Consider the following 144,179-nt stretch of genomic DNA (forward strand, 5'->3'; position numbering starts at 1 on the left):
CGGGAACAATGCGCTTAACTTGGAAGCCTATGGATTTAAATAAAAGTCGGGTGTCCTGATTTTTAAGTGCAGCCATCATTTCACTCTGCCATTCACCCCAGACTGTCAGCCTGAGCAGTTTGAAAAACATTTGGCACAGGATGCAAAAAGCACATCCTCTCTGAGCGAGCCAATGGAGATAGTTCAATTTTTTGACTAATCAAGAGGCAGCATTTAATTTCTTTATGTATGTCTATATATTTTTTTTTCTTTTTGACATGAGTTTTGTGTATATACCTTATGTATAAATAAGGCGATAACATAATCGTGTTTTGAAATTCTTTCTTTTTCAAACTTTTTTAGAATAGAATATCACATCAGCTCAGAAAAGGTTATTTAAATACAGTAACTCGTATTTACATGCAAACTAGAGCTTCTGTGCTAATCGTGTGCTCCATGAAATTTGGAAAACACTTCAAAAATATGTTGACAAGTTTGCTAAAGGATGACATCATGACAAACTATTAGGGGACAAGTGCGTACGCCGACAAACCGACGTGACATGCCTATGATCTGCAGTCAGCTGGGATAAAAGTAGGAGGAAGTAGAAAAACATCTCCAGCTCTGATTATTTTTTTTAGACCTCTGAAATAATTTGGTCTCAGTAATCTTTGAAAAAGCTCTTTCTACTGTCTCTTGAGTGACTCACATCCTTTCCCCTCTTTTCACGCTCACATTTTCTCATATTAAAACGATTCTGATGCCTAGCCAAGCCAGATGCTCTCCCCACTTGATTATTTTTTGTTTAAACGGAACACTGCACAGAGACTTTCTTCGTTTCCCCCCATTAAATAACTCAGACAGCTGGTCCCTCCTTTGTTTTGAGCACTCATTATGAGTTTTTCCCACTCCTTTCCTTTGAAGAAGTGTTCCTTCAGTCTAAAAATATTTTCTCTCTTTCTGAGTTACAAGCCAGAGAGCCAGTCCTGGCAAGGTGAGGGAAAACTGCTTTGCAATCAAGACACCGGCAAAAATAAAAAAATGGGAGAACTCTACATGGGTGAGATGAACCTAATTGAGCATTGCTTGGTTTTGGTATTGTAATCAGCAAGCTGCTGGTTCTGTTTTCCAAACTACTCCCAAAATGTTTTGAGATGCTGAAACCATCCATAAAGTGGTATATTTGATTGTTATGCTAATTAAAGGACCAAATCTGACATATGTGCACAAAATATACAAATTTATAAATCCCTAATTGCAGTGGCATCAAAAGCAAAATTTAATTACTGCTATACAGCTAAGATAAACCACGACCAATGGTCTAACTTTAGTATTTTTGTACAACATAAAGAAGACAGCTAATAAATCTAATTATGAAAACAGTCAACCTTGTGCTAATGAATAGATAGATAGATAGATAGATAGATAGATAGATAGATAGATAGATAGATAGATAGATAGATAGATAGATAGATAGATAGATAGATATTCTGTTTCTATTGAAGACAGAATGAATACATACATACATAAGTACAGAAAGCTAAGGTGACTCATTCCTGTGTTAATGATCAGATAAATCATACGGTAATGCGATGCTCCTCCCAAAACAAACTAAACTTCACATTTCTAACAGCGCGTATAAAAAAAAAAAACAGATCCGCTCGTGTTCATATTATGTTTCAGGTGCAAACGGGAGGTAGTTTTGTGTTTTGGTAACTCACCACAGTAGGGCAGTATCCGAACAACAGCAGGAACAGCAGTGGGTTCAGAACCACGGACAGCGACCACATCCTGCTCCACCTTCACCTCAGCAACCCTAGATAACAAAAATCTGAAGTTTTTCCCCCCCCCCTCTTTTTTTATATATATATTTATATATCCGTGCGCCTTGGCCGCCGCGTCCACTACTCTGTGGTTAAAACAGAGACTTCCAGGGAATCGGGAGGAGGGCGGCACGTCCAACCACTCGTGTCCGTCACGCGTGCCATCCGGCCGAGCGGGGAGAAACCTTGCATCCAGGAGGAGGGAAAAAGTTTGTGGGCACGCATGCGGCGAAAATCCGAGCTAATCGTTCAGAGGACCCTACTCCACGGATGTGACATCATCAAGCCGCCTGTCTTGGCTTTAAATGAGCCCAGCTTGCTTCTATGAGGAGGATCCAGCAGCAGCTGCGCAGCGACAAAAGTTGCAGCTGGTTGTATTGAGCGGAAAATAAGAAGGTGGTGCTGATAGTGCTGCGTCTTTGTCACCGTGCGTCGGAGTTGGAAGATTGGCTGCTACATGAAAGGCGAATAAAAAAAAACCCCTCAGTTTTAGTTTCAATTATTTGCGAAGTGGAGAACAACGCTTGGAAACTGTTACTCCTCAATATTTTTAATTCAGACTGTAGCGAATTCAGCATATACACACAACACGGCGTTTTCGAGTTAACAGCAGGGGTGAAAGAAAGGGGGTACGGTAGGGTACTGCGTACCTCCAAAAGATTTAGCGGGGGTACGCAGTACCTGCAAGAGAGGGGAGCGGCTGTAAAACATCAATGGGTTCACTGTGCAGTGCACCCAGTAATCAGTCGTGACTGATTAGTTTTTCAAGAACAATCTAAAACACGACTTAATCAGTTAATAAATAATTCCCCCCCCCCCCATTTCATATTGTTTCTGAACTGTTCGTGCTTAGAGCATTAGGTGACACACTGAACGCCGCCAGGAGGCTGAGACCAGCACGTCTTCCTCTGACTCCTTATCAAAACGTTCGTAACTTTATTAAAGAACAAAAAAACGTATTCAAATTAATGACACAACAAAAATAATATCAGTGATAATTGTTTCAACAAGGTGTTGCGCAATTCTGTGCGTTTCGGTTCCATTGTCAAAATAAATGTCATGAGTTGTGGTTTGTGGTGGTGAGAACGCTGAGACCCATATGATGATGATGATGATGATTTAATAAAGAGAAGCTCAAAACACAGTCCAGTACAGGCGGCACGGCAGGAACACTATAGCACACAGCTAATACCGGTAGCAGCTGAAAAACGGAAGACTGAATACTTGAGCTAAATCAACGCAGGACTCGACAGTTGGATTGTGAAGGCAAGCAGACAAATGATAAACGACGAGGATCCGACAAGAGCCAAAGACAACAGGTGGGTTTAAATACACAGGGAGGGTAATCAGGAAAACTAGACACAGCTGGGATCAATCAACAGGGAGGACAGGACATCACAGAGACTCACGGGGAAACAAGGACACAGAAAAAAAAACACAGATGTCACAATAACTAGCAGAGCAGGAGTTTAAAATGAACTAATCAACCACCGCTGTGTTTATGAGAGGCTTAATAATGACCGCAAAATAAATATCAAGCGTGCAAACCTGATATCGTGTCGGACTGAATGTTATGTTTTTAACGTAATCTCTGGTCGGCTCGAGGAGCGCAGGAGGTTGCCATGGCAACGGGTGTGCTTAACTGACAAAGAGAGACGGAGAGTAAAAAGGTGCGAGTGGTTTAGAGTTGATCACCTGTTCGGGTTGTTTTACCTTTGTTTACCTTTGTCTTGGCGCTTTATAGCTGCTGTATGACAAACTTGTTAGTCTGTGATGTTTGTTGTTTGTCATTTACAACAAACATCAAACACGGTAAATATGTTTAACAAACAAATAATGATAATAATGACATGATAATTATGTGAAGTTAAATTAATTATCTAATATAAAAATAGTTTGGTGCTGTCACGCTCAGAGTCTGAGAGGCTTTTCCTTTATCAAACAATTTTTTTCACCTCTTATTTAGTGGAAATATTGATGTTGATGAGACTTTCTCCAAAATGATAACCTTTTTCAATCTTTATAGCTCCACTGTTGAAAATGAGGCTCTAGCATTCACAAATGACAGTGAAATAAAATCCAGTCCAACATCTGGTTTGAGGTGATTCCTCTGGAACCTGTTGGAGGAAAATATCCCAACTTCAGAAGATGAGCTTTAACCTAACAGAGCTCTGTGGTTCCTCCTGTCAGTATGAGAGTCAGGGTGAGGAGGCGCCATGTTAGGAAGAGAAGTGGAAGCTGCAGGATCTTCAGAACAAACAGGTCATGATGCTGTGCTGCTGATTATCCCTCTGTCTGGACACAGGATCAATAAAACCAGTTTAAAAGCTAAAATGAATGGTTACATGCCACACATGGAAAACTGGGATGCACTCCATGCCATGATGTTCAGAATTTAGGTTTCATGGCATATCAAGGTGTCGACATTGCAGCCAGTGGGCTGAGGGAGGAAATACAGTTTTATTTTGTAGCAATTCAAGAGGTAACCAGCTTTTATCGCTTATCAAAAAAACTTAATCAGCACAGAAACTCCAAAGCACACAAAGAAGCAATATTTTATTTATTTATTTATTTATTTATTTATTGGTCATAGTACCCCAAAAAATTTAAAACTACTTTCATCCCTGGTTAACAGTGTATGTTTAGAAAACTAAATGACTAAAAGAAAAAGAAAAAAAAATAGAAAAATAGTTATTTACTTATTTAACAAAATAATAGGCTATGTTTCACAACGTCTGTGGAACTTGATAAAATACACTATGCAAATCAAAACAATGGAAACCTTAACATGTTGTAGGGAAATCAACTGAAGACAGAGTGAGAACTAAACAATAGCCACAAAATATTGTTTCGACAGTTATGTTACTTTATAGCAATAAAACACAGACTGATTATGTGTAGGAAAGTGAGACTACTTTCAGCGTTTGGCAGCTTTTTACTGGTGAAGTAGTTGTTGCTGAGGAAAAAATGGAGGAGAGATGCCACAGCAGAGTAACTGTTCATATAGAACCAGAGCAGAAATCGTAACATTTTAATAGATCATGTCAGATATTTAGTTTCTTGTATTATAGAGGTTTCGATTGTATTCAATTATAAACAGACTGATATTACCAAAAGAGCTTTTAAATTTCTGGATGGAGTGCTAGTTTGTACGGTTCCAGCTAAGCAACTGTTCTTAGATTAAATTTCTCTTAACATCTTCCTCAGTGGACAAATCCTGGTTTAGACCTTTTCTTTATGAACTCATGTTTGACTGCAGGCTTTGCAAATGCTCATTTTGTCTTAGGTGACCATTGCATTCATCATGTACTCATGTCCGAAGCAAAACATTACGACTCTTCAGTAATTTCAGCTTTACTGTTTTTCAGCTGTGTGGTTGTTCACTGTCTGTAGATTTACTACAATGCTTCAAACAGTAGGAAAGCCAAGCAGAGTTTACCTTGTTCTAAAGGGTGTTAACAAGAAGATGGGTCACTAAACACATTTAAAGGAACAATAATTCTCCTTAATAATGTAAAGGCCTAAATCAGTTTCCTATTTCACTGCGGAAATTAAATTTCTATCTTTCTTACTGCCTTGTTAAAGAGCAAACAGAAAAGAAATTTGCGTTACTTGACTGATCTGCATGAAACATTTCTGATTAAGCAGATCTCATTACTGCACGGAGGGATTTAGAACCTGTCATATTACTGAAACTAATGACACAAAGCTTTTTGTGGTGCAGTGCAGTTGTAATGTGCCTGTCTGGCTGGAGCCATTAGTCACATACTCTAATATGACACATTGTTTTCAAATAACGAGACGCTGCGTTAAATAATGTGTGAGGCACTCATTGTGCATGCAAATAGAATTTACTGTTTGGGCAAAGCTCAAGCTGTTCCACCCTAGTGGGTTTTTTTAAAGATACCTCAGGCAATTTTTTTCTGCTGTCAGAGAAATAAATATTACATTTATTAGCTTCAGGATTTTATTCTGTATGAATCCATTGGAATATGGTTTATGTATGGCTTCCTCTCTGTGTTGTATAACGTTAAACTTAATTTTGTTTTATTGTCACATAACTCTTACAAAAGTTGAAAGATTTTCCAGAAAACTTTAACCTTGAATGTGCCAGCTTCTATCAAAACCTCCAATGTATTTTTTTTTTTAATTTTGGAACAAAAATTAGTGCACAAGTATAAAGAAATATTGGAGTATATGTTCAAAGTTCGTTAAACTGCCCATTGTGTTCAACCCCGTTTAGAACACAATAAAATCAAATGCAACCTACAGATTCAACCTAATTGGGATATAGAGTTCAGTTATGTGTAATAAGTTCAGTGAAAAGACTTCAGCCCTCTGACTTAAAAGGTGAATAAAAATTATCAAGAACAAGTCATGGACACAGTTGAGGAAAAGTCACCTACACCTATGAATATCAGCACTGTTCAATCCACCTTAAAACAAAGTCATTCATAGAAATTACAATGATATTAGATTTGAGTGGCAACATGGCTGAATTTTCAGATTGTGAGAACTTGCATGCTCATGGGCTGAATCAGACATTTGGTCTTTAAACTATACACACACACAACCAGAGCTCAATTTTTATTGTGGATCCCATGTCAATGATCTCCTCCCCTGCAGTTAAAATATGATACAACTTACCAGTTAAACCTGAATGACTTAAACCTCTTATGTACTGTATTCAAGACTCACGGCTCCCAGGCCTTTAATAAACAGATTATTACAGCCAAAACTACTAGCTATCAGTGCTAAAGAACCAAAAAGCAATTGCAGGAATGCGAGAATCAGGTATTAAGAGTTTATTTAAAAGCTCGACACGCTGTGGCAGGCGTTGTGCATTTTCAAATCACCAAACTTAAAGCCACCTGATATTTTTGTTAGTAAACTTAAAAATGTTTTTTCACAGATGATCTACATTTTATGTGACTAAATTTAGGATATTTCTCATAGAAATTATACTCAAAATGCATAATGCTGGTGGAGACATAGGCAAAAAGATTTCCTGCCTTAATTTAGGCAAAAGTTGGTTCTACAGAGTATTAAAGTCAGTCAGTTTCATCTGCAAATCTGTTAAAAATCATATCATTTTCCTTTCACTTCACAGTTAGTTTTAGTCTATAACCTAAAATTCTAATAAAATCCGCTAATGTTTGTCGTTTCAATGACCACAGATGTGCGAAAGTTCAAGATGTCTCAAAGCACTTTATTTTCCACCTTCCCACTGGAAAGCCCCTGCAGTTTACAAACTTATGAAAATACTCTGGCATCATGCTTCATGTCAAATCTACCTTGAACTGGGCTCGGATCTAAGCCATAGCCTCTGTCCTTCGATTTTCTTACTCCCTTTGAGGCTTTTCAAAGGCTGCAGCAAGAGCACGGCCTTGATAGCAGGAGTCACCTTCAGCCTTCTCAGTAGCTTGTTTCCCTTTTCCATAGACACACTCTCTAGGGAGGCGAAATAATCTGGTTCTTGCTGGGAGAAACTTTAGGGTTACAGAAATAAGTGGATGTTTTAGTTTTTTCTTCTTAACATAATATTTTTTTAGTTAATTAATATTTCATTGGCCCAAGTGGTCTCTATTCATTGGTAGCTTGACAGGAAGAAAGGCAGAGGGAGTAGAGGAGGACATGCAACAAACCCGGACATCTGCATTACGGACCGTGCTCTCTGAATGCACTTGCTCTACCACTGAGCCACCTGCTGTCCAGGCTTCTTCAGGGTATTCCAATTCAACAGTTTCAACAAGGAATACTCAGAAAGTGATTTTAAAGATTTTCTGCAGTACATCACTGAACTCATGATTAGATTTAGCTGAGCGCTAATTTACTAGCAAGGACCACATCACATGCAAGTGAGCTTAAAGATTTAACTATGCAAGAGATTTGGAATCATCACATGCAGGATGTGATGATGTGGAGACTTGCCATTGGATCCTTCCAAGGAGGAAACTCAATGTGGTTGTCTGTAGGGAACAGACCTTTCCTCATCCAACTTAGGATCACCTTAATCGAACCTTAAAACAAGGTGGAGAGAGAATAGATGTGAAGAATGAGGTCATGAATTGAGGAAGATGGATGACAGTAGTGACATAAAGGAAGGAGAAGGGATGCTTGGTAATATGAGCTGTAGCTGAAGCATGGAGTTTGTCCTGAACCTACATGAACATATTAACTTGTGGCTGTTGCCTGATGTTCCAGTACATCGTGGCTCTTGATGAGGGCAGCCTCTATTTTGCGGCTCAAACCAAAAAGGAATGTATTTGCAGACGTGAAGAACGAATCTGCGGATGGAAAACAAGCAATTATCTTGCAGGAAAATACATGTCAGTCAATAGAAGCAGCTTTGTAGGTAACAGAAAATAATCTTTTGGCTACACTAAACAGGCTCCCTTACCTTTGTATTGTAAAGAGTGCATTCGTTTTATTTTGTCTCCGTCGTAGGTTTAAACACGCAACCTTTCCAACACAACAGCTGTTTTCAACACAATAGGCAGCTCAGTGGAGGAAGTTTTGTAGTAAATGTTTTAGCTAAGAGCAGCAGCTACAGCTTGATAACAGATCTTCCGCATGCAACACCCATCTGTTCAGGGTTTCAAGCCATCTCGATATGTTAAGTTAAATGTACAGCATCAAAGGATTTTTGTTGTACCGTGAAAGGGATCATTGACAGACACCGAGGATAACTCCGACCTGAAATAATCATATCATTGCTGCTTTTCTCTCATATTTGTTGTCAGTGATGTTGAATTTACTATGACACTTTTCTAGGAGACACACTTTATCTTTGAAATCCAGGCTATATTTAATGAAAGAAAGGTTATTTGGAAGTATTACTGGGTCCTTGATAACGTCTCACTCTTGGTTTTCCTGGATGATTCAAGTCATGAATGAGGTTTCTATTTTTCTTCTATAAAATAAGGATCCCAATGTGGGCAAAAGCAAGTTTCCAGAAAAAGTATTAAAGAAACACAATAGTATATGTGATTAAATGCCTTTATTTTACATAGCAATTTACGTTAAATGCAATACAAACCAACGGTTTGCAAGCAATTGCAATGTTTATCAGGGTCACTGTCTGCTTGGGTGGACAACAATTTACAAACTGGAAGTGACTGTTTCGGTGGGAGAAGATAGCAGGGATGCTTGGATTGGGTCATTTAAGCGACTTTACACCGACTGAATTGTTCAGCTGAGAGCAACCAAATTTTAGAGTTTGGTCATGGAATAGTCTGAATGTGGAGCATGTAAACGCAAAGTAATTAATAATAAAGTATAAAGTACAATAAGATTGCACCCCTCTCCCCCAATCCTTTTTTGATATGACATTTTTAATTTGTAATGTAGGTCACTGGTTGTTTATTGGTGATGTTTTAACTGTTTAGCTAAATAGTTCAACAGTTGGACTCTGTTTTGGTCGGTTTTTGTAGATTAACCAAACACTCTTAAAGGGGGAAAGGTATGGGACTATATGTTTACTTCTATTCACTCCTTTTCAGACAAGGAACAGAAGGAGGGGATGTCTTGTGGATTTATGTTCTCATGTTTGTTTTGCTGATTCTACTTCTACTATGGCTTCCTCCAACAGTCCTAAAATTGACTTCTAGGGTAAAATAATTCCTTTAATTTGCCCTTAGTTATCACTGTGTGTGCAGCGTCGTATTTGTTGTCCATGTAAATCTGCGTTGTCCTGTGATGGACTGACGACCTGTCCTTACAAACGAATCAACAGAGACAATCATCACACATTTAAATAGTTTTTAAATATTTCGTGACCACTGCTGTGCTCTCTTGACAATCTCACTGACGCCCCTAGAGGCATTAGTGTCATGAAAACTTCACAAACATGTCATGCTCGGCTTTGTAAACTGTAATGGAAGGTTATTAGCGTGTCAAAAACAGCGGTATTCTGTTGCTTGCCTTTGTGTTTTTGTCCTCTCTGCGAGTGTCAAGCTGTCATGACAAATCCCTACAGCAGACTCCCAGTATTCCTTATGAGAACACAAAGGATTATGATGTTTTATGTAATCCTTCACCGCTATTTCACACAGAGCTTCAAACTTTAGGTGGCTGTTTCGAATGGAAATTTATGATTTGAAAAGTTTTGCGTCTGCGATCCAGGCTGCAGAATCCAAATCTCGATTTGAGCTCCTTCAGAGGCAGCACGTGATATTTGCGAGCCTTTGGACCACAGCTCTACACGCTTTGACATTTTCTAATTGGTTTTGTTCGAAAACGCTCGTGTGGCATTGCCTCCTTCCAAACTGTTTTCACTCTGCTTCGTGAATCATTGCATCTGTTAGCAGAGATCTGTACTTCTGAACCCTGAAATCTGTCACCTCGTATCGGTCAGCAAAAGCACATATGGAGCTGAGTAATAATCGTGTTTGCTTTAAACAAACATTTGCTAGAGCCGTTGGATGGTAACCATTTATTTATTTATTTATTTATTTATTTTTCGTAACTGCAGGATCACTTGTCCTCTGCTTTTAAAAGACAGAATATGTCCTGTGAGCTTGAAACAATAAAAGGAAAAATGTTTTTTTTTTTACAGCTGCTGGAAAGTACAGTTGATTTTGTCCGACGAATGCACCTCAAACCCCTGCAAGGCCCCTCCGGCTCACAGCTGATAGGTTTGATGGTTCACACTGAAACACCGGGACAGCTAAATTGGATTTCTCCTCAGTAAAAAGGGAGTGTTACACTCCTTCTGCACAATTCTTTCTCGTTCTCTTTCTGCTTGAGCTTTTCCAGCGTCATGAACAGCCGGGCGCCATCACAGAATGAATTAGGCCAGGAGACAAGAAAGTTTCCACTCTGTTTGAAAGCTGACACGGTAAGACGCACAATCCTAACCAAAGAAATTGACAATTTCAGTTTCTAATTTTCTTCACTTCTGCTTTTCCAAATGAGAGGAATAATACCTTATGCATTTACGGAAAAAGACTATTGGCAGATTTGTCTAGCTACAAGAAAGACGCGCAGTCCCAAAGTAAATGACACTTCTTGGGTAACTTTACACACTTTATGTGATATTACACATTAACTTAAATGTGATCTGTGAGTAAAAAGTAAAGTTCTGGAACAAAATGTGTCTAGGATTATTATTTTTTTGATTCACACAAGATTTTTTTCCTGGAAAAAAAACAAAAACCTGTCCAGTTGTACTTTTTTGCTACTTTTCAATATCAATTTTTATGTCTGATAGAAGCTAAAAACCTTTTTATTTTCTTTTTTTTATTAAACTCTCAAAGGAAAGCGATCATTTCTTTTAAATGGCTTGTTTTGTCTATTCTGATTCCTGCAACAGTTAAATGGACTTTCACATGAGTAGATTTTGAGCATGTTCAAAACACAAAAGTTATTTTAAAATAAATTAAAAATAAAAATTAAGTACAATTATGTGAATGCATGTGTCGAGGGAAGTCATGTCAGGTTACTGTCTTATGTTTAATGTCAGGTTTTCTAGACCCTGACACCCGATAAGAGAAAAACATTCTTTTAGTGTAAACATTTTTGCATCATTGTATATTTTAAAATAAAGTTTGTTAAACTCTGGTTTAGATTCTCAGTCACCCATGGTTTCTGCTCTTTCTCCCTCTCCCTCCCTCTCTTTCTAGAGGAGGGTCGCCATTTCTTGGCTTGCTGCTTGCTTGAGCAGAAAAAAGGCAGCAGGACCAATAAATGCCAGTCATCCATTGTTTTCTTCTGCAAACAGTTCTTCTGGAACGACTGCATGTCAACACCAGCCAAACCACAACAGGGAAACGTTCCAGAATGCAACACACAAACTGCTCAGTGAAACAGAAAGACACAGCTGATCTTGGGTTGTATGCACGGGATTCATGTGCAATGAATGCACATTTATGTGTTATTACCTTCTTTGTAACACGGAAATGTTTTAAGAGGGGCAAAGGAAAACATATTTAAAGTAACAACAAAGTTAAATTGACTGTGTGGCGTCAAAAAAAGTTGTAAATGAACTTAATTTAAATAAGTGCCTTTCCTGTCATAATGAACATTCAAAGCACTTTACACTACAGACACATTCACCCATTCACACTCACATACACACACATTTATACACAGATACAGGAAGTTAAATGCCTTGCGTGACAGGAAGAAATTGGAATTGAACCTACAACCTTCCACAAAAACAGAAAATATTTGGAAGAATGTTCTTCGGACAGACGTGACCAAAGCTTCCCTTTTTGCCCTTGTTCAGGCTAGGCTGAAAATTAAAGAGCTAACACTGCACAGGAACATAAAGTCAGTCCTCCAGTGAAAAATGGCAGTGGCAGCATCATGCTTTGGGGTGTTCTGTCATGATGAGGGATATGAAAACTGGTCAGAGTTGACAGGAATATGAACAGGGCTAAATATTTGGTAATTCTGTAAGAAGATGTGTTAGAAGTTGGAGGTTGACCTTCCAGCAGGATGAGACTAAACATGCAACCAGAACTACAATGGAGTGGCTTAGAAATCATATCCAAATGCTGGAATGGCTCAGTCAAAGCCTGCACCTAAATAGAGTGTCTATGGCAACACTTTGTGAACAACTTCCATCCATTCTGGTGGCACTTGAGATGTTTTCCAGAAGAAGAATGAGACAAGTGGAGGAGACTGTAGAGAAGGAAGCAGTCCACCATTTAGAGGTTGAGAACCAAGGCCTTGAACTTAGGAAAGCTGAAAACTTACAATTAAAAAACAGTAAAACTCTGGCATTTTATGCTTGCTTTGAGTGTTTCTTGTGACAGAACTCCTAATTGGTTCTCTGCTACATTTATTTTGCAAAACATTACTGATAAGTGACATCCTTGACTTCAACACACTTTCATACCGCAGTGAAACCCCCAGGCTCCCTGGGAAGAAAAGATAATTACTGCAGATTTGCATTTTTTTGTGGACACTTGAGTGGCACAGATAAAAGCTGTGAGCTATTATCACATCAACATTATACGGATTATGCTGTTAATTACGCTTCATGCGATCTTTGTGTGCACATGACACGGAGATTAAAATGGAAATCAAGATATTTGAGCACAAAAGCCGTTTCTTCAGCCTCTGTCGATGTGGATGCGTATGACACCATCATGCTGTTTGAGTTACCGTGGAAAATTCAGACTTTTGGAAATAATTTGAACACTTGACAACACGGCACTCACAGTTAGCATGGGATTTTTTTTTTTTCATTGCAGTTTTTCAAAAGCTGCTGCAAATGGCGGTTCTCAGTACAAGTCCGAGAGACTGCAGAAAAGTTGTGGCCCGACCACAATGGCCTCAGTAAAAACTGAACCCAGACTGGGTCTCTAAAATGTAGCAAGTTAGGTTTTGACCAACTTCATCCAAAGACACCAAAAAAAGAAAAAAGAACATGTGCTTTGATGTTGATACATCACCACAGGTAAAAAAACAACAACAACAAAAAAAACTGGTTTGCAGAGAGGTAGAAAAATTCCTCCTTTTATTCAGGGCCAACACCTGATGATGAGGAAATAAGAGGATACCTCAGGGCTCAATCACTGGACAATCCAGTTCCAAACCCATGGGAGGAAAATTCACACAAACACTTTCCTGCAAGTCCAGTGAACCACCAGAGAGAGCATTTAGTGTGTGTACACACATTTCAGGAAAAAAAAAAAAAACCTTTCAGTAGCCTGACACGAGTCTCACAGTAATATTCTCTTTCTGCACAGAAATCTCAGTCGGTTAACCGTCATGTTTTAATTCATTTGCATGTTCTGAGCCACTGGTTTGAATAATGTTAAATAACTTCAAATTCAGCATAATTGTTTTCAAATGTTTTTCAGGGGTTTCATATCTAATACTGTCTCATAGATATATATATATTTTTTTTCCATTGAGCAGATATGTTGATTTTAGTCTCAGAATTTGTGATTTAATGTGGAGATTTTTGTTGAATGCACTTTATTTATTCTGCTCTCATTCAACTGCAATAAAACATTCAGTGAATATGCATTTATCGAACAGCACAGTGCATCAATTAAAGTGATGGGTGAGGGCGGTAATGGTCAGAAATCCCACACAGGGCTGTAATGTGGCTTTTTGTAGCCCCGCCAGTCGTGCGTCTTGGTTAAGCTGTCAGTTTAGGTGTGCATTTCATGTCTTCGTAGGCTTGGACTTGTAACCTGCTTTTTCAGCTTCTGGATGAAAGACTGATTAATACTTTGTTACACTTTCTAAGCCAGGGATAATGTCTTACAACCAAAAACCTGCTGCAAACTTTATCAGAGCTTTATCCATAACTTGTCTTCTATTGTTGAACACATTTTATTTATTCCACTCTTGTTGAACTCCTTGGTTTTGTTGATGTTTGTTCATTTGCTCAGAGCGGCCGTGTGCATCCTTTAGATTATATTGCAAACTGGTTGGGGTGTCTTTACAAATATTCGGATCTTTGTGGGTTTTGGTGGGACATCGTCTAGTTGCATCAGAGTGAAACACAACACAACACAAATGCATGGTTCTGACAGTTGAAACCTGAACTGTCCATACACTGAAAAGATATTGCAAACCTAAAGTTTTAGCATGGCCATTACAAAGCCCTTATTTTAGTCTTGAAGAGAATTTGTTGGTAGATCTGAAAAGGCATGTGAGAGAGTGAGGTGGCCTGCATGCCTGACTCAGTTACACCAGTTCTGTTGGGAAGAATGGGCCACAATTCCAGCAAACTATTGTGAAAAGATTGTGAACGTATACCCATAATGTTTTACCCAAGTCGTACAGTTCAAAGGCAACACAATCAAATAGCAAAATAGGAAATATATGTTTACGTCTAATTTTAAAGACATTCTTTACATAAATCTCTGACATATTCTCACATTGTTGTTGTGGCTCTTAGCAAACAGACATGACTTTTGACATTTGCTCTGACTAACTTCAGATAGTGAGGAAAAAAAAAACTGGCTGAAGTTTTTGTATGCTTCTTTTTATTCAAATGTATATATATGGAGAAAAGTAACCCAAAACAAAACCATATGTAGTTTTTCTACCACTTAGCAATCAGGTTTCTGTTGGTGTATCACAAATAACCCAGTAACACAACATTTGTGTCAAAAAATTCAAAGGGTATGAACACTTTAGGTTGTTCTAAGTGTAGCATAATGAGCCGAATTGAGGACACGCCGTGCTTTTAGGAAACCAAAACCACAGCAGACGAGTTTTCATTCAGCACAGTTTGAACTGAGAAAGTGGCTCCAGTTTACTCTCATTTTATATTGCAAGTGAATGCAAAAAGATTGCAATGCGCACAAAGCACCAAACATTTATTGCAGTTGTACATAGGTTGAAGACATACTGTAATTACACAGGTTTTTAGAAAGTGGCTCTGAAGTATTTGTTGCCAGAGCTTTTAAGCCAAGAAAGTGGCGATGCAAACAGATCTTGATCGAGGTCAAATCTGAGTCAGAGAGAGAGGTAAAGAAAAAAAAAGAAAAAGAGTGGGTAAAATGAGCCCAAACACAAAGAATCACTTATCTTTCTTTGTCTATCGGGATAAAGGATGGATATATTAGTCTTGTGGCACAGAATCACAAAAAGCGAACATTACTTGTTTCTGTAGTCAAACAGCCAACAACACAAATGTTCAGTCCAATGTTTTTCAGAGCCCAATTTTAATGTATTTCTTAAATGAACAATTTAAGGCACATGAAAACATTTTGTTCATTGTTACAAAGGAAATATCCACAAGACGTCTTTGGGATTGAATGAAAACAACTAGACATACCTTTCCCACACACACACACACACACAAAATTAGTTTTATTAGTTATAAACCACAGAAAATGTAAACTTGACTGTGTCTAACGTTCAGATTTTTTAAGGAAACTGAGGTATAACAGCTGGAAGAATAAGCCCTTTTTTAGAATATTTATATTATAACCTCATTTTATTATGGCTTAATTTCCTACTGGGAAATTTATTTTTTTTTTTTGGTTAGATGTTATGTTCCAGTTAATTTCTAAGCTCACGAAAGAGGACAAGAATCATGTTATTTACAAGAGGACTGATTCATACTTACAAATTGAAGCTTTAGTCAAATGTATGTCGTAGATGTTTTCAGACAGATTCTAAGAAACTTTAAATATCCTAACAAAATTTATTCTAACAGAGTTGACCAAATATTTCTTTAAAACCAAAGAAGCACATGCAAGTTGTTAAGAGTGGATTCAGAGAGGAACAGTAATGTACAAAATTCAAATATTATTAATTACAGTTTTATCAAATGCACTGTTTTGTAGCACCTTTAGTGTTTTGTGATTCTGCACAAAAGCACCTCTGTGGTATAATTCAGAGCATCACTTGGAGCATGCAGAGAGGACCGGGAGATGGGAGGGCGAGGTTTGGGGCGAGTGGATCCTCTCTTTAATGCTGAAAGTATGCCACTGTCCACCACGGCATCAAAAGTCCTTTTCCTGATGTCACTCTCATTACAAGTTAAAGTCACGTGATTCTGGCCCTACGAGGGCAAGGAGGAGTTTCCCCTGATCAGCGCTTTTAAGGCAGGGTCAAAGCGTGCTTTTCTTCTTCTCCCAGCTAGTCGGACCTTCTTTACAATAACGGAAAATGGGATTTTACTTCGTAGGAGACGGTAGGTGGTGGCTGAGAGGGAGGCTCTCTTCATGTGGGTGTTACTGTTGACTCTCTGACCCTGTCCTTCAGCGGGGCGGGGGGGAAGACGGGCGTGTCTAGCCGAGGAAACACACGGAGCCGACCTCGAAGCCGAACCTCTGGTTGGATTCCCCAAAGTCATTCAGCATTACATCAATGATGGGTAACTGGTCGATGCGAGGTGTGTTAATTTCCAGCACTGTCCTTGAATAACCCTGCTTCATCTGCACACAGAGTGAGAAGAAAGAGATTCGTCACATGATCCAGAGCAGTTTCAAGTATCTTTCAAAGTATTCATTCAGTTCCAGCTGGAGTTTTTGACCAAAGCGGTAACTTCTTAAGAATTAATCCACTATAACTTCTTGTTTCTTCTTTTTGAGTTATTTATGTAGAGATGATGTAGCTCAGGTACTATTGCTAAAGCCTCAGTTTGTGCTTTTCAAAGCTTGTTAAAAGTGATGACAGATATCAATCACTATAGAATACTGTTTCTTAATCACAAAAAACACGCAGTGTAGTGAGCATGTATGCATTTTTGACAATCTAAAACAGCACTTTTTGGAATTTTTATTCATTTGTTTCCTTTTCAATTGGATAACGCGAGCAGTGCAGTGGTGTGAGAAACCAATTTTGGCTTTTTATTATTCCTTCTAAGCTTGGATATCCCTCATATTGGGGAACTGTTTCTCCCACATCAAATATGAACACTTCCTGACACTTTTTTTTCCCGCAACTCTCTACATGTTTGTGAGGATTAGGGGGATTTTTGTGGAATTTAGAAGAAATAAAGTTTAACTGCAAAGTGAAACTTTGAAAGCGAGCAAAAACGTCTGTTTACCGAGCAGCCATCCATCAGCGACTTGATGAAGGGATTATTGTCATAAGACATTTCCTCGTCGTTGGAGCCCAGGAAGCGCAGCGCTCTGTTGTAGTTGTCGGCCTTGGAGTCGTACCAGGCCACCGACTGATGGCAAATGTAGGTGAAGTTCTGCCGCGCCGAGGAGCTCAGCAGCTTCAGGAAGGTCATCTGAACAGCGTTGATGCTGTTGTCACCACCGTCCACGTAGCTCAGCTGAGAATAGTTGGAGGAGGACAGAATTAGGGAAATACCAGAAGGAATGAAGGAAATGAAGAAATTCATGAAGAAAACGTCAAAAAACATATTCAGACGTATATCAGTGTCTTCTGGACTCACAATTTTGCCACGCTTGAATTCACTAAACCATGAACCTGGTGATTCCTTAGGCCAGTTGGATATTCTAACCTATAAGAAATGCCCACAAAAAAAAAGTAAAGTTAATAAACACAATATATATTTCAATTTCTAAAAGCAGCTTTTACACAGTTTCAAATGTTACTAAACGGCCCTGGAGCATGCATCCCTTAAACGGCTGCTGTTCTAACACCGTATACTCACTCCTGTTGATTTCTTGTCTGGGTAAATGCATGTTTCTCCACCTGCTGTGAAGTTACAGAACACTTTGATAGCGTCTCCGATGCAGCCCTGGTTCGGATCAATCCAGTATTCACCTGAGAGAGAAACAGATCCATAAAACAAGCCAAGTGTCTACACGAGCTTTTATCCTCTTTAATGTTTTTCTCATCTTGTTCCTCCCTTCGTTTCTTTTTTTTTTTTTTTTAACTGAACTAAGCTATTTAAAAGTTTACTAATTGCTGCTATTGATACGTTGTGCTAAACAGCAACATTAAGGATCGTCTTCATTGTACCGTCGGGGAAATCGGGCTGGCTGAGGTGCAGGTCATTGCAGGTCCTGGCGGGATTGTCCTGGGTGCCCATGGGGAACTTCATGCGCTCGATGTCCTGTTTGAGGTTGTTGAGGGATCCGAAGACGTCGTCCATTCCCTCCATGCCCGGCCCCTCCATGCCGTAATCCGTCAAAGCCTCATCTCCTTGAGTTTCAGCCTGCCGCCTGCTCTTTTTGCCAGGCTGCTGAATGGGCAGCGGCTGGATCATGTCACCAGGTGGACCCTGCAGCACAGGAGGTAAAGATTAGCTTGTAATGATAACATAGTAATAATATTATCACTAAATCTACTTTCAAACCTTGAGTCTAAACGACTCCATTAAACCTTTTTTGCCGTTTCTATGTCGTCAGACAAATCAGAACTGTTTTGCTGCTTTAACAAAGATTTTATTTCAGTTTCACGTATAATTAAGTCTCTTATTGTAAACCTGCATGTTCCCAACAGCCATTCCTGTTCCCAGTGATCAAATCTTTTCAGCTTTTCTGTCAGTTAAGCTAAAGACCAAGTCGTTGTGTGATATTAAATATGGCTTTCTTGTCACCAGTCATCTGAAACTAAACTGATTTTCTGTTGCATAAATGCCAAACAAGGTGCCCCTCAAGGCTCTGTGTTTGTCCCAACACTGTTTACGCTTCACATCAGTAATGTAGGTCAGGATGTTCCTGATCTCACTACGGTGATGTTAAAATTGCTGATTGTTATGAAAGCACAGCTCACCTGGAGTTTGACTGTCTGCAGGTTGCATTCGATGTTATTCAGTCTTGTATATTCCACATAAAACCGTGCCAGTAAAAAACTCTTTTAAGTCCTATATTGAAAGTAATTTTCCCTGTATTTTCCCTGCTTTTCTGCAGGAGTGCCCTGCATTAAGCTCCATCGATTCCACCTAAAAATATAGAATTACCTCCTTCATCAAAGAAATTAATTCTTGGCTAACCAACTCTTTAAAACTCAAAACAGTCTAGATTACAAGGGACAAGCTGAATCTATAACTTACAGGTGGTCCAGGTGGCCCTATGAGTCCAGGATCTCCCTTCTGACCAGTTGTACCCTGATAAAGAAAAACACATCATGGGGATGTTAGAAACGCTTAAATGCTTTATTCCAACCTCTATCCTTATCTGAAAAATCCAAAACATTCATTGGTGAAGGAAAAGTGACTTACGACTGATCCCTTAGATCCTTTCTGTCCTTGCGCACCCTGGGGACAAACAAGTCAATGGCAATGTAAGAACGAAGGTCAGAAATGAGGCAAGACAAACTTTTAACGAGAACTGCAGCTTACAGGAAGTCCTGGAGGACCAGGAGGCCCGAGTGGGCCGTGTGCTCCACCGATACCCTGGCGACACACAGGATGAAATGAAATCAGTTGGCAACATAATTTTACCAATAAACCAAAATGTTCAGATAAATAACTATTTCTGTAAAATGACAGGAAACGTACAGGTTCTCCCTTGCCACCTCCAGCACCCTGGGGTCCGGGTAGACCTCTGTCTCCCTTCTCTCCCGGTTCACCCGGGGGTCCAATCAGACCAATCAGACCAGGATGACCCTGGAGCAAAAAAAAAAAAAAAAAAATTATTTCATTAAAAGACAGAAATAACATTATTAAAGGAACAAAGTTTACTATTAAAGCACTTATTGCTTTGGGGGGCAGAAAGAAACAAATATGCAAATTGACTGGGAAATTTATATGAAGTGTCTGGCCAGGCAAACTTTTGGCCAGAGTCTTGATTCTGTCTATAAATAATTAGCATGTTTATTGAGGTGTGTCTTTCCACCTGCCACTTTGGATGAGTTATGATCATCTGCTTTTGAATGCTGCATGCGGGCGCTAAGCCAATGAGCATTACAAAGACAATATTTTTGGTCTTATACATATTCATCCAGCGCATTAAATCAGCGAGTGAGAAACCTCCTCAGAGCAGAGCGGCTTTTCATCTCACTGGGAGGAGGGGGAACACAGCCAAGGTGCACGCAGGCCTAGATGTGTGCACGCTTTGGAAGCTTCAGATAAGGTGCGAAACCGGATACGAGACATTGACTATAAAGCAATATGAGATTAGCATTATAATATTGTCTTGCCTTTTCTCCTTTGGATCCAGAGTCACCTTTCATGCCAGGAAGTCCAGGCGGTCCCTGAGGAGAGGAAACCAGTGCAAATGACACAAATCATGTTAAATGTGCCTTTTTTTACATGTTGCACAGAGCAACTGAAGTTATAAATTGTGTAAATATCAAAAGTACATTTTAAAACAGCATATTTTAAAGAGGAATTGGTCTCCGGTGTAACAATATTAGAAATTTAACAGCTGCTTGTGCAGTGTGCATTAGCAGTGTATCGGATTTTAAAACATTTCCAAAGCTTAGTGATAGAAAGGAATGCCTTACGATAGGACCGGGAGGGCCATCTTGACCAGATGCACCAGGCAGTCCTTGCTCACCCTGGAAGGAAAAGACGACATAATGTTTTCAGCTGGGGTCAGGTTTGGAATGCCACCCAGATCCAGAATGAATTGTAAATAAATTTACACCCATTCCCTCCCAGGTTTATACTTCAGGAACTTGGGTAAGAAAAATAATTACAGACATCAACAGTGATTTCTTTTGCTTGCAGCCCTTTGACCTCACCTAGAAAACTTCCGACCTAAAATATGTCACTACTACGCGGTTGTTCCTTTGGGTGATAAAATCAAATATTTTGCGTCTTCCACACTCACAACGGGGCCAGGGATTCCACGCAGACCCTCAGCACCAGGTTTTCCAGGGGGGCCCTGAGATCCCACAGGTCCTGTTTTCCCAACAGGTCCCTCTGCTCCGGCTTCTCCCTGAAATACATGGAAAACCATCATGTGCTTCCATCTCAGGCATATAAATCAGAAATAATAAAAGAAAAAGAAAAAAAACATAAAATGTGGATTCTATTCAGTGACTACATCACCTTTACCCAAACTTCACAAAAGGTTAAATATCACTTTAACAAAACATATTCTATGGTACTCTGCAACGTTCCCTGCTCCAAAGGAGAACAGAACAAAGACTGGAGTATTTGTAAGATCTTAAAAGATGAAATGTTTTCAGGAGTAACATCAGGTTCTCATGTATTGAAGCTCCAGAGGTGCATAATATTGACCTGGATGATTGAATGGGGGGAGATTACGCTTCTCTGACAACCAATTAGGCCCAGATTTGACAGTCTCAAATCATCTCCCAGGCTTTGCCTTGTTCCTGTCAAATCGTCTCTAATCCTTTACCCGAAACGTGGAGCGGGTGTCTGTGAAGGGGGGTATGTGAAGAAGCGAAATAAGAGGAGGAATGAAACAAAGAGCGAAACTATGCCTGCGGTTTGTCAGGTTGTCTGACTTAGAAGTCAAACATTGTCTTTATGGCTTAAACAGACATTTTCGCCTTGATGCTGGTGCAAACAAGAATGCAATGGTGAAACAGTTGGAACGTGAAGAGACGCAGCTGCTTCTTATGTATCTAATTTGCAGGTTTTTATGAATATATAGGACTCCTCAGCAGGATATCGGGTGGAAAGAGTTGGAGATGTGCAACTTTTCTGCTGTTTTGTAAGACAGAGAGAGAGTTTTTGGGAGATTTCGAAATTAATAAATCATATCATATCACTCAAAGCAAAATGCAAGTCTCCAAACCTACATAGTACCACTGCTGGTGTTTGAACCAATATAAAGAGCCAAACTTCTCATAACCTTTTAAAGTTTGATACAAAGAACAATTGTGAGAAATTTCAGCATTTGAAATCTTTACCTTGTAGCAAAATGAAAATTGAAACTGGCTTTCCATTTTTTGTATCATAATTGACACCCATATATATACATGTGTGTATGTATACGTGTGTCAATTATGTGCACCAGATATATATGATGGAGCACAAAATATATTTAGTTGTATGACGTAGGCTGTATTAGTGGGTTTACAATAATAGTGTAAAGCTACTCCTACAGCAGAAGTAGCAGTCTAAGGAGTATTTGTCATAAAAATTATACGTTGAGAGTTATATGGTTAAAACAACTCGGATAACATAAGAGCTTAAGATCCAAGAGATCATTTTCAGTAATATCTTAATAGTGTGAAATAACCAAACAAAAACAAAAAAAAACAACCTCAATCACTAGAAAAAGTAAATAAAATCCAAATGACTAGGACTTACCTTAGATCCCTTTTCTCCTTGCCTTCCCTCCTGGCCTTGAGATCCGAGAGGTCCCTTAGAAACACAACAACCAATCACCATTAGACTCTTTTCGTCTCAGTCCCCAAGTCTAATGTTGGCTTATTTAAAAGAACCAGAGCACAGGTGAAGTTCATCTGGAGTGGAATTATCCAAAATAAACTAAAACGCAGTAGCTTCTAATGCACATTAATCATTTAGCTAAAGCATATTCTGACCTTGAGAGAGGGAGAGGTTTGCAAGGTCGGTCAGCATGAGTGCAAGCAAACTGTCCTACATTCTAAATACAAGCTGATAAAAATGCATTAGCATTTTCACACAACAGCCTCTGGTCAAAACCTTGTAAGTGGGCTGACATGTGGCATTAGAAGCTATAATCGAATAGACCAAACAAAAGCCACAGGTCGTCAATGTAGGTCATAAACCCTGGCAAATATGTGTATGCAGGCACTAGTGTGTGTGTGTGTGTGCTAATGTAGTCAAGAAGCTACATGCATCAACGAACACCAAATCGGAGTAATTTTTAAGGAGATATTGGGAAGGAGACTTAGCCAGACTTACTCTGGTGAAGGATGAAAAATTATATCACGAAGTCCATTAATACGAACACGGAATGGGAGTCTAATTTGTTCAGGGATAGCTGGAGGAATACAAATTATGGGGATAAAAAGTGCTTACCAACGTCTTTAAAATGTATGACCAACCCCACATGGCCTGCATTTTAAGTCAAGCCAAAGAGTTGCATTGTAAACTGATGCGCATGATGCAACCTGAACCTCTCAGCTTGGAAAATATAAACCACATAGAAATGTCTAATCACAGATGATCCTATGCTATTAGAAACACCCATTAATTATTTTCTGGCAAAAGCCTCCAAAAGTACCTCTGATCGCATCCCTCCGTTAAAGCGATATGCACATTGAGAATTTGGTGATTGAGAATCCAAACTTTTTACGATCTGTGAATACATTCTAACCAAGTTCAAAAAGGAAGCAATTTTCTATGCCAATTCATCAGGGATAAAATAAAAACATATTTTTTATTAATTTTGACATCAGGCTAAGAGTTAGATTACAATTTTTACACCTTGCACAACAAGAATGCATGAAGAACGCTAAACAAATAACAGAGGGAGATATTGATGAACGTAATTTTCCAAATATAATACATTACATATAATATATATTATTGCATATAGTCACTGATTGTGATTTTGATCTCTGTTTAGTCTAGCTGATCCTAATAAATTATGGCTTATGATGACCTCTGATCAAGTAACCAAGGGACTTCCTGCTGGTGGATATTATAATTGGAGTTTATGGTAATGTGAACATTTCCATATTCCCTCATCTAAAGCTATGAACAGATTATACAACACTACTCTACTTCAGTGGTTTCTAGAGAAGGCACAAAACATCCCACTGGCAGGAACGTGTTCAGTAAGTCCAGTAAGCTACTTCCTGTTGCAGAACGTTCCTGTTCACACACAGAAAACAAAACAGTGTGCAATGGCAAAAACAGCAAACATAAAACTACCAAAGGTCATTGTTCAAGTTTAAAGGACAGAAGGTGACTGCGATCTGCAATTACTGCAAACTCTGGAAACTCTGCTTTTCTTATGGGAATCATGTTCAGTGAAACAGAGGGAAATAAATTCAAAATCTAAGTATACCATCATAAATATGTATCAGTGCGTAATGAAGTAGCTCAGGGCTCGCTAAAAGCACTTTCAAAATAGAGAACATCTCAAGAGCTGAGCAGGAGTATCTCATCAGATGCATCACTTACTCACCCTTTTGCCAGGGGGCCCTGGTACTCCAGCTTCACCAGATGGACCTGGAGGACCCTAAATTAGAGCATATAGGAACACTTAGCTCCACTTTTTAGAAATTAAGTGGTGTTAGATAATGAGCTCTGCATGTGATAGGAAAAGAACAATATTCTGCAACACAAGATGAATATTAAACACCTCAACTATAAGAGTTGCAGCCTTTTCTGATTCCTCTTAATGTAAAAACTGCCAAAAATACTAAAAATTTGCTTTGTAATTTTTTCTTAAAGGTTCGACATTATTCAGCAAAAGCTGTAAAAGAAAAATATGAATATAAAACAATAAGCCTTTACTTGGTGATTTTGCCTTTACTTGGAAAGAAATGTAAAAATCTGATCAGCTAGACTCACCGGCTGTCCAGGTTCACCATCATCACCTTTATCACCAGGTAAACCATCAAGACCCTACAAAAAAAACATAAAGGAGCCAGAATTGACTTATCAATTACTTTAACACCTAAAATCCTATTAATAAGACAAAAAAAGGGGGAAAAAAAAAAAAAAAAGCGGAACGTACCCCAGCACCAGGCTCACCAGGGGGACCTGGGTCTCCTGGGAAGCCGACGGGTCCCTGCAGACAAATCAAAACGCTGAGAAGACCGAGTTTGACTCAGATGAGTCTCACTGTGTCAAGAACAGTTCTAGCAGCAGACAGGTAAAATGAGACGCGTGTCAAAATCGCTCTGCCGCTGACGGCTCTAATGAAGCATCAGCCGTCGCTCAGTGTGAGAGTGTGTGTTTAAGAACGGCGCACGTACAGGGTTTCCCTTGGGACCATCGTCTCCGGGGGGGCCTCTGCCGCCAGGGGGTCCGGCAGCACCGGGTGGCCCGGTTTCTCCCTTCTCGCCGATCTCTCCTCGGAGGCCCTGAGGAACATTGTGACACGGCTCTGTCATCAGAGAACCAGGTTAAGGCCAACGACACGATTGTTGAATTAGGATGGGGAAGACAAGTGCGGTTAACTTTTCGTGCCATATCGCTTCGGCTCTACTAAAAGCAAAAACGGACACTTAAAACGTTGGTTCTGGCTCAGCAGTTACTCGCACATCACTGCCGGTCCAGAACCATCAGCTGAGCGACTGGAGATGAGTCACTGTCAGCAAGGCACCTTAGATTTTCGACCTCGATTTGCTCTGCTGCACTGAGTCTATTTATCACTGTAAACAGATTTGAGCCAGCCGGCAGATACATCGATACCCTCCGACGGACTGTCACACAGGGAGCCTCACGGCTGTAATTAAGATGAGACGTTTTTAGTCACGGGCAAACAGTGGCTAATATTTGCGAGGATCAATGACAACAATGAGATTCACATGTCAAATCCAAACATTATGTAGCCATTTATACCAGCTTAAAGATAAAAGAAAAAAAAAATGTCTTCACACAAACTTTTATGAACTGATCTTCCGATTTGATGATTTTAATAAAAAGAATACACTCCGTAGAGGATGTTTACTATCAAAGCGGTAATGGTGGGGGAGTCCAAGGTCACAACCATGTCATAAGACACTGTCAAAGCCAGAATCAATTCACATTGGTTTGGGTAGATTTATGTGGTATAATCCCCCCAAAATGATTGAATAACTAAAATTTCTGATTTTATTTCCGCAACACCCCACCCATCTCTAATCCCTCTTCCACCAATCCAGTTTTAAATGTTCACAAAACTTAGGGCATTCAGTCCAAACAGACTCGATATGTAAATAAGCATTTGAAAACTCATCTTAGGTAAAAATGTGGTTTTAATTCCTCAAACACTAATGTTGCCCCCGTGAGGTGGAGAATTTAGCTAATTTCAAGATCCATCTCTAAACCTAGATGTAGATTAAAAGACTTGCTTAAGAAAAGTACAAAATGTAAAACAATGATGGAAAATATCCAGAAGTTAAAATTCCAGGAATGTTGTTTTAACATTCATGTTTCTATGCTGGAGAGACTTTGAGCATGAGGACAAACTTTTCCTACTGGTGAAAATAAAATGTATGTAATATGTATGAAACAAAATAAAGAGAATGTTTGTACTGTTCTAAACTTACTGGGGTACCAGGCTCTCCAGGTGGTCCTGGGTTACCGGCTTCACCATTTTCTCCCTGTAAAATGAGATTAGTAATGTCTTAGCATGTATATAATTGCGTTGTCAGACCAGATAGCGTTGCATGTTTTGCAGCAATGCAAATGAAAGGTTGAAGGTCAGACTCCTTAAATATTTTGAGTTTTGAGGTAGAGAATACTTAAGGAAATAAAACATAAAAAAAATCATGCATTTGAGCAGGAGTTGAGAAGAACACCACTCTTATATTAATTCTCAAATTTTTGATTCTTACCTTCTCACCAACACCGCCCATTGCTCCAATACCCCCAGGGGGACCTTGTGCACCCTTAAGACAAATCACAGCCATATGAAGTTTTAAATCTTTGTTTGTTGATTTTTAAATATTCTTTTTAGATCAAATCCAAGCAAAATTAAATATGCCAGCATTAAAATTTCACTCACATCAGCTCCACTGGGGCCCTGTGGACCCCTGGGACCTGGAGGGCCGGGTGGACCCTGTCAGAAAGAGATTAAAGATCAGCAGATTTATTTTGTTCCCAACACAAAGAAGAAAATTTGAACTAACTGCTTATTGATAGTCGTTTTATTTACATGTAACCACGCAGAACATTTCAATGTAACTCTAAGAGTTACATTACTTGATAGCAATAATCATAATAGCATATTTTAAGCTTTAAAAATCATTTTATTTTTAAATAAATAAACACACACAAAAATGCAAATTTTTTACTAAAACTTGATGCTGAGTTTATGCTACTAAACATTTGTTTCACAGTTTTCACCAAATAGTGAGTCAAAAATACAGAGTTGATTTGCTTGGCTAGAAGTCAAAGGTTAGACTCATTACACAAAGAGTGATAAGCATTTTTTTTTCTTAATTTTGATAATTATGGATTTCAGCTTATGGAATAAATGTAGAAAAATAAAATAATTTAAATATGAAAATATATGCCTTTTGAAAAGAACTTTTTTTCTTCCACTCAACATTCAATTAAAATATTTTATGCAAATCTCTGACAAGCCAGCTTTTTTAAAGATGACGATTCCTCTCTATGACTGTATGCTGGACATCTGTCAAGTCAACAGTCTTTGCTGATTATGAAACAATCATTATAATTAATCTAATGTGAATTTCACCTATTCACACTCAGATTTATACACCAGCACACAGAAAAGTAGGTAATTTGGAGCTAGGTGCCTTGCCCATGTTCACATTTGACAAGAAAAACCTACAACTTTACCCCTGAGCCACAGCCACGTTGCTGACTGATGAAGAAACTGACAGTTTGCTGCATCTAAGTATTTTAACAGAAAGCTTAGTGAAAGGAAAAATGCTTTTCCTTGGGCCAATATTTCTGTGGTGAAAATATCTTCGTCATATGATATCAGTAAACTAAAACTGTTATAACATTATTATTTCTAGTTATCACAGTCAACATAATAGAAATAAAAGGTTGAAATCCAACTGGCAGATATATTTCTTGTTGAGTTATTAAACTCACCCTCCAATAAAAATATTCCAACAAATAGTTCTCTTGAGTGAAACTGAGTGCAAAGGTTATATTGTAATAGCAAAGTTGCAGAAATGTCTGCACTCACCATTGGTCCGACATCTCCATTCTCTCCCTTCTCACCAGGAGGGCCTGGCAAGCCCTGTAAAGACGACAAATACTGCTTAGCACACAGAAAGGAAGGTAAAATGGGGCAACGCTCCATATTAAAAAGTCCACAGACAGGAACATATATACATTTGTGCTGCTCATTACCAGATGCTTTTAGTTGACACTTTTTGAATAGGAGGCCATTGGGATGCAAAGCGATGGAGAGTGCATTAATACTAACAGAACCCTGGAGCATAAACACACAATTACTCAAAAGGGACACCTATTGTAATTAAAGGGTATGGGAGGCTTGGGTATAATCAGCCTGTGTAAATTGCAGGGTGGAAACTCCATCCATCTACGTCCACAGTGGAGTGGAACGAATGTGACTGTGCAGGCGGTGCCTATTATGCAGCTTTGGGATTCAGTCAAGCTCAACTAAAAGAGTTGAATGCACCTCAGAAAGGTGGATGTGTAGAAAGGATGAAGAAGGTGTCACTTTCCATTGTTGTCTGCTGTGTATCTGCATAATTGCAGTTATTATGTGTTGTTCACAATGGTGGAGCATGTGTAACACATAAAGTATGGAAAGCAGCTGTAGTTGTGGGAAAGCAAGAGTATAATGATATGGATGTGAATCAGTGCTGTAACATATATGTAGTTTCAACCTATTTTGTTGATTTGCAGTAGCACTGAAAACTATTGATAATGAGCAAAGACTGGAAGTTTGGCGTTGTGGGTTCCTGGTGTAAAAATGGGAAAATAAATAAAGCCTGAACTAATTTCTTCTATAGCACTTGTATAATGGAAAAAAAAAAAGAAAACATGTTGAAGCATTTTATACATGTAACCCTTGCTTATTAAACGTGTACTGAAGAAAACGAATTAGTAAGGAAGAAAAAAAGCATTATGAGTTTCATTAGCAAAGACCATTATGCACAACAAACTTGGAGCGCACATCAGAAGAAATCAATAATTGTTCAGAGTTGGCATTTACTCCATTTCCACACTAGCCTTGAACTATAACAACACTGATATGAACAAATGTGATATTTACTTTCCTTCTGCGTCCTCGTTGTAACCTCTTAATCTGAACAATTCATCCTCTCAGGGGAGGACTCCTATACCTCACAGCAAACTCTGCACAAATTGATGGAAGGATTTGAGGATGAAGACACTCCTTCCCCCTGGTCAAAAATCATTAAAGCTACAGATAATTGCATTGAAAAGCTGAAGTTGCAGCAGCTGCTGCTGTGTATTGAAGGACGGCTTAGCCAAAAAAAATAATTATAAGAGGGGAGATGGAGTGCATTATGCCCAATTAAAAGCCAATTGCACTTAATAACAACGTTATCTAGCCCTATTGACCAACGAAGCTTCGCTCTAATTTCATCCTCAGTGGGTCCTTGGATAATTGACTTTGAGGTACTCTGAAGAGCGCAGTTTCTTTATTCACTGACATTAAAGGAAGTTTCCTTAAACTTCAGCTCATCAACTTAAATGAATCAATGTGGTAATTTTCAGCTTCTCTTTCATAAGCTCCATTTTTTTAAAGGATTTTATGAGTGAGAAACTGTTAAGAGGTAATAGGCAGTTCATATCTTAAAGGAGTAGATGACTACCTTTGCGCCTTAGTTTTGTGTGAGACTAAACTACTTTATCCCAGACATGGATGCTGCCAGCTGGATGGATGAAGTCCAGGGCAAACAATTAAATCCTAAATATGGTTTATGGAAACAGTCTTTTATAAAATGTCAACACATTTTGTCTTGTAGAGTGATCAAGCACAGTGATTTCATGGTCATTAAAATGCGTACTGGTACTTTTGGAAGTGTGGACTGTTAAAAAGTCCTGCTGGACAACGACGTCAGCATCCCACTGAAGCTTGTCAGCAGAGGGAATTTCCTGGTGGACGGCGGCTCTGACTTTGGATTTGGTGAAAACATAGTGGACCAACAGCAGATGATATGGTACCCTAAATCATCACCGACTGTGGAAACTTCACACTGGATCTCTGTTAACTTGGTTTCTGTGCCTCTGCACACCTCCTGCAGAAATTGGGACCTTGATTACCAAATGACAACATGATTTACTTTCACCGCTGAACAGTCCAGTCCTTTTTCTCTTTAGCTAAAGAGAAAAAGGACTGGACTGTACAGTCTCTGGTCCAAGAGTGGCTTATTGCAAGGAAGATGGCAATTGTAACTCATGTTCTGTATATGTCTGTGTGTAATAATAGCTCTCGAAACTCTGACTCCAGCTGCAATTCATACATCATTAACCTCCCTCGCACTAATAAGTAGAATTTGCATCACAATCCTCTTAGGGCTGTGACTAATCCCTGCTGCTTGTATATGTTATTAACAAAAGTTTGTCCTTCCATTCAACTTTCAGATTCCATAGATATGGTCTTTTGTGGCTTATCCTTGTGTGGAAGGTGAGAAGGGCTTTCTGCTGGACTGTCAAGACAGAAGAAAGTATTGGGGAGGTCAGCAGTATTCCCCATTATTGTGTAGGCCATAACAAAACATTGTGCATCAAAAATCCTGTCATGTTCAAAAACACTAAATTCTGAGTTCCCATTAACAGATTGACAGAAATAATGCACCGTAAGGACATGAGGGGTCACCATTATGCTGCAGTCACACTGAACCTTACACACTGAGCACAGCCTCTCAATTGCGGCAGATTGGCCCAAGTATCAATATCATCAATACCGAAGCTGGCGCTGATCAATGATGGGATGATTTGATCATATTGTAGTTTCAGTTTTGCCCCTTGTCCTCCTATGTGTTTCTCACCGTTTCATCCATACATAGACATTTTTTTTCCTAAAATTTAAACTGTTTATTTTATCAAAAATATTTATTCATATTACTGCCATTTAAAAATTGTTCTTAACTAATGAAATTTGAAAAAAAAAAAAAAAAAAACTACTAAGTGAAAAGTGGAGGAAAAAAAAAAAAACAATCCCAGGCAGGCATGAAAATTGTTTCAGATTTAGCTTTTCCAAATAAAAGCAAATAAATAAATACATAAATATCCTGTGGCACAATTATTGGTACTCCTATAATTTTTTACTAATAGGACAGCACTTAGGCTTCGATAACGTTTTAGGATGTGGATCACGTCACAATAACCTACAGGTCATCCAAAAAACAAAAACAAAAAAACGATAAAATTATAATGCTTTGCCTACCAAACATCTGAGTGGAATAAATGAAGTTGGGGTGCATATTGTGTCTATTGCATCATGCTTTCGTCTGCAAATGGATGAATGTGTTATTGCGTCTGTGATGACAGCAACAGAGCTCAATAAAATGCTGCCATCAAAAATAAAGAGAAATACAGCTTAATGTGTGTGGAGTTGGAAAACAAAACTGTGAATCAATTATTGATAAAAGCCCTCAGATCTTTCTCCTCTTGAGCAATCAGTACACAAAGCCTGTGGGTGGAAATGAGCCTTGTGGGTAATTTTCAGCCTGTCTCACAAAAGACAATAGATTAATAGAAAAGTGGATTTAAATGCTTTCAATGTTTTGTCATATGGAAACTGGAGTGTTTTTGGGACTGCCAGATAGACATTTAGCGCATAAATTTGATGCAATTTCAACAGAAAATCCAGCAGAAAAGATAAAAATGTTGATGATAGTGATGGATTTTCAGTCCCATCTATACCAAGAAAAGTCCTTGAGCGGGTAAAACATTATTTACCCTAGAGCTAAGCAAAGTGTTATTGGGAGTCAAGCTGCATTAATAAAATATGCTCTGTTTTGATGTATTGTAAATGGGGAGATGAAATGCTTCAGGTTCAAGGAGTTTGGAGGAAATCTCATTGCATTAGACGGCTCTGACAGAGGAAGAGCGATATGAATACCCGGCAGGACAATACTCAGCGGGACTTTGGGTGTTGTATGTTTTGAAAATAAAAACAAAAAAGGTGGAGGACTGGAAATATGAATGTAAAAAAGCAACACATTTGATGGAGACTTGCCTGCAGTCCGATGGGTCCTGGCAGCCCTGGAAAGCCTCTGGGTCCTTCATCTCCTTTCTGACCAAACATGCCCTGCTGTCCTCTTGGCCCAGACTCACCATCACTGCCCTGTGGGAGGGCAGGGTTCATAAAATCTCATTAGCTGTAGCTGCAGCAAATGCAACCCCTCAAACACTTGTATCTGTTTATTCTTAATACGTTTCAAGGTTACAAAGTATATCTGAGCTCACATGGAAAAGCATGGATTCAGGAAATACATTACAACAGAAATCGGAAACCAAATTGGAACTTTACAGAAAGCTATTTCATGGATTTTAGATAAAGTTAGCATTCAACAACTTTTTTTGCAAGTGAGAGTTTTTCCGTGTAGGTATACCGGCCACATAAAACCCCTTTTCCCAAATTAAACATTTGCCTTTGTAGGTCATTTATAGAATTCAGCATAGGTGCATGGTACGAGCTATTTGATCCTTTTGAGAATAAAACATGAAGCTAAAACTTGAATCAAAACTGGACAAGCATGAGGCAATACCTCAATGATACGCCCTTGTGGTGTACCTGAGGGCTTTCCGACTAGAGACTCTCATCAGGAAAAAGCAAGACGCAGAAAAGAATTGCCACAGGGTTATGGTATGTGAAAGATGCTGACTTCTGTGAAGTCAGAGGTGCATCGAGCTACAGAGGGTAGAAAGACGAGACTGTGGGGGAAAGAGTGAAGTGCTGACAGACTGGGAGTTTTCAGTTCAAACACGTGTCAGCACTTGAAAGTGCTTGAGGAGGCTCTTGCCGAGCCCTGGGACATGTAGGGAGCCTCAGGCGATGGTGGTGAATGCAGAACAGTTTAGAGGGAAATGTTAGGTGATTATGGGGGAAACGAGCACAGCTTTGAAAAAGAAAAGTCACAGACAAAGTGGCCTAAAGCTCAGAGACACTTTAACAAACCAAGTCGCAAATCTAATCTCCTCAAAGAGATTGAAAACAGAGTTGCCTGTGAGGTTAGAGTACTTAGATTTAAACTGCGCTCAATTTGTTAGTCACCTTCACAGAACATTCACAGTTCACGTGCCTGAATTTATTTATTTATGTGATGCCTCTGACTTGTTTAATTTAACCTTTAAAGAATGTGTCACACCTGTAAAAAAGTTACCAACACAATGCAAAGCTGTGAATGCGCAGGGTGCCTTTCATGCTCACAGGCATCACAAAGGGCAAAGCTCTGCACACGTTGGTCTAAAGTCTCCAGACAACACTGCCCCTTCTATAGCGTCAGCCAGTGTTCGGTCTTTGCTGTATGGTTAACACGTCTTTGCTCAAAGTTTAAAATCTAAAGCCAAGAAAGAAATCCATTCTCTTTCTACTCAAACACTAATGATTTCCCAGATTAAAAGTCTTGTCATCTAGAGTCTGAAAGCATGTTTTAATGAAAGCAAATTATGTCGAGACTACTCAGCATGAGTCAGGATTCACTTGTGAAGACATAGATGCACATAAGCAGACTGACTCACCAGGGTAAACAACTGTTAAATAATTTTCTATTCAGCACGGGTGCACTTGCTGCTTGCAGCAATCTGTCTCACCAGGTCTACTGCAGCCCCCACAGAGCCTCGCAGACGATACTTTTTTCCCTGAAATGGTTGGTAAGGCCTTATTATTTTCAGCAATGAGCTGCTAGTTACCCTGAGGCCACCAGATATCGCAGCAGCAGGACTTTCCCTATGAGTAGAGGATGTTCTGCAGTATTTGCAGCTGGCACATGTGCTGTTTCAACTAATATATGAAAATGATTGTCAACTTGTTGACGAACCATCATCAGGGGTTTTGTGAATAGATCATCGAGCCCAAACTTGTACTTTTAACTGCAACTAATGATGTAGATTTACAAAATTCAGAATAATAATAATAATAATAATAATAATAATAATAAAAGAAGTTTCAGGATGTCCAGGAGTTTCAGGAAGTACAGTTTTATCCTGCTACCAGGAAAAAAAAAACATTGGCAGAAGGTGCATTTGCTCTCATAACTGGCCTTGTGGGAGGAGAAGCAGCAAAGGCATCACTTCAGTCTGTTACGGCCCCTGCAGGACCCTTGTGGTTAGCCTGGACATTTATCGTTCAGATCCAACCCTGACTGATTACTGGTATGGGACACCTGAGGATCTGGTAAGACCCTCAGCTCTTATTAAACCCTGACCGCCAACTAACTGCTCTCTGCTACGGTCTTTTACATGCATCCTCCGCTCATGCACCACTGATTTCACAAACTTTTACACCTCATATTTGAAACTTTGTCTTTAATCTCAGCTTGTATTTTATACATGAAACTCTTGTGCATGGTTTGTCTCCCTTTTTGCTGTCGCCTTTGAGGCAGATCGTAGCAAGTTCAGGAAGATAATCGAGGTCAGAGGGAAACTCTACAGGATGAACGGTAGAAGAATGATAGAAAGTCGTTTGCTTTGGGGCATCTAGAAAATCTTTGCTCAAAGAGAAAACGATGAGTAGGGTAAAGCATTCATGCAATCCTTGTGTATGATGGATTCTCACCCGTAAAGCGGGCACAATTATGTTCAAGAACATTGCAATGAAAAACAAAAGGCTCTAGCAGCAACTTCTTTAAGACCGTTTCAAGATCGGAAGATTGATCAGATTTGGTAGATACTGAATATCTACATTTATAGATATTCACTATCTATAAATGTGATACTGAATCACTACTGTAGCTACTGAATATATACAGTATAAATATTATACTATATATCCTGACACAATATCCACCGAGTTAGGATATTCCAGCTCAGTGGACACCAACAATTCCACATATTCCTTAATAAAATGGCTGACTGTACTTTGTAATTATGTTGCCATATTGCATTTAAAGTTTACTCCTTTTAAAATTTTCAGATTTTATCAAACCTGTTTTCTGGATGTTTCTGAGTACACCTTGTAACTTTTAAACACTTCCTAACACGAGCAGATAAGAGCGTGTAATCCCACTTATAACACTGTCACATCACCTCAGAAGTGCATATTTCATAAGTGGCTTAGAGTTTTGCAGGCCTTTGATCCTGACTTATATAACGCTTTCACTGTCTTGAGGAGGCCTTGACTGGAGTAAACATTTCAAACCTGTCTCCATCAATTCATTGTTTTTCTCTGCAGCCAGAGGCAGGCATTAGTAGAACAGCTAATTTTTATGGCATCAGAAACGAGTCTTTTTTCTTTTTTTTTTTAAAACACCATGATATGCAAAATAAAAGCTGGAAGCCTTAAAAAAAAAAAAAAAATGCTGAGGATATTTGGAGGGAATACTGATGCAGCTACAAAGTCAACCAGGTCTTTTGGAGCCTATTTTCTGAATATAAAATATAAAATCCTTGAAAGTAATAATTTTAGTCATCAAAGACTTACTGTTAATATTTCATGTGGTGAATTTTGATGGCCGAGTGGGAGTGATACTTACAGCTGGACCGGGAGCTCCAACCACGCCCTGGAGACCTGTTGGGCCGGGTGGACCCTAAAGGAAAAACAAAAGAAACATGTACAGTCTGATGAAGCAGCTCTTTATGCAACACTGTCAAAAATGTCACCTGATATATCTATATATTTTTTTTAGATTTTAAATATAGAAAAACAAAATGCATCCCTGACACTGGAACCATTTTACATTTTTTGATGCTACATTGTTTTATGCTGGTGGGTTTGGGGTTGACACCCAGCAGACTGACCCAAAATTTTGCTCTATTGTTAAGTAGTGGAAAAATTAGACAAGGTTTTCAAACTGGCTTACAGAAAACATCTGAAAAACTGTGTTTTTGGTTTCTTTGTACTTACATTTCTTCTATCTATGCTTTATAGATCTATTTATTGGAGCAATTACAGCTGTAAGTTTTTTTGTTTGAGTGTCTGGTAGTTTTGCACATCCTAACCATGACTTTTTACTTGTTCTCCAGTTAATATAGCTCACGCTAAATCAGATTATACAGAGCTTCTTCTTTTCTAATCTCTTCCCACAGAGTAGATTTAGATCAGACTGATTCTGTTGTCCTAACTCATAAAATAATTTGAGATTATTGCACTTTTTAAATAATTGAAAAGGTTTCAAAGGGTGTGAATATTACTGCAGGACACTGAATTCTAAGAAAGAATTTGATATACATTTGTTTATTAAAAAAAAAGCCAAATTCAAAATTCATGAAAAAATATGTAAGGAAACAAGACATTCATAATGTTTCAGAAAAGCTGCAGACTTTTCAACACAAACATAATTGAGAAGAGCAGTCGCCACATGCTTCTGCTATATGTTCATTCCACATGAGAAATCAGTAGTGATGATTAGTTTTCTTTAGCTAATTAACTTTTAGTGTAATTTAAAATGCAATGGCTTCGGAGAAACCTTGTTATAGAATGTAATCAAAGAAGTAGGGTTATAAAGACTCACCCGTTCACCCTTGTCTCCTTTGCTTCCCTTCTGTCCAGGTCCGCCCACTTCTCCCTGTGGTCCAACACACATTCACAAAAGCTCTCATATCTCTCCTTAACATCTTAAAAAACCTCCTGCCTGCCATGTTTATTCAAAGTCCAATGTCTTCAAGTGTCACCTTTATCAGCATTGGCCACTGAATATTCCTCAAGAGATTCTAATTTGATTGGCCCAGAAAGACCTTGGGCGAGTGTTTTCAATTAATTGATTGGCTCCCTGTCTCACCCCGTTGGTAGTATGATTGACAGAAAGGTGTGATATAAGACGTGACTTGAATGAAGGAGGTGTGATGGTTACAAAATGCAGATCTGTGGCTCAGTGTAACAGCGGTGGGTGTTGCTAGCCTAAGGGTGAACATTTTGTGTAAACAGCAGGATGATTCAGCGCCTGCCTTTGTTTGAGAAACATCTTATCTATTTAGTTCACATGATGCGTAACTCTAGATGGAATTACACATAGCAATATTAACTCTAACAAGCAAATAAAAACATTTGTTTATGTGCATCAAAGGGCTTTTTTAAGATACAGTGCTGGTCAGAGGTTTGCATACATTCATCGTCAATAAGAATGTGAGGTATAGGCCATACATTTTTAATACGAAGGAGGTTAGCGCCTTTCCGTGAGCTTAATGCTAGCCTAATGCTAGCCTACCTAACTGCTCTAAACCCATCTGATCCAAAGGGCCAGCTTTGACGAAGGGACATTAATGAGGATGTTTAGGAACTTTCAGGAGGCACAAGAACATCCACGTCGCTGTCCATAGTGAAGCAACTTTAATCATGTGAGACCAAAACAAAAAGAGGCATATATGTCAAAGTTGAAACTCTCAGTAGCAACTAATTTTTGTAGCTTTCTCCATAGACAAGACAAATATCTTCTGGAGAAACGTTTTGTGTTTAGAGGAGGACAAAATAGAAGAATGTTTTGATGGAGAAACGTAAGGCTTTTTCTCCAACTTGCTAAGAGATATTTATTCAAACGGATTACGAAAAATTCTGAGCCTGTGTGGGTAGGAGGAAAATCAACAAGAAATGCCAACCTGTGCATCCAACAATTATTTTAAAAATGTAATTGTATTATCTGCTGCCCCCTAAAGAAGAGTTGAAATGCGTAAATAAACGCCTCAAATTAACATGACTTTTAAGCGAATCGGTATTTTTTTTAACTTCGGACCAGCACTGTATGCTGTACATCTAATAAAAATAACATATTTGTCATAATCTTTAAGAATAAAAATGTTTCTTGTGTGTGCTTTTTCATCTTTTTGTGAATAAAAGCTTGTGGATTTCTTGTACCAACAAAGACACTTTTACTTTACCTTATCGCCGTCCTCTCCTGGGGGACCCTGAGGACCAGCTGGACCAGGAAGACCTACCGGACCTTGAATGCCGTCACGGCCAGCTGGACCCATGGGACCTTTCTCTCCCTGTGAATAGCATTTGTTACAATCATTTGATGACACCATGGAAACTTTAGAGTTTGGGAAACAGTTTTATAAGAAAAAAACAAAAAAAAAAACAAGCTAGGAAAACTCACAGGGGATCCCTTTTCTCCAGCAGGGCCTGGTGGTCCTTGTGGGCCGTTGCGTCCTGTCTGACCAATAGGACCTCCGGGACCAGCAGGGCCTCTCTCACCAGGGGAACCCTGTTGTCAAACACCAGCCAGATAATACTGCATTAAATCCTTCAACCTTAAAAGAAGCTAAACACACCGGGGGAATCTGCTGGATATTTTCTTGAATCAGGGGCTTCCGTAGTTGAAAAAATGTTCAACATTTGCTGAGATGTGTGTTTAACAAACAAAAAAACTTAAACAAGATGTTCAACTAGTTGTTGAAGTGCACGTATTGATAGCTGTTAAGTCAAATTCAAACTGAAAAAATAGTTTGCGAGGCTATCATTAATACATTTTATATACCATAAAACCAAGACAAAGTATAAGCTGATATTTCCTACATAAAGTATCTCTAAGCATAGAGTCAAAATGATCAAAATAGTATAACCAACATGACATTTATACACTCAGTTGAATATTGACCAGACTGACAGCCTTCAGCTGTTATCTGACTGAAAGCAGACCTCCACAGTGAGCTTATTATGTAAGCAGTGGTCACACTTATCCCACACCAGTCATGTCTCTTCCTGACTTTTCCCTGGTTGGTGATTGCCTCCGTGTACGAGGCCCTAAATCACACATATTATTGATCAGAGCGTCATCATGACACCCTCCCGCTAAGGGAGGGTTTTGAGCAAGCTTCTAACAAAACGAACACAATGAAATTTGATTTGCATGTGTTCGGGGCCAAAACTATGACCTGATTCCCACTCACTAAATCGGCTGCTGATGCGAGCCGCCACCTGGCACTCATATGCCTGGCCCATTTCATGACAGCCATTTTCTGGTGACACACATACAACAGCTCCAAACTGTCATCCCAAAGCTGCCAACCTACCCACCAGGCCTCACACACAAGCCTCTACGATAGTTTGTTTGATTCAACGCATTTCACTAGTTTTCTTAATGTTTCTCGTTTTTTTTCTTCTCGTTGTTTTCCTCCAACACATTCGGCCAGAAACGGACAAGATGCGCCACTTGTGGAACTAATTTTTGTTTTTGCGCCGATGTTTCACTTTCACTTTCTGCTAGACACATACAAGCCTTTAAAAAAGACAAGGGAAAAGCAACACACACACACACACGCACGCACACACACACACACACGCACACACACACGCACACACACACACACACACACACACCACACTTAGATCCCCAATGCACAACAGCAGCTGGATCAGTGGCAGGAAATCGATAGAGGGAAATATCAGATCTGCTGTGTGCATGCACATTACATACTGGTCACTTTTTCCTATTACAACAATGCTACCAAGTTAGTATTTCACCTGTGTTCTCTCTATGACTCACTTTCAGGCCAATTTAGGAAAACCACCTCTCTTTGCAGTGGAAATTGCTTTTCTCGTTCAGTGAAATTCTCCTCTTCTCACTTTCACAATCTTTCATGCCTGCTATGCATATCCGCTGTCATCTACACTGCTGTTGCTCTGCTGCTGGTGAGCAGCGGGGCAATTATCGGGAACCTGGGCTTAACGCTTCAACAAAGTGACAGACAGTTCAAAGCTGCCCGTCAATCAGATTATGCACAGCATCTCAGCTCCTGAGGCTTTTGTTGCCCATATCTCTAACTGAGGGGCCAGAGACAAAAGGCAGGAAGAAAAAAAAAAAAGAAAAAAAAAAGTTTCATTTATTTATGAATTGCTCTGTCACCCCTGCTTCCCTTTCATGGTCATAAACTGCAGTATGACAGGAGCATACATGATTTTCCGTGCTGCATGATGTAGAGTAATTGTAACCATGATATGTGAAATGACTTCCATTAAAATTTCACTCAACTGATTTAGGATGGACATTTTTATATCCCTTCAGATTAACTTTCAACAAATTGGGATTCTATGTGATAGACCACAAAGATACATCAGATACATCTTTAAATAATGCCATTCTTCTTGCCACTTTTCTATAAATGTCAGATTTATGACAGCTAATATTTGCCCTTCGAAAAGACACTCCACCCTGAGCAGTAGGTCTCTGCAGCAGGGTCACCATGGACCTGCTGGCTGCTCCTCAGATTAATGCTCTCAGTTTTTCTCCCATTTCCCAGTCATGCACAACTTTGTGTTGATCTATTATACAAAATTCCAAGAAAATGCATAAATGAAGTTTGCTATTGCAGAGTAACAAAATGCGAAAAAGTATAAGGAGTATGAATACTTTTAAAAGGCAGACTAAATTAACCCTTTGATGCATAGTGGTCACTACAGTGGACAGCTGTCTAAAAGCCATTTTCTTGTGCTTCTTGTGGATTTTTATGTTATAAATGCACACAGACCACTGAAGTGGACACTAATGCATCATAAAATACACTATCAACTGCTGGTCATCAGCTGGAAATGCAAGAAATTATTTTTGTTAAATCCACTATGGCCGACAGACTAAAAAGCATGCCGACCGAACCGGTCCCGCATTCTACTGTAGACGACTCTAGCAAGTAAAAAACAATATTGTGACATCAGATAACCCCTAAAGAACAATACTACTGAAGTATTTTTTCAAATAACAACTTTGTACTTGGAGAAAATTACAATTGATCACCTAAAAAAATAAACAAATTAAATAAAAAATCTTTTACAAATCTTATTTCCTATCTTTCTTTATGCCTTAAGAAAATAAAAAAATAAAAAATTGGAAAAAAATCCTGACACAAAGGATCATAATTCATTCATGCATGAAAGGGTTAAGATAATTTAACTAAAATAGTTATTGTTGACCAAACTAAACAAAACAGTTCGGAGATTAGAAGCATATCACCTCCATCTGTGCAACAACAGTTGCTATAGGAACTGTTAAGTGCGTGTGCGGAGAACATCCATGATCAGTCAAGCAACAGGGATGAGACTAGCTGCTCTTCGATTAGCCACTTAAGCAGTAATTAGGTTGTATTTCAGTGAAAAAACACAACAAATCAGGCAGCCTTTTGTCAAGCTGTGGTTTACGTATTTCTCAGGTTCTTTAATTTTACCAGCTGCAGTATTTTATAAATCAGGAGAGTTTGCCTAGCTCTGGGCAAGATCAATACATCTAAAGAAAAAAAACTGAAAGAAAATAAAGTTGAATAACTTGGACTAATGAAAACGTCTTGAGAATAGTCACTTTTAATAAAAGATCAATATTTTTCTTGCTATGACTATAAAACATACAAACAGAGAAGAAAGAGGTTGGGATAGGAATGCTAAACACCAAATAGAAAACCTCCTCATATCCCACGATAAAATTTTAATCCAATCACTCCACTGTACTCCGTCCAGCCATTCTCTGTGCTGCAGTTTTCATTGCATGCACTGCTGAATGACTAGAGAATGGGGCTGCGCGGAGCACGAGCGGCTCAATTATCCAAAAGCACGAGTCACTTTTCCTCGCAATCTCTGTGGCTAGAGAGATGAGGTAACCATAGTAACTGGCTACTTACGATGGGGCCGGGGGGACCCTGAGGTCCTTCTCCTCCCTTTAAGCCACCTGGACCCTGAAAAGAGAGGGAAGAGAGAAGGTTAGATATCACTCACTGTGAACCACCACTCAAAGCTGTTCCAAGGCTGTCAATTGTAGCTGTCCAAAAGCTCTCTAAAAACTTTGAGCATGTACTTTTGTGTGTCCATACGTGCATTTGTATAGAGCTGAAGGGACTTCAGTGTGGAGAAATAGGATAAAAACAGACAAAAGTTACTGATATTCTTTTTTCTGTGTTGAGAGCCAAGAATCAGTGGGCCTGTTGGTGAAGATATTGTTATTTATTGCATTAAACAATTATTTATTTATTGATTATCACCAGCTTATTGTAGATACTCTTAAAACAACAAAAAAAGCTTTATGTGTTTGGTCCTTGAACCAATATCAACACACTGCAAATCACACAAATTAAAATAATTTTAAAAAAGCTCATAATTACAATTTTGTATTTTTGTGAAAGAATAGTGAAAAGAATAATTTCTCTCCAATAATTATTATTCCAGTGTTTGAATGTGTGAATGACTGAACGTAGAGTGAAGTGTTATGAGGTCCTCTGAACTTGATAAAGTTCTATACAAGTACAGGCCATTTACCATTCAGTTACCCTTCACTGTTTTAAAAAAAAATCACTGTCAGTTTCCTGTATAACACAGATTAAAAATATTTTAAATAGGAAATAAATGAAATACACAGGTTTGGTCAGATGTATCCCATACACTTATCATGGACCTGGATGCCTTTCTCTTTTTGGAAACTGATATTTTTTTTTAGCTAAAACCCAAGCTTCTCGTATAAAAATGCTAATTACTGACAACAAAAGCAAACACTTGTGCCTTTCATTGCTCAATATGTTTACGCTGCAAATCAGTTTCCTATTAAAATGCATGTTGTTTATTAAATCATTATGCACCCTGGCTTTCAAAAGTATTACATTATCAATGCAATGGGAGTCACCGCTTGAGCTTAAAAGGAACCAGAAGAATAAGAAGCGATGACAAGTTTTAAAACCCCACTGCGAGTCCCAGGTTGAGGCATGGCCCATTTATCTCCTGCCTCTTGTCACCTCGTCAAGTTCCCGGTCCTTGAATGGCAATGGCTGTGGTGATTCACAGCACAGAAGGGGTCTGGGGCTGCATATGGAAAACAGACTTTTATTATAATGGCTAATTTACAGGTTCCAGCAGAGCCAGGGGCTGTGGTGGCTGCCAAGCAGGCGCTGCCACTGGCTGGCTTGAATGATTCTCCACAGTGTAGTAAGGGACTATAATGCGTATTTGTTTTATATGTGCGCCCACGTCGACACGCCGGGTCCTTCTGGGTTTTCTGTATCTGGATGGGATCAGTCTAAGAAGCCGAAAGAGCGCGCATGTGTTTGCTCACATATTATGTTTGTGCTTCCATTATTAAAAGAAAGTCATCTTTCTGCTCACATGGGACCAACACACCGGCTGTAATAAGTCTGCTCTGTGCTGTCGTGTGCGCCCTTAATGGTCAGCCTTGGAATGAGGTTCGGCCACACGCTCCCCTAAGCTGATCCTGAGTCAGCCTCTAATAGCCATCTGCTCTCACCTTGAACTTTTTCTCGCTCACACCCACTGCTTCTGAGAATCGGCACCGTTTTCTCCACACATGCGATGAAGAGTTGAAAAGTTGCAAAGGGTTTTAAACTGAAAGCGAGACACTGACTCACTATTTGTTTGGGAGCAGAACATGCCTCCTAAATGAGGAGGACTCTGGAACAACTTTAACTTTTTTAATGCATGGATTACTACCAAAAAAAAAAAAAAGTATGATTGCCCTAATTTTTTTCTAGCATAACTAACTTACCTTTGCTTTGTTACAACAAGCAAACTGTCTAACTGCTGAATGTAATGGCAGGGTGTGGGGGGGAAACAATTATATGCTATTTGTCTCGGTCCTCCATTAGTTCCATAAGCAAGTTCTGCACCTTTTATCCAGTTTACTCTCAGGCCTGACATTTGGTTTAACAGCAGGTTGTTAGCCTGGTAATTAGAGTAGGCTAAATTCAGCTGAAAATGGGGGTTAGCATGTGAAAATGTTTTTCTGTATAATTATGTAAAAAAAAAAAAAAAGTTACCATGGCTCCTGGGAGACCTCTTGCCCCTTGGAAACCTTTTAATCCAGGTGGTCCCACCTTGCCAGAATGACCTGAAGGACCTGGATCACCCTGGAGAAACGAAAAGAATACTCTTAACACCTGGCAGAGTATCAGGCAATTATTACCGTGAGGTCTTGAGGACAAAGGAGAGAAATTATGAAAGTTGTCTGATAATAGATTATAATGATTAATTAGTTCCCTATCTGGAAACAAAAGCAAGAGATTAAGAGGTAAAAAGATGAAAAACATTAATCATTTTTAGATGGAAAAAAAAAACAAACTTTCAGCTTCAATAGTTTGTCAAAGAACAAAACTGACCTTCCAGATGGACAAAAAACTAAAATGACTAACAATACTACAATTCCCTAAACTTTCTTATGAATTTTAGTAAATAAACATTTAATATTCATTCTTCATCACCTTTCCTCCTTCTTTTCCTGCAGCTCCAGGTAGACCTTGCTCTCCGGGTGGACCAGGAGACCCTGGGTGTCCTCGCTCTCCGCTTGGTCCTGTCTCTCCAGTTGGTCCCTATCAAGAGCAATGCAGGCGCATGTTTTCATATGTATATGAAATAATTGGTTTGCATTTTTGTAATCATATGTTGACGAATAAAGCAAATATAATTAACTTTGGGTGTGTATTTGTCCCAGATTTGATCTTGTAAACAGCTGTATAATTTTCTCCCATAAACGGATGAATAAAAAACATAATAATCTCAGCTTGTGCTTCCCAGTTTGAAAGAAACGATCAAGTTTGTGTGTGTGAAGCTTCTTAATTGTATCTGATTAAATATTTCCGTCATTGTCAATGGGTAAACTTTTGTGGTCGAAACATTTCTGCAAAAAACACGAACAACAACTAAACGTGGTTAACAAACACAGCAAAATTAGCTGCATATTACCTGAGGTCCAACCACCCCTCCAGGTCCCGGAGGGCCAGTCTTTCCTTGGAAACCCTGAGAAAGACAGATAGTTTTATACATGGATAGCTTGATAGTTTAATAGATCATTGGACATATAGTTTTATAGCTCAATAAGTTGACATCTTAACAGATCCATGGGAATATAGCTTGAAAGCGTGATCGATAAACGCCTTGGTAGCTTGATGGACAGATAACTTGATCGTTCATTGTTTGATCACTCCAGAGATGGCTTAACAGCTCAACAGCTTGATAAATTGCTGGACGGGTAGCTTGACAGGAAATACTTTTCCCATAGCTGAATAGTTACTTTTTTTCTTTTACATCTTAATGTTAGGATTTTGATTTAGGAACATTTATGATAGCTGGTGAGGTATTTACTAAATCCAATCTATATTATTCTATTTCAGTTCAGATAAAATAAGATCTGAAGTGATCAAAGGGAAAATAAATCCTTGTAAAAACAGTCAGAGCAAGTAAAAGAAAGTTTTATACGTTGTTTTTGTTAGAAAAACGTTATCAGAAAATTCAAAGCAAATGCCACAAGCTCCAGAACTGTTCGTTAATAAAAGTGGTTTGGGCAATACTGACATTAAGAACTATGTTTTTAATTAAACATTAAACACTCTCCATATATCACTTTGGATCCCCATCACTGATGCTACTCAGCTTCCAAGGCCAAAAGAAATGACATCCCATGTCAAAATGGCAAAAAAAAAAATGTTCACAAAGAAAGATTCCCGCTTACCGTTTCCCCCCTCTGTCCAGGATGTCCTGGCAGCCCGTCTTTCCCTGGTGGACCCTGGAGAGGAAACATTTGGACAGTTTTCAGAAATCAAGGTAGCAAGTTTATAAAACGAGGGTGTCAACATGGCTGTGAATAAAGCTCAGCTTTACAGCTCACAGGCAGTTTGACGGCAGCCACTTACATTAGGTCCTTTGGGTCCGGGTAAACCGACGGGTCCCTGAGGTCCTTGAGGTCCCTAATGGGAGAATTTGGGGAACAATAAGGCAAAGAAGCATAACTTAATGTGTGTGTCATTTTAAAGGGTTTTAACTGGAAGTTCATCTCATTTACTTATGATTGAAAATCAAACTCCCAATATCTCTTAGAGATTAAGGGCCTTTTCACATCTAACAAAGACCATACGACAACATAAAAATCATAAAAAAAACAAACAAGCCTTTTCTTTTAGAGTGCCTTATTGATGTTTTGCACGAAACTTCCTTTTTAGAATCGTGGGGCTTTATTACCAAGCTCACAGCATTTCTGGGGGCCGAAGCAGCAGTGGCAGTTTATCCATGGCATGTGGCCTGCAAGCACCAACATGCAGGTGCTGCCGCTTTGGCCCTGATCCAGGGCACCAACCTGATTATGTCCACACATTAGCAGGGCAGTACTCCAAGTAATTTTAGCCTTGTAGCTGTAGCTGATATGCTCATCGTGACTGGTGGGTTCTTTGGCTTCAAACAAAAGGAGCTAGCAGCTGAAACAAATAATCCATTCTCTCCATGCCGTTAAAAACAATCTCATAATCAGGTCCATCGCGCACAGAAATCTCTATGCGTTTGGCTCCCAATGGAGTAGGGAGGAAGAGAAGTGTGTGCTGGTTCGAAACGCACATCCACACTGTTTTCAGAGAGACCAAAGGTGGCTGTGAGTTTTCAGACAGCAGTATGCAAAATATATTAGACCAAATAACCCACCAGCTTAGAGTTGCCTTTGGTTAAGAATAACCGGAGCATTGATCAACATATTTGATGTACATTTGCTTGATAATTTTGATGATGGACTTAATAAAATGTTGTTTATTGCTTGTTTCATAATGGTTAAGTGTATTATGTTTTATAGTGTAAAACAAGGTAAGCTGCCTTGTTGCTTAAATATGCCATACAGAGCTTAACTTGACAATATCAAAGAGATGTTCTTAAAAGATGTAGTTAATAATAAGGAGTAAAGTGGTGGAGCAGGAGAAAAGACTCCAGGATTCACTTCCCTCTTGATGCAGTGCATCTGTGGCAGCACACCTGCATCCTCTGACAGTGTAGATGCAGAGGCCTTCCATACATAGACATATGAAAATCTCAAAGATCGCTGGGGAAAATCCTAGTTCTGACCCTCGCCAGGAAAACATCAGCTTATATGCTTTGTAGAGAAACACTTGATGTCGTAACTGCTTTCACATGAAAACAAGATCTATCAATGTTCGAACATTGCAGTCATGATCTATTGTAGAGAAAATATCACAAACCATGTGACTGTTTACGTCCTCTATAGCACTTATCCTTGCAGGATCACAGAGGGCCGGTGCCTTTCTCCAGCGGTCATTAGACAAGACGCGGGGTTTGATCAGGATAGGCTACCAGTCCATTAATGAGTAACATATTAAACATAACACAAATAACCATCCACAGACACACACACACACACACACACACACGCACGCACACACACACACACACACACACACACAGACATATCTGAAAACAATTTAGAGAGACCAATTAACCTGACAGTCATGTTTTTGAAATGTGGGAACCCAGAAAGAACCCAAGCACGTGCAGGGATACCATGAAGACTCAAATCAGAAAGACCCCAGGCCGGGATTCGAACCCAGGACCTTCTTGCTCCAAGGCAACAACGCTAACAACAGCAGCCCTGTGCAGCAAGTAATTTGAATGCAGCGAATACATTCAAATTGCCTTTGAGTCCCAATCCCAACCCAGTGCTCCTGGTGTCTTTTCACTCACTGCCTGTACAGAAACTCAATGAACAGAATACAAGTTACAGATGAAACAAAATTCAACACCAACCCGCTCTCCAGGTGGGCCTGGAGGTCCGTCGCTGCCTGAGGTGCCCTGTGGAGAAAGGAAATCCACAGAGAAAGGGGATGAACTTTCTCAGAACTGACAGACTATAAAATATGAATAATATCGTATTGAAGCAGTGATACTCAGGTTACAAAGTGATCCGCATGCATGCGTATGCTTAACAACGTTAAAAGACTGTGATTAACAACAGATACATCAGATAAATGTTCGCAGTGAAAATACAATTTATTGATTTGTTGTTCGTACTTGTTTAGCATCAAAACCATGGAAGCTGTTGAAAGTCTGCCTGTGTTCTTACCTTTGCGCCTGGCTTTCCAGTCGGTCCTCTCGCTCCCCGTCCCCCACGCGGACCCTGTATTCGTTGTAAATTTATGATTAGGTGAAAACGAGGCAGTAAAGGCATGAAGACCAGGAGCGAGCGCCTTTGCTATTTTTACAATCTCTCAACAACTTGCCACCAGGGGCACACGTCCTGAAAACACACACTCAGAACTTGTACACAGCTAAACAATGCTGATACGTTGATATTTATCCTATAAATAATATATGTAAAGGGCTTTTGCTCAATTATCAGACAAATGAGATGCTTACTGTCGGTCCACGCTGCCCTCGAGGGCCTGACTTGCCAGCGGTTCCCTGAAAATAAAATACAAAATCAACAAAATCCTACACTGTAACATCAACAAGTTTTTTTTGTTTGTTTTTTTTCTGAAGTTTTCTCTTCAGAAGTTTAAGCAGAGCAAGCTCTGTGTTTTAGATTACAGAATACACTTTAACACCAGACAGGGACAGCTGCTACGGGAGTCTTTGTCACAGATTAAATAGAATCATCTAGGAATCTTTGGACAAAAAATAAATAATCAAAGTGCTGTGATAAGCGGTTACCCAGAGGCACTTGACAGCTTGAACTACCTGTCAGCTCAAGCGTTCTGAGGCCACGCGTGTCTGGCTCTCTGTGTGCGAGGGAACCCAGATGAGCTTGTCTTGTCGATAACAACCCCAATCCTTCAACATTTCTCACTGTCATCCCTTCAACTGTAACCCTTTTTCGCCGGGGTGACTCAACAGCTTTCTTTAAACAGCAGAATAAAGTTGTCACTCCACCCCTCAAAAGTTTCATCTCCATTGCAAACTTTCACCAGGTCCTTCCTGGAGCCCTTCCACACATATAAGGTTCAACATTTCCACAATTATCTTCCTTATTTAAGCGATTAATAGAGTTCCTGGCCATTAAAATTTCAAATTACATGCTGTTACAATTTCTTTTCTGGAGTTTTTTGATCATTTTCGACATTTTATGGAGTAAAGTGTGATAAAGGGCAATTTCATTTCTTTTTTGCTATCTGAACTGAAACTAATTAGTTCTATTTTTTAAAAAACTAATTAGTTCTATTTCAAAATCGATGACTCTAATGATTTGTAAATATGAAACTGAGTATATCACACAAAATTTAGATCACAAAAATCTAGTTGTGATGTGGCAATGCAAGGAAATAGGAACCCAAAAGTTTCGGGTACGACTCTGACTGCAAGAAATTTGACAAAAACCTTGCATAGTCCATTGTTCATTGATCTTTAATTAATGCACAATGAGCAGGATGGCAAGCAGGATGCTAGAAAAATAACCTATTAGAGAAGTGCAGCAAAGAGAAAGTTCCCACAACAACCACTGGACAGAGGCGCAAAAAGTGGGTATGCAGCGTATGCAACGCATAGGGGCGCAGCACCAGAGGGGGCGCCAAAACCCCGTCTGGAGGGGGCGACGCACCGATTATGTTTTCCCATACAGTTCAGCGCGCCTCACGCTCCTTCACCTCTCGTCCATAACGAGGTACATGTAGCGAGTTTTACACTCCACGTAGCGTCGCCTCTGGGGGGGGGGGTTGAGCGTCGGTCCTTAACCCTGAAGTTCTGTCCCTCGGGGGGGAGGGGGGGCGCCGATTTATGTTTTCGCATCCACCTGAATAATGTGCAGTTGCGCCACTGCCACTGGACATCATCTCTATCCACAGATACTGTTTGGGGGGCATACCTGGAAAAAAAAACTTTGTTCTATCTTCTTAAAAGTGGAGATTGCTAAATTCTACTGAGACTGTAGCTTTGTGGAAGCAAACATTCACAGCTTCTTTGATGAATAACAAAGGAGGAATACGGAAAAAATGCTGCAAGCCCACTAGTAAGTAGTGCAGGACCTGTGATGCCATGAGCCTGATTTCTTTCCCAAAGACCTCGGGAACATGGTCAGAGTGCATGGTTTCATGACTCTTTGAAATGCCACAAGATTATAAATACGAATCTTGTGGACTCATTCAATAAAATAAACACGGGTTATCACTCTAAATCAACCCGAAAAGTGGTTAACCAGACCCAGAATCAACCTTTTTCCACGGTCGTCTCAGTCTCCAGAAATGATTCTCACAGAAAACCGTTTGGATTAGCTAAAAACAGCAGAACACACTTCTGGACCCTGGAAGCTTTATGATCTAACAGGAGCATCTATAGTTATTTTAAAGTTTTTATCAGTGGTAGACGAAGCTGTACATTATTTATCTCTGTAAGACCCCTGTTGACTCTGTGTCTCCATATTCAGAGAACCTAAACCCAGATTGAAACAGCTTAATGCTACTGATGCAGTTCTGCTTACCCTTGCTCCTTTTTCACCGTTTGCTCCAGGGAATCCATTGAAGCCATTCGAGCCCTGAAATTTAAGACGAGAAAAAATTATGATGAATTTTAGAAATAAAAAATTTTACTGAGTTGTTCATGTTCAAAGAATTCCTCACAAGAAGGCGATAAAAGAGAAACACAGGAGATGCCTGCAAAGCTAGACAGGTTGGTGCTTTGATTTTTTTCATAAAAAACAGAGCTCTTTCTTTTTGAGATTTTTTTTGGAAGTAGTAAATAGGGTGGAGAAATGGGGGAAACATGGAGCAAATGGCCTGAGACCGGGAATCAAAACCAAGACAACCATGTTGAGGACGACGGCTTCTGCACATGGTGAGCATGATCTACCAACTGGCCCAAAAACCAAGCTCTTTCAAAGGTGACGAAAAGGAACAGTCACAGGTTAGATTGTTAGGATGAATGAGAGGCATACGGTAAAGAGAAGAAACGAGACGGTGGGTGCAAATAGAGACAAAGTAAAGGAAAACAGTAGATCCACTTTGATAACTATCAGCAATTTAGTGACTGAGCTTTTTAGAGGCTGTGCTCCCTGATAGTGGTAATGGTGCCGGTCAAACAAATACTTGGCGAGTAATTACTGTTTGCCTAATAACGAGAGAACCAAGCAGGTCATGAATATAACCTCACTTTATGCTGAATTAGGCAGCATAACCAATCTAGACTAAATATGCCTTTGCCTCGGCTGAAACCCAAGGTCATATGGTGTGATTTGGGTCCAAAAAATAAATAAATTCAGGCAGCATTCATAGTGCTCATTATCCTTCATGTGCATATGTGTATTAAGCCTAATACTGTGCAGAATAGGCAAGGACACAACAACTGAGTTACAAGGACAGAGTTGTAGGAGGTAACACAGCAGAAAAAAAAAACAAATCTGTTGTGCGAAATTTATTTTCCACAGCGTTGCAGTTACAGTAAACTGAAAAGAGGAGTGCCACTGGACGGGCACGACTTGCAAAGCGGAGATAAGACAGTCCGCTGAAGCTTTTGCAAATGGCATCCACAATTAACGATGTGGAAAAGCTGTTAGCAGAGAGCGATGGGCTGTAGCAGCCAAAAACACAGACAGTGGAGGAATTCCAGAGCGAGCTGATTGAGGGCAGATAAAGGCTGATGCCCGGCCAAGACTGTGACCCTGAAGCTACTCATGAGGACAATGTGACATTTCATAACAGAGATGGTACTTTATGATGTAAATGTGGAGGGTTCCCCCCCACCCCCCGAGTAACTTTCCCCAGTCTACAAAGTTTAATTGAAAGAACTTTGTCTATAAAGGAATCCCAGTTACAAAAAGCTGAACAGATTTTTTGAAGTAGGAGAGTACGTCAAAAATTTTTTATGATGGAAATTACCTTTTTTATATTCAAATCAAGGCAAAAGAGACAAACCTGTACTCTTTATCCATGACCACATGCAGGGAGCAGCTACTGGCTCTCGGACGGTTTGATCATACCAACCATTTAGAAACTTTGCAGACAGCTTGCAATTGTTAAAAAAATTGCTATCACCATGTAGATTTTTTATGAGCAGATGTTGCACTACTTTAATGGTCAAGAATTAATCCTTTAATTTTAAGAGTAAAAGTAAAGTCTTTGGCATTATGAGACTAAATTGCTCCATCAATAATAATACAATTCACCCCAATCCCCTCCAAAAAATAAAAAATAAAATAAAACATTTGTTGCTAATTGTTGGGTAACCGATTAGAAATATAATTTCTTGTATATAATCAGCTCAGGTTTTGCTGACTTTCAGGCAGAGCTGGAGATTTGCCGATCTCGATGTTGTGAGAGCAGGTTCTATCAGCGCCAAGATGTCAGTGCTTACGGCAGCAAAGAGGAAGCAGCTGCAGCAGCACATCCAGATAGTGGAGCAGTAGCAATATGGTCAGGGCTAGAGTGCAAGCAGAGCCAGATTTTTAGATAATGGCTTAGGTCTAAGAAGAGGGACAGCTGATGACTAAAGCAGATGACCATGCCAGTTAGGATTTCCTGTAAAGAGTCATGGAGGGTGTGCAGTCGGCGTCTGCTTAGGTTTGTGGGTCAGAGCATTTAGTCAGCAGGTTTTAGAAAGGCGTGTGAGAGGAGGGTAGGTGCTGAGCAGGAAAGAAAAGGTTATCGTAATACTTTTGTAATCTGTTTGAATTTGGCTAATTATCTTCAGCTTTTAAACCACTGTGACTTCAATGTGCTATACTTCTAACAATTACTTGCGTAACTTTTTTCATGCAACCAGATATGCTCATGGTCTTAGATGGTCGTATTTGTAGCTAACTGTGTATATAAAGACCTTGAGTTTCGAGTGCCAACATCTGTTTCTGTGTAACTTGCAGATCCACCTGGAAGAAACTGCTTCAAATCCCACTCAGAGGCTGCAGTGGGCTCCGTGGTTGTACAGTTTTAATAAACTACAGAAAGTGAACTTTGATAATTAAACCAAAGATCTTGGTAAACAAATGATCTCCAACTACATGACTTATTTTTTATGACTATCGTGTCTCCCTCACTTATCCAAGAGATTTGATATTGTTCCCATTACCCACCTTTGGGCCTTGTCTTCCAGGGTATCCAGGCAATCCAGGGACTCCAAGTTTTCCCTGAAGACAAATTTAAAAAAAAGAAAAAAATGAACCAGAAGCTAATAATTTTCTGCTATCATAGACCTTATTGGCTGTAGCATTTAAGACATAATTCAAAATCCACAGAGGGACAGGAAATAAAACTTTATTTACATGTAACCTTTGCTTTTGAAGGTGAAAAAGTTCTTAATATTACATTTATGCAAATTACATCAGGCAGTAACATGGAACTATATTTATCTTATGCAATCTACCACCTAATGAAGTCTCCTCAAACTGAAAACATTGTTCACATGTACAGTTATTAAATGTTTTAAGTCTCAGAAATGCACATGTCAAGAGAGGAGAGACGTAAACTGAACTCATTCTAATCAATATGTGACGATAAGGCGATTGCCAGAGGATTCAGTTTGGTCATTACTCATCCCAGGAAGTTAAAATTGCATTAAATGCACAAATGCATGCAGCTTCACCCACGGTCATTACTGCAATAACGGGAAATACAGGATAGATCAAAGGACTAAAAAGATGTTTTAGCACCACATAAATATGCTGCTTGTTTTTTTACACGATGAGCTTGCAAGTACCACAGCTCTCCCTGGTGCAACTTCTAATATTTTAATCAAAAGTTTGGCTTTTGATTAAAATAAATGTTTAAAAGAAAATCTGCCCATTAGGACAGTTTTTTAAACGGTGGCCGTAGTTAAAATATGAGCATGCTTTTCCTCTTAAAACAACATTGATTCTGTTTAAAAACATCAGCTGATAAATTTTTTTTACAAAGAATCTATTTGCTACTAATACATAAACAATTTGACTAATGAAACCACATTAGTTGATATTTGGGACTATGAACTTAGTTCAGAATATTTGAAAATAAAATTTCAACACAGCAAAAATGAACTAGAACTTGATAAGGGTAATTTGGCACAACACTGTTCAAAACTATAGAACTTTAATAAAAGACTATGACTGGATCATATAGCTAAAGAGAACGGCAAATTGTGTTTTGAAAAATCATTAATTAAAATTTAAAGTTTACTTAACTATATTTACATAAAGAATAAATTTGCAGCCTTCGAAAGCACTGACTATTTACCTTCTCTCCTGCTAAACCCATGGGTCCAGCCTCTCCACCTGGTCCTGATTTGCCCTTTGGCCCTTCAGGTCCATCTTCTCCTCTGGGTCCTTGCACACCACCCTCACCCTGAATAAAGACGTAATAATGACAACTGTTTTATATGTCACATGTTTTTTTTTGTTTTGTTTCTATGCTTTATATGTCTTCAGCTGTGAAGACTGGTCTTCTCTTTAGAACTGATGACCCACCTTGTCCCCCTTGATGCCCATGTCCCCTTTGAAACCAGGGAATCCATCCTCTCCCTGGTGGTGAAAGAGTTATTAGTTATTAGAGCCACGGCAGGACCAGTTCCTTATACCAACATCTGTTGCAGCAAAACGTTATTAAACAAACACATTTAATAAATAAATCTGTTGTTTTAAGAGAAAGGAATCCTGTTGATGAAAGTAAAACTGAAATACAGGCGTTAGAGGTTTACATCTTCTTCAAAAAAGAAGAACAGTGACATCTAGTGGTCATTTATGAGAAGCTCTGATGAGCTTATTGCTGGCTTGTCTTCTGCTGTCTGTTTTGCTCTGCTGACATCTGGTGGTTTGAGTTAAGAATTGCATTTTTAAATTTCTTTCTTTTCCATTTCAAAATTGTTTCCTTTTGATAATAAAATGAAATAAAATAACACTTGTTTTGAAACTATCATCATCCCAGATTGACATCAAATTACAGGACGCTTATATAGTATGTGCTCACTTTGTTTTTAATAATTATGCTGCTGGGGTACCCTAATAGTTTGCTGCTAATAAGTACTATTACCCAGTGGTAACAACTAAATATAGTAAGTCACTGAAACCACATCTCAATATTATTCCAGCCTGGTGATTCACACTCCATTGCAGCTCAATGTTATGAGGACCTGAGTACTAGTCCGATAGGCCTTTAAGAAGTTTTTCTCTTGCCAGAATAAAAGGAAGCCCCATTTGAGGAAGAACTGCAACTCTGAGGGGGGGCATTTTCAGAGGACTGACATTTGTCAGCCATGTTGAGGAGGTTGGAGAGGAGTTTACCTTTTCTCCTTTGTCTCCTCTGACGCCTCGAACTCCCTCAGCGCCCTGCAGGATGTGGGCGAATACAGTCAGAGTAATGTTCACAAAATGGTCCACAACTATTTTTTTTTCGCTTACTTTTACACCACGGGGACCAGGATAGCCGATAGATCCTATTGGACCTGGAAAACCCTGCAATTTAAAAACAAACACTAAATGTTCAGTATTCCATTGCATTCTTGATCATTTTGATGATTTTTTTTTTGCACATATGCAAGGCAGATCGATAGAATAGATGAATTTTAGTACCTTAAAATGTCAGTGAGAAGTTATTTTAAGTGTATTTAATATTTATTCAGAATTCAAAAGGTCAAACTCATATACTGATTTGTATTTCAAGTGTTTATTTCAGTCAGATTTAAAGACTATGGCTTACAGCTAATACAACCCTAAAATCAAGTATCTCAGGAAACTGAAGTATTACATAAGGACAATAAAAATAAAGTCCTTGAGGCCGACTATGACATGCACCTGTTTTTCATAGCTTGACATTTCCTTTTAACTGTATTTTCTGTGTTGTATTTGTTGCTGCCTCTTGGCCTGGGCTAGAAAAAGAGCTTTTTAATCTCAATGGATTTCATCCTGGTAAAAATACAGTTTAAATAACGTTTACTTGCTAAGTTATGGCCTGAATATTAAGACTGTTGTCCAGTGGACAGTGGACAACGACTCAAACTTCAATGATAAAGCGTCTGGCAGGTTACATGCCATGTTGAAGCATATTAACTGAAAGTTGAGAAGAAGGAAAAATTGTGGTTGAAAAGTACAAACACTTCAAACTTTCTTCTACTCATAAGCTTTAAGGGAGATGCTGATCCTGCGTACACTGCTAAAATACAAAGGCTGACTTAAACGATTGTTCTATCACTGAGCTTGATTGGTCAGCAAACTGGCATGACCTAAACCCTGTAGAGGATCTGTGGAGTCTTGCCATAAGGAGACACTGCAAACAAGCAGAAGGCCGCCTCTCAGTCGGCTGACACTTCTGTGAAATATGTGACTTTTATAGCTACACTGACCACTCAAAGCGCTTTACACCAGAGCCACTTTCAACCAATCAATACTCAGATCGGCAGGCAACTTGGGGTTAAGTGCTTTGGATGTGTTTATAAGTAATTGAATCATGAAAGACCTGAAATCAAAAAAATATTTCCAAAATAAAAGATGTTTAGTCTGCCCACTGAGCAACAGTTGTCCTAACAGTTTTATGTTGCTCTTATGTAATAGTCTAAACTTCTGACAAACTAAGCTTTGAATTTCCATTGGCTGCATGTCAAATGATCAAAATTAGCGGAACTAAATGGTTGAAATATATCACAGTATGTGCCGTGAAGTTAGTTTAGATTTGTAATCTGAATTTCAGAAATAAGGCATAATCTTATAGGGATGCACCTGTTCTTGCACTATTGTTGCACATTCAAATTATACTCACCATGTCCAAGAACTAGTGTGATAAAGTGCTTCGATAAAATGCTCTGGATAATGCTTTGTGAAGAATGTGTTAATACTTTTCTTCAAATTACCACTGTGCTTATCACACAGCAACAGCACATTTTGAACAAATTAGGCACTTTATTGAAAAATATAGATTACCAAAATATATTAAAACTTACCGTGGATCCTTTCTCTCCAGGAGGTCCTTCTTTCCCAGGGTGACCCTAGAGAAGCACATGTAACTGCTGATTAGGTGCCGATAAATATTTAACGTCAATAAGTGAAATATTAAAAAGGGATCGAAATCCACGGCTTACAGGAGGGCCATCAGCACCGGCAAGTCCAGCCAGACCTTGCTTCCCTTGAGGCCCCTACAAAGACAGAGTAATAAATACGGACGCAGTCAGTCAGACAGATATGCTAAACATATTGAAATACGTTTTCGAAACCGCAAACAAAATTCTCTCTGTCAGCCAAACTAAGCTCTGATGCCTATAAAATGTGTGATCTTGCGAGTGTTTCTGCCCTTAGAGGAGCAAGGTAAGGGCTTACAGCTCAGCCACAAATCTGCTCAACTACTTATCAAGTCTTGACTGAAACATACACTTATCAGCACTGTAGAGAAGGTCTAAGGAGGAACTTCAGTTCCCACTGTACTTACTTTTTCACCCGGAGGCCCAATTGGACCTTGAGGACCAATGAGACCCTGGTAGACAAAGAAAAGAAACATGTTATAAGAAGCACAGGGAACCAGTCCAGGTATGTTTTAGAAAGTTATAGTATAAATATCATTGGCTGGGATACAGTTACTCATCGTTTTACTGTTTAAAACATTTTGTTTTTAAAACTTCATGTTGCAGCCCAAAAACAAAGAGTTGAAACAGCTATTGACAAAGAGAAACTCTCCAGAGGTCCTGTGCTTTTGCATTAAAGTGTCTCTGGCTGTGAATAAGTTATGCATTCAACCTGCATTCCATCCCGCAGGTTCCCACTAATACTTTCCAAAGTAACGACGCCGTTCTGTTCACACTGTGATCGTCAGCAGGACTGAAAATTATACCTGGCAAAGGTCAGTCAGCACTGGCGTAAACACTAAAAGGCCCTGTTTCACATCAAATCTGACTCAAAAATGGAATTAGGTGTCTAATATGTGAACAATTTCTGCTGGATACTAGTGTTGTTGCTGCTTTTAGTAGGACAGAAACAAAGATTTACTCTTTTCTCATGTGAGATTTCTGCGACAGAGGGATAGTGGCTGGGCTGGGGGGAGTGCATCGAGAAAGAAAAATGTGGAAAGAGATTTTGATTTAAAAACCAGAAATGTGGGGGATCATTCAAGATTATACTGCTCCCTGTTGCACTGTCAATATGGGAAACTGGAAATAGAACGAAGAGAAAAAGAAGCAGAGCAAGGAGGAAGAGGAGTGAATGAGAAAGTATACATAAAAAGAGGGAGAAAGTGATTGAACAGGATTAATGTAAATAACTAAACACTCACATGAGGACCAGGCAGGCCTTGTTGCCCAGGAGGACCTGGCTCTCCTTGCGGACCCTTCACAGAACAGAATAAAACAATTCAGTTTATTTAATGCAGAGAACTCCTAACATTTCAGCAGCAGCCAAATAATGAAAGGATGAATTAAGAAACATAACTCCTCGTGGGGTGAAGAACAAGATATCTTGTTCTGTCATTAGTGTTGATATTTGGGTTCAGTAGGGATCCATTATCAGAGGGCAAACACACAGACAAAAACTGTAAATGTCCTTTTTCAAGCATGACATGGTGTTGGATTCAAACGTTCATAAAAGAACCGCAATGAAGATGTCTGTTCCAGCTGGTAGAGCTGAAAAACGTGCAAAGGAAAACTTCAGACAGTCAAAGCCACTAAGAATACGAACACAGTAGGTAAACGCAAGTGCCATAAAAAAGTATTTGTCTCCTTAAAGATTTCTTCGGTTTTTGCCTTTTCGTATTGAAATGTATTTTAAATACATCAAACAAATAGGAACTTGCTTCTATGCGAAATGCTTCCTAAGTGTAATAACTGGTTGTGCCACCCTTGTAGGCAACAACTGCCGTTAAGTATTTTTGTTACTGGCACTTATCTCTACATGATAGGTCAGAGGTCATGCCCCATTTTGACCCACTCTTTGAAGAAGTCGAACTCAGCCAAACATGAAAAGTCTGTTAAGATTATGCCAAAGTGAGCACACCAGCAAAGAGATGAACTTTGCAGGTGTGCTTCAGATTATTGTCCTACAGCACAAATATGGAGCTACTGAGCTTAAAGTAGCAAACTGACGGCTGGACATTTGCTTTTAGGACTGCAGCAAAATTCCCACTTCCATCAGTTAAAAAAAGCCGTTCAGGTCCAGATGAAGCTAGCAGCCCCAGACTATGACACTGCCACCACCAATCAGTATGTGTATTTTATTCTGAAATGCTTTGCTAAGGACACATACCTTCCATAACATAATTTCTGTTGCCTTGTCAGTCTGCAGAGTATTTTTACCAAAAGTCTTAAGGATAATCAAATAACTATCTCAAATTTTGCTCTTCCTGACTGAAGCAAATTACTGTTTCTCATCTGTACTTGAATTTCTTTAGACATGGCCATGATGAACTACTTTAAAAAGAAAAGAAAATAGGTCAATTTTGTGTTGTCAAGCACTGTGGGATTAATAAAGGAATATTTTATCTTATCTTATCTTATCTTATCTTATCTTATCTTATCTTATCTTATCTTATCTTATCTTATCTTATCTTATCTTATCTTATCTTATGAGCTATTAAGATGTTTCCTTATTCTACACATTTGGATTCTGAAACTGGATTAAAAAATGCTTAGTTGCAATTCAAACCTGATCTTAAAAGGAGGAAATTACTTTTTCCACAAAAGGTCAGATCTGTGACTGATTTTAGAGTTGTTTTACTTGAAACATGTAGGCATGACAAAGAAAAAACTAAGAAATATGTAAAAGGCCTGAAAATGTAATTTAATTGTAGTCAATTTTTTTTTGTTATTTGTAGACATTTTAGCCGAGAGAGGGATGAAGTCAGTTATGTAAAAGGCAAATAAATTTCAAGTCTGAAGTCAAATATGTGCAAGTCTGGAGTCCAGTGCTACACCTTGAATTTTAATTTGTAAAACACCCAGACTTCTGCTAGAAGTAAAAGATGAATAAGAATATCATCTCTGAGGATGACAATGACCTAAAGCACACATCACAATCAATATAAGAACGGCCTTTCCAAAAGATCCAAAAAGATTTGGAAAGTCCCAGCTGGATACCATACCTGAAACCGAGGCGGAAAAAAATGAGGTCATCTGGTCTGGAGTGGGCTGTGCACAGAAAATTTCCACACTATCTGACAGAGTAGGAGTGCTTTTGTAAAAAAAAAAAAAAGGCCTAATATAGTACAATCCAAAAATGACTGAATGCTGCAATAAAATCAAAAGGTGATTTAACAAAGCATTAGTTTAAGGGTGTTAACTCTTATACACCTACAATATTTATTTGATCTTTTAAGCTTTCAGTATTTTTCAACTGAGTTACTGACTTCATGCTATAACTAAGGTAGGGAAAGTTCAGAAATTACTTACTTTGGCTTAATGTTTTTTCATAAAACGCTGACATTTTAACTGGAGTCTGCAATTAACATGTCAGGGTTTCCTGTTCTTTAAAAATAACACTCTGTTTGGTCTAAGCTATTAAATGCTTTCAAGTCAGAAAGCTTAGCTCAGGATGAAGTTTTTAGTTGCTGGTGTCAAAATGTAAATACAAGCTTGAGCTCTTTGGTCATTTGAAATCAAAACTCTGTCTTAGTCTTATGACTGAAGCACACATTGTTACATTTTAGTTTAAGTGACAAATACTAAGAACATTTAAGTCAACTAAATCTATGGTAAATTTACGAAAATATAAACTGATGGAGGAAAATATGAAATAATGCTGCCGCATTATTTACATTAGTGATGGAGTTCTCAGTCTTGCAAGATTCAAGCAAGCATAGCAGGTTTAGGGCAGTTTTAAGCAATTTCCCCTTCTATTCTAGAATAGTCTATTCTATTCTATTCTATTCTATTCTATTCTATTCTATTCTATTCTATTCTATTCTATTCTATTCTTCTGACCACAAGTCAAAATTTAGATCTTTGTCCTCAAGTCCAAATACAAACTGTGATGAAGCTTTTTATGTTGCAGTTGAAACTTAATGTTAGACAGTAAGTAAAATAAGGTTATGCAATTCATAAAGTGTAAAAATATGATATACAATAATATAAGTTTTAGCTATTTTTGCAATAAGCAGACATGCAATATTTTTAGTTGAATCAGTTTTTATTCAGTTTTCATTTGAGAACATTACCGTTAAATTTTAATTTAAACCTTTAAAATGTTCGAATTTGTAATTTTATATTCTGTGAAAATCCCAGTAAAAGAACTGATGTAGGCAAGCTAAGCCACTGAACAGACTTTTTGTTTACCCTCAAAGTACAGTTAGAAAGTAAATGAAATAGGTTCTGCTGTCATCAACAGCTGAATCATGGCCTCCTCCCTTGCATTGTTGCACTGGAGTTAACGTTCACAGTCCTTCAGCAAAGTAAGCCTCACACAAACTAGATGCTGCAGAAAAAGTCAGACTTTCAACTTTTTAAACAAACACAACACAAACACTTCTCACCATGTTTCCTTTGGGACCAGCTTGACCATCCAGTCCAGAAAGACCCTAATGTGAACAGAATTGGTTGATGAAAATTGTTATTAAGAAAGAAGCAAATCATGCAGCATGGTATGACTCAGCTCAGAGCACAAACAAATCATATTTACAGGTTGTCCTGGAGGACCTGGGGACCCTCTGGGGCCAAGCAAACCTCTGGGGCCCTGTTTATAAAGAGAAAGAAACGATTTTTAAAAAGCAAACAAAAAAAAAATCCACCTCAACACAAGTTATTAAATGCAACATTTAAAAAAAAACAACAACAAAAAAAAAAACATCAAGGTAGTAAAACTGCCTGGCACTGAATTTAAATGTTGCTCTATGTGAAACACAAACCCCCATGTGGTCATAGATGGGCACTGCAGATGGAAAGCTAGTATGAAAGTTGTCCCTCCTTGTAAAACATAAAGACATTCATTTAATGTCAGCTAAAGTATTTTTGCTCTTTTACCTTCCTGCTAGTGTGTGATGAAACATGGTGCAACCGTTTCTCTAGAAGGACTCTGCTAATTTGGGTACAAGAGGGAGCAAATTTCTCATGCTACCGTTCACGGACCATTTACACAGCGCCTGGCAGCAGTGGAAACTTTCACACGGACATAAACAGAAAAAAAATAAATAAATAAAAATTCCAGTTCTATTTTTTATCTCTTATGCAGAAACTATTTATAACAAGTCTGAGATTAGAGAGGCAGTGCTCCCTAGAGTAAAGAAGGTTGGCAAGGCCATGAATTTAAAAAAAACTAAACTGAAAGGGATGAGAAGGTGACGTTCACCCTTTGATCTGAACTGATTAGGATTTTATGGATACAGGATTTTCTTATTCAGCCCCTTTTAACCTGACACCCTGACAGACTTTCAGAAATCAACTAGTTAGTAAGCCCACGACTGAAAGAGTGGCAAAAAGAAGGCCACAAGCCACGTTGTAGAAGAAGACGCTCTGATCAGATGAGACCCTAAAAGAACTTTGTTGCACAAGTCCAAAGCAATAAGTCAGGGGAAAACTAACACTGCACATCATCCAGGAGTAGGACAGCTGGTTGATGGGAAGATGGATGGAGCAAAATACAAGACAGTCCTGGAAGAAAATCTGATCGCTTTTCCAAAAGTGAGACTGGGGTGAAGGTTCAGCTTCCAAAGGGACGACACTAAGCATACAGTAAGAGCTACAAAGGAATGATTTGGATTAAAGGATATCTCATGTGTTAGAATGGCCCAGTTAAAGTCCAGACCTAAATATATTCGATAATTGTGACTAGGTTTGAAAACTCAGATGAACGGGCAGAAGTCTGAGCTGCTTTGTACGCAAAGATGGAAGAGACAAACCTTAAAAGACTTGGAGCGGAAATCGCAGGAAATATAGTTCTACAAAATATTGACTCAGGTGGGCTGAATACAGAGGTGTCCCACACTTTTAAGATTATGATTTAGAAGATAAAAAATTTTGCACAATAAATTGTAACGCAGTTGAAGGAAAATTCATATTGTCCCAAGGTTTTGTACTGTAAGCTCAATGACCCTGCCTCTAACTAGAGCTATACTTACACTCTCTCCAGCCACTCCTCTCTGTCCAACATGGCCATCTTCACCCTTGGATTAAGCAGACATATTTTGGACTTTTAGTAATTTTATGGGTATTTGAAAGTGATACAAGACAGACGAAAAACTCACTCTTGGCCCGTCGTCTCCTGGAGACCCCGGAGGGCCAGTGGGGCCATGTTCTCCCTGGAATAGATCACGTAGGGAAAACATCAACAAAGATTACAAATGCTGCAATCAAAAGAGAATCTACATGCTCGATTTGTGCGGCTGAGAAAAAAAAAAGATTGTAGTTTAAAGTAAAAAAATATGACATTGGTCAGAAATGTGGAAAATTGAGGGTGTAAAAAAATACAACGAAAACAAGCAAAAACCGCCTTTAATCTAAAGTTGGCATGGTCACCACAATGGGCATGGACCCGCAATATATGGTTTTCACTATTCATAGAGCTCTATAAGGACCGGCCTACCTCTGTAATTATCTGGTATAGGACGAGGTTTAAAATCCCATCTAAAAATAACCGTCTGTGATCTTTGTGTCTCCGTTTGGTTTCTCTAAACTCAACATTCATCATTCGCCTCCTGGCCTGGTTAAACACTGCTTAGGTGGATCTGAAGCTGTCCCCACCTCTCTAAGTAGGTCAGATGGCCTAATGGCACACATGAGCTGAACATTCACATCACACCGTGCTGATAAATCAGATGGCATTTAGACCCCAATCAGCTTTTTCGTGCAACACATTCATCTTGATCAATGTTGATTTTAAGTAACACTAAGCTTTACTCCTTTGCGCTTACCCTGTGTCCTTTCTCTCCAGGGAGACCGGGGAGGCCATCAAAACCTCTGTCACCCTGAAGTAAATAAAAGATGGTAAGTGTACCAGGCATTAACAGGATGTGAACTTGTTTAATATTAACACTGAAAAAAATGATAATTTAATGTTTTTCTTTAGGAAAACTGTGCATTACCTTTGCGCCCGACTCTCCTGGCATTCCTCGTGCACCGTCAGCTCCATTACGACCCTGGAAGACACACACACCCATCATTTCAGTTTACTAGTTAGTTTATTGTTAAACAAACACATAGGTCCAATCATTGAACGCAGATGTTTTTATTTTTATTTTTTATTTTTAAACAGGGAAAGTTTGGAACAAGTTTCCTTTCTATGTAGGCACAGATTTTAAAGCTGGCAAATAGATTAAACTGCATTTATAGTAAAAAAAAAGAAGTTATTTACACATACTGAATAGAAAAAAAAGCATCTATATTTCAGGTAAATCAAAATTGCCATTTACACTGTATGAGTTAGGTGCAAATATGTTGCGTATCCTTCCACAAGCATCCTTTGCTGGGAATTTGTCCCATTCCTCCAGACATAACTGGTGGAACTGAGTAAAGATTTATGCATTACCTTGCTTACAGACACCTTTTATAGATCTGCTCACAAAGATACTATGAGGCTAGGATCATGGCTTTATGATGGTCACTCCAAAACTTTGATTGTGTTGTCCTGAAGCCACTTTACAGCTGATTTGGTGCTGTGCAAGGCCCTTTGACCAGGTGGAAGCTCCATTTCTGCCTACGTTTTAACTTCCTGACTTATGTTTGCAGCTGCGACATCCATATTTCTACATAATGTTGTCAGGTTTACAAGCTTCCCCTTTTTCCTCAAAATGTAATAGTGGTCATTATGGTTAAACACATTAAATGTAATTTAATCAAACCACATAACATTCATCCATCCAGCGTATCCAACAGTCATTGGGGAAACCACAGTACATGTCTCTAAAAATTAAATGTATTTGTAAATTGTAATCTGGTATTTTCTTCTGTTGCTCTTGGAGAAATGGCTTCTTCCTCTCCGAGAAGCCTTTCAGCATATATCTGTATGGGACTCAGTTCACCATGGATAATAACTCTATAACGTTTTTCAGCCAGCATCGTTACAAAGTATTTTGTTTTTGTTCTGGATTTGATTTTTACACTTGTTGCAACAAAACAGATTAGATTCTGAGACACATAACCTTTTTCTTTGTATGTGATATGTAAGATCATGCTCAATCCCTTTTTTCATAATACCAAAAAAATACAAATAAACAGAGCTTGTAAAGTGTTTTTTTTTTTAAATAAATCCATAAGTGGGACTTAGTTTGACTCAATGTTATAAGTGCTGACAAAGCCATAATACCATCAATTGTACCTTCCCAAATGATGTGCATGTACATCACCACTGCAGTGCTACAATAGAGAAGATGAACCACTCAATCAGTTTTATGTTTAAATCACTCTTACCCTTTTTCCTGGTTTCCCTGGTGAACCAGTTGGACCCTGAAGACCTCTTGGTCCCTGTACAGAATATGTAAATGTACAGTATTATTATTTGTTTTTAGAAACAGACAAACAGGAACAACATAGATGTTATCTAAAGTTCAAAAGTATTACTGTGAAAAAACCCCCAAAAAGCTACTCCTCTCACCTGTGGTCCAGAGTCACCGCTGTCACCTTTGAGTCCAGGAGCCCCAGGGGGTCCCTATGTAGAAGCAGGAAGAAGGAAATTTAAACAGACTATAGCTGTATCCCTGAGTCATATTTCCATGTGCACAAACTCTCTGGTGCAGAGGAATTGAAGAACTCCGGTAACGTCATTGAGCTGTCTGAGAAAGATATGACCAAACTGAATATGTGGATGACAATATTCGTATTCATAATACAGGAATGTTCATATTCTTTCAAGCAATACTATAAAATATCAGTTGTCACAAGAAAAGCATATTTCATAATAATGTGTCTTAATTTGCTAAAAGAGAGAAAGAGCCATCCAACAGCTACCAGGAAGGTTCAAAGGAGATTTCATGCTCTTTCTGTCATGGAACGTTAGACGTCTGAAAATGTTAACAGCCTTAGAAACCTGAGATGTTAAACTCATTTTAAGATATCAACTCTATCATCCTTTGATCATAGCAAACATTTCACACTACTGCTGTCTCACACAGCAGCATGACGCCACAGTTGCCAGCAATATAAAATGTGTAGGCCCATGCCAAATTACAACAGGAAAATATACTCTGAATAATGTTTTTATAATATTTTTTTATCCATGCTTTTCTGAAAACTGGATAACAGAAATCGGCCACAAAATTTAGATTGGAGCGTCTTGACGCAGAAAACAAAATTCTCTGTAGCCTTTTATTCACGAGTACGTACTTTGGATATATCTAAATCACTGTACTTTTACCACATGGAGAACTCACTAATGGCAACATGTCGATAGATGAAGATACTCACCAAAAGTCCAGATCTTCCTGCCAACCCCATCGGCCCCGGGGGGCCTCTCATTGTTAGCTAACGACAAATCAAAGTAAAGTACAGCCCATTAGTCATTAAGTAAGAACACACATATGTATACATGCATACACATTGTCTATATATGCTGATAGACCTGATACCCTGTAAATAAAGGATAAAGGCCCAGTTGTTTAGAGATGACTTTGTGTAATAATTACTAAAAAAATAAAGTATTTTTTACTCCAATGATAATTTGTGATGATTTTGATTTTTACATTTGAAAAATGTAATATCATGTAAAGTACTCTGAATCTCCCAATTACTGAAATGCCTCTGAATATGTATAAAATATAAAATGTAATAAATGAACTAAGACTATTAACCAAGTGTAAATAAAACTGACAAATAGTTCTTGTTAAAGGCGAATTTGCAAAAACTGCTGATAGTGTTTAACCATGTAAGGTCATTCTTATAACTGCCCACAATTTAAAATAGAATAAAAGTCTAAAATAAAAAAACAAAAAAAAAAAACAAAGGTATTTGTAAGGATTTGCAACGTCATAAACCATCTTATAATAGCTCAATAAAACCACAGAAATATTCATTTCAGGCTCTCTGAGAGCCGCATGTCTTGTTCACAGTTTACCACTTCAGCATTTTCTTCTGCTCATAGCTGACCACAGTGCGCGACAGCCAGAAATGTTGTCTGGCATTTATTTGTAGTGTGATGACACAATGACGTAAAAGACAGAAACCTATTCATGTCCTAATTTGTACATAACTGAACACCTGGACAGAACGAACAAATACGCGCTGCCTAGAAAGGTCAGAGAGAATAAATAAACACAGAAGTATGGAAAAGCATTTAGTTTTCTATTTACCCACGCCAAACCGAATTGTTGGCATGACAAGTTGAGTACTGAAAGGTGACAAATGCCTTCTAACCATGAACAAACTCCGCTTGTGGGAGCCACTGAGCTCAGCATACTTCTAAAGCTTTAAATATTCAGTGGTTGTGTGAGGCTTAATCATCTCCATGTGTGTGATAATAAATCACACCCAGATGAAAGCGCCCAAGTTCAACCTGTTTTCAACAGTGCTACGGTTGTCAGGACCGCTGAGTGGGTATGAGTATCTGCTGCGGCTTTGGGCACTTCTCAGCCTGACCTGGGTCCAAAGCTTTGTTTGTATCCTGATTGGGACTTCTGCAATGCACTGCTCCTTTATGTGCATGCTGATTTGAGTATGTTAGTGTTTAAACTAAAGAAACACTTTGGTGAAGAATATTATTTGCAAGTTCAATCACAAAGAGTTTCAGAATGAAATATTTCCATCGATACTCACTTTAGCCTGAGATAGGATGGCCTGCGCCTGAGCTTCTTGGGCTGTTATCACAGGTCCCTTGTGTGCCTCACCACCCGCACGGAACTGTAGGCCACAAGGAAAAGAAAATTAAAAGTAAATGGACTTGTCTTTGTTTTTACAGAGTAGCATATCTAATAGTCAGCCCCATAGGAGGTAGTCTACTAAACCTGTTAACCCCACACCTTTCAAGCACAAACAGCAACTCTCATAAATATGTGTCATTGGCTGAGCTTTTGAAAACCTCAGTCGCTGGTTCCACTCCATTGAACCGGCTGACATTTACAAGGCCGATGATTTGTTACCTAAAGAAAACAGGCTGCCATCGCTGGCCTACTGTTTCTGCAACGTGGTAAATTTACCCGCTGAGGTGAGTTCATGGGTTATTGACTACAATTAGACTCAAGCAATATGTGAGAAAAAGGACAAAAAAAAAAATACAACTTAAAAGTACATAGAAAGCAGCAGGACTTACTGGTAGCATCAGAACGGTACCTGGAGGGCCAGGGACACCGTCTGAACCTGGAATACCAGGACGGCCAGGAGGACCCTGCACAGTGAAAACGGGAGAAAATCAGACATTTCTAAAAAGGCAAAGACAGAACATCTCAAACGGGACACGATATCATGGAAGCATGAAATCATATTCATGGCTATGCAAAAGAGTGCGATATTAAAAATCGGTTTAAAGTTAAAGTCTGTGTTGGTAGTGCTGTGCAACTGAGCAGTGTATGGTAATTATTCGTTAGGCCAGTTAACTGTGCTCTCACTCGTCCCCGTGAACCCACCAGCAACTTTATCAGGTACACCTTGTTTACCAGATCTTCCCGCAATATATCAAATTATATTTGCCATTGCAACACCAGTTTCTGCACCATTGCATTGGTAAAGGAGTGATTGGATGTAAAATTTAGAAGGCTGTCTTTTTTCAGATATCCAGTAATTTATTTGTCGCCTTGGAAGGACTTTCGCTGTCCTGAGGACCCACATCTGCTAAAGTCAAATCAAAATCAACATTATTGTTACTATTTTCAATAACAGTATGTCTCAAGGTTTTGGTGGATGATGCAAACATTAGCCTTAATGGGAAGTTCATTTTATTGTTCTGTTTAGTGTTTAGTTAAAAAATAATACATTTTTAATCATCTAAAGAAAGAATGTTGCCTGCATGAGAAAACTGGGTTAATAAGTTGCCTCAATAAACCTTAAAAAATAAAAACTTGGTAACAATGGTGGGGCTATGCTGGCAGCAACTTACTGCATGATCACTTGACACTGGCTCCAAAAGTGAATCTATTCCCACAGAAACAAAAATGTTTAGAGCTCTGACAACAGTCTCTTTATAGCTCGATGCAAAATGAAACAACTGTTTCATTCTCTTCAGTGACAGCTCCTGTACATTCACGCCACATCCCAGAATGGCTCAGTTAGCGCCACTCATCACTTTGGGATGCGAGAACTCCGGAGCGCGAAGATGGCACCCAAACGCTGAGTTTAGGGTTTCAAAACAATCCTCTTCACACTAAAGGGTGACATCAGCATGCCACATCTGTCTTTCATATAAAGTCAGTGGTTGCCACATTATTTTAAAAGTAACATGTTGTCTGAGGTTAGCTACTTGAGGCACTCCCAGAAGGTCTCTAACTAATGATATGGATATCAATACAGAAGTTTATATTTTTAGAAAGGAAAGATAAAAATAAAAGAATAAAAAAATTCTAAACTGCTGCAAAAAAATGACTTTTATAATGAATTACAACATCAAGAGTTTGAGTAAAGACGTACACAAACATCAGAAATTAATTGAAGACTTAAGGCAGGGCCTAATACTTTGAGAGAAACAACAATCTACTTAGCAGTCTCTCTTGTGCTGCAATCTCATCTTGGCTCTGATTGATACCATGTGTTTCCATTCGCTTTTTTTTCCCAGTGTCTGTGAATTTTCCCCATCCACAGTTGCGATCATGAGCATAGCGGCATCTAGCGTTAATGACGGCTGGAAGGGATGGGGTTTCTGAGTGCTTTGGGGAGCGAGGGCGGCATGCAGAAACTGCGTAAAGGAAAACCGCAGAGCACAGAAACCACTCAGCTCTAATGTCCCTGTCAGTCCGCAGCGATTTCGTCCCATGAGAGGAAATAGAAGAGGGAGGACAGACTTTCTGGATGAACAGAATTTTTTTTTTTTTTTATCACCCTGACTCAGTGAAACAATAAAACTTTTGTACTCGTGAAAGCAGTTGAATAAACTAGCAAATGGTCTATTTGTTCCCCAAGTTTCCTTTCAGAAAGAAAATAGTTGGCAGTTTTGGATGAAGCAAGATTATCCTTTGTATCATCATGTAAACCAAAGATATGATTAGATTTAAATAGAGATGAAAAAAAAAAAAAGTAATTTCAGGAATTCTGCAAATTTCAAAGAAAACTTCTTCAGCAATCCCACTGACCAGCAGCACAGTTGATTTTCCCCCCCAAACTTTCCATAAACTGATTGCATACCAAACTGCAGTATTTTTTTTCCCAAGTCGTTTTTGTGGTTTATCAGAATTTTCTTCACAGAACAGCAGTTAATTTAATTCAGAAATTTCATGAAAAACTGAAACATATTTCAGCCTGCAAATTACAATTTTAAGTAAAACGAAAAAGTCCTGACAACACAAAAGTGTTACTGCCTGAAGACTGCAGACTTGACAGTTGTTGAGCAGGCAGTCATTGATGCGCTTCTCAAGTGCAGTAAACGACAAAATGCTATTACTGAACAACCTGGCTGTTCACAGAGTGACCCATCGAAACATTTTTTCAAGGAAAGCTTAGTGGAAGGAAAAAGTGAGGCAGAAAAAGATGCCTATGCAACACGGATAACCACCATGGAGGGGGAGGGGAATTGTATTCTGAAGCCCCTTCAAGGTATCAGACTTGGACTGCAGCAGGATATGGGTTACAGGTGCGACATTACTCGTGTTAATCCAATCCTCAACCAGAGACGACATCAAAAGTGTCTCATCTGGGCCAAAACCTGAACATCCTTTCAGACAAAAGTACACTTTTAATTTAATTTGTGATTAAAGCTTCGAGAGTCTTTCAGAAGAATGGAAAGGCACTCTTGAAGTCCACAAATGATTAAAGATTTGCGTTCAAATATTTCCACTCTCCATCAAAGCTAATTTGGAAACCGGACTGCTTGCTTCTACTGACTTTTAATTTAATTTCAAAACATAGACATTTACTTTACACCACAATAAAGAGATGGTGTAAAGTTTAAATTGATATACAGTTTATTGCAGCTGTGACTCAGCTGCAGTAAACTGTAAAATGTAGTCCAGCACTCACTCACCCTCTCACCAGGATCTCCTGGAGTACCTGGGGGTCCTTGCAATCCTGGGTTACCAGGAACACCCTGAAAGCAGACGTGAATACATTTAGCATTTTACCCCAAAACCACGGCTAACCAGCATTTCCAACGCAGTCAGCCCACCAAAGCGCCACATGCAGAGGCCAACAGAGACAGAGGCAAAGCCATCATTTTGAAAGAAATAAACCTCAAAAAAAAAAGTAAGCCCCCTCCCCCCCACCTCACCTCGAACCCCTCCACCTCTCGTCTTTCCCCAACATGCACAGACTCACAGACATACACACTTTCATGCGCAAATACACATTTTGACAGTTTGTCTCAACTCAAGCTCTGCTGACAATCCGTGCTGACGTTCTTTCCATAAAAACATTTTTCCCTCTTTAGCTGTTCTCCATCTGTGAAAGGCAGACAGGAGTGTGGGAGAATGTGATACTCACTGCTGGGCCAGGGGCTCCTTGGGGTCCTTCTAAAAGCATCCCCTGCAAAACGAAGAAAAAGAAGGAGGGAATACAGTAGCATTAATGGCAGCCAGTAAATCAAGAGACAATTAAGAGTAAGGGGCACAGGAACTTTGCGTTCTTTTGGCTTAAGGCTAAAGAGTTTATTTGCTAAAGCCTCTGGACGGTAACAAAAACTGAAGCTATCTGATTTATTGGTTTAAACAAAAAGTGGTACAACCGCTATCACAGCCAATGCAAAACCATCTCAAGTCCGTCTTGGGGATTTGAACGTTTTTGTTACGTCTCACTATTGAGAATGATTGATAGAAGTAACACATTCAGATGATGATTAACTGAATTCAAAAGGTGTTTAAGCTAAGTACGAAAAGCTTTATATTCCTGAGAAAAATCTGTCGAGGATCTGATTTCCTTTTATAGCCTTATACATCGTTGAGACGATTTAAATCCCACATACTTGAACTTTTGGCATCTCTCCTTCAATAAAAAATTAGCTTTGTGTCAACCGTATTTTCCTAAAGCATCAATACAGTTTCAGCTCAGTTTTTCAGTATGTGTACAAAGTTGATTGTTTAAAGGACATTTTCTTGTGATTTAAATTAGTGACATGAATCTGCAACCAATTTCAAACCTGACTAGCCCTGACCTATGACTACAAATGTGTTAAACTCAAGATGTGATCAAATTCAGCTCAGCAAATGTTCCGTACCTAATAGCAGACAGGTGGCGTAACTGCTATGGAATCTGTTAGTGAGGCAATATTTAAACTTCCCCTCTTTCACCGTCAATGATGTGCTTAAAATTAAGTTAAAGGAAGCAAAATAGGAGTAACAAGCTATTTAAAATAAACATGTTTACCGTGGAGGCAGTTCAGCTTTTCATTCAAGTGGTTACTTTTAAATAGACTTTTCTGTAATAAACAGGAAGGCTTAATGAAAAGTGCAACATTTTTCTGTTAAATCCTCTTAATGTGTAATGAGACCTGTGGGGTCTGGAAATGTTGGAATCCTTTTGGAAAATGTCAGGATTTAGGTAAGGGTCGACATTATCTTTTTAGTAACGCTTGCTACAAAAAAAAAAACAAAGCTTAAAAAAAGATCAGAAATCAGACACAGAACTGTGGATGCACAGCAACACTAAACTGCTAAGTGTTATTGTCAGACTTTATTAGGTGTTATCGGCTTTGTATTTATTTGGGATGGACTAGCTAAGTATTGAACATTGAAGATAGAAATTTACCCAGAAGTTAATTGTCAAGTGTGTTTACCTTGTGGAAAAACTAAAATTATTTTTGACTTTGTAACAATTCCAAAAAGAAATGAAATAAATAAATAAATCTCAATAATATACAAATTGAGAAGAATAATAGTCATAAATGTAATTAGTGTAACAAAATCATATTAATTAGAGACCTACATCAATACTCCAAATTGTAAAATTAGTTCTTATGTATAATATCTGGGGTTATTTTATCTAACAAGGCAATGAAAGCCTTTGTTTCCACAATTCCAGAACAAACTTCCAGAGAACTGAAAAATTGCCGAAACATTTCCAATCAAGCGTAAAAGCCTACCTATTTAGAGTTGCTTTTCAACTGTAATAAATGAAACATTGATCAACATTTTTGATTTGTGTGATTATGGCGATTACATCAAAATGTAATGTTTGTTCAAATGTTGACTGTATGGTGCTTTCTCTATAACTTTGCGATTTTGTGGTTTTGTTATGTAAAGCACTTTGAACCGCCTTGCTGTTGAAATTTGCTATACAAATAAGTTTGATTGACAGATTTTTTTCAGCATTATCTATCCACCAGTCTGCATTTAGTCTCCATGGAAACCAACTGCTGTGTGTGGCAGCAGTCTACACCACATTACTGGTTTTTGGTATTAGCTCAGACTTCATTATAGCGTGTTTAATCTTGAGCAGGCTTCATAAAGCTTTTATCCATTCAGTCCATCACTTGTAGTTAAAGCTCTTACACAAAACACTTATATCTAATAAACACAAAGATGTCTGCTGGATAGCCCATTTTTTTCTGCCTCCCATCGATGCAGATTAGATGTGGCTCTTGCTCTTTGCTCTGATCTGTAAACTATTATTGCACAGTCAAAAGCACACATTAATACAAAATAAATACATACTAAAAGTTAAAATGGTCTTGACCAAAGGGGGAGAAGCGCTCCCTCATTACACATTATTTTCATAGTTCTACAGTCATAAAACTCCCAGGGTGAAATATATCAGAAAAAGCCGCCAGCATTTTGTAATTATGAACAAAACCACAGCAGAGGCATTCCACCACAACTAACTTATGGCTTAGCTTCAGTGTTGTCTTCGACTTCAGAGCGACTCGTCCGATGTGTGTTAATAGTGAGGACTGAGCAGCAAAAGCAGCACATCCCAGTGAGTTTTCATCAGCTGGTCTCACTGACAGTCTTTTATTGCTACATTAGAACCTAGAGTTGCACAATCAGCATAACATAAAACATGCTGCTCATTGTGGCACTGCTGATGCCTCACTTAACCACACTTTTGCCTCATTCATGCTTTCATGGCTTCCTCAGAGAACCCCAGACAATGTCAAAGACCTGCCTTAAAAACCTTTTGTGAAAGTGCCCATTGATGCTCATTCACACAAACTGAACTGTTTTTTTAATATATATTTTTTTTGACATTTTTGCATGAAATGCATTCCTAACAGATAAAGTCCAGGTGGATTCACCTGCCCAATCATATCCAGGTTTTGGAATGCTCACCAATTTTTTAACAGCTGTTTGAGTCATGCTGACTAAATGTGTATTGGACAGATTGTGCAAATTTGGAAAAATGCCGGCTAAAATGTTCTAAATTTGGCCTTGGCTGAACTAATTGTAATGACTTTATTCTAGTGAATGCTCCAGGTAAGGCAGTCAGACATGGACTAATGGGCATGAGCAGATTCGAAGGAGGTTTCCAACAAGGACAGCTTGTTTCACGTCATTTAAATCGGAGCGATTATAAACACAAATCATTTCCAACGTCTATTTTTTGAACGTAGACGTCACAAACTTGAACAAAAGCATGAAGAAACATTTGAGATATACTTACAGGTTCAATGACTGCAGGTTCACCCTTCTCTCCTTTTTGTCCCAAGTAATTGTGTCCCCCACTCACCTGAAGATGTAGAACAAGTAATATGAATCCTTAAAGCCATAATAACACAATTACATTTACAGCAAAAAAAAACTGTGTTTAATGGAGTTTAAAAAGCAGCACAGATATTTTTTTTCCCTATTTAAAAAATGAATTTAAGTTCCTTAATTCTGGAGAAACTTGATACGTCTCTTTATTGGCATCTATATATTCTGTATTTTCAAAAAAAAAGTGTATAAAAGAAGAAGGACTCCAACTGTGCACTAATATAGGAGTTGCTACATCACACCACACATACAAAGACTTCAGAAGAAAAATAATTCATGAAGGGACCACAGTTCTGAGCCCAAACCTTAACACAGTCAGAGCACAACTGTGGACAAAGAAAACAATTTAAATGAGCCCCAAGCTGATGGATCCCAGCTCAAAGCTCAGATAAAGACCATGTCACTTCCTGATTCTGCTAATTTGGATCCTCAGTGACTGAAAGAATAAACACCAGCTCAGCAGCTTTTCACAGAATGCAAAATGCAGCTTTGGTGGAGACAAAGAAAAACCTAACAACTGCCAAGAACTGTATCATTAGATAAAGCACACAGATTATCGCTAGAGTATCCATGGAAAGACATGAGTCTGATAAACAACAGAGGCCTCTTTGTGGAAAGGTTACAAAGAGCATGCTAATTGCTGACAGGTGTTTATCTGGAAAAGACAAGGTCTGTATTTGTAGAAGCTTAAGTATATTTGAACTTCTGACTTGTGGGTGTAAAATGCTGAGCTTAAATCACTGAAAATGACAAATAACAGAAGCTGCACCTTAACCACCCTAACAAGTTAATAGAACATTGGTTGGTGACCAAGACTGACCAATTGTTAGTCTAAACTTGTGATCTCTCTCCAGTCAGTGAACACACCATACTAAGCTCTACCAGACTATAAGAACATCACTTTTAGGTGTGAATGACTTTCTTAAGACTTGAAGCTTTCAGTATTAGCTAGGTTTCTAAGAATAAATTCAAAGGAAACGTAGGCATGAAATATGAAACTGAATTTTTATGAATATGAGTCACACAGGCTGTAAAAGCGAGAGGAAGCCAGACTTTTAGAAGCAGGTATGTGAACTCCATTTTAGTTTTAGTTATTTCATTTCTTTTTTTTTCAATATTGTACGTCACTAGTGGCCTTTGCCGACAGACTGACATGCAGAAAAGGTCACACCCTCAGAAACTAAACCCATGATAGTCGCATTTAGCCTCTATATACTTCAGCACCACAACATGCACAGACTATAAAGCCTTATTTTTGTCAGATTTATGCAAGTCTTGTTGATCAATATTTTAATCAAACTGATAAAAAAAACAACCAAACACATAACCACACATATCTGTCGCCGATTCTGCTCTGACGGATGGTTTAATTTCACAAATGATTGTTCACACAACCTTGGTGTGTACAATATTATTGGTTTTTGTTCTTTTTTTCTGACTTTATGGAAAACCAAAATCAACAGCTTTGTTTACATGTGAAAAATATTCCGACTGAAGCCTATTTAAAGTAAATAATCTGAATGCATCAGTTATACAGGCACAAAATGAATTAATCAAACATGCACTGGAATAGAAGCACTGACTTGCCAAGTGTTGTAAAAAAAAACAAAACTAAAACACACAGAAGTTGTGTCACTGTCTGTGCTGAACATAAAAACAAACAAATGTTTTTTTTTGTTCTGTGTCTTCTGAGCGCCAAGAACGGACCGGCGCCATGTTCTAATAACAGTTGAGATGTAACTGCACTCCCTAATTAAGCTGCAGGCTAAGCAGTTTTCTGCTGGTCTTCCTACATTACAGGAGGAGAAACCAACAGACCAGTTTTGCTACCCGAATATGGAACACACATGCACAGGTCAGGTTGCCACAATAGGAATGTTGCAATCAGAACAAGTGCTTCTATCCACGCTGCACAAATTATCAAGCAGCATAAACCAATTCTGATTCGGACTGCCAATTTATTTGGATAGAGCTGAATCTGATCAGAATATTCTGATTTACATGACTCAGTTGCCTATATATAGGTATTACAAGGTCACATTTTTACAAAAACAGGGGATCAGAAACTAGACGCAATTCACATCATCAGCACATTTGTACAAACACTTCTGGCTTTTTCCATATTAAGTCAGGTTGTTAATCGTAAACCACTTACGCTGAAATCTGTCTCCGCTGGAACACCGGGACCGATCTCATCCTCGTACACTTCGGGGGTCGGCTTTGCATTGGTGGTACCATAATCGCCGTAATCCACATAAGTGCCGTAGTCGTAGGGTTTCTCCACAAACTCTTTGGTATCATATTCCTTCATGTCGTATTCCTTAAACTCTTTCACATCCGTTTCAGGTTGCGCCTTCACTGGTGGGTCCACTGGATCAGAACTTTCCACAGCAACAGTGGGGTCCACTCCGACCTCATCCACACCGGTGACATAATCCTCCTCTATTTCGGCATCGTAAGTCTGGGATCAGAGGCAGGGAGGCATGGAGGATTTGTTAGTGCAAAAAGTAAATATTTTTTGCAGGTTTACTGGGTGCTACAGTAAGGAAACACCAGTAATGAACGAGTCAAACAGCTTCATTATTTCAGACAAAAGTTGCTTTCTGCAGTCACTTCGGTTTTATTTCTGTAGAGTACTTGTAGATTCCCTCTCGATATCACATGGGTCCCAACCCCACTTTATGAATAATGACATGTTTGTTAAATGGATAACTCTGAAGCAAGTCAAAGAAAAATAAAGTAGTAGAGTCACCTGGCTTTGTCTGGAAGTCTCTGTCGGAGGATCAGGCTGACTCCCTTCCACCACGGTGTAGTCATACTCGTTAGTGGAATATTCTCCACCAGCGTTTGTCTAAAAGAAGAAAAAATAAAGTCAAAGGTGAGGGAAATAGCTGCTCAAAAGGTTACAGAATATCCCTTCCCGCCAGGTAAAAAGGAGCAACTTTAAGCATATTATTTTTTACAACGATGTTTAGGGTGGCATGCAGAAGAAAAACAACGACCCCAAAATACAATAAACTATGCAATCAATAGTTAGAAACCAAAAGGAACCCAGTGAAAAATTTAAATGATCAAAAATACTAAGAACTAAACAACTAATCATGACTACAATAATCAGGATTTACCTCAGCCTTTGCTCCTGATGTAGGCGGAGCGTCAGTGGTTACCTCCCCTTCACCGTAGTCATAAAATCCACCGTAGTCGTAGACTGGGTACTGTAAGAACCAAGATATGATGTTACAGCATGTAAGCAAAAACCATAATATGCATAAGATTCTGTTTTCTAAGCAGTCTAATCCTCATGTTTAAACAAGATAAAGTAAATATATACTCTGTCACCATGCCAATTAAAGAACAAGGGGCCAAATTTTAAAACGATATAAAAAAATAACCAAAAAAATATCTGTTTTCTGTATGCATGAGTGTGTTTCCCAATTTTCCAAATCATTCTGATCTTTAGGTCATGAAAAAGAGCTCAAACAAAGCCTGTAACAATTTTCTGCTGTTGCTGCTTAATGTTGTCCACAAAAAACACTTGTAATTGTCATTAATGGCTTTTTAAAAGACTTGAACTGTACATCATATTTATTGAAGTACTAATACATGGAGTCATAGCTATTTTTATAGTTAGAGCAATAAAAAATGAAGATGTAATAAAAGGCTCACTGTGTAATATTAATTCAGTGAAAAATAATAAATCCATGAAAATATCAATATAAAGCTTGGAGCTGCTCAGAAATGAACAGGAAAGCTTTTAGATAGGAAGAAGATAATGTACCCTTAGAGAACCTGCACGGTGATTTCACCTCCATGCAGAAAAGCCTAGTTTGAAAATTGGACCAAAGACCTTCCTGCTGCAAAGGCAGCATTTGAGACGACAGTTAGTCATTACTGAGGGGGAAAAAATGCAATTAGGTACGACAACTTTCAAATTCTGAATTTAGGGACCGTTCTTTTTGTACTTTTGACTTCTTTCAAAAGACACATACTGTTGTAATTTTTGTTTTTGTTAACCTTTTGATGAAAAACAAACTAATGACTGGAGTCCAGGACCCTTTTAGCCTCTGCAGTCTTCAGCATGGCATGTCCAGTGTGTTTCCTTCGCTACACTGATTTAAGTGCCTCTACCTCAAAAATACATAGACACACATAGACACATATCTGAGTTGTTGTTTTAGCAAACACCCACTAGTCCGACTAGCTCTGCCAGAAGCACAGAGGACCAACACGTAATGATGTAAAACATCTTCCTCGGTCCTTTGTGAAGAGAGGTTTATTGTCTTAGCATTATCCAAACAGAGGCAAGGTAGATCATAATAACAGAGCAGCCCCTGATATGCAATACCCAATCAGCAAAGGGATAAATATTAGTCTCTAGGCAGCTGCTAAGCTCATAAAAATAATACAAGTTCCAACGTTGGCCTCAGTTGTGCGGTCTGGAGGGGGAAAGGTCACATAAAAGAAGTCCTGGCCTTAGCATCCAGACAGGCTCAGAGGGAAACAAAGAGTATTTATTTATGGTGTTGAAGTACTTGGACTAAGCTGAGTGGATTCACTATAGGGCGGATTGAAAATCATAAATAGATGCGTTTTCTCATAGAAAGGTGGCTCTAACTTTCTCTTCCTCCTTTGGCCCAACAGCTGATACTGCATGGTGATGCAAGTCAGCAAGCTTCACGAGATCAAACATCTTCAAAAGAAGTTTCTTTTTTCCACAATTACTTTGAATTGCTTCAGGCTCTTTCATTGCAAAAAACTACATTGTGGAATTTGTTTTTTTAGCTTATTGAGAGTCAGCAAGTTTAACAAACTGAGCTGGAATGTAGGAAGAACATTCCTGTCTTAACTGTAGAGAATACGCCAATAAATAAACCAGATTTACAATGTCCTTGAAGCCAAACTGCTCCCTGCTGTCTATTTGGAATTGACAACCTCCTTATGTTGGCTCAGAAAAGTAACTTGATGATGAAGCAATATTTTCCAGCGCTGGTACCCTCTATTCTGCCAATAGTTTTGAATAAAGAACAGGCTTCTCTTCTTTTTTGTTTTGAACCAAAAGTCTGCTTTTCCAGGTATTGGAAGTAGTCGGGGAAGGAAAAGCTTAAATTTCCCTGTGAGTCTGGGCAGAGCCTGCTGAACTCGTTAGTGATATAAATCTCGGGGCCACTCCAAAGTGGGCTAAGACTTGGAGGCAGGAAAAAATAACAAGTTTCCAAAATGAGTTCATCAGTTATTTAATGCAAAACTGAAGGAAAATATCAACCATAAGATAAAACTGTAAAAGAGCACAGAGCGTAAAGATGAAAAGAAACTGAAGCCTTTACACAAATCTGCCTAAAAGACTCTGAGGGATGTTTTGGAGACAGTACCAAATAAAACTTTCATTTCAAACCCAGGCATGTATTTCGATATGTCATTGTTTTCCACCAATAAAACACAGACTGGAGAAAAAGACAGATTTGACAGTTTCCCTCAAGCTTTTCCCAAGTTTTCTGTCTAGAGCTGCAGGATTTTTGACATGCCACAAATTGAAGGAAACACGTGCAAATGGTTGAAACGGCATCTAGTTTAAGTTTGTTTCTTTTCAATCATCTGCAAAATCCCCTCCAAAAAAACAAACAAACAAACAAAAAAAACAATTAGAACAGTTTTAAAATTCATGGGATGATCAGTGAACTGTGGTCTTTTCTGTCCATGCCATGTGAGAGAATGAAACATTATCCTGCCTACAACTCCCAACTGCCACACTTCTTCCTGACATCGTCTTCCTATAGGATCCTGATATGATTCTGATCCATATTTTAACAAATCAAACCACAGACGCTGACCTCTTCCTCTGGTTCCTGGGCCTGTGGGGTGTCATGGTGGCTGGGTGCTCCACAGTCAGGGCTGTAGTGTTCACAGTAGTCATAGGCGGCTCTGGGATCTGACAATATCAACAGCTGCTGAATGTCACCCTGGGAATAAAAAAAAAAAAAGGAAAGGTGAGTCAGTGGAGGCACGTAAAAAAATCCCTCATAAAGGTTATTATTTATCCTCTGTGGCTGCAAAGATAAGCAAAGAGTCTGTTGGTTAATTTACAGCCAATATCCACCACGAGGCTGTGAGATGATCTGTGGTGTCATTTATTTAATTTTCTTCTCAGAAATGTGATTTTTTTCCCCAGCTTGGTTTGGTTTGGAAAATGTCTTTAATATGGAGCTCTGAGCTTTAACCACGTCAGCACGAGAATCAAGTTAGAGGTAAAAATGAGCGAAAAACCTGACAAGCTAAGAAACAAAACACCAAAAGATTTTATTTCCACTCCAAACGCAGTTCTAACATTGTTTTAAACCGAGTTCATACATGGATAAACTTGTCGGAACTGAATGAATATCCATGATAATAATAGGAATGCTGGAGTTACCATTCCTATTACCATTAAAGATTGTAGAACTACACATCCGGAAAAACAAAATAAAAAAACTACACATTTTGGATGGTACAGTATGTCCTAGAATATGCTTTCAAATATATATAACATTAGTTATATTACAACAACTTTACAAAAGGTGGATCTATCCTTTTGCTTTTATGTCACTCCTGATTTGAACATCTAGAAAGTAAATTGCTAGAAAATTCAACTTTTTCAAAATAAATCAAGTTCTGAATTTGGAGAATCAAGTGTCAAAGTGTCTCTTTGGCTTCCGAAGGTTTTTGACTCTAGATCTGAACAATTTCACTGAACCTCAGGATGTGATGCTGGAAGGTGAACCTCAGTGAATGACTTTTCCATCTTCTGATTGGTTTACGCCCCAATATTAGCCTGTAGTTATAGTTACGTCCATCTTCCCATCAACTATGTTCAGTTTAAGTGTCCCTGCTCCAAACAGTCATCCTACAGAATGACGCTGCCACCACCAAGTTTCACCAAAAGGGATTTTAACTTTTCTGCCACACGTAGGGTTGAATTGTTGGTCAAAACGTTCCTTTTAAATCTTCTTCCCATGTTAGGTGTGTAACTGTTTTAGTTGCTTTGCAGTGTCGACATCAGATTCTCTTCCTGGTTGATGGACTGAAGAATGTCCAATTAGATGTACAAAAAACAAATGTTTGAAACCTGCTTTAGTTTTTCACAATTTTATCACTGATGTGTTCTTGGTTTCTATGATGCAGATTGTTCACTATTGTTTTGTAGAACAATTACCCTCAAGGGGGTTTTATTAGCTGATTAGTTGACTTTTAAAGGCAGTTGGTTCCATTGGACTTTATTTTGGGATTTCTGTTAGTAAAACACTTTGAAAATATGCCAATTTTCTCCCACTTCAAAACTGGATGATTGTTTTATGTTGGTGTGCCACATAAAATTCCAATAAAGTAAAGTTTATGTTTGTAATGTGATGAAATGAAGAGGTAAACAGAAAAGGAACTGTTCATTGCTGCATGGCTCCTGGTCAATCCTTGAATGTCTCATTTCATTTCAGCCCAGTCTGCTCCGACTGGTCAGCCTACTGCAGGAGCATAGCCAGCTGCTCTTTCTCTCTTTGATTTCCTCCAAATTATCCACTGGGGAGTCGCCGCTGAAATGCGTATCACAGGCATGCAGTTTAGATAAGTACAGCTACAGAAGAAAATCCAGAAGATCTGATTCACAAATTCAGAAGCAGCGAGTCAGCCGGTGATGATAACTGGCTCTGACGTGGACTTTTTTGACTTTGCTGCTCCACCGACACAGTCAAGCATCAAAAGCTATAAAACGCTGGAGAAAAAAAGGGGGGAAACTCGGAAAGCATAACAGGGATTCTTTAATGCCAATAAAGTGTTGCTCCTGTTCCCTTTGGCTTCACTGCCCAAGGTCTTCACCAGCATGACGGTAATAAAACGAGACAATAAAAAAACAAGGCGGATGTCGAATGCTAAAGACAGTAGTCTCTTGACTATTAATTAGATCAAGCTTTATAGATTGTGTCGAGGCTGTAGGGGAGTCTGAAAGCTTTTAAAAAGAACTATGCTACAGTTACCCTTACTCCATCATTAAGGTTGGCAAGACCCTTCACTCAGCAGACAAATATCCAAAGTCTGTACTTATCTGAAGCCGTCTGTTTTTCATGAGCCTATGGAAAAGGAAATTAGATCTCCTCTCCCAACTGTTAGAAAGGCATATTTTCCATGATGGTATCGTGAGGATTTACAGCAAAACCGGGACGTGCTTTGCCTTCCATCTTAAGAACGCTAATAATATCCATCTACCTTTTTTCAGATCTTTCGGATTCCACCTAAGTGATAAAAATGTGCAAAATAACACTGGGAAAGCAAAGAGAGGACACGGCCCGGGTGGCCCCTTTAGGAGGAAGCACATACATGCAGAGTGCATTAAATTACAGGAGGCAACATCTGTATAAGCTTAGATCTCTGGAACGCATTAAATACCCATCGCTCTGCACTCACATCATATGTAACCAGTAGACCTGAGTAGTGTTAGGCCAACTTAAACCAAACACAGATTCATTAAGCTTTTGGGTTTGTGCAGGGGGAGTCAGTTCAGATCAGTCCTCTTCGGTTGAAAACAGATGTGTCATTTTATCACTTCAATCCTTCACGTTACTTTACAATTCAGCAGTCTCTCTGCTGTATGATTGTTTATGAGTCTGTATTGTTACAGTACCATACATTTTAACAGTGACAGTGAGCCACATTAAGGAAAACTTCAATGTAAATCAACAAATAAAGTTTCCCCAAGGGTTGCATTGTATTTAGCTCCATAAACTCCAATAAGCTCTGCCTTACTTCCTAGTGCCTGCTGAAGAAAAGCGTCCCCACAGCATAATGCTGCCACCACCGTGATTCATGTTCTAAAAACATCGTGTTTTTAGTATGAACTCTTTTCCTTTGATTTGTCCTCTGGAGGGTTTTTGGAAAACTGTAAATCGGGTATCTGTAGAACAGTTGCCATGCATCCATGAAACTGTTTGACTGTGTGACTGATAGTTGACCTGTCAACAGATTGTTCTACCTGGGCTATGAATCTCTGCAGCTCCTGTTGAGTAACCATGGGGCTCCTGGCTGCTTTTCTGATTAATGCTCTCTTTCTTGGCCTGTCGGTTTAGGTGGACGGACATGTCTTAGCAGATTTACCGCTGTGTCCTTCCCTTTCCACTTTGGGATGATGGATTGAGCCGTGCTCTGAGATATTCAAAGATCGGGATATAATTTTAAAACCATAACTACGACTACAATGGCTGTCTTTCTTGAGCTTCACGATGCTGAATTTTTTACTAATGTTTTCTAAGAAACTCCTCACACATTTATAACATAGCTGAAATTAGACTGAGGGCCAATTTTCCACCAATGCATGCCTTATTTTTGAAGGCAGTTTGTTGCACTGGAGACAAACATTTGTGAAAGAGGTGCACTTGAAAAACGTTCTTATGCAACAGAATCAACAGCTGAAAACAAAATGTGTTAAAGTAATAACAGAGTAGACGTCATAGAGCAGCCTGCAGTTTATTATTATTTTTTTCATAAAATTTATAAGTCAAAGACAAGAAAAGATGGGAGTGATAAAACAGAGACACACTGGAGCTGGCATGAGTTCTGTTTGCTTCACCCTTTTTCTAAAACCTGTCCTCTCTGTAAGTCTGGGTAGAAGCATCTTATTCTTAGAGCTTTCCTCTTTTAAACAAAGGTTTCTGTGTTAAGCACACATGCAGTCATTACAAGAACAACATATGCTAATTAAAATCGACAGCGAGACCACACGCACAAGACGGTTCCCTGGGCCTCGCGATGATTCAGTCAATCCCACACTCCCTGGTGGAACCCTCATCCCATGCCTCCCTCTGCTTTTCCTTTCATCCCTCTGACTTCCTTGTGCATATCTCAGTTCATTTTGTTGACGTTCACGTCTGGGTCAGGCTGCACATCTTTTTGGCATCTGTTCACGTTCCTCCGCGGAATCCCAGGAATGATCTGCAGCAACGTGCTCAATCTGCCCGACGCTATTCCATGCGTAGTGGGATAAATTATCCTGTCACGGATGCACATCAATAAACACATTGATGTGTTTTCCCGCGACTACAACATGTCTCGACATTGTCAACTCTCGGCTGAGGCACAAATGAATAAGGTGGATCTATTTACACTTCACTCAAAGAGAAAGCAACTGTTTCATGCGCGACAGAGAATAAACAGTGGAGAATAAACACCCTCCTGTTTGTTCCTGAAGCTCATTTCACATTTGATTATAATCTCAAAAGTTTATGGAGGCGCATAGACAAAGCTTTATTATTGCTGGGCTGTGGTATTTTGGACGCCTGCTGTGAGGAGTATCCTTCCTGACTCACAAAGAGGACCTAGAAGACATTAATCACAACGGGTGGAAAAGCAAAAAGCAAAGGGTCTTTATTTTTTTATATATATATTTTTTACAAGTGCGCAGCTGACTATAAAATTTGTCTCTGAAAACGGTTTGTTACTAGAGAGTCAAAAATGTGTTTTTGATTGCCAGCAGGAGGTGAGTGCAGTTTGTGCTACAAGAAGCAATTCATGAGCCTCCATGGTCAAGTTAACCAAAAGTGGAAAATGAAGATCTGACTTTGATTGGATGCAGACACCTCCTGCTGGCACCAGATCATAAAACGGGTGGAGGTGCAAAACTTTTTTTTTTTTTTTTAAATCATGTCTTTACTGGACTAATTTAGAGGCATAAACAAATATGTGGTTTCTTCCTTGACTCTAGGAAATTAAGAACATATTGGACTTAAAAACTTAATCAGCAGAGATGAGTTTTACTGAGACGAGAAGAAATTAAACGCCTTTCTTTGGCTTGTAGAGTGTTTGTCCTTCTGTATTTATGTTTGTAGGGTGGAGAGGTGTGTGCTGGTCTGCTTCCAGGAGAGCCTGATAAATAGAGTAATAACAGGAATGTCTTTTCAGACTTCTAAAGTACTTTTTCCTCTCATTGACTCAAAGGTTCTCTTTTCAATACAGCTGACTTAAACAAACCACTGGTGGTGTTACATTTCGGGTAGAGATGCCCCTAGAAAGCTGAAATTGGACAATTTCACACTTTCCAGTATTGATCAGTAATAAAAAACTAAAGTCCAATCTTTTTTTCCAATTCTGAAAGCAGACCACATAAGCACACCGGATCCCTTTAGCAACACTCTTCAGAGAGGAAGTTGTTATTGAGAAAGAAGACTCATTTAACTATTATCAGTACCACTGAAATGTTAATAACTAGCTTAGAGGAAGCACAAAAGGTGTTTACCACTGCCGGAATAGGAAATTAAGTTAATTTAAAAGTGGAAAGTAAAACAACCAGTGCTACGTAAAAGCTAGTTACAGTTTATCACTGTAACCAGTTCAGTGGGGAAATCCCCATATAGACTAAAATGCAGTGAAGTTCTTTTCATCAAAAAAAATAAATATAACATGCTAATCAGCTCTTCAAAATATATGAAACCTTTAAAAAAAAACCTAAGAAAAACCCGGCAATATACTAGAAAAAGTGAAGAAATGTTAACTCGACTTCGTCTGTGTCACCCACCAGCATGATAAAATTCCCCGATGCTCAAAATGCATAAGCTTTGAGCTTAAAAGGCCATTATGAATATAACTTGGTAATAATTTAGCCAAAAAAAGAGTATGAATCTTATTTGGATAATGCTGACTAAGCAAACATGCTAGCATTAGCATGATGCTATTGATAGAAAACATTTATCATGCTAAACATGGGTGTTATTAGATAGCAGTTAGCAAACAATAGCTAACATTATCTGCAATGCTAAAAAGTAGAAGCTATCAAAAAATGCAATATTAACCTAAACTGATAATATTGGCTCTTCAGTTATTATTAGAAACTGAATGGAAAACTTTGATTGTGCTGAAGTTAGGTATTGTAGCACCAGCTAAAATGCTACAAATAGTGTTTTAGTTAACAAAAACTAATATGGTTGTGCAGCTACTCCCTTCAGTTAAAATGCTCTGCTCTCTATTCACTACTATGGTGAGCACTAACAATAGAAATACACTGTATATGCATTTCATTTACACACTGTAAATCAAAAAAAACAAAACAAAAGAAGACATGACATTTTATGAGAAAAATCATTCTTCACCAGTCCCTCTCATCTTGAAAGAACAAAGGAACAGATGGAAAATTTAAAACATAAGAGGGAAAATAATTAACCAGGAGGAAGTGAACACAGAAACGGTACAACAGTGTAATATCCTCCAGATTTCTTCCAGTGGTCTGTCAAATTCAGCCGTTGCTGTCAACACAAGAATAACATTTCTTTTCAAGCACTGCGGGTGTACAATATCTGGTAACCTTTGAATGTTCAAACATGTTCCCTTCCAGTAGCTCACAAGATTGTTGAAGTACTTGAACCACCTGCTTGCTGGTTAGGTTTATTTTTCTTTGCTTTCTCAGCACCTTAACGTCAGGAAATGGTTTTGGGAATCACCTTGGTTCTAATGCGTCTCAACTGTTACTTATTATAGTCAATATATATTTCAGTAAGGTTTAAAGTAAAAAAAAAGAACAACATTTATGTCAGAAAGCAAACAAGTAAACTAAATTGTTAGTGAGTTTTCAGAAATTGGCTTGTTTTGAACAAACCTGCAGTTGCATTCGTCCCCCTTGACCTTTTGAATGGTTTTAATGAAAATAGTTTGCATGTGTGTAAGCTAATCTTGTTATGAATAAAACGGTTCTGCAAAGGCATCAGGGGGTTGTTAGAGAACAGGAGGGAACAAACAGCATGATGAGTCCAATGAGCACAACAGGCCGGTTAGGAATAAGGTTAAGGAGAAACTGAAAGCAGGCTTAGGTTCTAAAACAATACCAAGCTTTATACATCTAAATCCACCATTTGAAAATAGAAACAATATGGCACGGCTTAAAATGTACCAAACATTAACATCTAAGGACTGCAGACGAGGTTTCTTATGGCTTTATTTCAACAATAACCTGGTTCTTGGCGTGCACCCAAACTGAACATTTTTGTTGTACCTGAGAATCCTAAGGTTAGTGGAAACCGAACAGTGAATAACATGCTGAACAAACAATCCCTAGTTCTAAAATGGTGGTGTTTTGATGGGACGGGAAAGACGGCCAGAGATTGATGTGGCTAAATACAGGCAAAATCTAAAAGAAAACTGAAAGATTTGAGACTTTGGTTGCCTCTCTTTACCTTCCAGTGGGAAAATAGCTCTAAGCAAACGGTGAGATGTATGTTACCATTTTCTGGATTATTCAAATATTATTTAGATGTATCAGCATAAAAATACATCTAAATACACAGCTTGTGTATTTAGATGTATTTAGGGGACTGGACATGAATGCATGACACACTCTTCTGGTTTTACAAGTAATAAAAACAACAAAAGAAAAAACAAAAAAACTTATAATCCTCTCACTAATTTGTGTTGGCATCTCGCACACAGTTTCCAAAAATACATAGAAAATATCAAATGATGAATAGAGGCATTCTCAACTAAATATAAATATTTCAATTAACTGTATGTGAAACAAAAGCGCGTGACCGAGGCATATGAGAAACAGTCGTTATGTTTGCCTTCCTGCCAACTCAACTATAAACTGTAAACAATGATTCATTTAAGGTTTGGAGCCCGTCAGGCTCTTGCTGTTCTGCTGCCAGGGTCTGTCCTGCTCCAGGGACAGCATTTTTGGACCGATCCACTCTGCAGTAACAACAGGCACATGAACAAAATATCTTCACCTCCCTTTCCTCCTCCTCTTCACCGAGACATACAGACTGACATTCACTCCAAACGAAACAAAACAAACCAAACAACAACAACAAAACAACACATGGCTTTGATTAAAATGAGAACTATATATTATGTTAACTTCAAAATATTCTTTAAAAGTTGGAGAAAAAACAGGGATGTTGAGTGTAAGGGAGGTGGAGAGCTGTAGCACTTAGGGAAAGGGTCAGTGAGTGTATCTCTTAAACATCTGTGCTCTTCAGGCCAGGAGGACTAAGCACACTCTGCTCAGATTTTCCTCCAGCCTGCAGCAGGGCAGATATGTGCTCAATGCCTAAAGGAGTTTAATAGAGAAATTACCTGTGAGGCTCAGTAATTACAACCTAACAACAAAGTAATAGCAAGCATCTTTTTTCGTAGGATTTTTCCACTACAAACAATTCTTCTCGGAAAACAGCTTGAAAAAAGTTTTAAGAATTGTTAATATGCATTGATATAAGACTAAAAGCCCAAAGATAGACTGCTTCAGATATAAAAGCTACTTCAAGCTCGCAGGAGCCTGACGAAGAGAAGATCAGCACATGTTTAATAACGTCAGCAGCAGAGATGCAGAACTACAATGCAAAGAAAGTTCAGTAATTAAATGTACCAAACCCTGAATGTGCTGCAGAACCTCTAAACCGTGTTTGGTAGCTTTGAATTCAACAAAAAAGGAAACAACAGAGGATAATTCCTAACTTAAGTATCAAAGCATATGTCCATAATATTTTACACTTTTACTTAACTTAAAACAGAGAATTTTACAACTGTGTAAGATTTTAACTCTCAAATGTATAGATGAGAAGAGATACAGACACAGTGAGTGTGAAAAGTATAAACTGAACCCCTGGCTAAGGCAAGTTTTCATAAAGATGGATATACAACAACTATCCAACTACAAATAAAAGATAAGGAATATATCTGGATTATCCATAATCATTTTGTAATCAGCAATCCCAAAATATCCTACTTAATATGAAAATAATTAGCTTAGAATTTGTCAGGATTTGTGGTTTCTTTTATCTTAAACACTAATTAACACCATTTTGCAACATGTGAAAAGCCTAAACTCTTGGAACAAAACATGGCAGTTTCCTTTTAAAGGTTCCAAGAGGAGCAAAACAAATTGCTCTGCAATTTACACTATTTAGTGTAATAGGTCTTTAAACAATGAGCTTTCCAAGAGCAAAGCAGCCCAATCCTGAATTAACAGTAGAAAAACCAAGGGCTGCGATTATTTTCTCATTTTCTAATTAACTGAATCACCCACCCTCGTTTCCTATAAGTAATTTGCCTTATTACAGTAAATCTATATGATATGTACAAAACAAAGTTTTAAATCAAACTCAACTTTGCGATCTCATGTTGCTCGCGATGAAAAGTGGCATCAGCATCTTCAGCTGTCTTCATCTCTGACCCAGAAGCTAACATCTTGCATGCTGCTCCACTTTGCATGCATTCCATGTGCAGTGACATCAAAGGGGATCTGTTTCCTATGGTAGCATTTAGCTCACATTTTCCACTCAGCAAGATGCTACCTGTGCAGTCCACACATATGCAAACTCCCTCACAAAGCCAAACGCATAATTCTGCACGGTCCAGATTTCCATTGTGCTCTAAATATTTAAATAATATTACGAAATATTCTGAAAGCAGACTTCTGTCTTCTGTGCTAGTCAAGTATTTAAAACAACTCAGTCTGTGCTGAGGGTTAGAATAACATAATGAATAACACACTGTGCAAGAGGCCTTTTATGAAACATGCAACCAAATCCAACATTGTTGTTCTGGCCAATAAAATTCACCACTGAGTGGTATTAAAAACCAAATAAAATAAAAAAAATCTAAAATCTATAGCCTTTAAACGTGTCACTGAAATGTTTGGACTCTGAACAAAAAATTCTAATTTCTTCTTGTTTCAACTGGTAGCTGTAAATAAAAGGATTATTCTTTCAACTGTAACCAACGTTAACAAGTATCTAGTAAATGCTGGCATAAAAGTCAACCACACATTTAATTTATTAAATAGTTCAGTATCTGAAATCCCGAAGTGGTCTTAAATCTTAAATCTTTTCAAGTGTTATAGAACCATGCTACGTTAGCTGAGTTGTATCCCTAAATTACTTTTACATGTATCCTGGTTATAACCAAAATAACAACAATTATAACTACAATTGTGGGAAAAAAAAACATTTCCATCAGCATATACTGTAAATAGATTGCTAACAGATTGTTAACAGATTGTTTCTGCAACCCCATTGTCACAAATATGTGCACTGTTTTCTTCAAAAGTCAGAAGCGCTCCACACATGCAGGCTATTAAGAGGTTGAATCTTCTTAGTTTAATTTTGATCATTTGTCATCAGTCCAGATTATCTAAACATCCATTATATATCCATGAAGCATCACCCAGGGGCTGCCGCCTATCTCCAGCCGTCACTGGGATACGCCCAGGACAAGTCTAATACCTTTTACAGTTAAATAAAAACAAAACCTTTAAGTCTTCACACTGCATTTTCCATTGTTAAAATAGAACACGCTTACAGATACACCAACAGTCTAAAATTCAAATTTACCTCGAAGACTTCATCATCCAAGATTCTGGTACCAAAGACTGTAATGCCTTCAGTGTCGATCACGGCTTGGTCACTTCTTTTAAGCGCTTTGGTCAGCTTCTTCTTACAGTCCACAAAGACGGTGATGCTCTTCTTCTCAACGCTGATAGCGACTCTGTGCCATCTGTGCAGCAAAATGAAAGGTCAGAAATTGTGAACTAAGAGAATAGTACTTGCATAACACTTTATCTAGTTCAGAGGACTTCAAATCTACATTCAGTCACATTCACACACTGATCAGGGAATATTCCTTTTTTCTTTTTTTTGCTTTCCAAGAGCCAGCCGGTAGATGAAAAACAGCCATCTCAGTGTGTGAAACAAAATCTGCCTGGTAGTTTGTCCAAAGCTCCAGATCAATCATAAGGTTATCAATAAAATGTTGTGTACAGACATGAAGAGAAGTTTTTTTTCCCGCTCTACACAGTAGGGACAAGCCTTTGGTTTGCCAAGTGTTAAGTTGTTATGCCCAGCTTGTTTAATTTATCTTAATATGAGCTGTCATAATGCAACTTTGGATTTTTAAAGGGAGGATTTGTTAGCTATGCTTGGCAGAACGTAGAGATCTGCTCAACAGCTAACCCACTTCCATGGAACCTCTTTCCACCTGCAAAAAAACCTTCAAAGACAAATTCATATTTGCATTTAGTCCAGACAAGCAAGTGGAAAAAGGCACAAGTTCTGAAAAGATTCTGAGTTCTGAGTTTAAAGGCACTTTAGTGCAGTTTGTTGTACAGTTCAGCAGCTTCTAAAACAGGAACTGACAAATGTTAACACATCGGACAGGGGTTGACCAACCACTGTCAGAACAGCAGCAAACAGAATGAGGCAAACTTTATACAACCAGCTGTCTTTTTTTTTTTTTGTATTACTCTTGCTCTGCAACTGATGGAGACCGAGTCTAAAGCCAAAATAAACTGGCAAGGGTAGTTCTTATTCTGTACGTCAGGTAATCTGCTGCGAGCTGTGGACGCAGTCCAATTAAAACAAGGATGTGAGTCACAAAGAGGAAAACGTTAATGACACTGAAAAGTGGTCTGATCTGCAAGGCAATTATAAGACAGGACGTTTGCAATTATCTGTGTCATTAAATGTCCATTTAGGCTGCAACAAAAGAAAGCTATTAAATTCATTCTAAAACGGTCCCTTAGACATTAAAGTGTAAGGGATAGTCTTTTAGTAGAATTACAGAAAAGATTGTATAAACCCCATTCGAAATGGTGTGCCCCATAAGCAACTACTTCAAAGTTCTTTATGTAAAGGAGCATGCAAAACTATACCTGTCAAACTTAAAAAAAGAAAAGAAATAAAAAAACGAGAAATGGACTTGCATTGGAACTACAACCCCCATGGTATAAGTTAATAACTAGTAATATAATATAAGACAATTACAAACTAACATTGATGTCATGACTACTATTAGACCTACCCACATGTTGCTGACGTTACTGAAAGATCCTACACATTTATTCAGCTTTGGTGAAAATGTTTAACTTTACCTTACAAAGTCACCAGGTGACTTCGAACCTGAACAGATGTTTAGAACAAATCAATGTGTGGATGTGCCAAAACTTTCTCCAGCTGAACAGAGACGAAACTGATGTTATTATCTTTGGACATAATGAGGAATGATCAAGAGTCACCACACAGCTACCACTAGCTATTGCAGAGTAGTTTCCGAGTATTACAGCTAGAAACTACAGAACAGGCCCAAAATCTGGGTAGAGTGATGGACTCAGATTGGAGTTTTCAGAGACACTTAAAGACAAAGTTGGCCTTGTGTCACCCTAAGAACATTTCCAGGATTAAAGAATTAATGTTCCAACAAGATCTTGAGAAACTCCTCCATGCATTTATCTCTGGTTCAGTTGAATACTGCAGCAGTGTCTTCACAGTTCTGCCTAAAAACATACAGCTGAAGTTGCTTGTGTCCTCATTATAGCTAGGAAACCCAGTTCCTAAGTCTTTATTCTGCCCCCTGTAGCTCAGATCAGACCTTAAACTAGTTCTGTTCACTGAATGGCTTAGCACCAAAATACGATATAAAAACTTTTGGTCTGCTCTGCATCCCCAGAACCAAGCAAGAGAAGAAGCATTTAATTTTTATGCATTGCTAATCTGGAACAGACATCAAGAAATCTACAAAACAATGAGTTCTTTTAAATCAAGACTAAAAACCCATATGTTTAGAGTTGACTCTCGTTAATTGACGTCACGCAAAGCACTTTGAATCACCTTGTTGCTGAAATGTAATTTGTAAATAAACTTGATTGTAATCATTTGGAGCCAAAAATTGTCAAAATACTCAAAATTGAATAACAAACTTCAATACAAATTCCCCCAAACGCTCTTTTTATTTCTATTTTTAAAAAGGTTTAAAAACAATGCAACATTCTAAGTCAGTCACTTGAAATTGTTCAGATGCAATGTCACAAAAATATGAAAACAGGAACATGAATATTTATTGCATTTAGATATATTTTGTGATGTACATAATTTTTTTTAACAGAACAGAATCCACACATGGAAACATTTACATGCATTTCTGGTCCCATTTATATAAATGATTAATGGCAACTTTTAATAGTGGTTTGAATTTGCTTCACAAGGGAGCTATGCAGTTCATAAGGATCCTCACCAATGCACCATATCGCTACGCCGCGGCTGTAAATTATCAAGACAAAACAAAGGCTGTCATTATATTGTTAGCTACAATTTATCTGCCATTACACTCTGACTTGTTCCATGTGCTATTAATGACTAAACAAACACATGATAATAATTAATCTGCAGAGTAGTAAGTCACTTTAGCAAGCCAGAGGAGCTTGAGAAAATACTTTGCGCAGACTGGTTTTGTTTGAAATAAAACATGACCTATGAATCATATTAAAAATGTCTGAAATGATCTTTAATTTGTGCCGCTCTCGTTCTGAGAGCCGTCACCACAAACTTAAGGTTCCAACACTCAAAACCCAATTTAGATCTGACGAAACCACAGGACAGGGGAGATTCTGGAAGCACACGAAAGTCAACCACCCAGGTTTTACCTCCAGTGTTTTTCTGAAAAGGCAATCACTTACTTGCCATCAGCAAGGTTGATGGAGCGGAACAAAGGGTATTCCTCTGGGGTGGGCTTGCCATGCTGGTCCTCGTATAGGAAGACGGGGGCCCGGCCCACCTCCACCCCCAGCTGCTGGAGGCCTTGTTTGTTGTATATGGATAGAAGGAAAGACTGGAGTCTAGCCTTGGGCTTGATGGTGAACAAAATGGAGAAATCTTCAGGGAAAACTCCTCCTGAAAGTGACAAAAGAAAACAGGAATGGAGAGTGGCATGTCAGTAAGCACTTGCACATGCGGAAATTTAAAAAAAAAGAGAAAACAAAGCTTTACAGGACTGCTCTGCAACACATTGATTTAATAACAAGAATGACTTACATTTTTCCATTTAATTGAATTATTCATGCGAAACTGGTGATTCGGAACAAGATTCCTTTGTTCCAAATTTTTGATCCTGGTGCTTCGTTGAGTTTAATGTCTCATGAAAAACATTTTTTTTTTTTTTTTTTGAAGTTGGATGCTGCAGACTTGGTTTTTTGAAAACATCCAACAAATGGGATAAAACAGGAGACAGAAAGAAAGATGCTCGTAGACTTTGGCACAACAAGTAAGAAACAGATGGAGACACTTCAGCGTTGCAGCTGCAGCCATCTGTGTTTTTAAAATGAAAAGGTTAAGAGAAAGTGGTGGATGCAACAGAGAAACAGAAACTAAGTCTTCAGCTCATCCTACAGCAACACTACTTTTACTGTGTGTAGACGGCTTTGCCATATACCTAATTACTCTCAGTAAGTAAAATATTAAGAATATTTTTACCATGCAAAAAAAATCTTTACAGAAGATACCATGGCTACTGTTTTTAGAAACTATCTGTAAAAAAATAAAAATAAAAATGCCACGGCAACACATTCAGACTCTATTTTTACTTCTTATCCTTTGTAAACTTGTCAAAAAAAGTATGGAAAAATGTGTTTGGTCAATTCTTCCTCTTGTTGTGAAATTGTTTCTGGACAATAAATTTTTTATTGGAAAGCGTGTTTATACCCCTTTAAATGGTGCCACATTTGTAAGAAAAATGCTTTTGTGGCGCTAGCAGCAGTGTGTGTATGAAAAAACTCAAAAACAAAGAGGCAGTGTGATGGTAGCAAGACATCTGCCTTACTGGAAAAAAAAACAAAAAAACGAGGTTTGTTGTGATTTGACACTATCTGAGTGTAGATAGATAGAGGAGACTACAAGAGAATCCCACATTGAAAAAAGAGAACAGATGATCCAATTTAAATATGTTGCATTAATTGGTCGCAAGTAATCAAATTAAGTTTATCCATGTTAATTTATTACGTTTAGTATGTTGGCAAATTAAACAAATGTAAATAAAGAACGTTTGACTCATTTATTTGTGACCAATTGACAATTTTTAGCCCATGTCTCCAATCGAAGAGCCCCGTCTCTGGCCTCCATAAGATGAAGCTCTCCCCACAAATGTACATCCTTTTTTTTTGCTATGTACATTTTCTACTCTCAAAAGCAAACTTTTCTTACTTTCTCTATTTTGCATAAGACCTAAAGTGTAGATCATCTTAGTATTTCCTTAGTCACTTCAATTTTGGTATGCATAATTGTTTTTTAAACCAGATCATTAATGAATTAGAGCAATGACACTTCCTGTCGTAGTATTTGCCAAGAGCTTAAGTAGGCGAATGCTACATTTCACCATTTCCAACTCAGTTCTTAAATATGATTTGTCTTAATATCTCAGGGTGATATTCAAGTATTAATATTTTCTGTTCCCAATACTGTGTGTAATCCCAGTTTCTCCAGTGCTGCTGGTGCTGATCAGAGCTCAGGAATTCAAATCTATTTAAAAAAGATGGCTGCTGTTTAAAACAATAAAAAAAAACAAAATAATGTTAACAAATAAACGTAATTAGTGCAGGTAAAATTTCTCCCTGCTGTGAATGTAAAAATCGGCGTGGCAGTTCAGGACTCTTTTTACTGCTAGTACCAGTAACTAGAAAATAACAGGCTGTAAACACATCTGTATAATTCTAATTACATCCGTCATGATTCATAATATCCATGCATAAAAACATGGCTTCAATTCAGCATCTCAATTAATCTATTAGCGACAAAGGAAATTGGCAGAAGGTAGATTTACATCAGTTAGTGGATTTAACTTTTATTACTTTTTATCCAGAAAAGTGAGCTATGAGTGAGCTTCTTTCTTAAAATCAACCAGGAAATAAGTAACCTTTTGTTCTTTGTTTGCTGTATCTTTTCCATATAACACACTCCTGCCTCAGTGCTTATGCGCTTGGCAGTGCCTTCTTCATTCATGGGATTATTGTTACAGCTACTGCTGCTAGTAGCTTTGGATATTCTAATTTTCGATTCAGAAGTAATCAATCGTATGCTTCTCTCCAAGACATAACCACCGAACTCCAAACTTTCTAACTATTTTTTTTTATCCATAGAAAGTACTCTTGACTCCATTAACTATGTATACACCCTTTGGTTTACTTCTCAAAGAAAGTACTGCTTAAACAGCATTTTCCATTCATCTATTTCCTGTCCTCTCAACCCCAGCCAATCACAGAAGGTGGTCATTTATACTTTCTGATGCCTTGAAGTATTTTTGAAAGTTTCTGGTAGTTTTATGAAACTGCTAGTCATCCAAAAGAGGCAAAAGAGTATCTATACCAACCTGGGAAGAGCTGTTTGGTTGGAGCACTGATCTGAGCGTTTTTTGTCACTCTATATGCTACGTCGGGCTTGGATCCTCTCCGGACTGTGCAGAAACCTGGTGTTTTCCGGACTCCTTCTGGAGAACTCTGGAAGTCTAGCGCTTTTAGTACATCGACAGGTTCAGCTGAGGAGACAAAATGAAAGATTTGATTAAATATGAGTCTTTTTTTTTTTTACAACAAAATTAAATAAAATGTAATAGAAAACATGTTATAAAAATTTTGCTGCTAGCCTATATAGTAATTTTTAAAACATGAAACTTGAAATAACATGAAATTTAAGCTCAACACAGGCTTAAACTAAAGTGTTGTCCTTAAACTTTAACATTATTCAACAAATAATTGCCGAAATCAAATGAACAAAACATTTTCAAGCATTGCAAAGTTTTTGTTTTTTTTTGTTTTTTTTGAGACCTCTACCTCTTTAACAAAGTTAGCTGTTGTTTCACTTTTTACTTCCTGTCTCAAAATGATACACTGGGTGCTAAATGGTTAACCTTCTAATGGTACGGTTGTTTTTGTAAATCTACAAACTTCAATGCTGCATAAAGGGCTACTATTAGAACCAACGTTGCATAGGATATGACTTCACAATAACATGTTAAAAGTTGAACTTACAATGAGTAAAAATGCAGGGTGAGTGTTTGTACAAATGAATAAAGACGTATTATGAACACGATTTACTCCAATACACAGAGGATAAAAGTCAGGTAAAACTTGTAACAACAAAGTACCAGTAAAATTATGGCATATGTAATGATGAAAAATGGAATACTACATATAACTTTTACTATGTGCTGCTAGAGCTTCGACATGGCAAGTTGAAGTAAAATCAGCATTTGCACCAATTATACCAATAGCCTGTTTAAGCACTGTTGAACAAATATGAGCAGAGCCTTTTTTTATGAGCTGCGTTGGTAAGCAGTAAAATGGTGGCAACCATTCAACAGGCCTAATTGGCCCCCTGCCTGGACTCTGCTGCTATCCCCTCCAGCTGAAAGGGTTCAGCATGTAAGTGATGATGGGAGTAGCTGATGCTGATCAACAGGGCTTCAGAATAAGGAGAGCACAGAGGGGGGTGGCTTTACAGCCGTCTAAACACTCTCCTATGCTCTCTGTATGCACTTTTCTATCAATGGACCGGGAACCTGGGTCAAACAGCTTTGCAGTAATTATCACTGGCTCTCACTTGTTTCATCCCCTACCGTTTCTGTAGCTCATAAAAACTCATAGATAAAGCTTTTAATTTAAGAGGTATGAGGGTTTAGGAGGAACTTGGGGCAACATTTTTATCTATCCAATTGTTGAACATGCCCTGATGTTCGGAAATAGCAGAATTTAAGACAATTTTAGATTAAGGTCGCCTCACGGTAATTGTGTAGAAATGACAACACATCTCCACCCACGCTTACATGTGCTCCACAATCCCGGCAAAGCTCTGCTTTTTGAAAATATCAATACGACTGCATCCTGGTTTAAAGAAAACTCCCAATTTTCCATACACAGGTTTAAATATGAGCCAGCTGCCGCCATCAGAATAAACCCAGGTTTTAAAAGGTCATGGTTTTAAATTTTTTTCCATCAAACCATTCCAGCAGTTTAAAGACCTTTTAATGAGATCCCATAGAAAGTGCCAGAATCATCAAAGTGTTCCCTGGCTGTATGGCACATTCCTTTTGCTGCATACTGCTGGTCAGGTGGCTTAAAGACAGCTGCATACATTTCTCTTGATTAGAAGACTGGCAAATTAAGCTGCTCAGGAAATATTTCTGGTAATAGAAAACAGTCATGGAGTGGAAACTGAAAGAACACAACCTAATGTTCTTTCTAGGGTAATGTCATTTTGTGAGCATTTTTCATAAGTAGAAGACTGCAGGTTCGTTTTTGGCCAATCTTGTTGTCCGTCTATTGTCAAACTAAAGTCAGATGTTAATTTTAAAACCACTGCTAATTATCAACAGGTTTTATTCAACATTTTTGCATTAGTTAAAATAAAACTTTTAACTCTACAAGCCACAGGTTGTATTATGTTAGAAAAACAAGTAGTAAGTCTTGTTCTATTTAAATAAAAGCAGTTAGATCACACTCTGAACGCATGTTTTACTCAAGTTTGTCAACTATCAGAGACCAGATCATCCCAACTCAGATTTTTACGTCTGGTCTTAAAATGGCTGTGCAAAGAAATTATAGGAAGCATCGATATCTGACCATCCACTAAACAGGTCTATATGATCCTTTTTTGCCACATCCCTTCCTTTCTATCCTTTCCCTTTCACTCATAAAACTCAATATATTTTAGACATTTTCCATGAAAATGTAAAATCTCACGGGAATTTGTTTTATAGTTCTAGTTTTGATACCTGCTGTACGATGAAGCAGATAATGTGTCAAATATGACGCCAAAAATGTTGCAGAAAAGCAGACGATGATTCAAAAAATGTCTTTGCTGAAAGCATCCAATAAACATTTTTCTGACCATTGTTTCTTGTATCTGTTTTGAAACAAAGAAGAATACATTTCAGTTTCTTTTTAGTGTTTGTCAAGCTTTAATAAGGTAAATGTAAAGATTTTTAAGATGAATATTATTTCAATGTAAGACGAGCTTAAATTAAAAGGGTGGTTCTGTGTATTTTCCAGGCACATAATGCTATTTATTTAGTTATCTTCAGTTCATGTAAAAATTATGTAATATCAAAAATGAATAAAAAGAAATTTGACTTTGTAGTTTTACCCCTTTAAATGGGGTCTCTGTCTCTTTAAAAAGCTCTTATGCTTTCCTATACTCTGCCAACTCAGCACTTCATTACAACAATGACTTTCCATTATGCCATTTACAGCATTGGTCTGAGACGTCATTCGTATGATAACTTTCACAGACTTGAAGTTGTACCAGTTGTTTCCTTATTGCTGCTGCCACTAGTCTAGAGGAGCTGACTAGGAAAGGCGCAGGGGAGGCCAGAGTTTCTCAGTTCTGGTCCTCAGAATTGAGAAACATTGGATCAACATGCCTTTTATGTTTCAGGTGTTTCCCTTCTGCCACACACCTGTCTTAAATCTGTGATTTATTAGCATGCCTGTGCAGCACCTGACGGCTGCAGAAGAGGTCATGCAATCATTTGAATCAGGTGTTCTGGAACAGAGACACGTCTGAAATATGCAGCGCTTTGTAAGAGCAAGTGTTTAGGCACCACCCAATGGCTGCCACAGGAGACTGAAAGAAGTGGCTACATGTTGTTGAGTTGTAAAGACTAGCCCACAGAGACTCTTTTTTTTTTTTTTTTTACTCAGCAGAGCTGTTGTAAACAGTCCTGGGTTATTTTGCTGATGCTGAACTTGCAGATGGCACATTCTGGCTCTGGAGGAACATTTTATTTATACATTTAAGACCATGGCCATGTCCTGGAAAAAGCTTTAGTCACACACACAATTAATTTTGAATTATTGGATGTGAATTGTTCAACCTTGTAATGCATAATTACATTCCTTTTCTCCCACTCTCACTTCCTTGCAGTCTTTTACTCTATGTATTGGGCTGCAACTGTTTTTATTCTGAAACTCAAATTTCCTCTTGTCCGGGAAGCCCATCATCAGCAGCTATAGAGCCCTGATAGAGTGCATGTTTTAATGCGCTAGTACAAACAATAACAGTGGCTTCATCTATGATTAAAGCATGTCTGCCTGAGGCTTTATTTGTCAGAAAAATACACAATCAGAACCCACCAGCAGAAGATCATTTTCCTGTTGCTGTAGACAGAACTGTTTATATGTGGCTGGAAATGTGACTTTACAAACTCCGCTGTAGTGTATACAAAGCCATGCAAAAAGGCATTCATACTCTCAACCTTTCAAAAGAGTGTATCAGTGTTAAATAAAAGGGCGGCAAACTATTTTTTCTTCTTCTTATGGATAAAATCTGAAGAAGTTATTCATGCTGAGCCTGCCTGTTAAGTTTCAGAGCCAACCTTTCATTGCAATTACAGCCACACCTATTTTGGGTTATGTCTCTACCAGCTTTAATTTGCACATCAAAAGACTGAAGCTTTTGCTAATTTTGTTTTGCAAAACACCTTAACCTCTGTCAAACTGAATGAACAGAGTCTGAATTTTGAAATATCGCCGCAGATTCTCGATGGAATTTAGGTATTGATTTTGATTGGACCACTCTATTGCATACAACATATTTGGATCTAACTCAGTCCATTGTAGCTGTGATTATAATTATAAGTTTTGGGTTGTTGTCCTGCTGAAGGTGAACCTCTACTCCGGTCTCAAGTCTGTCGTCTTCCCATTGAAACTAAAAAGTACAACTATTTAGCTCTTTAATCCAGAGTTATAGTTTTTTTTTTCATTTTGTTAATCAGCAATAATACACTTAAATATGATTAGGGCTTTTCAATATAATAGTAAGCTGGCCAAGAACCAGTAGTAAAACCTGAACTCCAAGTCAAATTCTTTCGACCAGCTATTTGTTTTCACTTTTACAGAAAGGAAAACAATGAAAAATCATGACAGCTGTGTCTAGACATTAGCTGGACTCATCTGGCTTTTAACTGGATCAAGAAGCAGGATGTGCCTTTGATAAACAAGGATCTGACTGGTCAGACTAAAATTCCTGAAGACCAACGTGAGCTCTGCTGAAAGATTAGCGTCCATTTTCCCAAAAGTGGCCGAGGTTAACTGGTAAGATACCATTTATATGTGCAAATACGAATTTCACCATGCTATGAAGAAGAGTCAACCCTCTCACAGATTTCATATGGTTTTACTTTTTGATTTGACCCACTTATCAATTCAAGAATTAATAGTAATTAAGCACTTTTTTTTTTAAAGCAGAGCTCATTTTCACTCTCCATGCCAAGACCGAATTACCACCAAACACGTAGAATCAATAAATGACCTAAACAAAATATCTGACAACATGAAGTTAGCTAAGAAACCTCAGAAATGCTTTGATTGCAGTTAAAGACATTTGGCAGTGTGTAAAATCTGGAAGCAGAGTGCCAGCCTCAGTTTGTGGCCTTAAGCTTGGGTGCACTTGAGTTATTCAGTAATCTAAAGCACACCAACAAGTTAAACTCTGAATGTCTCATAAAAAAAAAAAGAATAAAAATAAAGGTTCGGGAGTGAAGTACTCTGGACCAAACTCTGTGTTGTGGTCTGGAACAGGACTGCTCGTGCTTGAAAAGGCGCTTAAATAAAAAAATTCTGCAAGGAAGAGTTGGCCAAAGCTCCTGCAAAGTGATGCGAATGCCTGATTACAAGTTATCGCAAGGATTTGATGGCAGGCCTTGCTGCCAAGGGTGGCACAACCAATTATTAAGTTGAGGAGGCAATTACTTTTTTGACATGGAGTCAGGCTGGTTTAAATAGCTTTCTTCCTATTAATGAATAAAAGAGTTATTGGAAAAGGTGCCTCTGTTTATTTTTGCAGGTTATCTTTGGTCTGACATTAAAACCTGTTTGATGATTTGAAACATTTAAAAGCAACAAAATAAAAAAAAAAGTTGTAGAGGATATTATAACTTGTGCTGTAATACAATAAGAAACTTTTTGAAATATAAAAACAAGTTAAACATTCTTAAAATTACTCCAGTTAATGTAGCAAAGAAAGGCAGGAAGTGCTGATTGCGCAGTTCCTATTTGCTTCTAGACACCAGGAGCAATCCTGATAGGTGGAGCTATGAAGTCTACATGCTGAAGCCATTATGGTGCTGGCACCACTCCCTTTACCCCCTAACTAAAACATACATACTAACTGAAAAAAAAAACAAAAAAAACATCCCTATTGCTGCTTTCACTGTGAATAACCGCTTGAGATGTGATTCAAACCTCTATATGCTCAAAAGATTATATGAAGTAGTCCAGATCTGCCCTGTGAAAGCAAGGGAGGAGTACAGAGTCTATACTGGCTCAGAGAAACTGGTTCTCTCCTGTTTTTATTAGTGACACTGCTGAGAAATCTAGAAACTCAAGCGATTTATCTTTCTCTTCCATCTCGGATGGATTCAGAATAAACTTCATCGGGCAAAGGTCAGAAAAGGTCTCCACAAACGACACCGCTAAATAACAGTTTAATAGACTGTACAATTATTTAAACAGAGGCAGAATAAAAAGACAAAGTGAAGGCATCAAATGGCAGGTTTGAAACCTCTCACAAAATGCCTCATAAAAAGGAAAATAGTCTGTGGCTCGTCTGAAAATAGTCCCAAATTCAGAGCTACTGGTTCCTGAAAAAAGACTGCTTGGACTGAAGGTCTCTTTGTGAGTTTTAGAATGCCTTTCTGCGTTACTGCATACCTCAAGGGCTCATATATTCCAGATGTGCTGAATTGGCCAAGAACCCTCCCCCCTCACCCACCCCACACACACACAGACTCTCCCAGACGCCCCTGACTCGTCAGCCCCCCTCTCCTTCCACAGCCGTTGCTCCACAGAAGCCCTGAAGAAATGGGGCAATATCCCAAAACCATTATGGACCCCAAAATAAGTAGGTACGGCTTTTTCACTTTTCAGGCTCCAAGAAGGTGAAGTAAATGTGCATTTCTCTCAACATATCTCAAAAAAAAAAAAAACTTTCATCCCTCCAGCCGAAAGAGAAATAAAACATTTTCTAATGATAAGGACAGAAAGCCACATGAGAGAGCAGACAGTTCTCTCATGGTGAACATACTAAAGCAGTCTCTCCGCAGTCTGAGTAGTAATTTGTCAGTCTATGATTTTAATAACTGACAAATTACTCCTGCCAAGGAGCTATGATATAGCATCTGCCGTGTTTACAAGTCACTCCTATGTAACATGTAGCATGTTTTGACATGACAAACCCCAGTTTGTACACTGTAAAACATCAAAACACAATTTCATCCTCCACGGGCAAAAAAGTCCATATGCCCTTCATCTATTTACCTATTCCAGTTTGAAGTTTAGGGCTAGATTCCATTTCAAACCTGGGCGATTATAACTTCATGTCTCGGCGGCTCTGTGGTTTTGCAGCAGCATCTCAGGACGTCTCGTCTGTCTTATTTTGTGTCACTACCATCCACAGGGAGTTGGCAGTATAGGCAGCAATTAAAGCATGCTAGAAAGCCTGTAAATGTTTGCTAGCACATCATGCAATTATGGCCAGCTTAAACATCTGTCAATATGCAGACACATGGGTGAACGTGCAAGCATGGCACTACAGACTTTGTGCTCATAATTGTTTTAGCTCAGGTCTCTGAGATGTGCTTATGTGTCAGGGAAATAATCAATTACTTGGAAGAAAATGATGCTGATGGTTCGAAATTAAGTAGACCCCTATGAGGCTAAGCATAGTATTTTATTATAATTTGATGAAGCATATTATCAAACAGCTATAACTTTAACAATGTTGGACCTCAGTGGGAAAAGTACCTGTATATTTTTTAAAACAAGTAAAATGAGCACTGCTAAAAACCATACATACTTAATATCTCCTCTGAAAATGCTAATAACTGCCCGTTTTAACAGTTCAAAAACCAAACATACCTTAGTATGCATTAATACGCATAGTGGAAACCATCTTAGCATTATTGCATACGCTTATATCGACAGTCTTCTTTATCTTCGCTCTTGAGGTTAGAGCCAATAAATGTTGCTACTGGATTGAGTGCTTGGCAATGCTAGCCATTAGCATGTCATGTAGCATTACGCTAGCGTAGTTCAACTTCCCAAGCTGTGTTTTCTTTTGAATATGTCAGGCTTGTGCTACGAATAAATCTGCAAACAGGCAGATTTTCCGCGAATATTTTCAATCACTTTTCATAGAAAAATCTCCAAATAAGAGGAAGTAAATCTCAGAAAACCTGTATCAATAACAACAAAACTGTTATCACAAATCTGCCTACAGAAAAATATGATGCGGGTATTTTGAAGACCGCTACATTTTTTGAAAAAAGTTAGCCCTTCCCGCTGAAATCTGCTACATCAAACAATGGTGAACGCATATCGTTTGCACATATACAAATAACAAAACCTGTGGGGAAAAAAAAACCCATCATTTTGCTTATGATTACCAGACTTAAGTACCTCATGTATCACTTATGATGCTGAAAATAGATAAAATCAGGTGTTGGTGACCAAGAAACTGTCAATTATATCTTGTATTAGGCTTCAAAAAGGTTAACCCAACAAAGCTCAATAAATCATTTTTGAGACAAACATTTCTGTGGAAAGTGTATCTCTTTTAGATTTACTAGAGGTGCACGTCTAAGAAATACACGGATGATAAGTGATACATTTGTTACTTTGTTAAAAAGGTAGAAGACTCTTTAAAAATCTTTATCTAATGTATTGCTTCTGACACACACTTCTAAGATCTATTCCTCTTTAAAGAGGAACTAATCCCCAAATCATCTGTATTTGCTGATAAATTGTCTCAATAAGTTATTTAGGGTTCTATCTGTATGTTTCTCTGTGTGAATTTTGTGCAAATTTGCTTAGTTTGGCATTATTTCGCCTAAAACCATCTCAGTGTCAAATAATGCCTAAGCAGTTGAATTCCGTTACTTTTCAAAACGGTACGGTTTTTCGTCAAAAAAAGTCCTGTGTTCAGACACGCTTTTGCCCTGTGGCAAGTCAGGAGTTGAAATAGTGAGCGTGGCCACAGAGAGCATCGATTGATAGCGTTACTCAGCTCTATAAATGTGTGATTCATTTGCAAAGTGGACAAGGAGTGGAATGGGTCTCCTCTGCTCTGATTACTGGTGACGGTATGCTGCAGGACAGGAAGAGGGATGGACTCAAAGTAGCTCTCTCTGCTAGCTCAGTACACAGCAGGGCAGCGGCAGAGCTGCTTTGACACTATAATAGTCTCCAACAACACAGAAAAGAGTTGCCAGATTTGTCACTTATTGGCTTTTTGGTAAAAAGTCGCAGGAGGTTATATTTAAAGTGGCTAAATATAGCGGCATTAGTGTGTCTCTCATCCTAACCACAACCCCGCTCACCCCCTCCAGTCACCCCTTCCCCTCATCCTCACACTTGTCGTGACCTTCAGTCTCTCTTGGCTCCACCCACTTTGTCTCTTGGCTCCACCCACTTTGTGGAATTTTCAAAAAAATTGTCATTGCGGGCTTATCCTCTCACAAGAGGTTAGTTACACTTTAACAAAGGTAATTGTCTCAAAAACCAGCTCCACTGAGCAAAAATAGTGAAAAAATATATTTTACAGACTTACAAAAATTCAAAAAAGTGTGGAAAAAAGATTTTTTTTGTTACATGACCTCAAAAGTCTAATGTACCAAATATGACGCAATATTGTAGAAATAGGAATAATTCTCTTTGCTTCCTTTCTCAAAAGCACCCAAAAAAACCAATTCCATTTTCTAACAATTGCTTATTAAATCATATTTTAAAAGATTAATATAGCAACAAATGCTTTAACTTTCTTGCTATATGTGAAAAAATATCATATTTAAGTGCATAAATATATCCTGGCAAAGGCTACACAGTAATATGTCTATTACTATGATTTCACAGAGGAAAGAATTTGTGTGACCCTCATATGTCTTCTTAAAAGCAAAGAAAATACTCCAGACTGTTTCTCCCCATCTTTTTTTCCATCTATGCCCCTTCTTGGACTCGGTGGGAGTCTGGATAATGTGGAAAGATGGTGATCTTTCAGCCCAGAATATAAATTCCACTTGAAGAATTCTGTCTCGTGCCCAGGTATTATATAAACTTTAAAAATCCATCACAATACCTGTACACTTAAAGTCAGACTGTGCAGTCCTACTATCTCTATACAGGTATCTTATAATACCAAAAAGCACAGTAATTTATTATGAAAACAGTGTGTCAATTTTAATCATTTAGTGAGCTTAGATCAATTTCGGCACATATTTTGTTATCTGTGGTCAGCCTGAGATAATACCAAATATCATGAGAAAAGTTATGAGTAAAAGCATGGCTCCCTTCCAAGTGATGAGGAATAAAACAAACTGTTTGGCTTAGAAAGAATTGCTTTCAAGTCGCTCAAACAAAATGTAAAATGTGGCCCAAATTTATCACAGAAACCAAAATCATTGCTGCATTAATCACCAGTGAGCACACCAGAATGACTTGCATTACGCAATATCTCTTATTTATGGTAAATAAAACATTAAATAGTCCTGAGCCTAGATGCATTTTAGAGTTTCTCATCATGCATGAACCGTCTGGACCTCTCTCAGATCTGTTGATTCAGTTTTCCCAGAACAAGGATTAAACAAGAGGATGCTGCATTAAGATCTGGAACCAATTCCCTGGAAATTTGAGATGTACAGAAACTGCTGGCTCCTTTAAATGAATACCTTTTATTATTCCAATAATAAATTTAAGGTTTACAAAGTTATTTGGTTCTTTATTTTCATGCATAGCACTTTGAATAGTACAAATCTTGCAATAAAATAAACGTTTGCCTTGCCTTTTCTTGTCTAAAGGGCCAAATCTAGTACATCTCTTATCAAGCCCCCTCCCCCCACACCTTTTAAATAGATGATGGGGTTTACGAGGTAAAATTTCATTTAAGAATTAAAGGTTATCACAAAAGCCCTGTAGTGCAGTATAACCCACACTCAGCTTCAATGTTTGGGTCCTTCAAAAGTCACATGATGTACCCTTTTCTATTTCAATTAAACCTTTGAGCAATTATCTACCTCAGAAATAGTAAATCACTGAAAAATTATGTGTTTTATATAATGATATAGGCAAGTTAGGTTAGAGTCGCAGTGGCAGGTAAGCTATTTTATTTAAATTGCCAAAAGGTGGGTCCCAACTCCTTTGAACCACGTAGCTTCATTGACCCTGCTGCTATATTCGGGCTGTGTGCCAGACCCTCTCCAGTTTTCCAAACCACGCAAACTCAGCAATAAACAGCCTCTTACCTGCACTGACACTTTGTAGAATTAGGATTAACGTGCCCACCGCGGCTAGCGTTGAATCTAATAGACGCCTTTTCGTTTTCCACCTGATGGTCCATCTTTCCATCTCCATGGTGAGCGCCCGCAGCTGCTGCAGAAAAACGGGCGGCTTTATTTAAAAAGTTATATCCCCTCCAAAATCCTGAGTATGCTTTTGTTCCCCCCTTTCTCTTTTTTTACTAAAGCGCCATTTGTGGAAATATATATGTTATTATCTTTGAGTCAAACTGGGCCCATCAGATCCTCTCCCTTTAAGCCCAGATCTCTGACTGATGGTGAAGAGTTTTCATGGAAAGGAAAAAAAAAAAAAGCGCAAGATACTTTTGCTCCCTGCGCGGTGCGTGAGGAGGCAGGACAAACCCCGGAACACTAAACCCGAACCGACTGTGACATCCTGAAGGGGAGAATCACATCATCAAATCAGAAGTTGAAAAACTTATCCCGTGGCCCTCCTCCCTGAACGCGACTAGAGAAAAGTAACAGCATCAGCCAGCCGGAGTGTCGCTGCATCCCGGTTCTATTGGCAGAGCCGACCCAAAGCTATGCAGTGGCCCGGGCAGAGTTTGAGAGGGGGACCCACTATAAATTAAAAGGGGGTAGTTTATATTCAGTCCCCTGTATGAAATGGAGAAATATACAATTTGAAAGAAATAAAGTGAGCTGACAGTTTTGAAAGTTGCCAAAAGCTGGTGAGATTATGCTTGGAACAGTGAATACGTGTATTAATTCATAACACACTAATGTCCACCCAAGACAAAAGACACAGAAAAGACAAAAATTGAAATAGGTAATTTACCAGCTTAAATTTAAGTCCACAAAGGATCATTTGAGTGATCATTTACTAAGCAAGGAGAAGGAGACTATCATTCTTTGCTGCATGTATGTTCATTCAGTCAAAAGCCTTTTTTCTCATCTACTTTCAACTGGTCAAAAGAAACACCTACAACAATCAAATCACTGAGGATGATACCAAATTTGACAGTTAAAATTTTGGATATAAAGCCAATTAGATCACATCACACATATTTTTTAAGAGCCTATGATAAACTGAAAAATGTATTATCATTTTCACTCAAAATCATACAGAAATGTTTACATGCTAATTTTTTTCCTAATATTCTCAATGCCTCTTTCTTTGATCTTAAAATTATTGTTTACTGTGGTTGCCTTTGCAGCATTCATGGGAATTGTGAGGTGGGTTTGGATTGGATGTCTGTGTAATGAAGAGACGTATTGTGAGTGTGGGTCAGGGACACTCAAAAACATATGAATGCCAAGAAATACCACCAATCTGGCAGCATTCAGGTACTTCATGCTTTGGTTCTGACAAGAATTGCCTGTCAGATGTGGATTGGCATCAGCACAAGTACTTTAATGGAATATGCAGTCAAATATTATCTCCTTTCTTTGACTGATTTAATCATGTGCTCTTCAAGCATGATTTGAAGAGCATCTGTAGGATGTTTTATCCTACAGAAAATGCATAAAGAAAAAATAAACTATGTATCTTACCTAACAAAAAAATAACAGTCGGCTCTGTGGTCAGGCTGCCAGAGATATCAGTTTCAGCAGCTCTCAGTTTTCAGTTGTTACTTCCATTAAAGCCAAGGTTTCAATTGCTTTGTATTCCTGGAAGAAAAAATTGTTCAGCTAAACGGCTGCACTTGTTGGGTCAAGTAAAATCTGTCCTCTTGCCCGTTTACTTTCACAAGGCTCCACCAGATTTCCGATTATAAATAATCTTTGGAGCTAAACTGCTCACTCTATCATTTTTCTTTGCCGCTGCTAAAGTGTCACAGCTCCATTTTACATAATCCTCTCAGAAAGGTATCTTTGGTAATGACAACAGAAAATACATTTTCTAAACTTGAAACAGATTTCCAGATGGTGCTGTTAAAGAACATTACATTAAAAGCACATATGGAGGTCATTGGGCTCTACAATATTATACTATATTTTGCACCAGCCATCATAAAGTGGACTTGTATCACAAGACTCCACATGTAAAAATGTTATTTAGTTTTATATCAATGCTGTTTAATCAAACCACTACAGTGTTTGCACATCTTTAAAAATAGAAGATTTTTCAATATGCTTTGTGTGGTTTTAAGTGGACCTTGGATTCCCAGACCACCCAGAGATGTAGAAGAAAACCCAACACAACATTCACCCCAGATCTTGTTGAAGAAAAACCTGTCGAAGTTTAATAGAGAAAACTGAAGCTATTTTCACACAAGATCCAAAAGTCTAAATCCAGCACAATAGACCCAAATTAAGCAGGGGGTGGAGGGTCTTACTCCACCCCGACATTTCCTGAAAAAGACAAATAGAACGTTAAATAGGCCAAATGTAGGCCAGTGGCAAATATAAAAGGGTCACTTGCCAAAATAAATTGTTTTCCAGGCTCTGGGAGTTTCCTGAATGAGTTAAATCTTTTTTTTTCTTCTTCTTCTTCTTCTTCTTCTTTTTGACAGCTGGACTTCAGGAACCTGATAACGATTAATGCTCAAAATGACTCAAAGATTGGAAGCACAGGTGGTTGAGTTCTCCAGTTGTTTTTGGTATTTGGGTTTTATATTGACAGACAGTTTTAACTGATCAAGGAAGATCAGAACTTGCTGAAGGCAAACACTAAAACATAAATTAAAATTTTGAGATGAGCAGATTTCACACTTATGACAACGTTGGTAGAGATCTGAAGATAGATACTTTAATGTTCCCAAGGGGAAATTTGTCTTGCACATTGTACGCTAAAGAACGCTGCTACCACACGTTTTAAGAGTGATAAAAGGAAATGCAAGAAATCTGAGGATTTTACAGCTGCCATGAAACAAGACCACCCTGAACTAGAAGAGCAGTTTAAGGTGAGCTTCAGCAGAGATACAGCCATTATTCCAGTGGTAGCTCTTTAAGAGACATAGATCATCACTGGTCAGGTGACAAAAACAGTTGACGCGACAATTATTACCTATCCAGTCCATAAATTTAGCATCTATGGAAGAGTGGAGAGGAGGGTGGCATTTTCAAAGAACGCTATAATAAGTCCCTTTGCATTTAAGTAACAAACTAAATATATTGCTCAAACTATTGAATATGATGAAGTATTTTTCCCAGAAAAAATTATGTTAAAGGCTTCTGTGAAAAGCTGTCAGTCTGAAAATCATAGCAGTTCTTAATCAGTCTGGGTTTTGGCTCTGGTGTCGGATAGCCTGGCATCTTTATTTTGCCTTGCTTTGTTTAGTGCTTCGGTGGACTATGTCAGAACATCTTGCTCATGTTGGTGCCTGGGAGTGCAGCCCACATTTTTGGTTTAATTTCAGTTTGCATAGAACAGCAGAGAGGGAAATGGGATGAACCAAACATGAAATGTTCAGTTTTCCCTTTTAAAACAACCTGGCTCAGTCAGCAGGGCAGAATACGACGACAGATGTCCAGTCTGTTGTACAGCGTGCAATTTGTAGACATGCTTGGCTTTAAAGTTGTTCCCTTTGTAGTTGGAACCATATGATTACAACTGGTGCATTCACTACAAATGTGTTCCAAGATGACATTGTATAATTATTCTATAATAAGTCCATACTCTGTGCACGGGTCAGGCAAGGGCAGCTTTGAAAATAAAAATGTCTTCAAAATGCAGTCCGGCTGCTTTGTTTTCCTAGAAGAAATGGTTTTTAATCAAAGCTTTGCATTTTCAAACAGAAACTCGTTTTACTGCTATCCAAAACCATCAAGCTGGCTCTGCTATTGAAGAAAAGTTTAGTTTAAATGAGGGGAATAAAGTTTCCCCAAATTAATCTATGTTTCTGTGACTTGTAATAAACATGCCATGCTGCGATTTGCAACTGGTATTTTTAAAGGTGAAGACAATTTGTTTAAAGTTTGCACTGACTTTACTGCAAAGTTAATAGATGTTCAGAATTGAACACAAAATGGTCCACATTTAGCAAAGTTGTTGATCAAATGTTTTTGTCCCATCAAACAAAGTGTTTCTCAAAATGAAGACAAACTTCACCTTGAAGATAAAATGCTGTAGGAATTTAAGCTGTGTAGTAGTACAGTGAAAGACTTATACTCAGTATTACAAAAACAAGTTGCCTGAACATCTTTTAGAAAGTAGCCTACGTTGTTTGTTAAAATTTGAAATATCCATCTAAAATTGTTCTTTCAGATGAAACTCCTTCCTGGATTAATTAACAAATAGATAATGTAGAGTACAAATTACACACTTTTTTGCACAGTTAAAACTTGGGGGCTCAGACAGCGAATTGCACACTTATGGTGCCGTTGGTAGAGATTTGAAGAACACCTTAAAATTATATTCCATGCTGTATTTTTTGGTATATTATATTGTAATGTAACATATAGCTAAGGGGGAACTACAGAAAAACTGGTAAGGATGAAAGGCACTTGAAATATGAACCATACAGTTATTGAGTTAAAGGAGTGCTTTGCAATAGTCATACAGAACACTCTTGATATTGTGATGATAGTTGCTTTTAGATATATTGTATAGTCCTGATTTCAGATCTAAAAAACATAAAAGAACTGGTCCACTGTGCAAAAAAACTCTTAAAACTTCAATTCTGTTCACAAAAACCACTGAGATTGGGTGAGCAGAAGTACTGAACATATCATGAAGACTCAAGACTTTGGGATGATTTAGAGATTGTGCAAAGAGTAATAATCAAAGATACTTGAGATTGTGCCAGTACAAAATTCAGATAATTTGTTTTAACAGCCTGTCAAGACTCTGTTTTAGGTGTTGGGGTGGAAACAAGGTGTAGAGGAGACAGAGTGGATACAAGATCATTAAAGACACCTTTAGCTATTGAAATAGTTGATTAGGTTGAAGATTAAGTCGATTTTTCTGAAATGTGCTTTTTAAATACAATAACATTTGCATACACACTTCAAGACTTGAACATGCTAAACATTGACTTGTTCATTTATTTAAAAAGTATCTGCGTTGTAAAGATGTACTTGCACAAAATATATGGCACCATGTTATTCACTGTGGTTCGTGAGCTGTAATACTCTCACAGACACATTTTCTCACAAGAGTTAATTTTAAATTCGTTCCACACAGAAATGAAAAAATTTAAGTCAGCATGCAATCTTTTTTTTTTTTTCTTTTACATACGCTACCTGTGAACTGTCCTTTGGGAGTCTTAAATGATGTAAGCAGAATGCGATATTTTATTAAGGGTTTAATGATATGGTTTTTTTTTTAAGGGCGACATGGGCAACCATCCAGGGCGGCAACTTGGGATGAGCGCCAAGATCCTCTCTCAACCCCCTTCACAACCGAAGCATCTGAATGTCAATAGAGCCTATGTAAAACACAGTCACCGATCATCCCCCCACCTCCCAACACTGTCACGTAGGGGTGGGAGGTGAGGGTGGCGCCAGAAAGGTGGCTCGCCCAGGGCGCCAAAAAGGCTAGGACCACCTCTGATTGAACCCGACACGAAATGACTGAGCTGTCTACCAGACAGAGAAGATGGTCTGCTTCAGCTGCAAACACAGTCTGCAGAAGGAACAAAGTTATTGAGCCCTTCTGAACACAGACATGCGCTACCAGATCACAAGTTGATCTAACCTCAAGAGCTCCTCGTTACTATTAATTATCTAGCTAAAACGCGCCGCGCAGCTGGATGGGGGTGGAGAGGACTGCGCTCTAGACGCTGCAGACCACAGAACCACGGAGTGGAATGTATGTTTGTCTGGGCAAGCTTATAATAGGAGCTCACTATGCGCCAATAAGTTAACCTACCAAGAGTTATTTTTTTGTACATGAGAAAGTTTCACTTTTAATCTGTGCAAAAATCCTTTTTTAAAGCGTGAAGTTATTATATTACAAGAATGAGGGGAAGTGACGGCAAACAATAAAAATGGATTGAAAATCACACATATGAACCCTTGGGTAAAAAAGAAAGAAAAAAAAGAAAAAACCTGATCAGACATAACATCATTAATGTTAGCAGCTGGTATATATTCATTTTGCTGTCAAAGTTGATGTATAAGGATGAGAAAAACTGGGCATGCATAAGTTTTTAGTGAAATATAAGAAGGGCCAAATGACTGGCTGTGGTGTTTTGATGTATTGGTTGTTCATAGACTGCAGTGGTCAGCATCTGACAAAACCAGACCAAGGTATTAACAGTGGTGAGCCAGGAACATGTGCCATACAGGAAAAAAAGGGAGGTGTCCATGAATAAAATGAAATTAGAATCCATCAGAATCAAACAAAAGCTGTCTGTTTTTTTTTTTTTAAATAACATTCATTAGCTTTTTATTGCACTCTAAAATATTAGCTCGTCATCAATCAAATACTTTGTCTTGATTGGTCAATGCCAGACTAAACTAGTGTTTGGCTGATCTGGGACCTGTGGAGAAATACAGCCCAGCAAAGGAAAATTCATCACAAATGCATGAGAAACCTATTGGATAAAAAGCTTCTTTAGAAGTAGCTTTTTGGATTTTGGAAAAGCAGTAGCTTATACACGATGCTGCTGCCAGAATGTTGGCCAGGAAAATGAATCATATTACACCAGTTCTTAAAGCACTGAGCACTGTTTGTAAAAAGATTGGTTTTAAAATCCCACAATTGGTACATTACGTACTTCTGGGTCAAATTGCAGGAATTCTAAGGGGTTAATTGTTTGTAAGGCACCCAGTGGTCACAACTCCCACCTTGAAGTGGCCACTATGCAGATTCTGGCTCTCTCCCTCTGGAGCCTCTCCAGGCCATTCCCACTGGGAGCAGACTACAGAGCAGATCCAAAACTCCCTTAAGCGATTTACATCCCTTATGGCCATGCGATGCCTAGGGATCCCAGAAAGTGAGCTGAGGAGTGTTGTTGGGAAGACGGGTGTCTGGGTTTCCCTCCTGAATTTGTTGCTGCAACTAAATAAGCCAAAGGAAAATTCAAAGGAGGTATACTTTCTTTTATTACTGGAAACAGAAGTTAAATTACATGCTAGAGAAAAAAGTCCGAGGGATTTTTATTTCAAAGGATTTGTGAATAGGTAATAAAGTAACGATTTAACTTGATCAGATTAACTGGTTATTTTTCCTACCATTAATGTGATTATGTTTTTGTAGCTCCTATGTCGTGTTTTTTTTTTCAGCTCTGGTGGTTTCGATTCAACAGTTGCTAGACAGAAAAGTGGGTTATGAGAGAGAAAGAATCCATACGGCAAGGGTCAAGGGGTCGGGACTGCACCCCTTTTTATTAATATCATGGTAATTCAGTTTCATTGAAGTTGGCTCCCCAGGTATAAGTGTCCAGTAGGTGGCTTTTTGATAGCTATTGAAGTATTAATTTTGTCCTCAATGGTGGAATTAATGAGCATAAAAAAGTCAAGTGAAAAAACAACATAGAAACACTTCTGTCTGTGAGTGGACTGGATGAAATAATCAGAGATGGATAGTGTCAACAGCAATGTACGATAGCCACATTTAAATGTGATAATTCCGCAATGTAACTGAACAGAGGAGAATATGTCTCTTTGCATGTTACTTGTGAATCTAGTGCTAACAAATGCCTCTCTTCTCAACAGTCAAACATGTGTTGTGGTGAGTTAAGTGGAGAGGTCTGTGATAATCCAAACAAGCCCCAAGCATCTCATATTTCACAGCCAACGCTCTCCCTGAGACCTGTCTCCAGCTGTCAGTAGTGAAGCTGATAGAAGAGCGGAGCTGGCCGATGCTGAATGTGGAGGCTGAGAAATGTAGCAGCGGAGGAGACAAAACCTGCTACTACATCACATCTTATCACAGTTGGTGGGACAGACAAAGGTTGTTCAAGTTTGCTGAAAGGCGCTGATATGTAGGGTGTTATAGAAAAGACTCGAGCATGTCGAAGAGAAACAGATACAGAAAAGACAAAGTGGAGAACTTGGCAGATGTTCATGAATGGTTTGCTCTGAATACGCTCATCCTGATCCCTCGTGGATTTAGAGCATGTCGAGCGACTGTTTTGTCATCTGCCATGAATGTTCCTTATTATTCCTGTTTGTTGTGGTTAGGCACAAATTCCTGCAGCTCCTTTGATGTTCTGTAAACTTTCATTCAGAGAATGTAGTTTCACTCTGCCGTTGTTTCAATGGCAATTGTTTCAGTTTACTCTATTCTCACACAGAAGACTGTGAGAAAACACTGATGCTCCAGTTTCTCTAACGTTTAAAAATGTAGATCAATCATTTTTGAAGGTTGGCTCTGGAAATTAAAGGGGGCTGAATACAAGTCACGACATTAGTTAAATTATTCCCTCGCGGATGCAACTCAACTCAGTGTTTTCGCACACAACTCAATTTTCCTCACTTCCCATTTAATAAAATGTCTGAATAATGAGTCCACAGATCCTGGACGTAACTGATTTTTACAAAAATGCAACGCGTACAATCCTCATTAAATAACAATTTTCATTTTACCAAAGAAAATTTAAAAGAATTTGGTAAATTTATGATTTATGGCACACAAAATAATTTGTCAAATCAAACATCTTCTGTATGCACATTTTAATGTGGACAGAGCAAAAAGAATGGCTTTAACCCTTACAATATGTAAAGCACACTTACACTGCTTCTATGTAGCACATACACTGACATTATGTTAGTCAACTGCTAACACAGTGTTAGTTTTCTGTATTTCATTTAAAAATTAGGTCATGAATTCAAACCAAGAGAGGAGGATTTCCTGGATAAATATTTACTTGAAATGTCCTAAATAAACAACAGAGGAACTAAATACAGTCAAGATGAATATTTTTATGCTGGTGACTTTTATACAGTGAACATTTCTTTGAATGAAGACATGGAGCTTTAGCAGGCTTTCTTTTTTTCTTTTTTTTTAAATAATCTGCATATATTATACTCTGGTCAGTTTATTTATTTAGCCAGTATTCATAGCTAAAGCGCATAAGCAAATAAATGAAGTCCAAAAGGTTTAGTTTATACAGATACATTTATAATCAAAATGTAACAGGTTCCGACTGCAATAATCTGCAATTTTGCTTTTTATATTTGAAAGTGAAGTATTGAGTCATTTAAAAAAAAAAGTCATTTGTAACCATATTTTAGCAATATCAGAACTGAAATACATTTTATTTAAATTCATAAAAAAAAAAAAAGTTTTGCCATATCTTAAACCTCTTTTCTCTTTTCAGTTTACAATATATATGCTCAATATTTTTGTTTTTCCATTTTAAAATATTGGATTCAGTGTTTCATGCAACATTACATTTAACTGCCAATGCAAGTAAAGCATACTATCATTTTTCTTATATTTGCTCCTTTTGGACAATCCTCTTCAAACCTGTAAGGCTATCCTCATCCTCCAATGTGGTTAAGACCACATCACAAGGCTAAAATTAGCCAGAATGTGGTCGGTGCCAGAAGGTTTTTATTCCCTGACCATTTTGGCAGCATATCTAGGTGGAAGAACCTGGCAGCTGACGTGGGCCAGCAGGCAAAGACCATAACCTAATCATACCCACAACAGGCTATAGGCGCCACAAGCAGCCACTTTACTGTAGAACCCTGCTAACCATGCCTAAATAAAATAAAAAAGAAATAACATGCACAATTAGGTCCCCTACACAAAGCAATTAGTGGTATTCGTATGCAGTACAGACCCACACCTCCAAATTTTGTATAAAGTCTTGTGGCTGAGATCAAGGCACCAGGCTACAGTTAAAATGTAAAAATGTATGTGGTACACCGTCAAAGAGAAGACCTGGTGAAAAGGAAAGAGTAGAATGAAAAACCATAAACTGGTTCAAGGTACAATTTTAGCATGACTCGTGAAAAAAAAAGACTTTGAGTTCAGAAGACTAGCTTAACCAAGAACATGTTTGCCCACGTATCACTTTTCAAGCTGCAACCCAACCTTACATGAAGTACTTAAGACACTTTATCTTATTTATTTTATTTATTTTTACACAAACATGGTCAAGTTTAAATTCATTGTCTTTAAGTGCACTTAAAACATGGAAAGTATACATTTGCTTTGTATGACACAGTCTCTGAAAATATGGAGAAAAAAAAACAGTAATACTATCTGGCATGTTTTTTCAACAACTCAACTGTACAATCAATTTGAAGGTATGACACAGGTAGCCAGAATTTAGATATATTCAGTTGCAAAATAAACAAGAACTCTGACAGCACTACAACCAAACTCTCAATTTCACTGAAGCCTGTTTCTTTGGCCTTGCTGTGAATAGTTAGCCTGGCCACAGTGGAAGTTCAAACTCTCACACTGTAAAGACAAAGCAAATATCTACTAACTTTTTATTGCAAGATGCATATTTTCCTCTGACATCTTAATGAGGGAGTTTGCACACATGGTTTCCAGCCATAAAAGCTGTCATATGGGGACTTTTTTTTTTTTTAAATAAACCAATCATCATGCTTTTAAGATAACAGTTTCACAAAATAAAACACACATTACTAAATTCACCCCTCCCAGCTGTTTGCTGGACTGAGTTTTGGTATTTGGCTTCGCTCAATGCATTTCTGCAATCCTTAAATCTGGACACATATTCTCATGGGCTCTTAAGCAGAATTTTGAATTTTGGAGACAGTAAAGCAGAACTGAATTTCCGAGCAACCTGCCTGTAACTGGTGGAGGAAATTTTGTTGTTCGCTATTAAAATAGCCGAAATGAAAGCAGAATTGTTCATCATCTTGGATCGGTGGCGTTCCACAAATCTAATTGTGGCTATAATGAGCTAAGTGGTGTAAATTAAATTCCAGCTGATCTTACCAGTGTGGTGCATTATGTCTCATAAAGGCATATGCAATCCTGCCATAAACGTTACTCAGCATAAAGAATCACAAGATCTGAAATATGTGTTGCTCACAAAGAGCGTCACTAATACAAAAACTGGCTGCAGTACAAACCATGTTGGCTTAAGTCAGATCCTTGACTTCATCAGTTTGTTTCCATTCTGGACCACAGAGAAAATTCCAGCCAAAGATATGAAAAAAGAATGAAGTAGAGTATGTTGTAATCCACTCTTGCTCACTTACAAGTTTCAGCGTGAATGGGCCTTTTTGCTCCACACATTTTTAATTCCGTCCTCTAAGAACTTAACCTTTAAAGTCAGCTTTTGTACATTTCTCTCAAGCTTAATATTTTTTTTTTATATAAAAAAAAATATTAAGGCAGTTAAAGCAAGATAAGTAAACTAGGTTAGCAGAGGCAGCAGCCTCCGATTTTCCATGTTCACCTCCAAAATTGTATGGATTGGGTGATTTCCAACATGGCGGTTTAGGGTTACAGAAACCACAGGCTGGATGTAGTGTTGTTTCCACTGTGCCTGTAATCTGTGGAGCCTTTACGTCCCTCCACAAGTTCTTTCTACTAATCAGACGAAACAACATAGGCTTTCTGAACACAAAGTCTGGGATGGAAGAAAGTGGAAGAACTGTTTTTATCAATAAACAAGTTTCCCTTTCAGTACTGTAAGTTAACATTTAGCATCTGGTCAGCTGAATCACAAATAAATACAATCTCACCTGCAAAAAGTTGTTTTGTAAATATTTTTCCAAGTGTAAAAAGCACATCAACATTCTCATTTATAATAAGAGTTTGGTCCACAAAATTAAATTTTACTTTCAATTCACAAGATTTGTACAGTTTGTGTTTTAACCACAAGATTCAATGTAGCTCAGCATTGAGCTACATTGAACCATTGAGGTTACCATTCAGTAGTAAATGGCCTGTATTTGTAAACCACTTTATACAAATACTACATTTAGGCATTCACACACACACACACACACACACACACACACACACACACACACACACACACACACACACACACACACACGTTGGCAATCTACTGCCAGAGTTAGCCTGGAGCTCCTCACTAGCGCCACCAGGCCCTCTGACTACCAGCAGAAGACAAGATAGGTGAAGTGTCTTACCCAAGGACACAATGACTGAGACAGATGGAGTTAGGGTTCCAACCAGCAACCCAGTGATTATGGGACAAACTCCTACCACAGACCAACATCCCAATTTATATAGAGAAAATAACATGAGAAAAGCAGCTGATTAGATGGCAGAACTTTTGGTGGATAATGTTAGAATAAGGTCAGCGATACAGGCTGGCACTTGCCAATAGTTTTATATCCAAAAAAAACTCAATAATTAACAATGTGTGTAGCTGAAAATGTATGTGGAACCAACTGTGATATATCAATTGGCCTTAATGCAAAGTGTAGCATTCCACTTAAGAAAACATTGTTGTATGCTTTTCTTCTACAGGGACAGAGAAGCTCAGGATGAGTTAATCCTGAGGATGACACTACAGACACTGACATCCTGAAAGACAGCATGTCAGAGGCAGGTGAGATTGGCATTGTGATTCTGGCTGTGTGTTTAGCATCAGGACACAATGATGCTAAACACACAGCCAGAACAAGAATGGGGAAGTTTAGATCATTTCATATTCATGTGCTCGAAGGGTAAAATGTAAAAAAAAAAAAAAAAAAAAAAAAATCAGCATACCAAAACTTTCAAACATATGAATGGTTTTTGAAAATCAACTTCTTTATGATACCAAGATATTTTATTTAACATCAAGTCTTTTATTTTTGATTTTGTTTCATCGATTCATCTAAGAGGAATGAATCTGCAGCATAAATAACATTCAAGTTGATGAAAAAAATAATATATATATATATATATATATATATATATATATATATATATATATATATATATATATATATATATATATATATATATATATATATATATATATTCATAGTTCATGCACTGACCTGAAGTGAAATCGTGGATACCAGCTGCACTCTGAAACATTACAGAATGTCTGACCCCTTAAAAAAATGAAGAAACTAGCAGGATTAAAGATCATTTTGATGATTAAAGCATCATTTCCTGCATGCATCTGTGCTCCAAAAAGGTGCAAGTACTTACAATAGTGATCTAAATTGCAATAGACGTGCAATGGGATTTTCAAATACCTCAGTATGCTCTTATGAACTGGGTGTTACATCCATCTCATAACCCAGCATCCCTGAGCTACAATGAGTGCCTTTCACTTTCAGCAGTGAATGTTATGTCACATCTCACCTTTGACCTCCTGGGGTATGTCTCAGTTTATGAACCTGTGCTCTACGACGGCTCCAAGAGAAACATCTGGATCTTTATCTGCTAATGTGTCTACCATCTTCCCTGTCAAGCAGCGAACTTGGTTGGAAAATAAACGTTTCAAAACTAAGATGTGTGATGATTCTGCATGGAGTGGTTCCAGAGGTCCTCTTCTCGTTTTAAAAACAAAAAGACACTGATTGGCTTATACCTAGTTAAAACTGTCTTGTTTTTTTTGTGTGTGTGTGTGTGTTTCAACTTCTTCTGCTTCACTTTAAAAAAGCAAGGTTGGCAACACCGAAGTCTCTATTCTAAGGCCAACATCTGGCTGTCAAAGAGGGCCAAATCCTGCCTTTTAGAGAAGGAAGCTGCTGGGTGGACCTGCAAAAACATAAAAGAGCATTAGGAACATTTTTTAGTGACGTTGATCCATTGCCTTTTCCAGTGGAGCCAGTTAAACTCCGAGTGAGACTCAAACACAAAGGTGACAAAACAGCTGGTCTTATGTACTGTATAACTACCTTCTGCTCCCTTACATGTTGGGCCATAGCAGGTCAGTGACAAGTAGTGCAACAGGAGCATGATAAACTCACGATGTAGATAAAAAGAAGAGTTGCTGGTGAGCATTCGTTTCTCCATCTCTGAGTGCATTCAAAGGACTCTTGCTATCTGTGCACTCATGTCAAACAGATAGGGTAAGCAGAACATCTGTAATCATTTAAAACAGAGCAACATTCCCACATGTGGAATCATTCCTCCCAATAGGACTGTCATTGTTTCCAAAGACCGTTTTCCCTTTCACCATCATTCAGGTAGCATTTTTTCCTACATGTTTCATTTTTCCCGTATAACTTTGCAGGTCTTCACTAAAAGCTGAGATAGGGACGCATGTTATGATCCAAGTTTTGTGATGAATGACAGAATTAAATAGAAATTCAACAGTGTCACTACTATGCGCAGCGAAGCAGGTAAAATGAAACCCCGACCTGGATTATTGATGGTATCCTGAACACAACAACCACAAAACGGGATTTTTTTCAGTCTCTCAACACTTTGCTTTCAAAAGATCTAATTTGACCTCAGAGATTTGAAATCTGAGACTTTCATTTAGTAAAGAAAGACTGGAGTTTCAGAGTATATTTAAATGTTAATAAAGAAAAACGTTTTCCAAATTTAAGCCTTTTTTTTCTTTTCAAAAGCCTTAATCTGCACTGACTAGTGGATCTGTTGGTGAATAAAGTCAAACTTTTGATGCGTTGAGGAGTATTTACAGCTGCAGGATTTAACAAGTTTGACCTCTGCAGGTTCTTTATTTTTTGTTACTAATGAATGTGTCACACTGAACAAGAGTGTTGTTCACTGATTTGTTCCTTCATTTATACAACAGGGGAATAGACTACATCTGGTGCAATAAACTCAGACCATGACGGTGTTTAGGATTGTGTCATCATCCAAATTAGACAGAACAACAAAGACAGTTGTACTGCTGGATTTAACAAAATATTGTGGGTCTACTTAACTTAGACTCACAAAAAATAAATAAACTATCGTTTCTCTAATGTAGCTAATATCTCATTTGGGTAACACTTTATTTGAAGGGGGTTGAATAAGACTGTCAGGACACCGTCATAAACATGACATAACACATGTCAGGAACATCAATAAGCCTTCATGAATATTTATGACTGTTGTCATAAAGCGTCATTCGGTAAATTATGACACTTTTAATACAAAGTTGACATTATTCAAAATGTCTTTGTTATGACAACTTGACATTAACCAAGAAATCATTACTGTTTAAACTTTACCTTTAATAACATAAAGTTACCTAATTTTTAAAGTGCAATCAGTAATACTTTTATAACAAATTTATATCAGTAATGATTTCTTGGTTAATGTCAAGTTGTCGTAACAAAGACATTTTGAATAATGTCAACTTTGTATTAAAAGTGTCATAATTTACCGAATGACGCTTTATGACAACAGTCATAAATATTCATGAAGGCTTATTCATGTTCATGACAGGTGTTATGACATGTTTATGAAAGTGTCATGACAGTCTTATTCACCCCCCTTCAAATAAAGTGTTACCCTCATTTGTAGTACATCTCATTAAATTGAGATAAGGGGTAGGATTAAATAAGTGTTCACTTCTTTCTACAAATTATTTTGTTCTTGGTTATGTATGTACACATTTTTCTCCATCTTACTGTTTGTTCTCTTGTGTTTTTTTTTAAACAAATAAAATAATAATAATTAAAAAAACATATTTCAAATGCTGTTGGATAACTGAATGGCTATTTTAGTGTGAATGATTTTGTTAAGACAGGAATTTAAATCTAAGTAACTCAAAAAAATAATATTTTTTGACACAAGGCTTATAAAATTTAATTACATCAAGAAACAAATTGAAATAATAATAATAATAATAATAATAATAATAATAATAATAATAATAATAATAATAATAATAATAATAATAATAATAATAATAAATCCAGCAAAATTCTGCTTTTGACTTAAAAAATAATTTCATTTAACCCGATAAGACATACAGGCTAAACACTTTTGACTTGATGCAAAAGTTTGAGACAAGATTTATTTTTAGACAGATGCAAGACCTCACTTAGACTGGCATAATGAAGATGCAAGATAATGTGAGATGTGACTTATACTGACAATCTAAAGATACAGGATTTAAGTTGTACTGTAAAGACTCGACTTAGACTGGGGTTCTAAAGACGTGAGGCTTGGCTCGGACTAAAGCTCTAGGAATCCAGTCTTGTGAAAAATGTGATGAGGGGTGAAAGTAAGCCAGTGAGAATACCACAGACCTCATCTCCTACAATTACATGCATTTGGTTTTTAGACGGTCTTGGATGGTTGTCTTAGACGTTCAAAACCTTTAGATTAATGCAAGAAAAGCATAGTTGTCTTTTTTGAAAATGCCTTAAACTGCAATTACACAACTAAGTAGATCGCTTGACATGATCATGGCAAGAGTCTGAGAAACTTGTATTTAATGCTGTATACTTTGTGTCCATCTGGAGTAAAGCAATACTTTTCTTGTCTTAAACATGTAGCAATACGCAATAGACTGGACAGAACTCTACAAATTCACAGGATGCTTTAGAGATTGCTCATAATATGTGATAAGTTAATAAAAACTAAGAGATATTGTAAACTGAAACTCAAAGTAACTTTAAGGTTCAACAGCAAGATGCCCCTCTTTTTTTTCCAGCTTCCAGAATTGTAGTAGACCAAAGATGACTCATACCAGTCAAATTTTTGGCTCCTCTTGTGGTGCCAAGGGCAGCTGGCCACATAGTTCCCTGTGGTGAAGGCCACTGCATTGGGAGCCTTGGAACAGAAGCTTATTACTGGCCACCAAGTCAAGCCATGCACACCAAATTGATGCTTTGGAACAAATATAACATAGAAAATCACATAGATGCCTAAACTGTGAAGCAAATGGACACCCATGCACTGAGGAGGGAGAGTTAAATACTATACTTTAAAAGTTCCTGTTTAGGTGTAAGTGGGTGAGAAATGTGGGCACTTTCTTTAGTCTCCAAGAAAAGCTTTTTAAGGTTCAGAGGGCAGAACTTTCTAAAATAAACTAAGATGAGAAGCTTCCTTAAAGATTGGGAGGAAGAAAAAGAAAAAAAAGAAGATTTCCCTGTTAAACTATCTATTCAGGAATTAAATGAGTCATCCCAAAAAGAAAGCATCTCTCTGTCTTATTGGAGGAAAAGAAAACGTAGGAATTTCATGGAAAGCTCTTCACCATTTAAACCAAGGATAATTGAGGAGACTATGTCATGTCAAGTTGCAGCTGTGTTGCACTGAACGTAGTCAGCAACGCTTCCTACTATTGTGCGGTTTTGTTTGACAAGCTCCAGATATGTGCTACACACACACTTAATAATGGCCTGGGCTTAGGCTTGGCTGCAGATGTTTGGCTCCAGCTCAATCACACACAATAAAGAAACAACTGACACACCAATTTTCTTGCCCTGTTCAACGCCCTAGACTATGCGTTAGCTAGGACGATAAGAAATCAGATGGGTTCAAATTGATTTGCATATTGAAGAGTTTGAGTCTGGAGGAACCCAACAGAATCTTTGCTTGCTTGCATTCGTGTTGGCCAAATGTCAGAAAGTAGTCCCGTTTTGCCCACAAAGATCTGAAATATATCCTCTATGAAACGATATTATAATGTAAAGAAGCAGTTTCTGAAATGGTCATATCAGCTAATCTGGCACCAACAATCGTGTCACTTTCAAAGTCACTTAAGTTCTCTTATTTTCATTTTTCTTATGCTCAATTTGAACTTTAGCAAATCTTCTTTATGGCTGGATGCCTAAATGCTTTGAGTTTCTGTCATGTTATTGGATGATATGTTATTTATATCAACCGATAGAAGCTGTGTACCTAATAAAGCAGTTGGTACTTCATATGACTTTACTGAGTGTCTCCAAGATGATGGCCCTTTTCTCCAAAGCATTCTTTGACGATACTGTTACTCAAGACATCGTTTTTATTTAACGCCAAAATAAATGTTTTCTTAACCATACATTTGGGTCGTAGGAAAAAGTCTGAGTATATTGTATAACTTAGCTTAGAAATATTCCCCCAGATATGTTTTTAACCAAAGCAAATATAAATAGCCAACTTGGTTTATAACATAGACGGTGTTATTCAATCTTATTTTTTTGATCAGAAGTAAACAAAACTTTAAAAGACACATTTATTTTGTACAAAACAATATACTCTTATATACAGCAGTAACTCCCTAATGATGTCAGCTGAGCCAACAAAGAGCTGAGACTGTGAAATGCATCAACATTCTGCTAAAGTAATACATAAGAGCTCTCATGAGTAGAAGTTTGAGAAGTTAAATTCTGTGAAAATACGTTTTTTTAAGCTGCTTAAATACAGTCTTTTTTTTCCCACTGTATTTTGTTTTTTACCCTCCAATGTGTAGTTTAATATGAATTATTATGGCAACATGATCTGTGTTGAGAAAAATGGAACTTGATGACTTTAGTGGTACACCTCCCTTGACATCCTGCCAGCCTTACCTAAATAGGAAAAATTGCATGTTTGCCATGGATGAGATGTTAGAGTGAAGCCACAAGGAACAGGATCACTTACACGGGGCAATTAAGTTTTAAAACGCATCAGATCAAAAGCCTGTTGCATATTGTAAGAGGATATATAACAAAAGCATGTTAATGCCTTAAATTCACTTAATTTAACTACATCAAAAAAATGTGTTGCCTGCAAATCAAATTGAAATCAAAACAATAGGGGATAAAAAAAAAAGGGCATGAAAAAGAGTCGGCCTAAGCTGAAGATTTACAAATTCAGGTATTATGCAGGCTTAACTGGGTAATGACCACAATGACCATTCCAGTGCTTAATTATCTGAGACAAATCAAAGGAAGTTTCTACATTTTTCAGAGCCGTTTTGGCCATCACTCAACAAATTCCTAGAGAGACCTCTAGTGTTCAACATCTAAAAGTGCACTCATGAGGCCAGGTGATGATCTTCCATGACTTTGATCTGTTTGAGATGGGCAAACACAGCACAGATAACAGACACCCGGCGGCGAGTTATGGGCACGGTGAGTTTTATTCAGCTGCAGACTCTCTCATAGCGCTGATGGTCCTAATTTGATTTGGCTTGAATAAGGTGTTTCCAGAAGGGTTCGTGGAAATGCTCCAAAATGAACTTCCTGAATATTCTACAGGGCCTCTGTGTCCACATCTATTCTCATACCCAAATGGCACCGGGGCCAACTTTATGGTGGTGCTGAGTTTAAAGGTATTTGTCAGGGATTTACAGGAGCATAGAAAGTGAAAAATAAGACTAAAAGTGTTAGTGACGAACGAGAGGGAGTTTCTGGGACAAAATAATGTGGACATAAAACATATGAGGAAATACTGTTTAGCTTTGAAATGTATTTCTTGATAAAATTTCAAATTGATCTATGCGACCAAAGAAAACTTATCTAAATTTGGCAGTTCCGAACTTTCAGAGTTCTCAGCTACACCCCAAAAAATGAATATGTAAAATATTTTTCAGGGCAATAAATAAATGAGAATAGAAAATGATACATTTAACCACGGACTGACCTGCAACAAAAAAAGTTGATACACCTGCAGGATGTGAACAGGAACATTGTTACTTAATTCACAAAAACAACATGTCTTTAAGCTGGAATCTCTTCATGAACATACAGTTTTTCTTTTAGACACCACTTTACACAGGTGACCTACAGTATTTCAGCTGGTTGATGGTCATTTCCTGTTCAAACTCAAGCAGTTCTAGTCTGTTTGTACCCAAATAGATGTTGCGATTTATGACACGTATCATAATGTGTCATTTGGTGCTCAGATCGTGACGTTTTAACAAGTGGCTATATAATAAAATTCATATGATCTATTCCTAAAGAAGTTATGTGGCTTAATAAACTACAAGCAGAGGTCCTCATAGGCAGTTTGGGCTAATCGGTCTTAAACTGTCATATTTCATAAGAGCCAACTGCTCCAAACATAGATCAAAAATCAGTCGATGAAAATTCTTTTAACTGCATGAGGTAAAATGTTATCACTTCATTTTCCCTTCGTTTAAATTGATTTTGCTGGATAGCAGTTTGGAGAAAGGATGTCTTTTATTACTTTATTCCTCCACCCCCATGTCTCTCCCTGTGCCTCTACCTCCCCCTCAGTGAGGAAGAGCATTGTTTATTTAATCAATGCATGATGTTCCTGGAGGACATACACAAGTGAACGAGGTGGATTGTAGAAAAGATTAATAGCTGAGGATGTCCCCTACATCACCAGTCTATAAAGAGTTATAGACTGGTCTATTTTTACTAATAAAATTGTGTGTGAAACCTTTTTTTTTTTTTCACATCTTGAGGTATATCAATAGTTCTCAGTCCGCCAAATTTCAAAGTCTTCATTTACGTTTGGAGGTTGTTCCTCTCCTGTTTGTATTAGAATCTTGCTTTGGCATGGCTTTTCACAGCAGTGGTATGTGACTACTGAGCACAAGAAGAAGCTGGGTGAAGACAGGAACTTGGACAGATCTTGCAAAGCTGCAGGACCCCTCAGTTTATGGGAGGAAACAAAGTGTGCACCGAACAAACAATCAGAGCTTGAAGTGTTTATATGAAAGCTCTTTACATAGAAATAAGGATGAGGTTTACAGAGAGGCACAACCCTCTGCATGGCAACTAAACACACAATTCATCCTTAAGTATAAGCTTTAGACCTGCAGAGCATCATGTTCTTCTTTAAGACTTGCTGCTATTTTCTCTTCAGGCAGAAAATAGATGATTTCCATACCTTCTCATTCCTAGAAAAAAAAATCCCTAAACATCTGGATCACACATTTTTAGAGATCTGGATATTTTTTGCAAGGTTCATCTTCTGGGGAGGTACTGACTGACTGACTGACTGACTGATTGACTTACTGGTTTCCATTTGCCCAAATGTTTAACACTGTAACCATGTTGCTGACCTACTTCTGCTTTAGTAAAGCCAGTGACTTTGTAGCAAAACAAAATGTCCATAAACTTTAAAATATATGTGACCATTAGTAGGTACAAACTACTCACACACATGCATACACACATCTCCAGGCAGCAGAGCATTTCAGTCCACCTTATTTGACCATTTTTGTAATTTCATAGCAGAAATGATTATGTAGCAGCGCAGAAACTTTTCATCCCACACTGACAAAAAAATGTCAATCATGGAGCAATGGTCAATCCAACATGCGCCAGAAAATGTTATCATAATATCAATCAGCTTCTTGTAAATGAAGTCTCAACAGTTAACGAGTTAGCTAACTCTATCACCAAGAACATCACTGAATGCATTTAGATCATGTGTTCCCCAAGACAAAAACAGTTAAATGCAATAATACTTTTCAAAAAAGTCCTGTCCTCCAGCAGAAGGTGCAATGCTCCCGTTGTCAAAACAGTGGCCAGGATGTCATATCAACACATTAGATTTATGTCTAAGATAAAGTTTCTTGTCATTTTAGTATTATTTGCAGGTTAGAGCTTTTGCTCCTATAGACAGAAGGAACTGATTGAGACGGATTGTCTCATTGAGACAAAGTCTTTAGGCAAATCTCTTTTGATACTGGCAGAGATTTAAGAATCACTTTTCCTTGAATTGCTTCACATGAAGAGAACTTTCCCCACTGATGTGAGCACAATTTAAAGACAGGTAAAATTTAATCAGGAACTTCAGAAAGGTTCTGATGGTAATGTAATGAACAACTGAACTTATCCACTTGTAGCTTCAGCATTCTTGAACTCTGTCTACAAAATCGATCGGTGCAAGCGAAATTAAAATGGTGAATTTCTCACCATTCCATGCCTGATTTCTCAATAAATTATATATATATATATATATATATATATATATATATATATATATATATATATATATATATATATATATATATATATATATATATATTATTTTTCTAAAAATAATTTAGAAAAAGTAGCATTTTTTTGTGGAGTCCTTGCCTATTAAAACTAACAGATAAAAGGCAAAGTGATCTCATGACTTGGTGTAATCTCAATGTTTTTAAGGCTTTAAGAATTGTCAAATAATGAACATTTACTTTGCATTTGCACTTATGAATACAGGAAAAATTGGATGTGTTAAGACTATTTAGTCTCTTTTGTTACCTATTATAATAGTTTCACTACAGGGTATAATTAAGGTAATGAACAACAGATCTGTAAAGTTACATTTAAAAGGAGTACCTATATAATAAACATGCAATGAAACCACTAAAGCTACGGCCTCATTATATATGATCCAATAATTGATTCTTTTAAAAAAAAGTGAGTAAAGATCAGCTGAGTAAAAATACAGATCAGTTTTAAAGAAGAAAACATTTCAGGATTCAAGTAGGTTATTTGTCAAATTATGTCTCCTTCAGTTTCGAGGTTATGTTATTCAAAAAAGATGAATGTTTGGAGAGGAAAATCTACAGACTTTAGGAAAATAATTAGGGCAACTCAGGAATTTTTCTTCACAATAAAAACTGTTGCTCAGCTCAGGACCAATAAAGCAAAGCTCTTTCCTTCCCCTGCTGACTACCGTGAAAGAGGGTCATTAAATTAGGACCATCTGTAATTTCAGAGTGAACTTTCCAGTTTCCTATTAAAATCCATTTGCAGGAATTGATTGAATAACATATTATTTTGATCAAACAGACCTTTTATGTTGACCCTTTGTCTGAATCTTTTCAAGTTTTTCATTTGTTACTTTTGCTCAAATTGAACAAAGCAAAGTTGTTGTTTTTTTTTTGTACATTCATGGCTCAGGTCCATTTAAAATTTGTGGCATTGCTCACACATTGTGATTTACTGACAAACTGCTACATGTGAGGACAAGCGCCGCTCAGCTTGTCAAACCTGCTATGAAATCTCCTCTGTGGCACGACAGGAAAATTTACAAGTGCTGCCCTAATAACTTCACTGACGTCACCATATTTACAGCTCAACTTGGTAACTTCAAAATTAAAACACAAAAGGTTATATGACATGCTTGAGGAAAAGCTTATTGCAAACTGTGGGCGCAACAAAAGAGATCTGAAAAGGATCTTGTTGTTCTTTGTTCAATGTGGAAAATAAAAATTCATTGAGTTGATCATTTTCTGGATTACAAATGACAAGCCAAGTCATGCTGTTGGGTAAAAACTATGTAAACTGCATTTTGTTTTGCATTTGACAACATATGACATTTATGGAATAATGTTGATTGAGTGCTTTTACCCTTACACTGTGTTTTATGTGACGTTTTATTGGGGTTGTTTCTCAAATAAAATGCTTAAATACCTTGGAATGAGAAGCAAACTAACTTAAAATCAGGTCAATTTTGAGATGGACCAGGGCCATGCCTATCATAATGTCCCTGTTAATTCCAGTTTAGATTTTACAAGACAGAAAAAAAAAAACCCTTGATGGCGTCACAGCCCAATTACATGGCTCAGAGAGAAAAAAAAAAGTTCAATCTTTTACTTGGTTTATCAAGTCAAAAAGTAAGTCCTTGCAAAGCTCTGAGCTGTACAGACAATGCTATTGCAACTGCAACTTGCAAAAAAAATAAAAAGTAAAAAAAAATTAAAATAGAAATCATACACACTACCTTGCTTGCAATGATTTAAAAGCACTAAAAGAGCCAGGCCAATATTAAATTAAATAATATCTTTACCTTTTATGTTCTAGAAAATTATTGTCAGTCCATTTTTTCAGGTTATACCCTAATTTTGAAATACAAAAGGACTGGAATGACATTTTTTTGTGTGTGTTTAAGATTAAGAAGTTGATGTTCCCACATTTTTCATTTCTGTTATTACTGTGAGAGACAATTTCTGAAAATGGCAGTCCAGAAGCTGTGAACAGAAGTTCAGCCTCTTTGCTAGTCCCTTTGGTTGTCCACTCTTCATGCTGCTGTTTATTCTCTATTGCCAGAGTTTGATATGTTTCCTATTTTTAGATTTAGTTTGTGTGTGTGTGTGTGTGTGTGTGCGTGTGTGTGTGTGTGTGCGTGTGTGCGTGTGTGTGTGTGTGTGCTTAATTACATCCTTTATTTTTTTTAACCCGCAGCCAGTTCCCTCCCACATTTGTCTTTCATAGAAACCAAACATTACCATGCCTATTTGAGTACATTAAACACCAGCAGTTTGTTGATTTATTCATTGTTTGCAGGTGCAGCCAGCAGCTTTTGTTTATCTTTCCTTATTTTCTTACATATAAATGACAACCTGTTTGAAAATGAATCAACAAAGACATCTCATGCCATTTAATTGTTTATTCTACGTTGGTATACACAAGTGGCGATATGTCACTGAGATTGAGGCTCAAACCTGTATGACAATGATGCCAATAAAATAGGTATTATGAGTGGAAAAATGCCTCAGAGTAAATATTCATCAGTTCCAGCTGCAATCATTTGTAAATAAAACTACTATTGTCTTAAAACTTCAAGAGTTAAGACGACCTGGCAAGTATTCCTTGGACAGGATTCTAACATAGATGCTTGGATCTCTCCAGAGTCCATCCTGTTTCCCGACCAGTGACAGCAGGGAACGATGCTGGGCCGCCCAAATTAATATCTGCAACAAAATGGAAGTGTTCAGGTCTTTTCTTTTCACCATTAAACCAGATGCGTATGTGAGAAATAAATGGGAGAATGTCTGATTTGGTCAAAAAAAAAGAAAAAAAAGAAAAATCTGGTATTCGAGTTTCAGTCTCCAGCTGGGTGAGCGCGTTCCCAGACGTGTGTGCACGTGTCTGACTGTGTGCGCGTTCGTGCAAGTTGGAGGAGAAACATCTCCCTGGGGACTTCCGCTACTGCTGTTATTCTTTGCAGAAGGATGGAAAGCTTTCTCCAACATCTGCACAACATATCTGGGTTCAAAATTTAAAAAATAAAAAAAGGGAAAGGGAGGTGAGTCCACTGAGCAACAGCCCTGATTTCAATATTAAAGCTACGAGTAGACCTTATTTAGACATCAGTCAGTGTGATATAGGATTAGACCAACCAAGTCTGCCTGGTTTAAAACTGGTCAAAGGGTAGAATAAAAAAATAAAGTGGAAAAATCAAGCAAAATTACCAGAAAGAATAAACTAATTCTCAGAGAATTTTGTTTAAATTCAGCATCATTCAATTTCATAATTCTTTGAATTCTGATTTTGCTGTAGTAATATTCACAATAACTGTTTGGGAGTCAATAATTGAGAGAACAGTGTTAAATACTGTGACATACACAACACTGTCCAAAGGGTTTGTCCACTTTCACACACATATATGAACTGGAGACACAATACCATTCTTTTTTACTCTGTTTTCACTTTACCTAATGTTCCTTTTGACCTACATCTATGTGAATACTAGTATGAACACCATATATACTCATCGTAATCTCACAACTCTCCTCTCATTTTCAGCATTTCCCATGCAAGGCTAGCCTCCTCTCACCATAGTTACCTCTTTATGTCTTCTGTGTCTTTCAACCTGCTGACATCACTCTTTTCCATTTTTTAATCCCACTTATACTTTGCAACCTTCAACTCTTCCCACTACCTTCCTGATCCGCTTTCCCATGACAGAACGAAGTGTGGGAATTGAATGACCAGCTTCCTCTTGCTTCACTTGTTTTAGAAAGAAAGCTTTGTCCCTTCAAACCCTTCAGCACCTCTGGAGAAATGTTCTGTGTTGTCCATACAGGAAAAGACTTTACTTTGACTGGAATTTTTGAGGGCCTGAGGGGAAATTTGGATTAGTCAGAACCTACCGCTGACATGTCCTCCCACAAAGTGTAATATGTCACAGGGACAATAAACATCACACAAATTAAAGTGGAAACTTGCTACAATGGGTATTTACAAAAAAAGAAAAAAAAAAGTCATTGAATGAGTTCAATGTTAATAAATATCCTTAATGTCGGCTGGTCAAGGTCTTTGCAAGTAATTTGAAGTTTTGTTTATCTTTTGATACTTGTCCTTTAAACATTGCAAGTCAAAATAAATTACTTGTTGGTGCACCAGGGTAGTCACTCCTTTTGTGGAAACCACAGTTTCCACAAAAGAAACACAGGTTTCCCAGAATCGATGCTCGGCCACGTGCCATTTACTGCGTATCTTTTCCTCTTTCTGCTCTTTTTACTGCCCAGCTACTCCTTAAATGAAGTTAAAGAAACACAGGCTTTTGGGACTAAGTTATTATTACCTCACCTTATATTACACCAAATATAAGGTGTAAAAAATAAATAGCAGGAGGAGTTCACACTCCTCCACAAAGTGGACTATTGCAACTCTTAGCCCTGGAAACATTGGTTTTAGTACAATTTATTAAAAAAAAAGCTGTTTGTATACAGATTTTAACCCTTCCACGGTCTTAAGAAATGGGTTCATTCAGAACCCACAAGTTTTTTACTCGGTACGCAGTCTGGCCGGGTCGCACCGACCCCGTGTGCGCTTTCATGTTAATTTATGTGTGGTTTCAGAAATTGACGGTCTGATTTTAAAAAGGGGGCGTTCTCTTGAGATTCTTTTAGAGTGCCACAAGTGCAACAAACATTTGCAGTGCAAACATACACACACAAAAAAATATGCAACTGGCCAAATAGCCCAATTTAGCTGAATATTGATAAGACTACTTATTCCAGGTACACTCATACCAATACTTGGGAAAGACCAAGAGATTAGCTGTGCGGAAAAGCAAAAACAACCCAAAAGTAAATGTCAGCGTTTTGATTTTTTTAGGGTGAAGGTGCGTAAAACAAAACCATATTTTGTCACTAAATGTTTTTAAATGAGTTAGGAATGACTTTTGTATATAATAGTAGCCTATTGCAAGTTTAGTTTGGAGTTTAGTCAGGTAATCTGTATCTGAACACACCTCTGTGGGATAATGTAAAAACTCAAGTTTTACAACGTTTTATTTGACTTGGTGTCACAATAATGTGGTTTATGCAGATCCTTTTGTTCGGTAATTCACGACTTAATGTCTCCCTGTGTTAATACGAAACACAAAGCCCCATTGTACTGGGACGGGGACTGTAATTTGTCTCTGAGTTTGCCAGACGTTACTGGGAATTTAACCGGAACCATATCCTAAATCAGATAGAACCGAATTCCTTTGTGACTTCATTAAGTTTGGTGTGAGAAACACTTTGAACAACTTCTCAGGTCTACTGTTAAATATGGTGAAAGATTTCTGATACAGAGAGCCCATTTCTTCTAACAGTCCAGGGAGTCTTTACCAAAAACTGAGAATAGGATGTCAATGTCAGGATCTGGGTTCAGGAAAGCGTCTCTCCCCTTTGGCGCCCTTGCTAGGAGCGTCCTGGAGCAGAGCCGCACACCTGCAGCTCGTTGGGATCATCAGCCGGAGAGGATTTAAGGAGCTGACAGACCTCACCTCTCTGCCGGATGATTACTCCCTCACGGTAGTCTCTAGCTCGCTAGACCTTCTCCTGAGAAACCCTAGTTATTTGTGACCTTCTTGAGAAAACCTCAGCTTGTTGTCTGCTTCCCTCTGTCATTCATTCCCGGGTATAAGCCAGACCCCCAAGCCCATAATCCCACCTGCAGCTCCGAACCTCACCTGCCTGCCCACTCCAGCCCACAGTTCATTCCTGTCGGAAAAACTTACCTCGGACCTCCCGATTGATTGTCTGGATCCAACCTGCTCCTTCCCCCTTCCCATTGAGAAGCCTTCCAGGAGATGTAAGCTAATTTCTCCTGCTGTCCTGTCAGACATTCTGTCCACCCCTCACAGAGCCATTGACCCGTCTTCCAGACGAACCCCGGACCCGATCCAAAGGATCGCCTGCAAGACACCTGTGATTGTATTTTGTAAATAAATTCTTAACTTACTGTTGCTTCCCGGGTCTGATTCTACATGTGGGTCAGAAGACTACCCTCGAACATGACAGTCAATGTATTGTTCAGCAGGATATCAGTCTAAAACCAATGGCAAAATCAACAATGAAACACAACAATCTTTAATGGTCTCTTAAAACCCTCAACGATTAAGGTGAACAGAAGAGAGCTTGAGCATGAGACAATCTTGGAATCTGGATATGCTACTAGGGAAATAAATATACAGTACCTCTTTGTTGGCTCCAACACTGCAAAAAAAATGTAGCAAAGAAAATGCAGCTATAGTCAGAAGAAGATATAAAGTACTTGGATGTGAACTTGTCAATCTGTTTCTGCTACTGCAAGTAAAGATTAACTTATTTGAAGGCTTTTTACATACCTTTACCCCGGATCCCAAGAAATACATAGGAGTTGAAGAAGTTGCATTGCTTAACAGTGAGAAAGACGCACCTGATTAACCATAAAATTGATCATTTACATTTTACAATTTATTTAGAAGCATGATAAAATCCTTTATATGCACACGCAGCAGTGTAGAAAGAGAGTGCAGTTTTCTCTCTCATTACTGTTAAGCATGGAGTTTCTCCTTCTGCTGGTTCTGTTTGGGCTGAGCTGTGCTCAGCACAACCCCCAGCTCAAGCAGGGAAGGACGGCCATCCTGTTTGGGTATATCAGTGGGTCAACATGGCTGCAGAGTGTGAGTGCTTCTTGGGTCTCAATGGCTTCAATGGCGTTCAGGTGTGCATGGTTGAACTCTTGTTGTTGAATATGCAGCTTAATTTCTTAACAGTGAAATGTTTAACAGTTTTGCAAGAATTATTTATTATAGTAATATTTTAATACTTCTTAGTATCTGTTTCTGTCTGATGAAGTGACCTTTCAACTATGTAGGTTCCCACTGAAACCTTTTCTCACTTAAGGACAAATCTCTTAGATAAAAGAAATATCTCTAAGCTCTAAGTGTCTTAAAAAGTCAAGATTGGAAAAAAAAGTGTTCTAGTGAGTGATGCATATGTATTTTATTGTAGTAGATAAAGTGTGCTTTAGGGAAGTTTTATAGGGGTTGGGTTCCCTGATGTCCAAAGAAAGAATATTTGAAATGTCTTTTAAATTAGTTTGTAGTCTCTTGCTCCCTCCAGTGGCTAAATTATTTATAAGATGTAGTTTGCTACTCTAGGTTAGACAGCTTTGTAAGAGTTGAGGACTGCACAGGTCCTGTCACTATTACTTGAAATTGTGGGAACATTAAAGATGTGAAGTATTCAAACAAAAGAAGAACTTTATGCTGGGTACAGTTTTTCAGCTTTCTTATTTAACCTTTAAATATCTTTATAACAGATCCCATGATCTGTCTGCCTATTAGCTGGTTGCCTATCAGCCAATCAGCTACAACTTTCTGCTCCAGATCTGGCAGTAAAGCCAAACTCACATATATTAATAATGCATAAATAGTTGAACTTTGTAGTGGTATTGTACACATGTAGTTTGCCATATTTTGTAGCACAGTTGTAACATATTGTTGAATTTGTGTTAACATTACAATAAATGCATGCGTGAGTAGTTTGATGCTGCTGGGTTGTTTTTGAGGGTATTTCCTTCATAGTTTTGGAACTTTGAACTTCTATTTCTCGTGAAGCTACGTTGATTGGATCACAGGGGTAAATACGTTGTGTTACATGTAATTATAGGTGAACCACTGTCGCCTTCATCCTAGTACCATAGTTGACATTGGCTGGTTGAAAATAGAAAAAAAAATGAAAACCCTACAAGGTAAATCTCAAAAAAGCAGGAGAGAAAGAGGGAGAGAACTTTTTTATGAGCTCCTCAAGAATGACTCTCAGAAAATCTCCTGTTTGTTGCTCCCCCCAAAACTGGGAATTTTGCCAGTAGCACAGTGTATGTAAATATTTGATATCAGCTGCTTACAACGTTAATTTGTTACTAATAACCACATGAAAAAAGTGTGAACATTTCCTGTTTAAAATAAATGTTGTGGAAAGCATTTCCATGAAAATTTCAAAAATAACATTCCAGTCTTCCATCCAGAAGACTGAAATGTTTTTCCTGCATGATCTATGAAACAAATAAGTTTGCATGGCATATCTGAAGCTTGGCGTAAAATCTGCCCACCCATTGTAGATTTTTCTTCTTTTTTTTTTTTTCTTCTCTAGACCTTTTGTGTCACCACACATTGTCCACACAGACACAGCTGTGTCTAAACCTTGTGTTTTACTTTACACACGCATGACCTGAAGACTCGCTGGCGGCAGTGACCCAGAACGAAACTCAGAAAGGCAGGTCAGATGTTAGCTTGGCATGCTCGCTGTGGGAGGTGGTCACAGTGGCTGGAGTGGGCTCTAAGAGGAAGCAGATGGGATGAAGCAAATATTTTAATAAAAGCTTCAACACAGATAAAGAAAAAGCACCGTCATTCTGGAATTTACAAGTCTGTTTTATGCAGTGAAGCTGCAGTGTCGGCTTACTTATATTTGTTAAGTGTTTTGAGAAGACTTACGATTGCAAAGCTACAATAACCTATACATAAATTGAATTGAAATAAATAAATAAGTCCCTGTCATGGAGGCCTCCCATGATTTGTGGTAGAAAAAAGAAGTACAGTCATGAGACTCCTCTCTGATGACAATATCATTAGTTTGATGGTACGTGAATTGACATTTATGTAGCCAGCGTATGCCTACATGTGGCTCCGCTAGCCTTAGTGGTAGCAGAGCTCAGACCTGCAACTGTGCAGTTCATAAACACACACACACACACACACACACACACACACACACACACACACACACACACACACACACACACACACCCACGCACACGCACACGCACACGCACACACACACACACACACACATGCACATGCACACACACACACATAGAAGTACAATAGTATTTTATAAATAATACTATTGGAGGATTTATTTACTTCAGAAATTCAATTCACTGAGAAAATTTAGACTATTAACTTAGACTAACAGACAGTATGCTGATTTTAAGATTTTTTTGTTATGATAATTTTCTTCACACAACTAATGAAAACATGACATTTAAGATCAGAATACTATATCAGCGCACAACTGCAGAAAACAAACCACACTGTTGAGCTCAAAATAATGCTGTCCCATATGTTTGGAATTACATAAAATTCTAGATGAAACATGCAGGTTTCAGACCACACAGTCAATAAAATGTCTGTGAAAATGTCTGTCAATACAAAGGCGCTCCACCATTTGCATACCAAGGGGTTTAACTACATTTCTTTAGGCTGATCACTTCACAGTGAAAACCAGACTGCAGCAATATCTGTGAATAGAGGCAAAGAAGACGAGGCTTTGCTGAGATGTTGAGGTATCCCAGTTTCACTCAGTATGTTTTTGCAGGTCTGCGTTGATGGGACTGTTGTTGTTTATCTTCCTCTTGACAAAACACAGTTTAATATATGTTAAAAGTTGTCAATAATTACTTTTTATACATAAATAATGATGAACTTACTGCATATCTCCACTGGATTTATATTTGCCTGTGAGAAAGCACGATGTAAAAACCTTATTGGGGCATTTCAAAACGCAAGGCCTTTTCTTTTTTTACTTTGCCAAGTGACTGTTAATGATAAAAATTCAAAACAAACATAACAAAGGTGAAACAACATAACTGCCATGCATGTTAGAAAATCTGATAATCTGCCATAACGTCAAGGACATTCATGTAGAAAAAAACATGGCAGCTAGAGGTAAAGCCACGCAGGAAAGCAACTTGAGGTGAATGTTTTCCTTCCCACACATATCTGCCATCATAAGTCAAACAAACACAAAAGCTGTGTTGTGTTTCAATATTCACATTAGTAGTAATATTCATAATACTATGAATAGTACATATGTATGTGCAAGGTCTAACTGCCTTTTCATTTGAAAGTCATTTCTCATCTTTTAAAGGAAAAGGGAAAAAAAGTCTTAAAGTGTGCTTATGCAACCCAAAACAAGTACAGATGTATTTTGTTTAAACATCCTACAAAAAAGATTAGGTGAGGTACTTATGTCACCAAGTTGTGAGAGAGAAGCACCTGTTTAACCACAGCAGCGATAACTCCTTATCTCCGTGTTATCCAGGCATGAGCTAAACTGCTATAAATACGCACAAGAAGAGGCAGAGAGCGAGTGCAGTTTTCTCTCTCATTAGGGAAAAACATGAAGTTTCTCATCCTGGTCACTCTGTTTGGCCTGAGCCTTGCTCAGCACAATCCCCAGCTCAAAAGCGGAAGGACTGCCATCGTCCATCTGTTTGAGTGGCGCTGGGCTGATATCGCTGCAGAGTGTGAGCGCTTCTTGGGTCCTAATGGCTTCGGGGGTGTTCAGGTATGTCTGCTTGCACTAATGTCTGTAAATGATGAGTTTAATGATATTGCAGGATAAAAAAATAGTCACAATAACAATACACCCTAACCCCATTGGCAACTGCTTTTGCAGGATGGTTATGTTTAACAATTTCTGCTGAAAATCTCCTGACAAAGATTTCTTTATCCCTGATCCAAATCAAAGTCATTTAAGTTCAAGTATTTGCCTTTATCTAAGACTCAACTCTTTCTTTTTACATTTTTTTTACAGCACAGCCTTGGACAGCAAATAAATTCAACAAAGTTATTTCAGTTAAATGTCATTTACTTTACCTTTAATGTCATTTAAAAAAATATGCCATTTAATTTACCATTTACCTGGACAATGACAGATGCTTGATGCGCCTTAAATGTCCAACTGTCTTTGTTGATGTGGCCACTGCTTTTCAAGAGAAATTTTACAAACATACCCCTGTGAAGTATGGGGCCATGATTAGCTTTGAGTTCCTATAATCCATTGCTTTTTCAGACTCATTACTTATGAGTAATGACTTAATTATCTGCTAGTTTGCAATCTTGTCCAATGTATAATTAGTGTACTTATACTAGTATGACATCTACAAAATTTCTGGACATATAACGCATCATGCATCTGATCCAATATTTTGTCCATTAGAAGCAGGTGACGGAAAAATATTTTTTACATTTTAATCTGACACCCTCATTACAGTGCTCATGTAGTGTTAATATTGCTCCAAAAGATGCAACGGGCAATATGTTTAGTCCTTTTGGTTTTAGTCCGGGATGTTTAACTTCATCTTTTTCGCTTCACCAGTTAACTTGGGGAATTTACCATATTCAGCCATCTGTCTATCACTACAGGTTCGAAAATGATAAATGGGCAGAATTTATGCTGCATTACACTTTACATATTAACCACACTAGAACCACATTCACCTAATCACACACCGATACAGTAAAAAGGTGCACATCAGCATTTGAAAGTTGGGGTCAAATCCAGAACATTACTACTGCAAGACTATCTTGTCCACTGAGCCACCGTTACCCCAAGGACAAAACCCAAGCCAACTTTGCAGAGAGCAGCTGGATTGTGCAGACCTGTTTGCAAAACTAGTTTTCATGTTCACTTTTTATCTTAAGCAAGGTACAGTTGACATTAAACCTAGACAGTTTGTTAAAAACAGATTTAGATTTGTGTCCAACTACAGATTGTTAAAATGTTAATGATTGTTAATTTAAATCTGGACATATCTGGTTATTACTGAATGTGATAACATGAGACATTTTGATTTCCATATTATCCATGTGTTTCTTTATTCTAGAATTTAGCATTACAGGTTTTCAAACAAATTTCTCACTTGCACTTCAACTAATATAAATATTCTCAAGCATTTGGTAATACATCTAGTTGTTAAGACTAAACTGGAGCAGCTCAAGAGTGCTCCCTTAAATGCTCTTTTAGAAATGAACACTTTTCTGAGAGCTTGTGTTTGAATGTGACAAATCACAAGTGATAAGTTAACATTTGCCTATTGTGTTGCTCAGATTTCTCCACCAAATGAACACATTATTGTGAGCAGTCCCTGGAGGCCCTGGTGGCAGAGGTACCAGCCAATTAGCTACAACCTCTGCTCAAGATCTGGCAGTGAGGCTGAACTCAGGGACATGATCACCAGATGCAACAATGTTGGGGTAAAATAAAATTCTTTATGGTCTGTGTGTGTAGTAGCATGTTTGGCTACAGAGGCTTCGATCTAAGAGTAGTAGGGTTAGGGTTTCATAACGCTCGAGTCTATTCGCAGGTCAACATCTACGTGGATGCCGTCATCAACCACATGTGCGGATCTGGTGGTGGAGAGGGAACCCATTCTTCCTGTGGCAGCTGGTTCAGTGCCAGCAAGAAAGACTTCCCTAGTGTCCCCTATTCTTATTTGGACTTCAATGACAATAAATGCAAGACTGGCAGTGGTGAAATTGAAAACTACAGCGATCCCTATCAGGTAATTAGTGCCAAAAAAAAAGACAACAACAATATTGTTGTCTTCTAATATATATATATATATATCAATGATCCTCCAATCAGCGTAATTATTTCCATCTGTTTTATTGTGTCTGGTTGCTTACCTGTAGGTGCGCGACTGTCGTCTGGTTGGTCTGCTTGATCTTGCCCTTGAAAAAGAGTACGTCAGGGGCAAAGTGGCTGATTTCATGAACAAGCTTATTGACATGGGTGTGGCTGGATTTAGAGTGGATGCTAGCAAGCACATGTGGCCTGGTGATGTGGACACCATCTACCGTCGTCTCAACAACCTTAACACCAAGTGGTTCCCAGGTGGTGCCAGGCCTTTTATCTTCCAGGAGGTAAACTAGAAAACTACACAAATTTCACAGAAAAAAAAAAATCATTTCTAATAGCCAGGCAGCTTTACTATTGCTCCGTTGGATTTATGTATGACTATCACACATAGGTAATTGATCTTGGAGGTGAGGCCATCTCAGCTAAAGAGTATTACCATCTGGGAAGAGTGACTGAATTCAAATATGGTGCCAAACTGGGAACCGTCTTCAGAAAATGGAATGGGGAGAAGCTTTCTTTCACCAAGTATGTTGGAAAATTTTGTGGTGTCTGAAAGTTACTGAACAACATCAAAATATCAGTGATATCATTTGTACTCAAAATACATAAATAATTTTGACATTAATGTTTAATTACCGTATTTCCATATGTATTTCACCAATGGATTCCCCAGAATAGATATGATGTGCTCATGTGTCCAGGAACTGGGGAGAAGGTTGGGGATTCATGCCTGATGGCAATGCTGTTGTCTTTGTTGACAATCACGACAACCAGAGAGGTCACGGTGCTGGTGGTGCCTCCATTGTTACCTTCTGGGATGCCAGACTCCACAAGATGGCTGTGGCCTACATGCTGGCTCATCCTTATGGACAGGCCAGAGTGATGTCAAGCTACCGCTGGAACCGCAACATTGTGAATGGAAAGGTATGCTTTTGTTTTCTTTAGAAAATGAAAAAGCATTTTAAAACATATTTTAAACATTATTTGAGTTGTTTCTATGTTGAGGAAAAAGTGTTGATTACAGGATGAGAATGATTGGATTGGCCCTCCCAGTAATGGTGATGGATCCACCAAGCCTGTTCCCATCAACGCTGACCAGACCTGTGGAGACGGATGGGTGTGTGAGCACAGATGGCGTCAGATCAAGTGGGTTCACGGAACACGTTACGTTTCATAGCATGATTAGATTTCTGATGATCAAATGGATTAAACAAAAATCTTTTCTTTCAAGGAACATGGTCAATTTCCGTAATGTGGTCAATGGACAGCCTCATGCCAACTGGTGGGACAACCAGAGCAACCAGGTTGCCTTTGGACGCGGTAACCGTGGTTTCATAGTTTTCAACAATGACGACTGGTAAGCATTTTATGAGACAAAAAAACTTTTACTTTCCTGTATATTGTATGTTAAGTTTTTTTTTAGATCATTGTCTTCTTCTTTAAAAGTGAATCCGTTTGAAGATTGCTTAAAATAATGTGTGGCCCATTTTTAAACCGCAGGGCCCTAGATGTTACCCTGAGCACCGGTTTGCCCGGCGGAACCTACTGTGACATCATTTCGGGCCAGAAGGAAGGAAGTCGGTGCACCGGAAAGCAGATCCAGGTTGGAAGCGATGGCCGCGCCCACTTCTACATCAGCAATACAGAGGAAGATCCTTTTATTGCTATCCATGCTAATTCCAAGCTGTAAACTGTTAACTCCGAATAAAATTACATGAAATCTTAAATATGGATTGTTTTTTTTTGTTATTGTTCTTTCACCTTTTTATAGCTGTTTAAAATTATACATGTTATGACACTCATGACGCCTTGATGACACATTGAAGTGCATACCAAGCTCTTCAATGACTTTGATAGAGCTCACATTTTGTGTTTGCAAGAGACTGAATGGTCACGTCCAGTATATCAGTCATATACATGTCGAAGATCCAATGAGATTGTAAGGCTACTTGCTGTGATTGTGTCATGACGCGCAGATTGCCTACACCAGACGCTGACAAGTCTGACCCCCAGGGTTGAAAATAAATTATTAGGTTAACAATGCATAAAGTGTTAATTCTCCATAGAAATTCAAATCTTGAAATCAAGTTTATATCATGCCTGAGTGACTGTAGGACAATAAAGGTATTCCTTTGAAATGAGGATTGCTTAGATATGTGAGCGATTTGTCTTATGACTATGTTCGGTCATCAGGGGGAGTTGTATTACTGTTATACAGAAGCAGAGAGGCCGTCCACTTAAAATGACTCACTAGATAGTCCAGTATTCTCTAATCACACCCCACAAAGGACGGAAAGATAAAGGTTTAGAACTGGCACATAGGTCATATGTGGAAATCACAGTTTCTGTAAAGAAAATTAGACTTACTGGAATATCAACAAGAAACGATGAAAAAGATTTGCCAAATCACTTGGCTCTGGTGTGCAGTGTATGTAGAAAAACATAGAAAAACAAATGAGCAAAAATCTCATGCTTTTGAGTATCTCAGCAGACACTGTCCATAGTAAAGCAAATCTACACTAAAATAGCATTTTAAATGTGTGACAAAACTCAGCTTTTTAAAACAAGTTGGTAAATTATCAAGGACAGGATGCAGAATTCAGACCAACAGTAAACCAGCAAATTTTAGTGAATGTTCTTCTTTGATTACTGTTTTTTACAGAGGCAAAAGGTTATATTTGAATTGCAGACCTGCTGCAGCCTTTTATTTGCTTTTTAAGACTTTTGTTTGATATATGTTACTACATCCTCTTGCTGTTGAAATAAGTGACCAAACACACATGGGGCCAGTCTAAACACGCGTGCTCTAACGGGTAAGACCTATGAAGTGTGTCTGAATATACTACAGTTAGAACAAGGTTAAACAAAATGTTTAATGTTCAATTTTTGCTGCTTTTGTTATTTTTGTTACTGGCATATGTTGGCAGGAGATGGGATACAGTCTCTCTCTTTTTGCAGAAGCATGAAGCTGTTCATTTTAATAACCCTGTTGGGGCTCAGCCTCACACA

The 144,179-nt window shown here is 38.2% G+C and overlaps 4 protein-coding genes and 1 long non-coding RNA gene across 5 annotated transcripts in view; 2 read left to right on the plus strand and 3 right to left on the minus strand.

The window, feature by feature from the left end:
* LOC106908539 (noelin-3-like) overlaps positions 1-1,772 on the minus strand; it is an 11,977-nt gene extending 10,205 nt beyond the window's left edge. Inside the window, exon 1 of the mRNA XM_014974672.2 lies at positions 1,701-1,772. Within this exon, the coding sequence (XP_014830158.1) occupies positions 1,701-1,769 (69 nt within the window). The 5' untranslated portion in view covers positions 1,770-1,772. The remainder of the gene's footprint in view (positions 1-1,700) is intronic.
* Positions 1,773-15,064: 13,292 nt separating this feature from the next.
* Positions 15,065-107,654, minus strand: LOC106925803 (collagen alpha-1(XI) chain-like). The gene is made up of 67 exons (XM_015000304.2): positions 107,122-107,654; positions 96,202-96,366; positions 93,521-93,734; positions 90,405-90,567; positions 79,905-80,033; positions 77,202-77,291; positions 76,829-76,927; positions 76,232-76,537; positions 73,985-74,050; positions 70,874-70,915; positions 70,419-70,481; positions 67,563-67,637; positions 67,070-67,153; positions 65,726-65,782; positions 64,917-64,970; positions 64,733-64,786; positions 63,409-63,462; positions 63,238-63,291; positions 62,572-62,625; positions 62,446-62,490; positions 61,011-61,064; positions 60,865-60,909; positions 57,679-57,732; positions 56,842-56,886; positions 56,498-56,551; positions 56,360-56,404; positions 54,825-54,878; positions 54,708-54,752; positions 53,895-53,948; positions 53,665-53,772; positions 52,530-52,583; positions 49,947-50,000; positions 47,894-47,938; positions 47,601-47,654; positions 47,285-47,329; positions 45,400-45,453; positions 45,219-45,272; positions 44,453-44,506; positions 43,972-44,079; positions 43,531-43,620; positions 41,395-41,448; positions 37,887-37,994; positions 37,669-37,776; positions 36,309-36,362; positions 35,331-35,384; positions 31,874-31,981; positions 27,878-27,931; positions 26,720-26,773; positions 26,550-26,603; positions 26,262-26,315; positions 24,984-25,091; positions 24,743-24,796; positions 24,577-24,630; positions 24,188-24,241; positions 22,378-22,431; positions 20,924-21,031; positions 20,595-20,648; positions 20,289-20,342; positions 19,648-19,755; positions 19,489-19,542; positions 19,369-19,404; positions 19,201-19,254; positions 18,165-18,426; positions 17,854-17,966; positions 17,632-17,700; positions 17,275-17,508; positions 15,065-16,660 (listed from the first exon to the last, which is right to left on the minus strand). The coding sequence occupies exons 1-67, from the start codon at positions 107,228-107,230 to the stop codon at positions 16,514-16,516; spliced, it is 5,466 nt and encodes a 1,821-aa protein (XP_014855790.2). The 5' UTR covers positions 107,231-107,654; the 3' UTR covers positions 15,065-16,513.
* Positions 107,655-136,864: 29,210 nt separating this feature from the next.
* The window catches only part of LOC148154731 (uncharacterized), a 12,842-nt gene continuing 5,527 nt past the window's right edge, over positions 136,865-144,179 (minus strand). The window contains exon 2 of the long non-coding RNA XR_015765783.1: positions 136,865-137,081. This is a non-coding gene — a long non-coding RNA (uncharacterized LOC148154731). The remainder of the gene's footprint in view (positions 137,082-144,179) is intronic.
* Positions 138,893-142,897, plus strand: amy2a (amylase alpha 2A). The gene is made up of 9 exons (XM_015000306.2): positions 138,893-139,094; positions 140,639-140,785; positions 140,896-141,093; positions 141,224-141,454; positions 141,562-141,695; positions 141,872-142,094; positions 142,195-142,316; positions 142,402-142,527; positions 142,671-142,897. The coding sequence occupies exons 1-9, from the start codon at positions 138,927-138,929 to the stop codon at positions 142,858-142,860; spliced, it is 1,539 nt and encodes a 512-aa protein (XP_014855792.2). The 5' UTR covers positions 138,893-138,926; the 3' UTR covers positions 142,861-142,897.
* Positions 143,935-144,179, plus strand: part of LOC106925805 (alpha-amylase-like) — a 5,308-nt gene continuing 5,063 nt past the window's right edge. The window contains exons 1-2 of the mRNA XM_015000308.2: positions 143,935-143,983; positions 144,129-144,179. The exon at positions 144,129-144,179 is cut by the window's right edge and continues 121 nt beyond it. Coding sequence (XP_014855794.2) covers positions 144,133-144,179 — 47 coding nt within the window. The 5' untranslated portion in view covers positions 143,935-143,983; positions 144,129-144,132. The remainder of the gene's footprint in view (positions 143,984-144,128) is intronic.

This window comes from Poecilia mexicana, unplaced genomic scaffold (assembly GCF_051168715.1).
Source record: "Poecilia mexicana isolate PSO_F unplaced genomic scaffold, ASM5116871v1 scaffold_17, whole genome shotgun sequence".
In the NCBI taxonomy this organism is placed as follows: domain Eukaryota; kingdom Metazoa; phylum Chordata; class Actinopteri; order Cyprinodontiformes; family Poeciliidae; genus Poecilia; species Poecilia mexicana.

Excerpts from the sequence above, each read along its gene's own strand:
- LOC106925803 (XM_015000304.2), bottom strand. The coding sequence starts at position 107,230 with ATGGAGATGGAAAGATGGACCATCAGGTGGAAAACGAAAAGGCGTCTA. Across the intron at positions 56,405-56,497 it reads CCGGTGCTGATGGCCCTCCT|GGTCACCCTGGGAAAGAAGG; the intron begins GTAAGCCGTGGA and ends GTGCTTCTCTAG. Across the intron at positions 19,543-19,647 it reads GAGGTGGCAAGGGAGAACCT|GGTATCGGTGGAGCACACGG; the intron begins GTACGTTTCCTG and ends GTGTGTCGCCAG.
- amy2a (XM_015000306.2), top strand. The coding sequence starts at position 138,927 with ATGAAGTTTCTCATCCTGGTCACTCTGTTTGGCCTGAGCCTTGCTCAG. Across the intron at positions 141,455-141,561 it reads GGCCTTTTATCTTCCAGGAG|GTAATTGATCTTGGAGGTGA; the intron begins GTAAACTAGAAA and ends TATCACACATAG. Across the intron at positions 142,317-142,401 it reads CACAGATGGCGTCAGATCAA|GAACATGGTCAATTTCCGTA; the intron begins GTGGGTTCACGG and ends TTTTCTTTCAAG.